Consider the following 144179-nt stretch of genomic DNA (forward strand, 5'->3'; position numbering starts at 1 on the left):
ATGACCTGAGCCGAAGTCAGACGCTTAACCGATTGAGCCACCCAGGCGCCCCAGGAATGGCTTTATTCTTAAGTGATGTGTGTTCAACTGTTTAAGTAAGAAGTGTCATGATATCTGTAATTTACTTTAAAATAGTTCAACCAAAAAATACATCTGAGCATATGTGCATGAGCATATATGTGCATGAGCAAGAGAAAGATAAATTAAAATGGTAAAATTTTAATTATTGGTAGGTCTAGGTCAATGGTTTTCAATGGGGGATGGATTTGCCTCCCAGGGGACATTTGGCAATATCTGGAGACATTTTTGGTTGTCAAAACTGGGGTGGGGGTGCTACTTGGAGCTAGTGGTTAGAGGCCAGAGATACTGTTGAACACCCTGCAATACACAGAACAGCCCCCACAACAAAGAATCATCTGGTCTGAGATGTCAGTGGTGCAGAGACTGGGAAACTTTGTTTTGGGGGAAGAGTGTTTTTGTTTCATTCTTGCAACTTTTCTGTAGGTTTGAAAAATTTCACAAATAAATAAATGAAACAAAATAGACTAATAAAGAATCAAGTCTCAGAGCGCCTCCTAGGTCGTGCATAGTAATTATTGTTGGGTAAAACTCGTTTTCAGTCATAGATGGGTCTGTTATGTGTTTTGGGTTACAATAAAAAGTATTTCTTACGGGGATTGTGTTCAAAAGTTTGGAAAACACCACTTAACCCTATCCTTCTGGCTGCACTTGCTGTTGGGGAGATAGAGAAGCTTATCAAACTACGCACTTCCAACTTGCCCACAACGATATTTTTCATCTTGTTATACGTCACTTTGTGTTTATAATGTGTCATGTGCATTTTATCTTGTTTAATTTTCACAAGACCCTTGGCGAAGTGGGTATTATTCCTGTCCTCATTTTACAGGCTAGCTGAGGCTCTGAGTTTAAACTGATGACCCACGGGCACACAGCTAGGCAGACCAGAGACGTAGGTCTCTCAGATTCCAAATCCAAACTCTTCACCATGATTCCATTCTGTCTCCAACCCTCTCGAACCTTCCAAACTCACTGGCGTTGGGTTTGGAAGTAAGGGGAGCCCTGTTCTCCTGGAGGATGGACCCTGTGTGTCAGCAAGCTGCTGTGTCCTTTCCTGTCTTCTAGCCCAGCTGCCCAGTCAGAGCACAGGAGTCTGAGCATTCTTCTCTGCCCTGGAGAAAGATGGTGCTCATCTTGAAGTGACGCATTATACAGATTCTGACAAGCAGGTGAAGGTGAGACAGGCAAATTGGCTGACTTCAATCGCACATCAACAAATAACAAGAAAAGTATAGCCAGATTAGCGGGTGACATGAGAAACGGATATTGTAAATGGTCTTCTAGTAACATGTGAAAATGTAAAAATCAATCTAAACATTTTATTGCCTCAAAAGAACTCAGGAGGACCTGAGGTTGGTCATCTGCTCTATTGATAGTAGTTTCTGGGGACAGGAAGTGAAATGAAAAGTGAAGTGAAGTGAAGTGAAGTGAAGTAAAAGAAAGTAAAAATCTTTCCCTGGTAAGATTTTCCTTGGAGAAGTACTGGCAGGTGAGCCCGAGGCTGATGACTGGGATGCTGACTGTTCACAGCTTAGGGGCCAAGGCTAACTGCTGCTTGTGGACCTGGTCACACACTGGGGCCTAACAATACACCTTCCTATCATTTCTTACGTTTTGAAAACCAAGCTCAATAAAGTCCCTAGAGAAGAGTTATGACCCATAGATCACTTTGAACAGAGAGCTCTGACCTTTGTTAGCTTATTTATTTAAAAAGGTTTTATCTTCAGTGTTTAGGGCACTGAGAAATTTGGTCTCCATGGTGAGTGTTGTGCCTTCTCACTGTAGCTCTTGCTTGATTTGGTAGGGAGCTCACGGCAGGTGGATGTGCAGGCTGGATGGAGAAACTCTGCTGTTGTAATACTGGGAATGAGATACCATGTTTGCACTTGACTATAAGGATGGTCCAGAGATGGGCTGTGTGGACCAGCAGAGGAAGGAAAAATGGGGAGTTAGTCCTCTGCTTATGGAAGGAAGACCTGAGACCGGTCCTTCGCAAGCCGGTCTTTGTCACTGTCACACTTGCTGCTCTGATCTTTGAGGCTTTTAGGCTCCGGCGTGCAGCCCCTGCTGCGGTCATTTGAGAGGACGTAAAAGGGGTCTACTGTGGGCCAGATGCTCTGCCCTTGGCACCTGCTGGGGATACTCTAGCAGGTGATTCTATTGGTCCATGCAACTGTGGTCAACCCAGAATTTTAGGATTTAGCCCCAACAGATAGCTGGCATCCACTTCTACCTCTTTTGTGGCTATCTTGAGAAGTCAGTAATGATTAGCTTTATATTTTATTAATTTCACAATTTCCTATATTTGTTTCACTCTTAAGTCACCTGTAGCTGTAATACATATAAACCCTCACACATAGATGCCATTTGCACAGAACTCTTGAGATGAAGGTTGATCAGCACATAGTTTTGTGCATGGATGTGGGAGAGTTTCATAGTGGGATCTTTCCTCTCACATTTTTTATTGTGATAAAATAGATGTAGCATAAAATCTACCATTTTAACATTTATAAGTGCACAATTCACGGACATTAAGGACATTTATATTGTTGTGCACCCATCACTGCCATCCACCTCCAGAACATTTCTGATCTTCCCCAGTTGTTTTCCCCACTTAAAAAAAAAACAACACCGAGTCATAAGATTCATCCTTTTCCAAGCGTACAATTCAGGGGGTTTGAGTTTACTCACAGGGTTGTGCAACCATCACCACTATCTAATTGCATAACGTTTTTATCTTTCATCACTTTTTTAAAAATTAAGTTTTTAATCTCAGTTCCAATATAGTTAGCATGCAGCGTTACATTAGTCTCAGATGTACAATATAGTGATTCCGCACTTCCATTCACTTCTCCGTGCTCATCACGACCAGTGCCCTCTTATCTGTCGTCACTTTCTAATTCTGGTTTTCCACACAGCATCATCCTCTCTGCCGTCAGGTGCCTTGATGTTGTCACATTTCTTAAGAGTGCTCTACTATCCTCTGTGGGATTTTCTCCTAAGCTACAGACACCTCTTCTGCAGGTTTTGATGCAAACATTTTCCTGATTGTGCCTGATGGTGTCAGATAACAACAACTATGACATGGTTACCCACCTACCTGGCTGCCAGCGATGGTGCGATGCATGCCCTTACGGGGTGGAGAGGGGGCGTGTGTGGAATCATTTGTGCCATTCTGAACTCCATGCTTTGGACAAAACCACATTATTCTTCCTACAATATCCATGTTATCTATACCTGTTTACATATTGTCTCCCTCTCTGGACCAGGAACCCCCTACTTCTGAAATGAGTATTTTATTGGTATTTGGATCCGTTGTACGTAGGGTCACTTAAAGAATAAAATAAGTGCTCAATAAATATTTATTAACCAAACGGTGATAGTAAGAGCCCACAAATTACAGCTGAGAGGGGGATATGCTTACAGCAACCTTCCTGAATGTTAATCTCCTTCCAGTGCTTATTTTTGGTGAAATTAAAGAGCGCTTAATTAGGAGTCATCTAGCTCAAGATGTAACCAAAGAAAGACAATCGGGGAAGTTGGAAACACATGATATGCTGTGAAAACATGGGGGGAAATAAAAAAGAATTGGGTTGTTAACGGCAATGGAAACAGAGGGCTTGTGGTTGTGATGAGGGCTAGGAATGACAGGGAAGGTTAGAGTTTTCTAGGTGACCAACCAAGACCCTGAGGCTCATTCCTGGCTTAGGTGTGAGTTCTGGGGCTTGGCAGGTGTAGGGACAACCATGGCTAGGACAATGCAGATTCTTAGGACTTGGTCCATCCAACAACCTCTGCATCCTAGCTCAGCTTTCTCCACCAGGAAGAGGATGTGCTGAAGTCTTGCCTGTCACAATGGGCAATGACATTTCTCATGATAAACTGGCTTTCACATTTTATGCAGTAATCTGGAGATGGGGTAGCAGGATTCAACTCAGCACTACCTGATGGTTTCTGTATCAGTGCTCGGCAATCATAGCTCCACCAGCCATCAGTAGTCATTACCTATGGCAAGCTCCATCAAGGCCAGGCTGGAATCCAGGAGCCTCAGGGGTGGTGGCATGTTAGCTCCTTTCCCACTAATGTGTGCATCTGCAAATTGTCTTCTGGGTCTGTGCTGAGTGTCCCAGGGGCCGTGGGTGCTTATCCTTATCAGGGACAGCTTCCAATGTACAGCTAGTCTGCTGGCCAGCCCTATGCCTGAGTCTCTGCTTTTTGGATCACTTCTGGTTCTCTGGGACCTGCACCTAGAGTCTCTCTCAACAACTCTGGGGCCTCCCTGAGTTCTGAATTATGCATGCACCTGACCCAAAGAGCCTTGGTTTTCTAGACCAGGAGGCTTGTGTCCCTGTACTCCTACCAAATAGAACCCCGGGGTAGCAATGCTGGGCCTCATCTTCCAGAGTTTGCTCTGCCCCTTCAGATTTGGTCACTTGAAATGCTGGGCTCTCTTCTGAGTGAAAGAATAGGAAAGAATAGTCTTATGTGTCCTGGCTGATTTCCTCAGTTCTTGCCTCAGTTCAAGCCTCAGTGCTTGCCCCAATAGCCTACTTTTTCTTTCTCAGTAGAAGCCACTGGCATGTTTTCTGGTCAGGACAATCTAGTTATGCCAGAAAGATGGATAAAATTCAGTTTCTAGATCGGTAAAACTGAGGGCATAATCCTGGACCATGAAGGACTGTACAGGTGGAGTTCCTCGTGAGGCCCATCTTGACATAGGCTTCTTTTCTTACCTAGCATAACTAAGCTTCTCAAGGAACAGTGGCCACATAACCTAGGCTTTTGGGGAAGCATGTAGCTTCTCCAGTTCCTCAGTGCTCAGTCATTACCTCTGCCTTGAACCTCCTATAATCTTGCCATTTGGGCCAGTTGCATTGGCACCCCCTGAGAAGTTGTTAGAGATGCAGAGTCTCAGGCCTTACCCCAAAACCAGCGAATCAAAATCCGCATGTTAATGCAAAGCCCAAGTGATTCAAGTTCACAAAGGACTTTGAGGAACACTTGTCCAAAGCACCCGTGACTTTGGTACTAGTAGTTGCTGCTATAGAAATTGTTATGTACAAATGCTAAGGAGACTCATGTCTGTCGAGCACCTACTATGTGCTAGCACCTTTTTTCACTATCAGACCACAGTACCTGAGGTTGGATCTGTACTTTGCTTGTAGCTCACCCATTTATTCAACTCTAATCAGTGATCCATGTGTGCCGGGCACTGTGCCAAGTGCCGGATACAGAGGTGAACGAGACATGGCCCCTGATCACAAGCACAACAAGGCTGCATTAGCAGTGCAGTGCCCTATACCTAACATGTGATCAGTGAGTGGTACCAAGTGGTAGGTTGGTGTGGGGCCCTTCTCCAGGTGGCCTGGATGCGAGTAGTGGGTAGGGTGGCGCTTGAGATGTGGAACCCAGGTGAAAGGTGAATGACTCGGTGTTGCAGATATTAAAAAGGAAGCAGGACTATGTGGCAACCCAGAAGCACGGGCATTTGAACTGTAGCTGATGTTAACATGAAATAGGAACCAAATAAGTTGTATTCTTTGGCCAGTAAATTCAGTAAGTTGGCATTTTTGGTTTGTTTATTTGTTCACCTGAGTCCAAGAGCCCGAAACCCATGGCCCATAGGCCAAGCCTGCCCCACTGCCAGTTTTGGTAAGTAAAGTTTTATTGAAAATAACCAAGCTCGTTCATTTACCTATTATTCACGGCTGCTTTCGCACTACAATGGCAGAGTTGAGTAGTTGCAACAGACCATCCACAAAGCTGAAAATACTCACTATCCAAATCTTTACAGAAAAAGTTTGCTGAACCCTCCTCTTCTCCTTTAGCTAAAATAAAAATATTTTTAGTTACTTTTAAAAGTATACATATATTTAGACAAAAAAAATGTTTACAATAATATAACAAAGTTATTTGTGATTCCTTATGGGGGAATTTGATTTGGAGGAATTTGGGATGCGGAATACTTAATTTTTCCTTAATATGCTTTAATACTCTGCATTTTTAATGGTCAGATGTTATTACTTTTATACTTAAAAAGAGTATTTTGTTATATTAGATTATTTTTGTTATATTATTTTGTTACTTATTATATTTCATTGTTTTTAACTACAAAAGCTACACATATTTATTATAAGTATTTTAGAAAATACACAGAAGCAGCAAGTAAGTTAAAACCACCCATAGTTATACCAACCAGAAATTTGCTACTGTTTTCTATTTTGGTACATATTTCTATATTCTCATAGCATTTCATTTAAATGTGTTACTATTTGGGGGCATATTCTTCTAGTCTTTTGGCTAAGTATATATGAGTACATGCACACATATACACTTAGTGTACTCATTATTTTTGTGAACTATTTTTAAAACTTTAATAATACATTGTGAACATTTTTCTGGGTTGTTAAATAGTTAATTATCCAAAATTTTAAATGGTTGCATATTATTGTATCCTATAGTGATGTATGATGATATATTTAACTGATTCCCTATTGTTGGAAATTTATATTGTTTCCAGATTTTTACTCATATAAACAAAGCTGTGGTGAACTTTCTTGTTTTTTTCCTATCTTTTGAAAGTTTCTTCTTTATTTTTATTTTATTTTTTTTTTTATTTTTATTTTTATTTTTTATTATTTTATTTTATTTTTTAAATTTACATCCAACTTAGTTAGCATATAGTACAACAATAAGGGGGTAGATTCCTTAATGCCCTTTACCCATTTAGCCCCTCCCCCCTCCCACAACCCCTCCAGTAACCCTCTGTTTGTTCTCCATATTTAAGAGTCTCTTAATGTTTTGTCTCCCTCCCTGCTTTTATATTCTTTTTGCTTCCCTTCCCTTGTGTTCATCTGTTCTGTATCTTAAAGTCCTCATAGGAGTGAAGTCATATGATACTTGTCTTTGACTGACTAATTTCGCTCAGCATAATACCCTCTAGTTCCATCCACATAGTTGCAAATGGCAGGATTTCATTCTTTTTGATTGCCGAGTAATACTCCATTGTGTGTGTGTGTGTGTGTGTGTGTGTGTGTGTGTGTGTGTGTATATCACCTCTTCTTTATCCATTCATCTAGGACATTTGGGCTCTTTATATACTTTGGCTATTGTTGATAGTGATGCTATAAACATTAGGGTGCATGTGGCCCTTCGAAACAGCATCCCTGTATCCCTTGGATAAATACCTAGTAGTGCAATTGCTGGGTCGTAGGGTAGTTCTATTTTTAATTTTTTGAGGAACCACCATACTGTTTTTCCAGAGTAGCTGCACCAGCTTGCATTCCCACCACCAGGGCAAAAGAGATCCTCTTTCTCTGCATCCTTGCCAACATCTGTTGTTGCCTGAGTTGTTGATGTTAGCCATTCTGACAGGTGTGAGGTGGTATCTCAATGTGGTTTTGATTTGTATTTCCCTGATGATGAGTGATGTGGAGCATTTTTTTCATGTGTTGGTTGGCCATCTGGATGTCTTCTTTGGAGAAGTGTCTATTCATGTCTTTTGCCCATTTGTTCACTGGGTTATTTGTTTTTTGGGTATTGAGTTTGATAAGTTCTTTATAGATTTTGGGTACTAACCCTTTATCTGATGTGTCATTTGCAAATATCTTCTCCCATTGCGTTAGTTGCCTTTTAGATTGCTGGTTTTTTCCTTCGCTGTGCAGAAGCTTTTTGTTTTGATGAGGTCCCAATAGTTTATTTTTGCTTTTGTTTCTCTTGCCTCTGGAGACATGTTGAGTAAGAAGTTGCTGCAGTCGAGGTCAAAGAGGTTTTTGCCTGCTTTCTCCTCGAGGATTTTGATGGTTTCCTGTCTTACATTTAGGTCTTTCATCCATTTTAAGTTTATTTTTATGTATGGGGTAAGAAAGTGGTCCAGGTTCATTTTTCTGCATGTCGCTGTCCAGTTTTCCCAGCACCATTTGCTGAAGAGACTGTGTTTATTCCACTGAATATTCATTCCTGCTTTGTCAAAGATTAGTTGGCCATACGTTTTTGTGGGTCCATTTCTGAGTTCTCTATTCTGTTCCATTGATCTGAGTGTCTGTTTTTGTGCCAGAACCATACTGTCCTGATGGTTACAGCTTTGTAATACAGCTTAAAATCTGGGATTGTGATTCCTCCAGCTTTGGTTTTCTTTTTCAAGATTGCTTTGGCTATTCGGGGTCTTTTCTGGTTCCATACAAATTTTAGGATTGTTTATTCTAGCTCTGTAAAGAATGCTGGTGTTATTTTGATAGGGATTGCATTGAATATGTAGATTGCTTTGGGCAGTATTGACATTTTAACAATATTTTTCTTCCTATCCAGGAGCATAGAATCTTTTCTTTTTGTGTGTGTGTCTTCTTCAATTTCTTTCATAAGCTTTCTATAGTTTTCAGTGTATAGATTTTTCACCTTTTTGGTTAGATTTATTCCCAGGTATTTTATGGTTTTTGGTGCAATTGTAAATGGGATCGGTTGTTTGATTTCTCTTTCTGTTGCTTCATTTTGAGTATATAGGAATGCAACTGATTTCTGTGCATTGATATTATATCCCGCAACTTTGCTGAATTCATGAATCAGTCCTGGCAGTTTTTTGCTGGAGTTTTTTGGGTTTTCCATATAGAATATCATGTCATCTGCAAAGAGTGAAAGTTTACCTCCTCCTGGCCAATTTGGATGCCTTTTATTTCCTTGTGTTGTCTGATTGCTGAGGCTAAGATTTCCAATACTATGTTGAATAACAGTGGCGAGAGTGGACATCCCTGTCTTGTTCCTGACCTTAAGGGGAAAGCTCTCCGTTTTTCCCCATTGAGGATGATATTAGCATTGGGTCTTTTGTATATGGCTTTTATGATCTCAAGGTAGGATCCTTCTATGCCTACTTTCTTGAGGATTTTTATCAAGAAAGGATACTGTATTTTGTCAAATGCTTTCTCTGCATTGAGAGGATCATACAGTTCTTCTCCTTTTTTTTTTTTTTATTGATGTGATGAATCACATTGATTGTTTTGCAGATATTGAACCAGCCCTGCATCCCAGGTATAAATCCCACTTGGTCGTTGTGAATAATTTTTTTAATGTATTGTTGGATCCAGTTGGCTAATATCTTGTTGAGAATTTTTGCATCCGCGTTTATCAGGGAAATTGGTCTGTAGTTCTCCTTTTTAGTGGGGTCTTTGTCTGGTTTTGGAATCAAGGTAATGTTGGCTTCATAGAAAGAGTTTGGAAATTTTCCTTCCACTCCTATTTTTTTTGAACAGCTTCAAGAGAATAGGTGTTAACTCTTCCTTAAATGTTTAGTAGAATTCCCCTGGAAAGCCATCTGGCCCTAGACTCTTTTTTTTTTTTTTTTTTTTTTTTTGAGATTTTTGAAAAATAATTCGATTTCCTTACTGGTTATGGGTTTGTCCAAATTTTCTATTTCTTCCCGTTTCAGTTTTGGTAGTGTATATGTTTCTGGGAACTTGTCCATTTCTTCCAGGTTGTCCATTTTACTGGCGTATAGTTGCTCATAATATTCTCTTATTATTGTTTTTATTTCTGCTGTGTTGGTTGTGATCTCTCCTCTTTCATTCTTGATTTTATTTATTTGGGTCCTTTCCATTTTCTTTTTGATCAAACTGGCTAGTGGTTTATCAATTTTGTTAATTCTTTCAAAGAACCAGCTTCTAGTTTCATTGATATGTTCTACTGCTTTTTTTGGTTTTGATAACATTAATTTCTGCTCTAATCTTTATTATTTCCTGTCTTCTGCTGTTTTGGGGTTTTATTTGATGTTCTTTTTTCAGCTCTTTAAGGTGTAAGGTTAGGTTGTATACCTGAGACCTTTCTTCCTTCCTTAGGAAGGCCTAGATTGCTACATACTTTCCTCTTATGACCGCCTTTGTTGTGTCCCAGAGATTTTGGGTTGTCGTGTTATCATTTTCATTGGCTTCCATATACTTTTTAATTTCCTCTTTAATTTCTTGGTTAGCCCATTTACTCTTTAGTAGGGTGTTCTGTAGTCTCCAAGTATTTGTTACCTTTCCAAATTTTTTCTTGTGGTTGATTTCAAGTTTCATAGCATTGTGGTCTGAAAATATATACGGTACGATCTCGATCTTTTTGTTCTTGTTGAGGGCTGATTTGTGTCCCAGTATGTGGTCTATTCTGAATAACATTCCATGTGCACTGGAGAAGAATGTATATTCCACTGCTTTAGGATGAAAAGTTCTGAATATATCTGTTAGGTCCATCTGGTCCAGTGTGTCATTCAAAGCCATTATTTCCTTGTTGATTTTCTGTTTAGATGATCTGTCCATTGTAAATGGGGTGTTGAAGTCCCCTACTATTATGGTATTATTATCAATGAGTTTCTTTATGTTTGTGATGAATTGATTTACAGATTTGGGTGCTCCACATTTGGAGCATAAATGTTTACAATTGTGAGGTCTTCTTGGTTGATAGACCCCTTAATTATGATATAATTCCCTTCTTCATCTCTTGTTACAGTCTTTATTTTATAGTCTAGGTTGTCTGATATAAGTATGACTACTCTAGCTTTCTTTTGTTGACCATTAGCATAATAGATGGTTCTCCACCCCCTTACTTTCAATCTGAAGGTGTCTTTAGGTCTAAAGTGGGTCTCTTATAAACATCATTTAGATGGATCTTATTTTCTTATCCATTCTGTTATCCTATATCTTTTGATTGGAGCATTTAGTCTATTGATGTTTAGTGTGAGTACTGAAAGATATGAATTTATTGCCATTATGTTTCTTGTAGAGTTGGAGTTTCTGGTGATGTTCTCTGGTCCTTTCTAGTCTTTGTTGCTTTTGGTATGTATGTATGTATGTATGTATATGTATATGTATGTATGTATGTTTTCATTACTTATTTCATCTTTTCTCCCTTCAGAGTCCCCCTTAAAATTTCTCACAGGGCTGGTTTAGTGGTCATGAACTCCTTTAATTTTTGTTTGTCTGAGAAACTTTTAATCTCTCCTATTTTGAATGACAGCGTTGCTGGATAAAGAATTCTTGGCTGCATATTTTTCCAATTCAGCACATTGAATGTATCCTCCCACTCCTTTCTGGCCTACCACATTTCTGTGGATAGGTCTGTTGCAAACATGAACTGTCTTCCCTTGTAGGTTAAGGACTGTTTTATCCTTTCTGCTTTCATGATTCTTTCCTTGCCTGAGTATTTTGTAAATTTGACTATGATATGCCTTGTTGATGGATGGTTTTTGTTGAATCTTATGGGAGTCCTCTGTGCTTCCTGGATGTTGATGTCTGTGTCTTTCCCCAGGTTAGGAAAGTTTTCTGCTATGATTTGCTCACATAACCCTTCTACCCTTTTTTCTCTCTCTTCATCTTCTGGGACCCCTATGATTCTGATGTTGTTCCTTTTTAATGAGTCACTGATTTCTCTAATTCTTGAAATGTGCTCTTTTGCCTTAGTCTCACTCTTTTTTCCTGCTTCATTATTCTTCCTAATTTGTCCTGTATATTAGTGATTCTCTGCTCTGCCTCATCCATCCTTGCTGCTGTGGCATCCATTGGACAATGCAGCTCAGTTATAGCCTTTTTTAATTTCGTCCTGAGTAACTTTTACTTCTTTTATCTTCACAGAAAGGGATTCTAATCTATTTTCGACTCCAGCTAGTATTCTTATTATTGTGATTCTACGTTTTGGTTCAGACATCTTGCTTGTATCTGTGTTAGTTAACTCCCTGGCTGTCATTTCTTCCTGCTCTTTCTTTTGGGGTGAATTCCTTCGTTTTGTCATTTTGAGGGGAGAAAAGGAATTAGTGAGGTAAAAAATTTAAAAAAATTAAAATAAAAAAATATTAAAATTAAAAAATGAAAAACCACACACACACACACACACACACACACACACACACACACACAAATCAAATAAATGATGCTAGATCCTAGGTGTGTTTGGGTCTGGGTGTTGAAAGGGGCTTGATAGATTAAAGAAAAAAGGAGAAAGAAAAAAAAAGAAGGAAATCGTTTGAAAATTTGAAAAAAATGAATACACTGAAATAGAATAAAATGAAATAATGGAAGTAAAATAGAATTTGAAAAAATTTACACAAAAGTAAAAAAATATAGAGAAAAAATTAAGGAAAATATTTTTAATAAAAATTGAAAATGAAAATATGTTTTTTCTCTTTATTCAAGAAAAAAAAAAAGAAACGAAGAAGAGAAAACAAAAAAAGAGAAAAAAAGATAATTGAATAGATGGACCAGTGAACAGACAAATACAATTGAAATTACTTCGTTTTCCCATAGAAGTCAAACTATGAAGCGTTGTATAATCGGTAAAGTAAGCAGGTGGAGAGACTTGTGTTCCTGAAGCGCAATGTTGGCCCAGTTAGGTGGGGCTTAGTGTAATGGCTCCATTCTCCACTAGATGGCGTTGCTTAGCTTACTGGGATGGATTTTTGTGGTGCTTGTAGGTGTGTATGCACATGGGTGGGAGCCTTGAAAATGGCGTTACCCAGCTGCCCAGTCTCTAATATCAGAACTCTGTTCCCTGCCCCCCGCCCCGAACAGCAATTGCACACCCATCCTTTGTCTTCTGTTTCCATCGACTCCCCACTTTTACACTGTCCGTGACCAAGCTCCAGGCAGCACCTCCCTCCTAAGTTTTATCTCAGATGCAGCTGTGTTTCCTGACCGCTTACTTCGGAGGAACTGCGGCTTTGACTCGTTCTGCCCCTCTGTGGGAGGGTCTTAGCGAGCAATGGCTGGGTGCTGGCCGCACCCAGGAACGTTCGCGGGACCATGCTGCTGCTGACCCAGATATTGCGGCTGGGTGCCAGCCCGCCCCAGAAAAAGTTCACGCGATTGTGTAGCAGCAGCATTTCAGGGATTATGGAAAATCACAACACACATCTGGCACTAGGCTTCACCCCCAACAACCTTGTTCCAGCACCAGAGAATGTGGTTGTTCTCCTGGGTCCACTGGGGCTTTTGCCTTTTGGGGGGGGGGGCTGCATAACCTCTACAGATGTCCTCCCAGCAGGGGAACCGCCTCTACCTGTGTGGCCCAAAGACCCCTGGACTTTACTCTTCCCCTGGGGATTCATCCTTCTCACCAGAGCACCACCAGGTATTGAGCTGCAGAGTTTCAGACTCTGCGCTCCCCCTGTTTATAGCATATTAATGGAATTTAAACCCTCTCCTTTCTCCTTTCTCCCTTTTTAGTTCAGTCCCTGCGGCTATTTCCACTTTTCCACTTTCTCTCCAGCTGCTTTTGGGGGGGGTGCTTTTCCTGTAATCTCTCCCTTCTCCATCCTCTTTCTGGAAGCAAAAACAGCTCCCTGCCCTCTGAAGCTTCTCTTTCCTCCACTTCACTTCTCCATGCTGTGTACCTGCTGAGTTCTGTGGTTCAAGTTGTGCAGATTGTTGTGTTAATCCTCAAATCAGTTTTCTAGGTGTGCAGGATGGTTTAGTGTTGATCTGGCTGTATTTCATGGACCCCAGACACAAAAGTAACTTCTATGCTGTTCTGCCATCTTGGCTCCTCCCCCCTATGGTGAACTTTCTTGTAGATAAATCTTCGCAGATATCCATTATGACTTAAAATTTTTTTTTTAATCTTTATTTTTGAGTGCAAGAGAGAGAGAGGGAGGAGGGGAGAGACAGAGAGAGAGGGAGACACAGAATCCGAAGCAGGCTCCGGGCTCTGTGCTATCAGCACAGAGCCCAATGCAGGGCTCGAACTCACAAACTGCGAGATCATGACCCGAGCTGAAGTTGGACGCCCAACCAACAGAGCTACCCAGGCGCCCCTATCCATTATGATTTTTAAAGGGTGAGTTTGCAAAAGTTGAACCACTGGACTAAAGTATAGGCAGTCACCATGATTCTGATTCCAATTCCTCTTTCGATGTGTGGGATTTTCCCCCCACCACCAAGCAATTTTCTGACACCAGCTGTGTATCCTACCATTCATCTCAATTCTGACACTGTCTACCTAGAGATAGCATCATCAGATCTTAACTGAGTTAAGACCTCTGTCCTATAACTGCCCTGCCCCCACCTCAGATGCCTGTGGCAAGTCCAGATTTTCGCCTGAGCTTCTGACCAACCAGCTATAAATCAGAGGTTCCCATGACCCCCTCCTTGGGCTTGAATAATTTGCTAGAGGGGTTCACAGAACCCAGAGAAACATTTTACTTTTGATATTGCCAGTTGATCATAAAAGGATATAAGTCAGGAACAGCCAGATGGAAACGATGCATGGGCATGATGAAGGAACTTCCATGTTTTCCTAGCACCCCCACTAACCTGGAAACTCTCTGAACCCTTCCTTTCGGGTGTTTATGAGGGCTTCATTACATCTCCATGATTAATGAAATCATTGGCCATTAGTGACTGAACTCAATCTCCAGTCCCTCTCCTCCAACCATCTAATCCATGGGTCTTTCTCCCTGGCAACCAGCCCGTATCCTTAGGTGACCTAGGGGCTTTCTAAAAGTCACATCGTGAACATAACCAGCGATACCTTTACTCATCAGTTAGGAAATTCCAAGGGCTTTCAACAGCTCCCTGTAAGGAAAGGACAAAGACCAAATATATGTTTCTTTCTGTTGTATCTTTTAAGTTTTGTTTGTTTGGTTACTTGTTGATACGGTGCCAATTTAAAAACTCACCAGTGGTGTCTGAGAATGCCCGTTTCCCAGATACGTCATCTAGGTATTCTCAAAACCAACCACAGTACCTTTGCCACTTTCACTCTTGGTTTTGTGTTTTCTTAGCGGATGCCCCTCCTCCTCCTATTGACCACTGAAACCTCAACTCCTCACTCCAGTTTTGAGCAGTCATTTTCACCCCACATTTCAGGGCCATGTAAATCCTTAACTGGTAATATTTGGCACTCCTAGCACTCAGTATCAACATCAGCCACTCTGGACATCAGCCTCAGCATGTACTTACCCTGTTCTGTGGCTTCACCCAAACATGAGTGGTGAGTGGTAAGTCTGGTGGGGTCGTGTGGCCTGGCCTGTACTAAACCAGTCACTACAGGAAAGCACAAGCTTTACTGGAAGGGTGGGGGGCGTCTCTCCTTCCCTCCATGGCCAACATTCTCTAAAGAGTAGTATCCATGTTCTGCCTCCACCCCCGATCCTAGGAGATTCTGCTAAATTGAAAAGTCAGACAGGAATATCTAACTGCCTGACCTAAGGACTTCCTTTCAGGTCTTATTCTCCCCCTTGCTGCAGCTTTTAATATTTGCTCCTTTTAAGAAGATGTCTTGTCCACACCCTGTGTTCAGTTCATCATCCTCAGTTTCCTTTGCTAGCTCTTCTTTATTTGAACTCCCTTTAAAGGTTAATGCTCCCAAGGTCTCTGTGTTTTTTGTTCATTCTTTATGCTTCCAACCCTCTGACACTATCATCTGCAGACGATTTGCCTGCTGTCCTTTGGCTACCTCAAAACCAGCCTGTCTAAAACCCAATTCATTATCTCTGTCTCCTTATCCTTGAACCAGTTCTTCTTTGTGTTTCCTTCCTCTCTGGAAAGAGTCTTCATCCACCAACTGCTCTGAGTTAGAAACCTCAGAGGCATTTCATTTTTTTCTTTCTGCCTTGCCTGTCAACATCCAACATGTCATCAGACCCTGCTGGTTTTCTGTATGAATGTTTATCTGTGAGGACCTTCTAGAACTGAAATGCTACCTTCCTCCTTGTCGACTGAAATTTTTTGTCCTATTTCCTGCTTCCTGCTTCCCCCAAGTGGAGTCCTGTTGCTGCCACAGCCGTCTTCCTACAAAGCAAATGTGATTGAATCCTTTCTCCATGAAAAGAATTTCTAAGTGCCTTCTCACAGATGACAAAGACCTTCATAATCTGGCCACCACCTTCCTTTTCTGCCTCATATCCTGTATGTCTTCCTGCCCAGCAGTCAGCCTTAACTCCCATCATGTCACTCGGTGGGTCTCAGCGCACCCCGTGCCCTTTGCCCACAAGGCCCTGACCCGGCCCCTTCTGAACCCCTTGAGACCTTGCCTCTCCTTTCCCCAGAATTACTCACTTCCTGCTTTCTGTCCCTTGATACCTTGGTCATATCACTGGTAAAGCAGTTATCATATTGTTGTTCCAGTTAATCATATGCCTTCCCCTCCTCCCTGCCAGATGATGAGCTCATTATGGGTGGGGCTTGCCTTTTTCACCTCCCTCTCTTTGGGGCTTAGCACAGTGCCAGGCACAGAGGAGTCACTCTGTGAATGCTTGTTCCTCTATTGAGCTCGCTAAGCTTGTTCAGTAACTGATAGTTTAAAGCACAGATGCTAAACTGCTCGTTTTCTTAGTTTTATACGGCTATAGCCAGGATAGTATCATATCAGTGACCGGTTTCCATATTGATCTAAGTTGCTGTTGTTATTTACCAGACATACATCTTGTCTATATCAGGAGATAGAGGCTCGTTCCTTGAAGTTAGTGTTTTTGGGAGTTCTGTTACAGATTCAGAAGGACTGGGCCTCCAGGAACTTACAGCTTGTTTTCTACTCCAAACAGGAAGTCAAAGGCAAATGAACACAAAGACCATCCCAGTTAGCAAACAAAGTGAATCCACATTTGTAATGACTCTCTTACCAAGTGCTTGGGGATTTTAGCATGGTCCTGCTAGTTTAGAGAAAGGCAGTGGTTCCGGCTAGCTGTGCCTGGAGCAACCGATGGGCCTCAGGGGCTTTACCAGTCATACCTGGCAACCGATCCCCCCTGCTAGGAAGGGTGCTGCACCTCTCCAAGCCTGCTGGGGGCCTGGCATAGAGCAGCTGTCCACATGCAGCTGCCTAGAGGTGTTACCCTTTTAGGCATCTAGAATGCAGCCTTAACATTTGGCCAGTCTAGATAGTATTGCTGCTTTACCCCAATGCAAGACATGGCTTAATTTAATTACCCGGAGTAGGACAGGTGCGAGGTGGTTAGTGGGGATCAGGGAATGGTCTTGCACTTCAATAACCAGGGAAGTGGGTTTTTGTGGTTCAGGGACGATTTTCAGAGGTTCTCAGAAGCCCCTGAAACTGTATAGACAATTTTGTGAGGAAGTGCACTTTTCTGAGGAAAGAAGCATTGGCTTTTATCAGCTTCTCAGAACAGCTCGTGACCTTGACCATGTTAAGAACCCTGGGCCTAGAGTCCTACAAACTGGAGACCTCAATGTATCTTGCTAGGGTATATCCTAAGGTATGATGGAGTCTGCCCTCACCTCAGTCCCCTGTCAGCCCTGTGCAGTGTTGGACATGTAGGTGGGGAAATGAGCGAGCCTTACGTAAGAGTGACAGGTGCAGTGATTGGCTTTGTGCCCCTGTTACAGGCTCTGTTCTACCAGACACTGTCAGTCCTCACCCTCGGATGGGAGCTGCATTGCCTCGATGAGGCTATGCCAGGCTCTGGAATGAGGCTTCTCGTGTGTGTGTGTGTGTGTGTGTGTGTGTGTGTGTGTGGTCTGCCTGGATTCTGGGTGGCAGATGTTTGCACCAGCTGCTGGGGGTGGGAGGTTCTGTCTGTAATCCAGGAAATTTATGAAAGAGAAATACCCAGTGATCCTTATGTAAATGGAAGACAAGCCTTGGTTTTATTGAGCCAGGGCTCTACCCAACTCCCAGCAAAGCTAGCAGGTAGCTATAGGAGGTGTGCTGGCTCTCACAGCAGAGGCAGAGAGAACAAAGACAACCCATCTTAGAGGAACATCCTCCAGGCATGATGTCAGGCTTGTAGATGGCAGTGCTACAGAAGACAGCTTTTCCTCCCCTCATGTGCTGGGAGAAGGTTCTGTAGAGGGTGTCCCCTGTGGGCCTCACAGGGGCTTTCAGAATGCAGAAACATCCTAGCCCTGAGGTCTCCTCGCAGACTAAAGGAGAATATGGACTGGAAATCCAATGTGTTCAGGTGGCCAGACTCCCTATTTCATTTTATTTTATTCTGTATTTTAAAATATTTTTTAATGTTTATTCTTGAGAGAGAGAGTGCACGTGCACGATTGAGGGAGGGGCATAGAGAGAGGGAGACACAGAATCTGAAGCAGGCTGCAGGCTCTGAGCTGTCAGCATGGTGCTCGAATTCACAAACTGTGAGATCATGACCTGAGCTGAATTCGGATACTGAACTGACTGAGCCACCCAGGTGCCCCTCCCTGTTTATTTTAATATACTGGATTTAGTGGGGTGGGACATTGTCTGAGGGTATTCCTTGGCTGAACAAGGTTCCTGATGGAAATATGCTTATTGAGAAGTAGATAGATGCTTTTTTTGACAGGGTCTGACTGCTCCTTATACTCAGAGACAGTTCTACTCTAAATTACCCAGCTTTCCTTGCAAGCAAATGGAAGTCCTTTGTGTTCCTTGCTGAAGGAGGAAAAGATTATGCTGTGAGATTCCAGCTCGAGCTGGTCTTCATGCATATTACATTCAAGTTTTTACAATGAGTGTTTGATTTGCTGTGGAGGAATATTTATTTCCAAATCCACCAAATGCTTCTCAAGGCAGCCTCCACACGGATTTTAATTGCTAAACCCACTTATTCTGACTCAGTGTCTGTTTGGTAAAATGTCTAGATACAAAAAGATACAAAAAGTGGGGAGACAAGTGAACTGGGCCCAGATGCTTCTCTATGACTAACAGAATGTCCATCCAAAGTTGGGAGACGAGCAGCCCACTGGCGTGTCATAGGTGGGAGGGTTTCTCATAATCTTATTTAAAGCTGGGCCCTATTGTACTAAAATTATAATTTGTGAATAAGCATTAAATTAGAGCACTGGGCTGAGCTGACTCACTGCAGATAACTGGGACAGGGTCTGAGGGATGTCTTTGTGTCACATTCATCTCAGGCAATCAGAGAACAGCAGAGGACATCTGATGGGGAGACCGTGCATGGCTTTCCTGAGTGTGGTTTCTGTAGCTAACCACGGTTACTGGGCCATAGGGTTTTCTCTCTACTCATTCTCTCTATACCTTTGGAAGAAGAATAGGGTTATGCTACAGTGATTCTCACTGGGTCATCCCGTGGATCTCAATGGAAGATGTTTGAAAATTAGAGTTTGGGGCTTTGGGTAATATACCCAAATCTCTAGGATCCTTAGGATGGCCCTTGCAGCAGAAGGTGGGGGGGGGGGGGCGAGGAGGAGAGACATACAGAAACTTGGAAGGTGGCTTCAGGGCTAGATTTGGATGTATCCTAAAATCCTCAGCACTTTAAGTCCTGGCTTTAGGGCCTTGGAAGAAGTAGATGATCTTCCCACGGTGGCCGAGCTCCGTATCTGGGGAGTGGGATGACTTATAGGCTATAACCAGTGATTCCCAATGGGGGTGACATTGCCCTTGGGAACATTTCACAATGGCTAGAGAAAATTTCAATTATCATAGCTGATATTATGATACCATATCACTACTGGCATCTAGTGTGTAGAGGCCACGGATGCTGCTGAAGATCGTATGATATGCAGGACAGCCACAATAAGGAATTATCTGACCCAAAAGGTCAGTAGTGTCACTCTTGAGAAACCCTGATGTAAATAGACCCCAAAGTACAGCAATTGCCATGTGGATGCTCTCTTTCTCCTATGACTGCCTCTTGCATTTTATGAGCAATAATCAGCAAATATTTTGGGAATATCATCTGTGTGCCAGACTAAGTGGGAGGCTAAAAGATGACTAAGGCCAGTTAGGGAGAGACAAGAGGGACACTGGGGCTCTCTTCCTCTCCTAGATTGAAAGCTCCTGGGGAGAGTGTTGCATTTCTTAGACTCTCACAGCATCAACTGTAGTGCCTAATGGTAGCTTTTGTTCTTAACAAAAGGCCTGTATGCATTGGGAGTGGGGGTGGGTGAGCCCACCTCCCGTGTGGGCCTATGCTGATTCCATCCTGGTGAGTTCAGCTGGCCTGCTGTGCTGTTCCCAAGGCCTCTTGGTTTCTCACCGTGTGGCCTCCCACTCTAGCGGGCAGAATTGTGTTAGTAACTGAGATGGACTCAGATGTGACCGAGAGTCCAGAGCTCATTCTCTTACTCAACAGTGATTATTCACAGCTGACTGCAGATTTCTTCAGAAAAGCCTCCACATCTGGCCTGAGGAAGCCCTGCTCAGTGAGGATGTCCTGGCAAGGGAGCTTTGGAGAAGGAGGAGAATCATCTGGGTGGCTCATAATTCTGTCATTCTAAGCTCCCTTGATTTCACGTTGAGCCACAGAGCTCAGTGGACTGTGAAGCTGTGTTTCACAAGGAGGAATTCAGGCTTGAGGAAGATGGAAAAGCCGAGGGTGGAAAAACCAAAGCTTAGGATTCGAAGGCTGCCTGGACCTGGCCCAGCCCTAACCCCAGCCCATCTAGGGAGGGATCTCCTTTCCTACTCCAAGGGAACAGGAGTGCGAGGACAATTCTTCTGCTCATGGACTGAGAACATGACATGTCTCTTTTACTGCCACACTTTATATTCTTCATATTCTGTGCCAAGGAGTCCAGGGTGGGGTGGGGTGGGGTGGAACCAGGTCTTGGAAATTGCTCCTTCATAAATTTCATGTTTGTGTCCTTTCTTCCCCACCTCTGTCGCCCAGGTGTGGCCCTTATCATCCTAGCACTCCCACATGACCAGAGCTGCCCACCTGGTCTGCCTTGGAGGCCCATTCCAGACCATTCACTACACTGTCACTAAGTAACTCCTTCTACTGGTCCATATAACTCCTTGGTTTAAAAATAGTTTGAACTTACAGTCTCCTTAACCTGGGATTCAAAATGCTTCACGGACTAGCATTAAGAAACATCTCATTACCATTCCCTCAAACAAAGTAATTTGATTACCCACCCCCAAAAAAGACATCTTTTGAATGCAAAATGAGAGTCACCTTATCATTTACATGCTCTAATATTTTTTAAATAACTTAAAAATTAAGGTTTAGGTATCCATTAAGATACCCATCAATTTATAATTACTGCATAGAATTATTTATTATTTTATCATATACTTCAGAATAAAAGTGTTCAAGAAACATATATACGTGCAATGGTATTATGCACTGCAATGAATAGAGAGCTTTTTTTTTTTTTCATTTTCCCCAGATCTCACTGTTTTAAAGAAAAGGAGTTCATTTCTTACTCCCTTTAAATAAGTTGCCCCCAAAGCCTAGTGTTCTACAGAGCGCTATGCACCACAAAGTTTGGAAGCTGTCACTTTGGTTTACGGGCACTAGATGTGTAACATTTCATCATTTCACATTCAGCCCGCTCGGATGTGGGGAAGTGCGGAGCAGAGAACAGCAAGTCCAAACAGGACCTGCTGGCTCCCTCTTGTGGAGAGCAGGGAGAAAATATACAGGAAGAAAAGTTGTGATATATATTGATTGGCAAATACTATTTCATTGAAACAGCCCAAGAAATGTGATCTGCAAAATGTTGTATGAGACAGAGTTGCATTTTTGCTGAGTACTGCAAAAGAGTATTTGAAACCTTTGGGAGTTAGAGAATAAATCACATAAAGAAAAATGTGCAGATAAGTAAAATACCAGATTTTAGCCGATGGTTTCATCGTTTGCTCACTGCAAAACTTCCCACCAGGGCAGTTTACAAGGAACAAACTGGTTTGGGGATCTCTTTTCCTCTACTTTGATCTTGATCCAGCAGTGTGTGTGTGTCGGGGGGGGGGGGGGGGTGGTGGGGAAGAGTGAAGGTCTCTTCTCCTGACAGAGGGTCATATCCAGGCTCTCAGGCTCACCAGCTGCAGTCCTGCCAGGCCTCAAGAGGTTCTGAGTCTGCCTGGGGGTCAGCAACGGGCATTGCGTCTCTGGTTCAATTTCTGTCACCAGTTTCTCCAGACTGCTGTCAACCAGCCCTCAGGACTCCTAGCCTTGGCTCCGGTCCCTCATCAGTCAGCACATGGGCCTTTCACCCCTTCCTCTTCTTCCAACTAGAAACAGAGATGCAGGGGACAGGGGCCATGGTTAAGGTTTACTCTCTCAGAAAGGGGTGGGGACATTGTGGGCAATGATTAGCATCTAGTACAACCTGTCATACGTGAAATAAATGCATTAAGTGTTGGGCGTTTCAGCTTCTATGATTGTACCATGTGCTCCTTCAATGGTGATGGCAGAGGGACAGCAGCATTTGAACATATCTTCTAGCCTGCTTTCCTGGTCTTCTCTTACAGGTCACTTATGCTAGGAGGCCCTCCTTGAAGTCCCCCAATGCTAGATGAGGTGATTATCCCATGCCCCCAGCACCCTGGTCATACCCCAATCATTGTGCTCATCACGCTGTGTTTTACCAGTTTACTTGGCTGTCACCACCTATCAGGCTCCCTGCCTCGTGGGCCAACTGTATCTTACTCCCCTGTGCAACCCCAGGGCCCAGTGCCTTGCCTGGCATCCTGTGAGGGGTGTCAGGGAAGTCTTGCTTCCCATATGATATAACTGTGTCTTAAGAATGAGTAAGGATTGGGTTGGTGCCTGAGTGGCTCAGTCGGTTAAGCGTCTGATTTCGGCTCAGGTCATGATTTCACGGTTCATGCCCTGCATTGGGGTCTGTGCCGACAGCTCAGAGCCTGGAGCCCATTTCAGATTCTGTGTCTCCTTCTGTCTGCCCCTCTGCCGCTTGCACTCTGTCTCTAGCATTGTCTCAAAAATAAATAAACATTAAAATTTTTTTTAAAAACATTAAAAAAAAGAATGAGTAAAGATCTTCCAGGGAGGATTCTAGAAAGAAATGACAACATGAGAATGGGGAGTGCCATCATTAGATGTGGGCAGGAAGGGGCCCTCGAACTGGGCACTGCATGTCTGGCCCTCTTTCAGCCCCTTTCCTCCCACAAGGTGTGGGAAGACTGTGGGACGCAGGGATATGCTCATGCAAAGCCCACATCTCCCAGAATGCTCTGGGTTCTGCTAGCCCAGAATTCCCTGCTCAAGAGCCTGCTTCCAGAGCCTGTGTGGATCTCCTCCATGGGCCTCCTTCCAGGGTCAGGCTCTGCTATTGATGCCCAGCGTCTAGATCCAAGAGGTGGCTGTTGGAGGGTGTATGGGTGGAGCTTGGATACTGGCACTGGAGTCCACACACATGGCTGAGAAGCTCTGTGGTGCAGGCAAATCCATCAGTGGGTGGTGAGGGGCAAACTGGGGGCTGGGGGCCAAGGCTGTCTTTTCCTAAACCCTAAGAAGTCCAGTGATTCCAAATATAAACCCAGTCTTCCATGTCATTATGAAAGTATTTGTAAAGGCAGGGGGAAAAGTATTTTAACCCACTAGAACAGCTGAAATAAAAAAGATGGACCATAACAAGCGCTGGTGAGAATGTAAAGAAGTTGGAGCCCTCGTGCACTGTTTGTTGGCTGTAAAAGGGTGCACACAGCTGCCATAGAAAGTTAAACACAGAGCTACACCATGCAACTTAGCAATTCCTCTCTGAGGAATATACCCAAGAATTGAAAATGTATGTCCACACAGAAACTTGTATATGGACATGCACAGCGCATTCTTTATAGTAACCAAAAGGTAGAAAACAACAGAAAAGTCTCTCAAATGACAAATGGATAAATAAAAGGTGCTATATCCATACCACGGGATATTATGCAGCTGTATAAGGAATAAAGTGCTACACACGTTACCACACGATGAACCTTGAAAACCTTATGCTAAGTATAATGAGCTCGTCACAAAAGGTCACATATCACATGGTTCCTTTTGTATGACATGTAAAGAATGGGAAAATCCATAAAGGCAGGAAGGTTAGCAGTTGCATGGGACTGCGGGAGGAGGGAATGGGCAGTGACTATCAACAGATATGTTTCTTTCTTCTTAAAAAACTTTTTATTTATTGTTAGAGTGTGAGCAGGGGAGGGGCAGAGAGAAGGGGACAGAGGATCCAAAGTAGGCTCTGCGCTGACAGTGGTGAGCCCAATGTGGGGTTTGAACTCGTGAACCTATGAACCCGTGAGATCATGACCTGAGCTGAAGTCGGACACTCAACCAACTGAGCCACCCAGGTGCCCCAACAGATATGTTTCTTTTTGGAGTGATGAAAATGTGCCAGAAGTAGACAGTGGTGATGGTTGCACGATTCTGAGAACATACTAAAAACCACTGACTTGTACGCTTTAAAATGGTGGACTTGTGTATGTGAATTATATCTCAATTTAAAAAAGAGAAAATATGCATGGGACAGTGTGTTAGCTTGATTAGAAATGCTAATATTTAGACACATGGTGTCTAAATTGGTCTCCATTGGTACTCTTAGGCCAGGGCCCTGCAAATGTTACCAGAAGACCTAAACATGGAGGTGTGATGCACAGCTGCAGATGCTTTGTCAATGTCAAGTTTTTCCATGAACCTGGAGCATAGACAGGGCCAGGAGCCCTGGAGCATAGACAGGGCCAGGTTGTGGAAACTTAAAAACCATGAGAGGAGCTCAGACTTTATCAGGGAGGTCTTGGTGTAGATAGGCACTGAGAATCTTAAACCAGAATCTGCATTCCCTGATAAATCTCTCTTGCAGCTGCTGTGGAGGACAGATTTGAGGGTGACAGGACTGTAGTCAGAGAGGCATCAGCTATTGTACTAGTCCAGGACAGAGGTGGTATAGGCACGACCTAAGGCAGTGAGAGTAGAAATGTGGCAGAGGGAGAGGGCAGGTAAGAGAAATATTTAACTGATAAACTCAATGGGATTTGGATATGAATTGGGTGTGGGAATAAGAAGGTGGAGGAAGAGTCAAGGGTGACTTGGTATGGGGTATTGTGGTGCCACCAACAGGGCAGAGAAAGATGACCTACTGAGTTTGAGGTGTGACTGAGGAAATGACAAGCAGGCAGGTAGATAAGGAAAGGTCAAGGCTGGAGGCCAACATGTGAGGGTCCTCAGCATATTATAGCTCAAGACACGTAGGTAGATGAAACTTTGTGGTATTTGAGAGGAAGGATGAGTGTTGGTGCCCTGGGAGCTACCAACCTCATCTAGACTGAGAACAAGCATGCCACAGAAACCACAGAGGGAGAATGATCCAAGTAGGGTGATCAAAGAGGACCAGGATAGAAGGCCCTGGATTTAGCTGCAATGGCGATGAGTAACCTTTGCCAGCAATTTCAGTGGGTTGGTGGGGGAGGTACCAGCTGAGGAGTGAGTGTGAGGCCAGGAAGTAGAGGCAGAGAGCAAAGGCAACTGAAGGAGGTTGACTCTGAAGACAGACAGATGGGGTCAATGAGGGCTTTTTCTAAAGGAGAGAGGTAATGGTTAAATCTATATCTATTTATTTGCTATTTTAAATTATTATGTATAAGTGGTAAAAAATCAAATGCAACAGCAAATGTATAAAATAAAAAGTAAAATTCCATGCCTTTCATCTCAGACCCCTAGGCCCTCTCTCTAAAACTAATAATTATGCTCAATTTTTTAAATATCTTCTAGGAAAAAATTTTGCACATATGGAATTCTCTCTCTTCAAAAATGAGAGAGGATTGGCAGAGTTTAAGTACTGTGGGAAAGGACCATATAGAGAAAAAGGTGAAGACAGACGGAGTACAGATGATGGAAAGCTAGTAGCTGGCAATCACTCCCAGGGGTAGGGGAATGGAATCCAGAGGCAGGGGAAAGAAAAGTCTTGCTAGTCAGGCAAAAATGCACACCTCTGCTGAGAATAGAGGGAGGGGTAGAGAACAGGGTTAGTGGAAGGGAGGAAGCCAGAGCGGTGAAGAGTAAGAGGCCATGGTTTTCAATGTCAGAAGTGGGTGAGGCTGGGGCATGGGGGGATAGAGTGGAGGTAAAAGTCCTGTGGGATTGAGGAACTTTGACCTTGGGGTATTGGATGGAATGAGGTGATTACGGTAGATGTTGAAATCTCTTAAGATGGTGTCAGGTGCCAAAGTTCTCAGTGGAGGTGGGCATGGCCTAGAAGGAGGAATGCTGACTGTGGTAGATGCTGGGAAGTGTCTGAGGAGGAGAAGTTTGGCCAAGAGTGGAAAACTGATGTCTTGGAAGCAGGAAATGTGAACAGGATGCCTATCTGCTGTGTCCTCTTGCCTTGGGTCAGGGGGTATGGGGAAGCAGAAGGTGAACAACACATTCAGCAGAAAGACTAAGAAGCAGAGGAGGTTGTTTACATGGGAAGAAGGGTTCCAGAGTGTTCTGGATTGAGGAAGAGGCTGGGAGAAATGGGGTGGTTGTCAGTGGCCCAAGGAACCAACTGAAGGGGAACATGTGAGTTGGGGTGGATAAGATGAGTGGAGGGGCAAGGAATATGGATGAAACAACAGGCCCCAGTGTTCCCATCTTTGATGGCTTTAGTTTTGCTGCCAGAACTGGCTGCAAGTTCCAGCCAGGTCTTGGCAGGGTCTAAATGGAGCAGCTTCTCCATCTTCTTGGCCGGGTGGCAGGCATGTTTATTGGCCATAGGACCCTTTGGTGGTCAGTTATATCTGGTTAAATTCCAATTGGGTGTTGTATTAGTTTTCCAACATTGCCAGTTCCATAGACTGAGTGGTTTAAATGACAAAAATATATTGTCTTATGGTTCTGGGGGCTAGAATTATGAAATCCAGGTGTTGGTAGGGTTGGTCCCTTTGGGGGACCATGAGGGAAGGATGTACTCCAGGCCTCTCCTTGGCTTATCGATGGCCATCTTCTCCCTATGTCTTTTCACATTGCCTCTATAAGCGTCTGTCTCCAAATTTCCCATTTTTATAAGGACTCCCTAATGACTTCATTTTAACTTGATTACCTCTTTAAAGCTCCCATCTCCAAGTAGCACATTCTGAGCTACTGGAGATTAGGACTTCCACATATGAATTTGGAGGGAGACAATTCAACCCCTAACAAGTATCCTTGGGCAACCATTCGTAGCTTCAGTTGCTCTCTTAAGTGATAACCATAATAGTACCAACCAACTTCACTGAATTGACTGGATGAATATAAACAGTGTCTGGCACATTTTAAATGTATGCTACAAATTCTCATCAGCACCATCATCGTCATCATCATCATCATCATCACTTGGACCTCTTCACTTGGTGTGTGGACAGTAAAACCAGTGAGTTCTTTCCATTGATCATCCTCTTGAACTTACCTTCTCAGGTAGGGAGCTTACAGAGAACCCAGGCCTGAGTTCAAAGCATAGCTGTGGACAAACCTCATGTCCTCCATGATTTGCATACAGATGGAATCAGCTTTTAAAAGCTTCAGCTCTGGAATCACAACAGGACAACAGACTGAGGCTGGGTAGGAAAAGGGAGAGAGAAATCCTAACACTTTAATTTTGGGGGGAAAAGAGGAACGAGGGAGCGTTAGATTTATGATCTGTATGTACGTCACGGAGCTTTAGTTTCTCCTGGGGGTGGAAGGATTTTTCTTCTCTGTCTTGTCACTCTGAACCACTGCCCTACCTCCTGGGCCTCAAGGAGGTATTATGCCACTCACCCCCAAACTAGAGGTTGGGAGTAACAATCAGAATTTGTGAGAAAGGCAGATTCTGTTGGGGGCAACCAGGGCTGACTTCCATCATGCTGTGAGCTCATCTGGAACAGGGCTTTCTTAGGAACCCAGAAATGCTCCTAGAGGTGGATATGAATCTTTTTTACCCACAGTTCTCAAAATGTGGTCCCCGAATCCACACCATGGAGTTGCCAAACTTTTCTCTAAGGTGTCAGGGAGGGGGTGCCTGGGTGGCTCAGTTGCTTAAGTGTCCGACTTCAGCTCACGTCATGATCTCGCGGTTCACAAGTTCCAGCCCCGTGTTGGGCTCTGTGCTGACAGTTCAGAGCCTGGAGTCTGCTTCAGATTCTGTCTCCTTCACTCTCTGCCCCTCCCCCACTCTCTCTCTCTCTCTCAAAAAAAAAAAAAAAAAAAAAAAAGAATAAACATTGAAAAAAAAAGTGTCAGAGAGTAAACATTTTTGGCTTTGAGGGCCAAGAGGCCACAAGCAGTCTCTCACAGCTACGCAGCTGATGCATTGTGAAAGCAGCCAGAGACACTAGGTGGGGTGTGTTCACAGGTGCACGAAACAGGTGGTGGTACATTTGGCCACAGACTGTAGTTTGTTGACCCCTATCTTTATTTATTTATTTATTTATTTATTTATTTATTTATTTATTTTTTTAACATTTATTTATTTTTGAGACAGAGAGAGACAGAGCATGAATGGGGGAGGGTCAGAGAGAGAGGGAGACACAGAATCCGAAACAGGCTCCAGGCTCTGAGCTGTCAGCACAGAGCCCGACACGGGGCTCGAACTCACGGACTGCGAGATCGTGACCTGAGCTGAAGTCGCACGCTTAACAGACTGAGCCACCCAGGCGCCCCTGTTGACCCCTATCTTAGTGTAATTATTAAGAGTGCTCTCTTTCACTCTTAAAAGTGTCCTGGTTAGGACAATAAATTTTATGGTTTCCCCACCTAGGGGTCTAGCTGGGCAGGGGTAGAGTGGCAGCTGGGTACATTGTATCTGCCACACTCAGCCGAGAAGCAAACTGGTACGTTTGTAGGGCTTTGGAAGTGGGGAAGTGGAATGAAAGGCACTGAGGAAGATCCTCTTCCTCAATTACTCTCCTTTCTAGTGTTCTCTCCTCCCTCCCTTCTCCCCATTGTGGATTTGGGACTTTGAAGACCATCTTCAAACAGACCACAGCTTTGAGGCAGCTGCTGCCTTAGATTCTCCCGCTCAACATTTCCCTTCTCAGGGGCAGGATCTTGAGGTTCCAGCAGCGCCTGAGCTGAGCCACAACCAGCTCGGCCAGGGTGAAAATACACCTCTTCTAGGACAAACAACCCTGAACGATTTAAGAGAAGGTGGTTATCTTTTCCCCCAAGTAATGAACACTTTTGAAATTAGAGGAAAACATGCAGGAAATCTCTGGTCTCTGTACATTAATCCCAAGAAATTGAGAACAAGATACCTTATCTTGAAATGACAGTTTCCTCTGAAAGGCTCAAAGACCATTGAAAGCATCATCAACAAGCATTCCCTGAATACTCTAGGATCCTCAAACTCCTTGCTAATTGGCTTTTATCCAAGTTAGCTAAGAAAATTTGAAGCACACCCTTCACCCCAGAATGCCCACCACCTGTTTCTGGCCTAGAGCCCGTTTTATATTTTCACAGCATGAAAATAAAAGGGGCTACCTGAGTTACCTTGGTGACTGAGGTCCCTACTCTTTTCCCACTTCATAATTGGGCCAAGGTGGCCGCCAATGCCTCTGAGAAGTGGGGACAAGAGGCCAGATTGGGCTACTCCTCAGGGCCCCTGGGCATTTATCTGGTGGCTGTAACTTTTACTCAGAGTCTGTTATAGACTGTTTGTGTCTCCCTAAAATTCATATGTTGCGATCTTAATCTCCAGTGTGATAGTATTTGGAGGTGAGGCCTTTGGGAGGTAATTAGGTCACAAGGGTGAAGTGCTCATAAGTGGGATTGGTGCCTGTACTGGTCAAGGTTCTGCAGAGAAGCAAAACCAATAGGATAGACAGATAGATAGAAATAGACATATAGATATAGATATAGATATAGATATAGATATAGATATAGATATAGATATAGATATAGATAAAGGATTTATTATAGGAGTTTGCTCAAGGAGTTATTGAGGCTGAAAAGTCCAAGATCAGGATGCCAGCATAACTGGGTTCTGGCGAGAGCCCTTTCCCAGCTTGGAGGAGGCTGCCTTCTCACTGTGTCTTCATGTAACAAAGAGAGACTGTTTAGATCAGGAACGCTGATGATATAATTCAGTCTGAGTCCAAAGGCCTGAGGACCAGGGGGGCGCTGGTATAAGTCCTGGAGTCTGAAGGTCCAGCAGCTGGGAGCCCTGATGTCCAAGGGCAGAAGATGGACATACCAGCTCAAGAAGAGAGAGAGGGAATCCACTCTTCCTTCACCTTTTTGTTTCATATGGGGCTCCCCAGGAATTAGATGATCTACCTACACTGGTAAGGGTGGATCTCTTTATTCACTCTACTGAGGCAAATGGTATTTTCTTCCAGAAACACCCTTGCAGGCATCCCCTGAGCCTGGTCAAGTTGACGCATGAAACTAACCATCACTGTATCCTTACAAGAGGAGACACAAGAGGATGCTGTCTCTCTTTTACATGAAGACACGGCGAAAAGGCAGCCTTCTCCAAGCTGGGAAAGGGCTCTCGCCAGAACCCAGTTATGCTGGCACACTGATATTGGGCTTTGAGTCTCCAGAACTATAAGAGGAAAATGTGTGTTTTTTGAGCCTCCAGTCTATGGTATTTGTTATATAAGCCCGAGCAGACTAAGACCAAGCCTTTGTGAAGGAGCAGGTGGGAGTGAAAATGAATCTCTTCTCTGACATCCGTCCCTGGGAGCTGCCTTGCTCACACTGAAGCAGTGATAACATGCATAACATGATCACCCTTTGCAGAAAAAGTAACTGCATGGGAACAGGTAGTTCAAATTGGACACCTAAGGTAATTTTATAGCTGGGCCATTTTCAAAAAGTCACTGGGAAAGATGTTCTGTAACGATTGTATTTTCTCATAGATTTCCGTTATAAAAAGAGGTAGCAGGCTTACAAATGACATATTATGGTTGTAGTAAGCCAAATGCATACCATCTTATATAATGATTTTACCCCCTCTCCATCATCAGTGGGGCCTCAGGAATTCGTGAGGTCATCCAGGGCTTTGCCGTGACTGGTCTTGTCTGGTCCCTGGAGGGTCTGTGCTGAGGGCTGGGTGTTGTCTGTCTAGCTCTGGCATCAGGCCATATTTGCAGCAGCTGGCATGATCTTTTCTTGTTTCCACTGTGAGTTTCTCAGATTCTGTGTCTACTGATGATCTCAGCATTTCCGAGTCCTTTCTATGACACTCAGGAACCACTGGCTCTCCTGCTCTCCAGCATAGACTAGACAAATCCCTGTACCATAGCCTTCCTTCTGCTCCTCTGCCAAAGTGCCGGTCTCTTCTACACCTGGGACACCAGCCTGGGACACCTTGGGCTCACCCTCAAATTACCCAGAGTGGCTTTCAAGTCCAGGAAGGTGAGAGTTGCTTTTCTCCTGTTTGGAGACCAAGACCTTCATCTTCTACTCATTATTTCCTGCCTTCTACTTACACCTTTATGTTTTCTGCACAAAAAATCTATACCCTGATATCAGATCTTGTGTTCTCTTTATACATGGCTTATAGTAAAATTCTGGGCTAAGATCTTAAGGTGTGCTCTTGATGTCAAAAAGGAAGCTTTGCAACGTGGAAAACCTGTTTCTTTTTGAGCCAAACCTGGCTTTCGAGACTACTGTCTTTTGGGGCACCCGGGTGGCTCAGTGGGTTGAGCGTCTGACTTCGGCTCAGGTCAAGATCTTGCAGTTTGTGGGTTCAGGTCCTACATCAGGCTCTGTGCTGACAGCTTAGAGCCTGGAGTCTGCTTTGGATTCTGTCTCCCTCTCTCTCTCCATCCCTCCCCTGCTCTCGCTCTGTCTCTCTCTCAAAACTGAACATTAAAAAAAAAAAAATTAAAAAAAGACTACTGTCTCTTTATTCATCTTAAAAACTCTAAGTTGAAGCTGCAACAATGACTTCTCTGACCTGGGTGGTGATGGCCTCCCCTTCCCAGGGTGCACAGTGTATGACATTAATTCAGTAGGGCTAGGCTGTGGCTTGGCTAGGAAGGACTCCCAGGACTTAAAATGATGTTTTAATATCTCAAAGATATTTCCCGACACATTCTTTCTTGGATTTGTTTTGCATTTAAGATACTAAAATCATAATTATGAATGTAACAACCTCCAATAATTGTACATGTAAATCGACAGATTAGTGTAAGCCTACAAATTAGCAAGGAGTATATAGATCTTGTGTCTGCCCTGACCTCATCTTTAAGTCAGGTTGTAGCATCCTGTACTACTTAGCCATTGACCAACATGGGTGAGCCACAAACACTTCCAAGGGATTCAGAGCAATGTTTATTATATTATAAGATTGTATGTATTATAGTTGGGCAGCCAGTGCACTGCACAATTCCAGGGGGTTCTAGTCCTTAGACTATAACGTGAATGGTGCCCCCTTAGAGTCCTGCCTCTCCCTACTCCATTTGATCTCATTTCAACCTTACCTTTAATCCTAGGCTCCCATCCTTTCCCTCATTCTGTCTATATATCCCTGGAATTAGGTTGACTCCCTGGTAACACTCTAGGCTCTCTCTCAAGAACTTGGCGTTGACTTTCCCATTGGCATTGGGGCTCCAGATTTCCCCTGGAAGGATACTCTGCCCCATTTGTCTACTTGGCCCCTCACTTGTCCATGGCCGGGCACTTAATGTTTCCAGTAAGCATATGTGGGGTGCTTTGAACAGCTCCAGTTTCAGAAAAAAAATTGCTGCTCTTGAAAGAAATCTGGGCTCAATCAAGTAGGAATATAAAATGTCCTCCAACATTTCTCCATCTCCTCTCCAGGTGATGGGCGCAGTGCGGGGTAGTGGGAATGGCTCAGTCAGAAGTTGCCTCCTGGGTTCTGCTTCTGGTTCTGCCAGTAACTAGCTCTGACCACCAGGTGTTTCTTTTCCTCTTCGGCTTCAGTTCTCTCCTTGATGGAAGAGGCGGGCGCCACATGGCTGCTGAAGGCATCCTGCTCTAAGGCTCGGCATCTCCGAGGCACGCTTCCTCTGAGACATGAACTGTGTTGCTGAACTCACAAGGGCCACATGCCGCTGGCTTGTGCTGAAACTCAGAAGAAACTTTTCCCAGCACGTATTGCATTTGCTGTGAAAACACTCAGTTGAGTGTCTGCATGTGCATGTGAGAAGCTGCTAGGGGGAGGTGTTTGGTTTGTTTTAGCTTTTGTGAAAGGTACTTGGTTTCTCCAAGTGCCTCGTATAGCATGCAGCAGCTTGAAGTTCAGGAGAGCTTGCTGTGTTGTTGGTGCTTCTGAACCAGCATGGGGATGGCTGTCACGAGATTTTTTGGGGGGTAGTAATTTAGACACATTCCTGCCAGGAAATCTTGGGAAAATCTCTTTTGCTCCATATTCTGAAGCTATTTTCATTTGTTTTTGGTGTGTGACATCCTCTTTTCTGAGTAAATCCCTCACACAAGGGCTCAGTGTGACTTTCTTGATAAAGCTGGGATTGCTCCTGGTCCTCCTTTGCAGAGGGATTTTGGCACCTGTGGAAGACTTTCTTCCATTCCATCAGTAGGTAGGCATGTTCAGTTCTGGTCTGGGCATGTGACTCCAGCTAGGGTTTGGGGCTGAGAGGAAGAGGGTCATGGGGTCTTGGTTCAGGTTCTTTAAAGCTGTGTGAGGGCAGGATATGGAGGAGGAGTTGGGTTGGGATTTGTAGCTGGGGGCTCCTACTAGCAGGAGGTCCCTTCTTGCTAGTCTGGCTTGGTTATGCACACACCATTCTGATGCAGTCCTAAATGGTTCCTCTTCCACGAAAATGCAAATTGAGATGTGGCAGATTGGTTTTAAAGAGAGTCCTGGGGACTGAGTTGGCAGTAGGCATTGCGATAAGATCCATGGCTTCCCCAGCATCTTTCCAGCCACATCCCTGGACAGCTGAGGTCCATGCTCTGTGCATGGGATCAGTTGTTCCTTAGTAATAGCAAGGGCATACAGAAAGGGGGTGCCAGCCTCCATGGTTCTGCTAAATTTTTTAACTATAAACAGCCGTATACTTTTAGTGGCTATTTTATTGGAGGGCACCGTTCTAGAACCTTCTCTTGCATCGTGTTCAATGGACAGGAATGATTTCACCAGAGGAAAAGTGTGTGGGAGTGTGTTAACTGTCATGAGAATCATACCTCTGAGGCAGCCATCATAACAACCTTAAAGAGAAAGAGTATCCAGAAGGCTCCAAAGGAGTGACTTTGGTGGTGGGATTCAGACACCCTGACAGGCAGCTGTAGGCATTCTTTTTCTTCTTTGTTTTACTTTCTGTGGTAGATGAGGACTTTGGCAACCCTAAATCACAATTCTTCAGCATACAGCTCTAACACAGTGGCATCTTTATAGGACATGGAGTTTAAACTGCATGGAGTTCCACGACAGTCCTAATTTAATGTTTTATCTTAGAATGAAGAGTTTGCGGGGGGTGGTGAGGATGGAGCTGGAGGGGAGAAAGGGAGTTTTTCTTTTTGTTTATACCTTCCACCATTGTTTGCAATTTAAATTATGTACTTGTATAACTTTTATCTAAATAAATACATAAACACATAAAATTATTATGGATCCCCTTCTCTCAAGTCTTCTCTGCATTAATACTGGCATGGAAAAGTGCTGAGGGTAGTTTGTTATGTCAAGAAAAGCAGGTCCCAAGAACATATGTATCCCTTTCTGAGGGCACACACACATATATACAGTGAGGAAAGATCTTGATGAACATATTCTCAGTGTTACTTTGGTAGTGGAGTTTTGGATGACTTAACATTTTTTGTATTGTATTTTCTAATTTTTCTCCAATGCATATGCCTCTCTTGTATTGTAAAAATAATATTGAGAACATAGTTTACTACTACAACAATCAATGTATACAATATATAACTCTGTTCCCTTTCTCTCAGACTGTTGCTTTTTTTTTTAATCTTTCCAGATTTTTTCTTGTGGTTCATTTCGAGTTTCACAGCATTTTGGTCTGAAAATATGCACGGTATGATCTCGATCTTTTTGTACTTGTTGAGGGCTGATTTGTGTCCCAGTATGTGATCTATTCTGGAGAACGTTCCATGTGCACTAGAGAATATATATTCTGCTGTTTTAGGATGAAATGTTCTGAATATATCTGTTAAGTCCATCTGGTCCAGTGTGTCATTCAAAGCCATTGTTTCCTTGTTGATTTTCTGTTTAGATGATCTGTCCATTGTTGTAAGTTGGGTATTGAAGTCCCTACTATTATGGTTTTATTATCAATGAGCTTCTTTATGTTTGTGATTAATTGATTTATGTATTTGGGTGCTCCACATTTGGACCATAAGTATTTACAATTGTTAGGTCTTTTTTGTGGATAGACCCCTTAATAATGATATAATTCCCTTCATCTCTTGTTACAGTCTTTATTTCAAAGTCTAGATTGATAGAAGTATGGCTGCTCCAACTTTCTTTTGTTGACCATTAGCATGATAGATGGTTCTCCATCCCCTTACTTTCAATGTGAAGGTGTCTTTAGGTCTAAAGTGGGTCTCTTGTAAACAGCATAGAGATGGATCTTGTTTTCTTATCCATTCTGTTACCCTATGTCTTTTGATTGGAGCATTTATTCCATTGATGTTTAGAGTGACTACTGAAAGATATGACTTTATTGCCATATTTCTTGTAGAGTTGGAGTGTCTGGTGGTGTTCTCTGGTGGTCCTTTCTAGTCTTTGTTGCTTTTGGTCTTTGTTTATCTATTTATTTTTTCCCTCATTTTTTCTCCCCTCAGAGAGTCCCCCTTAAAATTTCTTGCAGGGCTGATTTCGTGGTCATGGATTCCTTTAATTTTTGTTTGTCTGGGAAACTTTTAATCTCTCCTATTTTGAATGACAGCGTTGCTGGATAAAGAATTCTTGGCTGCATATTTTTCCAATTCAGCATATTGAATATATCCTGCCACTCCTTTCTGCCTGCCAAGTTTCTGTGGATAGGTCTGTTGCAAACCTGATGTGTCTAACCTTGTAGGTTAAGGACTGTTTTTCTCTTGCTGCTTTCATGATTCTTTCCTTGCCTGAGTATTTTGTGAATGTGACTATGATATGCCTTGTTGATGGTTGGTTTTTGTTGAATCTAATGGGAGTCCTCTGTGCTTCCTGGATGTTGATGTCTGTGTCTTTCCCCAGGTTAGGAAAGTTTTCTGCTATGATTTGCTCACATAACCCTTCTACCCTTTTTTCTCTCTCTTCATCTTCTGGGACCTCTTTGATTCTGATGTTGTTCCTTTTTAATGAGTCACTGATTACTTCTTAAATCGTACTCTTTTGCCTTAGTCTCCCTCTTTTTTTCTGCCTCATTATTCTCCCTAAGTGTGTCCTCTATATCAGTGATTCCCTGCTCTGCCTCATCCATCCTTGCCACCATGTCATCCTTGGAGATTGCAGCTCAGTTATAGCATTTTTTATTTCATCCTGATTAGATTTTACTTCTTTTATCTTCACAGAATGGGATTATAATCTCTTTTTGACTCCAGCTAGTATTCTTATTATTGTGATTCTAAATTTTGGTTCAGACATCTTGCTTGTATCTGTGTTGATCAAGTCCCTGGCTGTCATTTCTTCCTGCTCTTTATTTTGAGGTGAATTCCTTCATTTCATCATTTTGAAGGGAGAAAAGGAATTAATGAGGTAAAAAAGAATTAAAATTAAAAAGCTAAAACAACACACACCCACAAAAATATCAAATAAATGATGCTAAATCCTAGGTGTTTTTTGGTCTGGTTGTTGAAAGGAGCTTGATAGATTAGAGAAAAAAAGAGGAGGTGGGGGAGAAAAAAGAAAAAAAAGAGAAGAAAAGAAAAAAGGAAAACGTTTGAAAATTTGAAAAAATGAATACAATGAAATAGAATAAAATGAAAGGATGGAAGTAAAATAGAATTTGAAAAATTTACAAAAAAATAAAGAATATAGTAGAAAAATTAAAAGATAATATTTTTAATAAAAACAAAATAAAAATAAATTTTTTCTCTTTCTGTATTCAAGAAAAAGAAAAGAAACAAAAAAGAGAAACAAAAGAGAAAATTAAATAGATGGACCAGTGAACGGACTGAAATACGATTGAAATTACATCATTTTCCTCTAGAAGTCAAACTATGGAGCAATTTATAGTCCATAAACTAAGCAGGCAGAGAGACTTGTGTTCCTGAAGAGGGAGGTTGGCCCAGTTGGGCGGGGCTTAGTGCAAAGGCTCCATTCTCCACTAGATGGCGCTGCTTATCTTACTGGCGTGGATCATTGTGGTGCTTGTAGGTGTGTATCCGCATGTGCAGGAGGGGTGAAAATGGCTTCACCCAGCTACCCAGTCTCTAGTATCTGAACTCTGTTCTCCCAGATCAGCAATCACACACTGTTCTCTGTCTCCGGCTTCCGTCCAATTCCCGCTTTTAACACTGTCCGTGACCAAGCCGTCAGGTTGCCAGGCGGCACTTCCCTCCTGAGTTTTATCTCAGACGTGGCTGTGTTTCTCGACCCCTCACTTCTGAGGGACTGTGGCTTTGACCCGCTCAGACCTTCTGGTGGAGGGTCTCATCGAGCAATGGCCAGGTGCTGGACACACCCAGGAATGTCTGTGGGACCGTCCTGCTGCTGATGCCTAGAGACTGTGGCTGGGTGCCAGCCCGCCCCAGAAAAAGTTCACGGGATCGTGTAGCAGCCGCATTTCAGGGATTACGGAAAATCACAACACACATCTGGCACCAGGCTTCACCCTTAATGACTTTGTTCCAGCACCAGCAAATGTGGCTGTTCTCCAGGGTCCACTGGGGCCTTTGCCTGGCAGGGGGGCCCCGCACAGCCTCTACCAGATGTCCTCCCAGCAGGGGAACCGCCTGTCCCTGTGTGGCCCGAGGACCCCCAGACCTCACTCTACTCCTGAGGATTTGCCCTTCCCACCAGAGCACCACCAGGTTTGGAGCTGTGGAGTTTCAGACTCTGTGCTCCCCTTGTTTATAGAGTCTTAATGGAATTTAAACCCTCTCCTTTCTCCTCTCTCCCTTTTTAGTTCAGTCCCTGTGGCTGTTTCCACTTTTCCAGTTTCTCTCCATCTGCTTTTGGGGGGGTTGTGCTTTTCCTGTGTTCTCCCCCCCCCCCCCCCGTCTCTGTCCTCTCTCCACAAGCAAAAACAGCTCCCTGCCTTCCGTGGTTTCTCTCTCCCCCAGTTCACATCTCAGTGCTGCGCACCTGCTGAGTTCTGTGGTTTAGGATGTGCAGGTTGTTGTGTTAATCCTGAAATCAGTTTTCTGGGTGTGCAGGATGGTTTAGTGTTGATCTGGCTGTATTTCATGGACGCGAGAGGCAAAAAAAAACTTTCCATGCTGTTCCACCATCTTGGCTCCTTCCAGCTTTTTTTTTTTCTTTTTTTTCTTTTTTTAAGCTTAAGTGCCTTCGTTCAGGAAATAGGGTTAAATAACCTAATGAATAAATTTAAATGTGTGGGGAGTATTTAGAAAACTTTGGATTAAAACTAAGTAACAGGTGTGGAAAGGAGACTTTAAAAAGAAAAAAGTCAACTATCTCTCCATGGTCGTCATGTGAGAGATCTGTAGAGCTCTTGATGGTTAGGAAACTGGTCTTCTTTGGCAGTTAATCAACTGGATTGGTTTTGGTTTTGATTTCTTGGTGTAATTGGTGGAATTGTATTCCTTCAAAATTCATATGCTGAAGCCTGATACCTCAGAATATGACGTATCTGGAGATACATCCTTTAAAGAGGTGATTAAATTAAAACACGGTCTTTAGGGTGGGCTCTCATCCAATATGACTGGTATCCTTATAAAAAGAGATTAAGACACAAACACAGAGGGATGACCATGGGAGGACACAGGGAGAAGGTGGCTATATCCCAGACAAGGAGAGAGACCTTAAAAGAAACCAGCCCTGCTGATGACTTGATCTTGGACTTCCAGCTTTCAGAACTGTGAGAAAATAAGTTTCTGTTGTTCCAGCTACTGTCTGTGGTATTTTGTTATGGCAGCTGTACAAGACTAATACACTTGGATTTTGTGTGACTTGCTTCATTTCAAAGAGAAACTGAAGAATATTTATTGTTGAAATTTTCCTGGTGTCCAATTTCTGGCAAAAGAAAACGTATCTATGTAGGAATTTAGTCATTGATTACAGTCCTTGAGGCCTGTTCCTCTTCAAAACTTTGGAGACAGCGACATCTAGTGGCCATTTCTTTAAATACCTTTTTCAGTGGTTCTCAGTCTGGCTTCGCATTAGAATCACATGAAGAGATTTTTTTTTTTTTTTTTTTTTTTTTTAATCCTGTATTCAGGCAATACCCTAGACAAATTATTTTGGAATCTCTGGGCGTGAGCCCAGGCATCAGTGTTTTGAGACTTCCCATAGTGGTCCAGAGTGCATCAAATGTTGAAAACCACAGCTTTCAACTGGTTCCCCTGCTAAATGGTAAAAACATAGTTCAGTGAAAACTCGGTCACAAAAATACAATGCAGTTTCTCACAATGTGAAAAAATACATTAATTTCTGCACTTACTTATTGTCACTTTGCTTCCAAAGAAGGTAAAATAAATATGGGAGTGACCACGGTCTGTTTCACCATCCAGGCCCATGAGCCTGGAACAGTGCTGGGCAAAATCTGGGCTCCTAATAGCTTTTGTGAAATGAATGAGCAAAGATATAGCCTGTTCTCTGGCTGTGTTAATTATAAATATGATTTTCATATGGTTTTCAATTTCTGCAGAGCTTAAATTATGCTCTTCTGTTCAAGGTGACTCATGGAATATTACAGGAAGCCATTTCTTGGTCTGTCATATAACACATAGATTGTTTTCTTCTGATCCTAGGAGAGGATTTTCAATTTAGCAGCCAGTCCTCAATGTCTATTAAGTGTTTTAGTTAAAAAGAACTGTTAAGCTAATGACCTTCTGCTCTGTACTTCCCCCCACTCCACTGCCTTTAATTTGAGATGTTTCTCTATTATTCAATATTAGTTAAATATCCACTTGCAAGTTCTCCAGTTTTTTATTTTTTTTACTGGCTTAATATATCTGGAAATGTTTCCCCCATATGATGCACACTGAGTGTCTAATTTAAGATTTTCTCAAATCCAAAGACCAGTCTTATTCATATGATTTGTGAATACACCATCACTTTTTCTGATTTGGGGTGCTTTCTTTATCCTGAATTAAGTACTCTTACATACCAATATGAAAGATGTTAGATCAGGACTATTCCTGGCAAAGCGAGTGGGAGACAGTTCTGCATTGTCTTCAAAGGAAATCTCTGGGAACATTCTTCTTGACCTTTCAATGTCCTTAAAAAGTAATGAGTGAGGAGAGAAAGAAAAGAACAAGGCTTGCTGAAGGGATTTCTTTGGAGAGAGCTGTTGCTGTGTCAAGGTCCCCAAATTCCTTTTTTTGAGGAGAAGTTGAGGGTGCTTTCCTCAAACCCCAGGTTGGAGACCACTAGAACTTTGAAAGGTGATTTCCATGGGGCGACACAGAGGATTGGTGCCCCCTGGAAACCAAGAGGCCAGACAATGCTGTCTGACTGCTTTTGGCAGAGTCAGGAGAGCACTGTTGTGTGGGAATTGGTCCCCAGACCCCAAGATTGTAGGTCACAAGATGTGTGAGTGTGTTGCAAGGACCAGATGGGAGGCTGTCTGGAAAAGAAAGAAGATGTGGGATTGTTGTGGCTTAGCATGTTCACAAGTTCTTATAATACTTCTCCTTTTAAGATATGATGCTTATTTAGCTTCTGCTTGGGTGTGGGCTGGGCATTGAGATATGTTTTTAATGAATGTAGAATTTGGTGGAAGTAAAAGGGTGAAATCTCCAAGACTAGGTCATAAAAGGTGTTGTGACTTCCTCCTTGTTCTTTCTCTTGGATGGCTTGCTCTGGGGAAGCCAGCTGCCATGTTGTAAGGATACTTAAGCAACTCTGTGGTTGGGCTGTCAGACGAAAGACAAGATTCCCAGTTAAGTTTGAATTTTGGAGAAACAATGAATACTTTTTTTTTAGTATAAGTATATTCTAAATATTACTTCGTATAACTATATCCCAAATGCTTACTGGGCATCCTTCCTTTCAAGTTGAGACTTCCTTTCAATTTGGGATTTATGGTGACTTAGGATTGTCTCTGATTTACGAGTGGGGAAAAATAGTGGTGGCATTTTTATCTGAGGAAGGGGGTGGTATTTTTCTTTCTCTTTTTAAACTTTTTTCTTTCTTCTTCTTTTTGTTTTTAAGTAGGTAGGCTCCACGCCCAATGTGGGGCTTGAACTCATGACCTTGAGATCAAGAGTTGCATGGTCTACCAACTGAGCCAGCCAGGTGTCCCTGGGAGGTGATACTTTTCTAAATAAAATTTAAAGGGATTGTGGGAGAAAACAAATGATACTGCTTTTATCACTATAATCCAGGCACCTTGCTTATTCAGTGTACTGGTTGCATTAGGACTGATTTGAGGGTTATTCTGATTGTCAGCCCCCTTTCTTAAAATGCTCCATATGTGGTCTGTATCTTCTTTAATGCCTTTTTGTTGGTTGCAAATAACAGAACGCTCCTCAAACCAGCTTAAATAGAAGAGAGAATTTACTGTAAGGATTCATAGGTGGCTATAATAGTAGGCATTCAATATTTTTAAAATAAATGAATGAATTGATTGAAGGATAGACATAAAATATTAATTCAAGCAGTCAGTACAGAGCTTCCTCTGACCACAGTGATTGGGACAGGAAAGGAGATTGGGATAGGAAAGGATTTAAGTTAACTTAATAAGAGCAAAATCAGTCTTTTGTTCAGTGATTGGGGGGAAGAAACAATTTTTCTGGTCAACATATGTAGTTGTGAGGTTCAGAGCTGCTATAGCCACTTTGATACCTTGAAGAAAGCCAGATATCAGATGATGCTGACAGAAGAGAGAGGGCAATTCATGAAAGAAACTCAGAGAAACAAAGCCAGAGCCCTGATTAAACCACTCCTGAGGTCTTCACTATTTCTACATGTTTCAGGTACACTAGTCCTTCTTAACTGGGAGCAGTTTTGCTCCTGAAAGGGCATTTGGCAATATGTGGAGACATTTTTTGGGGGAGTTTCCTTCCTTTTGGGCTCCCCTCCACACCCAGTACTCCTCTCACTGTGGCATTGGGCTGGGGCATTTGGGGGCTCATTGGTCTGTGTTTGCCCCCACACTGGGCTGGAATCTTCGTGAAGGTGGAGACTCAGTCTGTTTTCTCTCACACATCAAGGACCTGAGGAAGTGGTAGTTCTCGATACATACTTGATACATGAATATATCCACGAACAAATAGATGAGTCAAATATCTGAGCTAGCCAAAGGCACTGTCTCTTTCTCCCTCCAGCGGCTGGATCAGCACAGGGGGATTTTCGCAAGTCCGTTCCTTCTCACCATTCACCAGGAAAGTGGTGCAGCAAAATCACTCGTTATACGTACAGTGGAATATTATTCAGACTCAAAAAGAAGGAAATCCTGTCCTCTGCTACAGCATAAATGGACCTTGAAGACCTTATGTTAAGAGGAATAAGGAAGTCACAAGAAGGCGAATACTGTATGATTTCCACTTATATGAGATCTCTAGAATAATCAAACCGTTAGAAACAGAAAGTAGAATGTTGGCTCCCAGGGGCTGGGAGAGGGGGGAAAAGGGAGATGTCATTCAAAGGGTGTGGAGTTTTAGGTTTGCAAGATGAAAAGTTTCCAGAGAGATCTGTTGTGCAAAGATGTGCATCCGGTTAACACACATGTGCTGTATAATTAAAATGGTTAAGATGGAAGATTTTATATCATGCATTTTTTTAACACAATAAAAAAGGTAATTGGTGGGAATTAAAAAAGAATACCCATGTTGGTTATACTTTGAGAGACTTAGCTGGATTTAGGAGGTGGGGCTCTGGGGGCTTCTCTTATCATTTTGTGCTGCTCTATGAGGATTTTACCTGCTTGCTTCAGAAACTAACCTTGTTATCAAATCCTGGGGCACCCCGTTGAGTCCCCCCCCCTCACCTGCCGCTCTCTGAACCGCCAGCCCAGCAAGCTGCCTGGTCAGCCCTGGGTACTGGGGCGTGCTTCTCTCCACCATCCAGCCAGGCCAACATGGGAGGAAGGGGAGGTGCCCTGAACCTGGGTCACATCCTGGGATCCAGTGATTTCGTCCTCAGGTGGCAGGCAGACACTGAAACAGCAGGGGCCGGCACTCTACTTAGTGATGTGGACAGCGAAGGTGGGCCTTTCTGCATTCTTCCCCAGGGCCTCCTGCTTTTACGAGCCACCAGAGCCGCGTTCCTGCTCCTTAACACAGACCTGTGTCGCTCAGTGCTTTTTTCCAATTGCCCATCCAGCCACAGGCAAATGGCTCTCTCCAGCTCTGTGAGGGGCCTTCACACCTCGTTTGTCACCTTTCCCCGTCTGCCTCTGCTCCCCTCGGAGTCTGTCTTTTTACCTGGGCCTGCCAGCCAGTTAGCACCTCCGATGAACAGAAGGCCTGAAACAGAAGGGGGCCCTGCTCCTCAGTCCCACCTCAGGGAGCCAGGCTGCAGAACAAAGGAAGGCAGATACCCTCTCTCCATCCTTGTTTCCAGGCTCCCTTCTTCTCTCTCCACAGGACTCTCCCCCTTTCTAAGAAAGTGTCTCAGAGCTGGCTGTAGAGCATGGAGGAAGAATAACTACTGTCCCTCTCTCCTGCCTTATGTGCCCTACTTCCTAGGATGCCTCTGTGTTTGGTATATTTTTTGCTAGCAATGTTTAATGTCGTGTTTCCAAACCTTCCCTTAACTAATTTCATATGGCTTTCATAACAAAGGAAACTTAGCCTTGAAGATGTGACCATAAGCTTGGGAGAAAAAAGGACTTAAAGAATTGTGAGAGTAGGCGGTGTCTGGGTGGCTCAGTCGGTTAAGTGTCTGACTTTGGCTCAGGTCATGATCTCATGGTTGGTGGGTTTGAGCCCTTCATCGGGCTCTGTGCTGACAGCTCAGAGCCTGGAGCCTGCTTCTGATTCTGTCTCTCTGCCCCTCCCTTACTCACAGTTTGCCTTTCTCTCTCTTTCAAAAATAAATAAACATTAAATTTTTTTTTAAATCGTGAGAGTAGGAAGTGTTCCTTGCAAGAACAATTAGGAAATAGAGAAAAGGAGAAGGGAGGAGAAGAAACACTGAGCATAGAAATGTGTCACTTAGAGACATCCTGAGGTCAACGTGGGTTTGCCAAAAAGATGAGCTTGAGGGGAAGCAGGAATGAGGCACCCAGGCACTGAGGGCCGAAGCAGGGAAGGGAGAGCAAGAGTCCATCTGACCACTGCTATGTGCCTCCGGCTGCCTGATCCCCTCTGACTGCCTGAGAACCCCTGCCATGTGAAATATGCATCCAGACATTTGTCTGGGAGGAGGAAAGGGGAAGCATCTACCCACTGGCTCTCATCCCCTACCATTGAACATTTGCTGTCTGGGGGATTGCCTCACCTGTATTTCTCGGCCATGCATCCCTGAACACTGAGTGGGCACATCACTGAGAAAATAGAAGAAAGACCAGTGTGGGCCTGAGTTTGGTGCTGTAGGAACTGGTCTGAGTGGACTAGGAGACAGGTGAGGCCGGGAGAATATGAAGTGGTGTACAAGAGGTGTCGGGGACATCTACTGTTCCGTTTGGGTGTACAAAGGTTAACAGTGTATCCAGCAGTTATTATGGGCCAGACACAGTGCCTTACACAGATTATCTCACTGCATCCTCTGGTAACCCTAGGAGGAAGTACTATTATTATCCAAATTTTAGAGATTCTAAAACTGAGGTTCAGAAAGGCTGTTTATCAGATGAACCAGTGACGAAGTGGCAAATCCAAAACCCAAGTCCAGTCTGTCCGAATCTAGTTCCACTCTTTGTTCTTTATAATTGGGACACGTTGATCATTTGGGCTTGCCTAGCATCCATCTGGCTTCAGGTTGGTTTGGCTGAGTGACTCTCTGTTGGTCCCTCTGTTTAGGCTTCTGTGGTGTCAGTTGCAATTTAAGACAGCCAACAGCCTCTGGGGCCATATGCTTCCTGGTCCATATCAGGAGAGCAAACACAGAGAGAGGTTCCTTGCAGCACTCCAAGTCTTTACCTGGCTGGCCCAGCTCAAGTGGCCTGCTTACTCATGGACTGTGATCAGGGAAATGGGGTGGGTCAATGGGGGTGGGGGTTGGGATCCATTTCTTTAAATACTGAGCAGAGGGGAGCAATGGATCCTTGGGCTCAGTTAGGAAGGGGAAAGCGGGGAATGGACACTGGGTAGGCATCCTTTGACTATTCTTTTCTCAAACTTTCAGCTTTGAGCACAGTGTGCAAGAATGGAAGGGACAGCGGGAGGAGCGCTGAAGAGGTGTTATGCTGGCCCGAACTCTCCCCAGGCCTCCCTTGTCTAATGTCCTACTTTCTGAACTCCCTAAGACTGGTTCTTCAGTCTTCTGTCTAATACAGAAACAATCCTCTCATTCCTGCTACCTATTCTCTTAATAAATGCCTCTTTGCTTCAGTTCGCCAGATAAAGGTTTACTTTACATGCAGAGTTCTGATTGATACATGCTGGAATCTCTGGGGAGATCCAGTAAGTACCACCTTGCTTCCCCATCTGGGTTGAGAGCAATCAGAAATATGGTCAAGGGTACAAACGAAGGCCAGAACATCTTATTTATTGCTAATAAAGGAAAGCTTAATTGAGAGCCACACGGTGCTGCAAACTAAACCTGAGGATTGAACAGATGTAGCCGAGCAGGCACAGGTGGACTGGCTAGGTAAGACTCCTGGCCTGGCGGGCATGGAGACTGGGTGCTCACTGCAGCCAGATCACTTCCAGGGGTAAGAGGAGAGGAACAAGCCAAGCAGACCTTGCTCATTCTTTGTAGACTTACCAACCAGATAAGCCACACCTCATCCTCTGAGATGGAATGAGTTAAAGGGGATGGAGAAAGACTGGGATAGCATATTGGTAATCCTTCCTCAAGGAAACCTGCATGGAGAAGAGGCATTTCCTCCCAGCAGAAAGGTGGCATCTCCCACTATTTCCTATTTTTACATCCATCCACCCATCCATCCATCCACTCATCCATCCATCCACTCATCAACCCATCCATGCATCCATCTGTCTCTATCTATCTATCATCATCATTTTTCTCACTAAAATGGACTCTTACTGTATATCCTGTTTGTACCTCCTTTTTTCATCTAACAACATGTCATGACTATTATTCTATATCAATAAATATAGCATTACCACATTTCTCTAAGTAGCTCCATGGTATTTTATTATTTATCATAATTTATGAAATATTCCCTATTTTTTAATATTTAGGTACTTACTAATTTTTCACTATTACAGATGCTGTCTATATCTTTGCCCACATCCCTGATGATTTCCTTAGAATATATTCATGGAAGTGAGATTATTAGTGTTAGAAGTGATTATTGAGTCAAAAGGAATGCATGTTTTGAGGTTTTTAAACATATTCCCAGAATTTCTTTGCAGAAACATCATGTCAAATTTATATTTTTACCAGTTTTATGTGAGAAAGCCTCTGCCCATTTAAAAAATCTTATCTGATGGGAAAAACGTATCATTTTAATTTGCCCTTCCTGATTAATAAAGTTGAATGTTACTTATATATTCATGTATTTACCATTCATTTTTCTGGTTTTGTTTCTTTTGCTTACTCTTCTGGTGGTATGTCTTTTAATTCAGTGAAGAGGTGATTGTATGTTAAGGATATCAACCTATTGCCTGTCAAGTATATTTTAAGTATTTCTCCCACTTGTGGTACGTATTTAAATTTTATTTAATATCTTTGACCTACAAAATTTAGAACTCTTGTATATGGTCAGGCCTAGCAATTTTATCCTTCATGGTTCTGATCTTTGATATTGTGTCTGCAAGGTCCAGAGTTTTTTTTGTTTTTTTTTTTTTAAGAGGGTGTCAGATCTCCACGAAGCTCTAAGTATGGGGCAATGTACTTTTTCTAGATACTTGGTATATTTGCTCAACAAATCATTTCTCTTCCAGGGCTTTCACAAAAATTTTTATTTTCCTTTGGCTGTGTGAAAGAATCCTTAAAATCCATTGGTTAGCACGGTTTGCACAACCCTGCTTGCACAATTCTCTCTCAATTTTCTATATCCCTAATTTAAAGTTGATTATCACCTAAGGATGTAATAGGGAGTTCAGATGTTAATTTTCCAACAAGGCACTAATTCAAGCATCCTGCCCTTGGGCAGTTTATAAATTCATTTGTTCAACTACATAAAGCATTTGATTCCATGACCCCTGCTCAGGGGAGAATTATGTGGTCAGATCCCAAGCGCTAGAAACTACCAGAGCTATCATGAAGTTATTTTCTCCTTTTCCTAACACTTATCAGCACAAACCACATGGAGATCAATGGGAACCAGGCAGTGGAAAGAGGGCAGTGGACATTTTGCTGAGGCTAATGGTTTCGCAGAACTATGGCTATTAACTCCAGTGATCCTGTAAATTAGTTACTACATTGTCACTGAGGCCGTCAAACTGAGCCCAGTGAAATATCCTTGGGATTCTGTCAGCTGTCTTTTAGCGTCTATTATGTCTACAGGTTTCAGAGGTAGTTACTGCATTCAGAATATCCTGAATGGATGTCTCTGCCATCCTCATTTAGTCCAGAGATGCCACCAGACATAAGTCCTCGTGTACTTGAGGTCCTGAAATTTCCCAAAGGCAGGGAGTGTGGTTCGAAAAGAGGCCAGGAATGCTTTTTTCTCTTTGGGGGAAGGGTGGTCTCCAAATAGCCAGCTCAGAAGACTACTGTGGGTGGTCTACTTTTATATAAACCTTGCTTGCAAGCTTCCTTGGAGGAAGTTCACATTATTTGTATATTTGTTCTTAAGGGGGTTGTGCTATTTTCAAGTCTTGATATAATGTACTTATATCTTGCATAAGAGACCCCTCTGTGGAACTCTCAGGCTTGGCTCAGGAAAATCGGGCTCTTTCTCTTAATTGCTTAATAAAAAGCACAGCTTTTTTGATGAGGGACTCAGAGCCACAGGCCTGAGAACCAGAAAGGGATCTTTGGGGGCTATCTTGGGCAGCCGTTGGGGAAAGGTTGGTGTGGATACCTGCAAGAACCATGAGGCTCCAAATCTAGGTAGAGGCTAGAGTAACACCTGGGGCTTGGGGAGGTGATGATGTGTATAATCTACAATGGTGCGAACGCGTGTGCCTGTGTGCCCGTGTGTGTGTGTGTGTGTGTGTGTGTGTGTGTGTGTGTGTGTGTGTGTTGGGTGAATGTTAGAGTGTCAGGTGTCTAGATCCTTCTGTATACTAGGTTCCTATTGTTGCTGTGACAAATGGCCACGAACTTAGTGGTTGAAACAACACAAATCTAAATCTAGTCTTTTACAGTTCTGGAGGTCAGAAGTCCTAAAATCAAGGTGTCAGCAGTGCTGTGTTCCTTTTGGAGGCTCTTGGGGGGAGGATCTGTTTCCTAGCCTTTTCAAGCTTTTAGAGGCCACCTGTACTCATTGGCTTGTAGCCCTCTTCGATGTCCAAAGCTGGCAGAGTAGCATCGTAAAATCTCCTGACTCTCTGACTCTCCTCTGTCATCACATCTTCTCTGATTCTGATCCTCCTACTTCTCTCCCATTAAGATCCTTGTGACTGCATTAGACCTACCAGGATAGTCCAGATCCTTAATTTAATCACACCTGCAAGGTCCCTTTTGCCTTGTAAGGTTACATAATCACAGGTTTTGGGATTGATACATAGGCATCTTTGGGCACCATTATTCTGTCTTCCACATTCAGTGTGACAGATCTGCTCCACCTTTTGCTTTATTGCAAAGATCCTCAGGGAGAAATGTGACAACGATAACATGGTTTATAACACCTTGCATTAGATGCTGATATACCATTTACACCATGATTTCTTTCAATTTTGCTAACATTTAGTTGGAAGAGCACTGGGACTTTGAGTCAGAGCTCTGATTTCATCACATAATAGCTCTATGGCCTTTAGACAATCTACTTAACCCTTTGAGGCTCAGTATTCCCATCTATAAATTGAAGGACTCATATGATCACTGGAAAGAATTAGCTAGATTCTGAGAAAATTGAGAATCTTGGAATGTTTGTGTGAGAATTTCGTTTGGAGAGATGTTTTCCAACTCTTCATAGGCTAGGATAGATTTACAAATTTGTTTAGAAAGTTTTTGTTTTGGGGCACCTGGGTGGCTCAGTTGGTTAAGACTCCAACCTTTGCTTGGGTCACCGTCTCATGGTTTGTGAGTTTGAGTCCCACATTGGGCTCTGTGCATTGGGCTCTGTGCTGACAGTATGGAGCTCACTTTGGATCCTCTGTCTCCCTCTCTCTCTGCCCCTCCCCCACTCATGCTCACTCTTTTTCTCTCTCTCAAAATAAATAAACATTTTTTTTTAAAAAAGTAAAGTTTTTATGTTTTTCACTATTTGCATTACTTTAGATTATCTGAGAAGCAGACACCAAGATGGAATTAGACACTCATGAAATTTATTGGGGAAAATGCTTTTAGGGGAAATGGGGAAGGGGTGAAGGGGGCTGGGAAAACCATAGGGTTGCAGTGCAGATCTGGATGCTGTGGAGGAGGGCATCAGGATGGTTATAGCTGGGTCTTGCTGGGCGAGGCAAGTAGTGTGGGGTGGGGTAGATTGGAGTCATATTGTTGACTACCTTGAATAGAGAGCATCAGGCGGTTATTGGCAGAGGAATAACTCAATGCCACCTGTACTTTTGGAGGGTTGTACTAGGATAGGGGAGGATGGGTTTGAATGGGAGAGAATATGACCAAGGCACCAACTAGGGTCTGCTGCAATATTCCTCAGGTGGATAGTGTTACGGGTTTGGACCAAGCTAGTGGCAAGGAGAATGGAAAGTAAAGAATAGGCCTGTGTAATTATTCATCCCAAAGAAATAAATTTCTTTCATTCCTGTCTGCCAGATAGAACCACTAGACTGTGTTAAATCAGTTTTGATTGTTGAGAGACCAGGAGATGTTTGGCATGGTGTTAATTGACTGTTGTGAAAAATGGTGTTCATTTTGTAAATATTGACCCCATCCCAGTGTAGACTGATCTGCTAGCTCCATTCTGCACCCCATTCCTCTTCTCTTTCTTTCCTCTCAGACCTAAGAACTCATCATAATTTATGGTAGGAACAGGAGTAGTCAGGGCATGTTTTTCCCCATTCTTTGATAACAGCTCATCAAAGATAAGTTTTGTCAACTTGCATATTTTTGAATTTATCATAACATCTGAATTTCCTGATGATTTATTCAAACAAAAATCTGGGAGGGGTGAAGGAAAGGTAGGTTTAAAAGATGATAACTCTTGCCACCAATTTGACCTGAGGATGTTTGACCTTGAACATACTTGTTTGTGAGAAGTGTTGTTACACTGCTATATATTCCAAAGTGGGTTAGAATGGAAACAAAGAAGATGCTCTGAGTGATCTCATTATTTGAAGAAAATTCATTTAGCATGCAGAACAGGCTTCAAAACTTATGGCAACAACAGTCGATGGCATGGGAGTCATGCTGGGTGGATAAAGGTAGCCACAGAGCATACCTGAAGTCCAGGCAGATCGTCTGCTCCAGAACCTCTAGTTGCTGGGCTGGGTTAACAATAGCATCCCAGTCCTTGGGCTGGAAAAAGCAAGGCCAGGCCCTTATTCTAGAGAGAATTCACATTACCGAGAGAGTTCAGGAGGAGTGAACAAGATATGGACCAGGAGCTGAGGTTCGAGGTTAGAGCTACAGTAGGAGTGCTGGTGAATGTCCACCACATTGGACTCTGAGTTTCTTGCATCTGAGATGAGGCTGCGACTGGGGCACTGAGGCAGAGCTGGCTCTGCAGGTGGAGGATCAAGGGCTTTGATAGGGAGGAAGAGGCTGAGAGCCAAGCAGGGCTAGGGTCACACAGGTGGACATTCTCATAACATTGTAGGAAATGTAAATATTGACCTCAGATGGAAGCAAGAATCAGAACCACCTGGAAGACTTGCTAAGGGCTGGGAATTTGCATTTCTAACATATTTCCAGGTGATGTGCTGCTGCTGCTGGTACTGGGCCCACACTCTGAGTACAGTGTTTCTCCCTATTTGCCATATATTTGAATCACCTGGGAAGTTGATTTATGTTATGTTACTTTATTTTATTTATGTTTTAAATTTACATCCAAGTTAGCATATAGTGCAGCACTGATTTCAGGGGTACATTCCTTAATGCCCCTTACCCATTTAGCCCATCCCCCCTTCCATACCCCCTCCAGTAACCTTCTGTTTGTTCTCCGTATTTAAGAGTCTCTTATGTTTTGTCCCCTTCCCTGTTTTTATATTATTTTTGCTTCCCTTTCCTTGTGTTCAGCTGTTTTGTATCTTAAAGTCCTCATAGGAGTGAAGTCATATGATACTTGTCTTTCTCTGACTGACTAATTTCGCTTAGCCTAATACCCTCTAGTTCCATCCACATAGTTGCAAATGGCAAGATTTCGTTCTTTTTGATTGATTGTAATACTCCATGTAAATATGTACTACTTCTTCCTTATCCATTCGTCAGTTGATGGACATTTGGGCTCTTTCCATACTTTGGCTATTGTTGATAGTGCTGCTATAAACATTAGGGTGCAAGTGCCCCTTCGAAACAGCATCCCTATATCCCTTGGATAAATACCTAGTAGTGCAATTGCTGGGTTGTAGGGTAGTTCTATTTTTAATTTTTGAGGGACCTCCATACTGTTTTTCCAGAGTGGCTGCACCAGTTAGTATTCCCACCAGCAGGGCAAAAGAGGTTCACTTTCTCTGCATCCTTGCCAACATCTGTTGTTGCCTGAGTTGTTGATATAGTCATTCTGACAGGTGTGAGGTGGTATCTTATTGTGGTTTTGATTTGTATTTCCCTGATGATGAGTGATGTTGAGCAGTTTTTCATGTGTCAGTTGGCCATCTGGAGGTCTTCTTTGGAGAAGTGTCTATTCATGTCTTTTGCCCATTTGTTCACTGGGTTATTTGTTTTTTGGGTATTGAGTTTGATAAGTTCTTTATAGATTTTGGATCTTAACCCTCTTCCGATGTGTTGTTTGCAAGTATCTTCTTCCATTGTGTTGGTTGCCTTTTAGTTTTGCTGATTCCTTCGCTGTGCAGAAGCTTTTTGTTTTGATGAGGTCCCAATAGTTCATTTTTGCTTTTATTTCCCTTGCCTCTGGAGGCGTGTTGAGTAAGAAGTTGCTGCAGCCGAGGTCAAAGAGGTTTTTGCCTGATTTATCCTTGAGGATTTTGATGACTTCCTGTCATACATTTAGGTCTTTCATCCATTTTGAGTTTGTTTTTATGTATGGGGTAAGAAAGTGGTCTAGGTTCATTTTTCTGCATGTTGCTGTCCAGTTTTCCCAGCACCGTTTGCTGAAGAGACTGTCTTTATTCCATTTGATATTCTTTCCTGCTTTGTCAAAGATTAGTTGGCCATTCGTTCTTGTGGGTCCATTTCTGGGTTCTCTATTCTGTTCCATTGATCTGAGTGTCTGTTTTTGTTTCAGAACCATACTGTCTTGATGATTACAGCTTTGTAATACAGCTTGGAATCTGGGATTGTGATGCCTCCAGCTTTGGTTTTCTTTTTCAAGATTGCTTTGGCTATTCGGGGTCTTTTCTGGTTCCATACAAATTTTAGGATTGTTTGTTCTAGCTCTGTGAAGAATGCTGGTGTTATTTTGATAGGGATTGCATTGAATATGTAGATTGCTTTGGGCAGTATTGACATTTTAACAGTATTTTTCTTCCTATCCAGGAGAATGGAATATTTTTCCATTTTTTGGTGTCTTCAATTTCTTTCATAAGCTTTCTATAGTTTTCAGTGTATAGATTTTTCACCTTTTTGGTTAGATTTATTCCCAGGTATTTTATGGTTTTTGGTGCAATTGTAAATGGGATCAATTCCTTGATTTCTTTCTGTTGCTTCATTGTTGGTGTATAGGAATACAAATGGTTTCTGTACATTGATTTTATATCCCGCAACTTTGCTGAATTTGTGAATCAGTCCTAGCAGTTTTTTGCTGGAATATTTTGGGTTTTCCATGTAGAGTATCATGTCATCTGTGAAGAGTGAAAGTTTGACCTCCTCCTGGCCGATTTGGATGCCTTTTATTTCTTTGTGTTGTCTGACTGCTGAGGCTAAGATTTCCAATACTATGTTGAATAACAGTGGCGAGAGTGGGTATCTCTGTCTTGTTCTGGGCCTTAGGGGAAAGCTCCCAGTTTTTCCCCATTGAGGGTATTAGCATTGGGTCTTTTGTATATGGCTTTTATGATCTCAAGGTAGGATCCTTCTGTCCCTACTTTCTTAAGGGTTTTTATCAAGAAAGGATGCTGTATTTTGTCAAATGCTTTCTCTGCTTCTATTGAGAGGATTCATGTGGTTCTTGTCCTTTCTTTTATTGATGTGATGAATCACATTGATTGTTCTGCAGATATTGAACCAGCCCTGTATCCCAGGTATATATCCCTTTTGGTTGTGGTGAATAATTTTTTTAATGTATTGTTGGATCCAAGTGGCTAATATCTTGTTGAGGATTTTTGCATCCATGTTCATCAGGGAAATTGGTCTATAGTTCTCCTTTTTAGTGGGGTCTTTGTCTGGTTTTGGAATCAAGGTAATGTTGGCTTCATAGAAAGAGTTTGGAAATTTTCCTTCCATTTCTATTTTTTGGAACAACTTCAAGAGAATAGGTGTTAACTCTTCCTTAAATGTTTGGTAGAATTCTCCTGGAAAGCCATCTGGCCCTGGACTCTTGTTTTTGGGGAGGTTTTTGATTACTAATTTGATTTCCTTACTGGTTATGGGTCTGTCCAAATTTTCCATTTCTTCCTGTTTCAGTTTTGGTAGTGTATATGTTTCTGGGAATTCATCCATTTCTTCCAGATTGCCCATTTTATCGGCGTATAGTTGCTCATAATATTCTCTTTTTATTGTTTTAATTTCTGCTGTGTTGGTTGTGATCTCTCCTCTGTCATTCTTGATTTTATTTATTTGGGTCCTTTCCATTTTCTTTTTGATCAAACTGGCTAGTGGTTTATCAATTTTGTTAATTCTTTCAAAGAACCAGCTTCTAGTTTCATTGATCTGTTCTGTTTGTTTTGTTGTTGTTGTTGCTGTTGTTTCAATGGCATTGATTTCTGCTCTAATCTTTTTTATTTCCTGTCTTCTTCTGGTTTTGGGTTTTATTTGCTGGTTCTTTTCCAGCTCTTTAAAGTGTAAGGTTAGGTTGTGTATCTGAGACCTTTCTTCCTTCATTAGGAAGGCCTGGATTGCTATATACTTCCCTCTTATGACCACCTTTGCTGCGTCCCAGAGATTTTGGGTTGTGGTGTTATCATTTTCATTGGCTTCCGGGTACTTTTTAATTTCCTCTTTAACTTCTTGGTTAGCCCATTCATTCTTTAGTAGGATGTTCTTTCATCTCCAAGTATTTGTTATCTTTCCAATTTTTTTCTTGTGGTTGATTTCGAGTTTCATAGCATTGTGGTCTGAAAATATGCACGGTATGATCTCGGTCTTTTTGTACTTGTTGAGGGATGATTTGTGTCCCAGTATGTGATCTCTTCTCAAGAACATTCCATGTGCACTGGAAAAGAATGTATATTCCACTGCTTTAGGATGAAATGTTCTGAATATATCCGTAAGTCCATCTGGTCCAGTGTGTCATTCAAAGCCTTTGTTTCCTTGATTTTCTGTTTAGATGATCTGGCCATTGCTGTAAGTGGGGTGTTAAAGTCCCCTACTATTATGGTATTATTATCAATGTGTTTCTTTATGTTTGTGTTGAATTGGTTTACATATTTGGGTGCTCCACATTTGGAGCATAAATGTTTACAATTATTAGGTCTTCTTGGTGGATAGACCCCTTAATTATGATATAATGCCCTTCTTCATCTCTTGTTACAGTCCTTATTTTAAAGTCTAGATTGTCTGATAGAAGTATGGCTACTCTACCTTTCTTTTGTTGACCATTAGCATGATAGATGGTTCTCCATCCCCTTACTTTCAGTGAAGGTGTCTTTAGGTCTAAAGTGGGTCTCTTATAAACAGCATATAGATGGATCTTATTTTCTTATCCATTCTGTTACCCTGTGTCTTTTGATTGGAGCATTTAGTCCATTGATGTTTCGAGTGAGTACTGAAAGATACGAATGTTTCTTGTAGAGTTGGAGTTTCTGGTGGTGTTCTCTGTCCTTTCTGGTCTTTGTTACTTTTTTTTCCCCTCATCTTTTCACCCTTTGGAGAGTCCCCCTTAAAATTTCTTGCAGGGCTGGGTTAGTGGTCACAAACTCCTTTAATTTTTGTTTGTCTGGGAAACTTTTTATCTCTCCTTCTATTTTGAATGACAGCCTTGATGAGTAAAGAATTCTTGGCTGTATATTTTTCTGATTCAGCACATTGACTATATCCTGCCACTCCTTTCTGTCCTGCCAAGTTTCTGTGGATGGTACGTTAAGGACTGTTTTTCCCTTGCTGCTTTCATGATTCTTTCCTTGCCTGAGTATTCTGTGAATTTGACTATGATATGCCTGTTGATGGTCGGTTTTTGTTGAATCTAGTGGGAGTCCTCTGTGCTTTCTGGATGTTGATGTCTGCGTCTTTCCGCAGGTTAGGAAAGTTTTCTGCTATGATTTGCTGACATAACCCTTCTACCACTTTTTCTCTCTCTTCATCTTCTGGGACCTCTATGACTCTGATGTTGTTCCTTTTTAATGAGTCACTGATTTCTCTAATTCTTGTATCGTGCTCTTTTGCCTTAGTCCTCACCTTTTTTTCTGCTTCATTATTCTCCTTAAGTTTGTCCTCTACATTGCTGATTCACTGCTCTGCCTCATCCATCCTTGCTGCTGTGTCATCCATTGGAGATTGCAGCTCAGTTATATCCTTTTTTATTTCATCTTGACTAGCTTTTACTTCTTTTATGTCCACAGAAAGGGATTCTAATCTATTTTTGACCCCAGGTAGTATTCTTATTATCGTGATTCTAAATTCTGTTTCAGACATCTTGCTTGTATCTGTATTGATCAAGTCCATGGCTGTCGTTTTTTCCTGCTCTTTCTTTTGAGGTGAATTCCTTCGTTTTGTCATTTTGAAGGAAGAAAAGGAATTAATAAGGTAAAAAAATTAAAATTAAAAAATTAAACCCCCCCCCCCCACACACACACTCACACACACACACACAAATCAAATAAATGATGCTAGATCCTAGGTGTGTTTTGGTCCGCTTGTTGAAAGGAGCTTGATAGAGTAGAGAGAAAGGGGGAAAAAAGAAGACAAAGAAAACAAAAGGAAAACGTTTGAAAATTTGAAAAAAGGAATACGCTGAAATAGCATAAAATGAAATGATGGAAGTAAAACAGAATTTGAAAAATTTACATTAAGGTAAAGAATATAGTAGAAAAAAATAACATTATTTTTAACAAAAATTGAAAATAAAAATAAATTTTTTCTCTTCTGTATTCAAGAAAAAGAAACTAAAAAGAGAAAAAAGAAAAGAAAATTTAATAGATGGACCAGCGAGCAGACTGAAATATGATTGATATTATATCATTTTCCCCTATGAAGCACTTTATAGTCCGTAAACTAAGCAGGCAGAGAGAGTTGTGGTGTTCCTCAAGAGCGAGGTTGGCCCAGTTGGGCTGGGCTTACTGTAACGGCTCTGTTCTCCACTAGATGGTGCTGCTTAGCTTACTGGGGTGGATTGTTGTGGCGCTTGTAGGTGTGTATGTGCATGTGTGGAGGGGCGAAAATGGCATTACCCAGCTACCCCGTCTCTAGTATTGGAACTTTCTTCTCCCCCATCTGCAATTGCGCACCTGTCCTTTGTCTCCAGGTTCCATCCACTCCTTGCTTTTACAGTCCGTGAGCAAGCCATCAGGTTGCCAGGCAGCACCTCCCTCCTGACTTTTATCTCAGATGTGGCTGTGTTTCCTGACCCCTCACTTCTGAGGGACTGTGGCTTTGACCTGTTTTGCTCCTCTGTGGGAGGGTCTCACTGAGCAATGGGTGGGTGTCAGCCGCACCCAGGAATGTTTGCAGGACTGTGCTGCTGCCGATGCCCAGAGACTGTGGCTGGGTGCCAGCCTGCCCCAGAAAAAGTTCATGGAATTGAGTAGCAGCAGCATTTCAGGGATTATGGAAAAATTACAACACACATCTGGTGCCAGGCTTTACCCTTAAAGACCTTGTTCCAGCACCAGCAAATGTGGTTGTTCTCCCGGGTCTGCTGGGATCTTGGCCTGTGTGGTGGCCGCACAGCCTCTACCAACATCCCCCCAGCAGCGGAACTGCCTCTCCATGTGGCCCAAGGACTGCCTTCCCCCCCAGACCTCACTTTCTGTTCCTGGGGATTCGCCCTTTCCATCAGATCACTGCCAGGCATTGAGCTGCAGAGTTTCAGACTCTGTGCTCCCCCTGTCCATAGAGTCTTAATGGAATTTAAACCCTCTCCTTTCTCCTTTCTCCCTTTTTAGTTCTATCCCTGTGCCTGTTTTCACTTTTCCACTTTCTCTTCAGTTGCTGTAGAGGGGGGTGCTTTTCCCATACTCTTCCCCATCTCTGGCCTCTCTCTGCAAGCAAAAACAGCTTCCTGACCTCTGTGGCTTCTCTCTCCCCCAGTTCACCTCTCTGCGATGCATACCTGGTGAGTTCTATGGTTCAGGTTATGCAGAATGTTGTGTTAATCCTCAAATCAGTTTTCTAGGTATGCAGGATGGTTTAATGTTGGTCTGGCTGTATTTCATGGATGTGAGACACAAAAATAACTTCCATACTGTTCTGCCTTCTTGGCTCCTCCTCACCTGGGAAGTTTTTAAAACTATGGGTGCATATAGCCTACCTTCAGAGATTCTGATTTAATTGGTCTGTGGTCTCTGGGTGATTCCAGACTTAAGACCACTGCTTTAGACTCAGATCACAATGTTTGTTTAAAACAGGATGTGTCCTAAAAGTTACATATAGTAAAATGCATTCTTTTTGGTATTCAGGTCATGTAGACCTGTAGAGTCACTATCACAATCAACATATGATCTCATCACTGTGAAACTCCCTCATGCTGTCCTTTTAAAGTCAACTCCTCTCCCACCCTTAACCCCTGGCAACCACTGATCTGGTTTTGCCTTTTCCAGGATTTATAAAGCCAAATGGAATCATATGGTATGTTGCCTTTTAAGTCTGGCTTCTTTTACTTAGTGTGATGCATTTGAGACTCATCAGTAGTTTATTTCTTTTTATTGTTGAGTAGTAGTCTACCGCACAGAAGTACCAGCTTATTTGATTATACCTGAAGGATATCTGGGTTGTTTATAGTTCTTGGCGATTATGAATAAAGTTTACATAAACATTCACGTACTGAGTTTTGTGTGGCCATAAGTGTTCATTTCTCTAGGACAGATACCTAGGAATGGGATTGCTGAGTCATATAGTAAGTTTCGTTTAATTTTATAAGCAACTTCCAACTGTTTTCCCAAGTGGCTGTGCCAGTTTTGAATTTCTTCCAGAAAGGTACGAAAGTTGAAGTGGCTCTGTAGCCTTGCTAGTACTTGGTATTGCCAGATTATGCAGGAGGGAAGCATTCTCATAGGTGTGGAGTATCTCATTGCAGCTTTAACTTCATGTCTCTAATGAATGATGATGTTGAGGACAGTTTCATGTGTTTATTTGCTATTCAAGGATCTTCATTAATCTATTTCTCCTTTTAATTAAAAAAATTTATTTTGTTTTTAAAATGTTACTTTAGAGAGAGCATGCAAGTAGGGGAGAGGGGCAGAGGGAGAGAGAGAGAGAATCTCAAGAAGGCTCCATGCTCAGCACTGAGCCTGATGCAGGACTTGATCCCATGACCCTGGGATCATGACCTGAGCTGAAATCAAGAGTTGGATGCTCTACTGACCAGCCACCCAGGCACCCCTATTTCTCCTTTTAATTCTATCAGTTTTTGCCTTATATATTTTACTTTGATGTTAGGTACATATACATTTAGGATCAGTGTCTTCTTAGAGAATTGACCCTCTTACTGTCTGTCTTTTCATCTCTTTCTTTAACCTTGGTAAAGACCCTTGTTCTAAAGCCTACCTTTTCTGATATTAATATAGCTTTTAAAAAATTAACATTTGCTTGGTATATATTTCCTACCATTTTAACTTTAATCCATCTCTATAATTACATTTAAATAAGTTTTTGATATGTAGCATATGGTTGGCTGTTGAAAAAATCCAGTCTGACAATCTTTATTTTTTAATTGCATGTTTAAACCATTTACATTTTATATAGTTGGTTTAATGTTCAACATTTTCTTATTTGTTTTCTGTTTGTCTCCTTTGTTTTTCTTTTGCCTTCCCACCTCAACGTTATAGCTGCCATATGTATTGTATCTAGTTGCATTGAAAACTACCAGATAATGTTATAATTTTCATAGTGAATAGTCATCAATATTTTAATGCATTTACGAGGAAAAACTGGCCTATTATATTTACGCAGATATTTATCATTTCTCTTGCTTTTATTTGTGTAATTCCAAGATTCCTCTGAAAACACTTCTCTCCAGCCTTCCCTGCTTCTGATGACAGTTCTTTTCTTTCAACACTTAAAGATATTGTCTACTGTTTTCTGACCTCCACTGTTTCTGGGGAGAGATCTGCAGTCATTTGTTCCCTAAATGTAATCTATTGATTTTCTTCTTGCTGTTTCTTTTTAAGACATTTTCTTTGCCTTGTTTTATTTTTCAGCATTTTGATTATGTTGAGTTTTTTTTTTCTTCGAGTTTATCAAGTTTGGGGTTTGTCTGAGCTGCTTGAATTTATAAATTTGTGTGTTTCACTAAATTTGGAAAAAATTCAGCCATTATGTATTCAATGTACATTTTCTTTCTGCATCAATCTTTTTCTCCTTTTCTTCTGTAGTGACTGTTAGACTTTTTGATATTGTCCTGAAGTTTCCTGAGGGTTTGTTCATTCTTTTTTCAATGTTGTTTTCTCTCCATTCTCAGACTGAATCATTTATATGGAGCTATCCAAAAGTTCCTAACCCTTTCCTATGTCATTCTCATTCTGCTATTAAGCCCACCCAATGAATCTGTCACTTCATGTATTATATTTTTCAGATCTAAAATTTCCACTTGGTTCTTTTTTTTTTTTTTTTTTTAATGTTTATTTTTGAGACAGAGCGAGACAGAGCATGAACAGGGGAGGGGCAGAGAGAGAGGGAGACACAGAATCTGAAGCAGGCTCCAGGCTCTGAGCCGTCAGCACAGAGCCTGATGCGGGGCTCGAACTCACAGACCATGAGATCATGACCTGAGCCAAAGTCGGACGCTTAACTGACAGAGCCACTCAGGCACCCCTCCACTTGGTTCTTTTTAATAAAAATGTCTATTTCTCTGCTGAGAACTTCTAATCTTTTATTCATTTTAATAGTATTTACCTTTACCTTTATAGTATGGTTATGGAGCATGGTTATAGTAGATGTTTTAAAGTCATTATCTGATAATGCCAACACCCGAATCATCTTGTGGGGCTGGGGGGGGGGGCGGGGAGGTGGAGTGGGGTGGGGTGGCAGCTATTGATTACCTTTTCCCTTGAGATTTCATCAATATACTTTTTTTCCAGTTGTTATCATGCTGAGAAATTTGGGGATGTATCCTGGATATTTTGAATATCATGTTGCATGAATCTGAATCCTGTTGAAAATCTCTGGGGAATGTTAATTACTTTTGTTTGTATAGCAGGCAATCAACCCCATTAGGTTCAGAGTGGGCAGTTAGGCTTACATTCTGCAGGCTGCAAATCCAATGTCAGTTCAGTTTTCAACACTTTTGCTATGCTATTTGGGTCTTTCCTACATATGTGCCACTTAGGGATTTGTGTGGGGCTTGGCCAGGCCTCAAAGCCTTTGATACACTTTGGGCCTGTTCCACACACATGCAGTTCAGACTTGAATTGTTTTAGACATAGAATTAGGGAATCAATTTCTTCAACTCTGTTCTCTGGGATCACCCCCATTGAGATCATATGATTTTTATCTTTCATGCTATTAACGTAGCAAGCATATCACATTTATTGATTTATGTATGTTGAACCATCTTTGCATCCCAGGGATAAATCCCACTTGGTCATAGTGTATGATCCAGTTAATGTGCTGTCGAATTCAGTTTGCTAATGTTTTGTTGAGAGCTTTTGCATCTATATCCATTAGGGATATTGGTTTGTAGTTTTCTTTTCTTGTAGTGTTCTTATCTGGCTTTGGTATCAGGCTAGCCTTATAAAATGAGTTTGGGAGTGTTCTCTCCTCTTCAATTGTTTTGGAAGAGTTAAAGGGGGCTTGGCATTAATTATTCTTTAAAAATTTGCTAGATTTCACCAGGGAACGCCTCTGGTCCTGGGCTTTTATTTGTTGGAAGGTTTTTTATTCTGACTCAGTCTCCTTACTTGTTATTGGTCTATTCAGATTTTCTATTTCTTCATGATTCAGTCTCAGTAGGTTGTATGTTTTTAGAACTTTTTTCATTTTTTCTAGGTTATACAATTTGTTGGTATATAATCATTCTTAGCAGTCCCTTATGATCTTTTCTGTTTCTGTGATATTAGTTGTAATGCCTCCTCTTTCAGTTCTGATTATGTTTATTTTAATCTTGCCTCTTTTTCCCTTAATATAGCTTGTTTTGTCAGTTTTGTTCATCTTTTCAAAAACCAGCTCATAGTTTTGTTGATTTTTTTTTCTATTGCTTTTCTGTTTTCTATTTCACATATTTCTGCTCTGATCTTTGTTATTTCCTTCCTTCTGCTAGCTTTGGGGTTAGTTTTTCCCTGTTTTTTAGTTCTTTATAGTTAGCTTCTTTTTAAAAATTTTTTTAGTATTTATTTATTCTTGGTAGAGACAGAGCATGAACGAGGGAGGGGCAGAGAGAGAGGGAGATGCAGAATCTGAAGCAGGCTCCAGGACCTGAGCTGTCAGCACAGAACCTGATGCAGGACTGGAACTCACAAACCGCAAAATCATGACCTGAGCCGAAGTCAGACACCTAATTGACTGAGCCACCCAGGTGCCCAGAGTTAGCTTCTTTATTTGAGATCTTTCCTTTTCTTATTTTTAAATGTTTATTTATTTATTTTGAGAGACAGAGAAAGAGAGAATCCCAAGCAGTCTCTGCGCTGTCAGCACAGAGCCCAACATAGGGCTTGATCCCACGAACCAAGATTATGACCTCAGCAGAAATCGAGTTGGATGCTCAACCGACTCAGCCACCCAGGTGCCCTGAGATCTTTTCTTTTTTTAGTGTAGGCTTTTATCACTGTAAACTTCTCTCTTGGAACTGCTTTTGCTGCATGGCATAAGTTTTAGGATGTTGTGTTTCCATTTTAATTTGCTTCAATGTATTTTTTAAATTTCCCTTTGATTTCTTTTTTGATCCACTGTTTGCTCAGGAGTGTGTTATTTAATTTTCACATATCTGTGAATTTTCCAGTTTTCCTTCTGTTAGTGATTTCTAGTTTCATACCATTGTGGCTAGAAAAGATACTTAGTATGATTTTAATCTTCTTAATATTTCATTTCATTTCATTTCATTTTAATTACAGTCTTACTGAGGCTTATTTTGTGACCTATAATATGATCTGCCCTGGGGAATGTTCTGTATATGCTTGAGAAGAATGTATATTCTACTGCTTTGGATGGAATGTTCTATATATATCTGTTAGGTCCATTTGGTCCAAAATACAGTTCAAGTCCAATGTCTCTCTATTGATTATCTGTCTAGATGATCTACCCATTGTTGAAATTTGGGTGGTAAAGTCCCCTACTATTATTGTATTATTGTCTATTTCTTCCTTCAGATCTGTTAGTATTTGCTTAATATATTTAGGTGCTCTGATGTTGGATACACATATATATTTATGCTTGTTATATATTCTTGGTACATCGACCCCTTTATCATTATATAATGACATTTTTTGTCTCTTGTTACACTTTTTGGCTTAGGACCTATTTTGTCTGATGTAAGTACAGCCATCCCTGCTGTCTCTTGGTTTCTATCTGCAGGCAATATCTTTTTCCATCCCTTCACTTTGAGTCTATGTGTGTTCTTAAAGCTGAAGTGAGTCTCTTATAGGCAGTGTATAGTTGGATCTTGTTTTTTGTAGTTTAAAAAATTTTTTTTAATGTTTATTTTTCACAGCGAGAGAGTGCATGAGCGGGGTAGGGGCAGAGAGAGAGAGACAGAGAGACAGAGAGACACAGAGACAGAGAGAGACAGAGAGAGACAGAATCCAAAGGAGGCTCCAGGCTCCAGGCTGCAGACTCTGAGCTGTCAGCACAGAGCCCAATGTGGGGCTCGAACTCACGGAGTGCGAGATAATGACCTGAGCCAAAGTCGGACGCTTAACTGACTGATCCACCCAGGTGCTCGAGTCTTGTGTTTTGAATCCAAGGATGGCTATTTTAATTCACTCTAGATGGTCTGGCTCTTCCAGTGTTGCTACCTCTCTTCTCCCACAGCTTCCTTTATTGAGAAAGCTTTGAGTTCTCTTGGGGCTGGGCAGTAAATTTTGTGCCACACTCAATTCTCTGCTGCATTTCTTCCACAGAATCTGTGATTCAAAACTGGACATGGACCCTAGATCTTCTTCCCCGTGGGGTAAATCCAGGACTTTCTAAGGCAGCCTTTGTCAGCATGTGTATATGTGTATGTGTGTGTGTGCACACGAGTGTGTGTAGTGTTTTCAACATCTAGTTTCCTAATAATAAACCTTCCAATCATCTAGGTTGAAGGAGACCCAGAGGTCTTCATATAAACAGCTTGCCCCCCCAGTTCCTGGGGTGGGCATGCAGGAGTGGCCTGAATATGATCTTCTGACACAGTCATATAGATTGTATCATGTAGAGTTTAATCTTCCATTTTCCCAACCCTCATTGCTTATAAATGGTCCTTTTTGGCCTGGTTTGCTTACCTGTATTTGTATAGATTCTAATATTCCCAGAAATGTGGAATTTTTATGACCCTAGTGTTTTAGGATCCATGGGCCAGGGTGCTCTGAGTATATACCCCATCATGGAAGTGACTGAGTTAGGGAGTGAGTAGTTCTCTGTTAGCATTCTCCTGTAACCCAGGAGCTCCCATGAACTGTGATGGAAAGAGAAGTGTGAGGGGAAGGCCACTCTCGACTCCTTTTGTGAGTAGCCTTTGCTGGCACCTGTGCTGTTGGCTAGTCCTTAAGAAGGGGAGGTTTCTGTTCAGGAAGGAGGGAACAGGTATGGAAGAGTTTCCCTTTCCATTGTTCCTGAGCTGTTAGTTCCAAGAGGGGAGCATTTGTATGCTGGTCACAGGCCCAGGCAGATGGAAACTTTCTGAGGCACCTGTTTTCCAGCTGTTTGCACCCCCTATGGAGGCCAGAATGGATGTGAGTGGATATAAAAAATTCCACAGACTCTGTTTAGGATGTTAGTAAGTAGCCAAGTAGAATACTTGTTTAAACAAAACCAGTGCCCAGGGAAATTTATATATATGTCACATTTTGCCCAGCGTGCATGTATTAATCTTGTAGTTGAAGGAGTGAATTGGTATTAACCTAATATGATGCCATATTCGGAGTTCCCTAGGCCTATTTTCCATTTGGAGTGAAATCAAGAAGATTAGGACGTGAACCTTGATCCTTTTTTTGTTCTGTATCTTATAAAAGACAAACCCTTTGTGTTTGGGGATGATATCACTTTCTTTTTGGGAGAAGAGTATGAGATTAGTGTTCATCTCTCACCTTTAAGTCCGGCTTTTGATTTAATTATCCCATAGAAGTAATCTTTTAGTAGGATGTTCTATCACAGCATTAATGCCATTTCTGATTTTGTATATGTGGACAGGGCCTGTGTCTCCTCCAAGTGTTCAATTAGGATGACTTACGAGAACAAAGTGGGGGAAGTGGCATTGGATATCATACCAAAGCCATTTGTGCTATCAAATAATGACGGCTCTTTTCTAGAAACACATAATTATGTTTGGAATTCACGATAACATTCTCCTGTATTTCAAAACCCAGACCACAAACAGATAAAATATCAGAGGAAAGAAAATGCTTTTGATGTGTCAGAATTCATTTATTTTCCAACTTGTAATGCTTTGTGTTACGTATGTGAATGAGCACTTATCAAAACATAAGAAGGTTATTATTCAAATATTCCATTCTGAACATTTGTCCAAATTCAGTTTAATATGGCCTATTAACATGAAGAATGTTGAGAAAGGATCCCAAGTAGATTTTAGGAGGTGATTAGAAAACTAAATTAGGCTTTGTTCTTAAATATTTAAAAAATATTTACTTAAGTTATAAAAGTAATACATAAACAGATACATCATGTAAAAAAAGCAAACAGCACATTCTTAAATACTTAATAGCATTGAGTTGAAAATCCCTCTTTTGTAGGAAATTTGGGAATCTGTCTTTTCCTGGCTAATACCCTTAACTTAGCATTTTTTACAATAAAATAATTTTGCAGCTGCCCATTGAAATATATAATTTACTATTCAGGATTTTCTTTAAAATATTTTGCATTTGGCTTGCTCTCTTCAGTGAGAGGGAGATTTATAATGCAGTTTTCTAAAGTGTACCACTTATTTTCTGCCCATTAACTTGTCTGTTTTTATGCTTTGTCTTGTTGAATCAATCATTGTGGTGCTTTATTGTTATTTCCACATGTGTCTTATATTCCAGCTAAAGTTTGAGCTCTTGAATGGTCTAAATCTGTATCCTGTATTGTTTGTGTTTGATATCCCTCAAAGGGTATTATACACAGTAGGTGCTCAGTAAATACTTTTCCTTATTGAAGTGCAGGTTAGCATTAGATTAGTTCACATCTGCCACACAGGACATGGCCCCAAATGTTGCTCTTGGGGTGGGATGGTGGTGGTATAAATCGTCATTATCTCCTGGTTTGCTTGTGGTTTGACGATCTCTTAGGAAAGAATAAAGAAATTCTGGTTAATTGAAAGTGCTAATTTGCACTTTCAATTCAAGGTTTAATTTTGCGGATATTTTATTTGGAGTGTTTATCTATTTTGATTTGAATGAGGGAGTTAAAGACAAAGCCACTATTTCTTTTATGCTTCTCTCACCTCTCCCATTCTGCTTTATACATATATGGCCATTTATGCAGGATAGTTTCATCCCTTTTCCCTCTTCTGATGATAGGCACCAATTACTAGGGTAGAATGGATTGCAGATTGGCTGAATGTAGCAACAGTTTAGTTTATCCATAGCCTGGACACTTCCCAGGTATTCCCAGGCATTCACTTATTCATTCTTCCAACAAGCGTGTATTGATCACCCATTAAGTGGCAGGAGTTGTGCAGCTCTAGAACTAGAGTGGGGACAACACAAAAATACCTTGGCCCTCAGGGACTTGTATCGTTGGACTGTCAAGATCCTAAATGCACTCCTTTGTAGGGAGGATGTGAATTGCTTAAAGTCTGGTGGTATCAGAGGGAAAATTGGACCTCTTGAGACCGATCCACAGAGTAACGGTTTTATTTTCACTTGACTTAGACAGACGTATTTTGAATTACATAAATAAATATAAAATCAAGTTGACTTTTCCATCCTAGGGAGAAAAATGCCTTAATGTTATTTAAAAAATAGAAGACTACGTAGGGGTGCCTCGGTGGCTTAGTCCGTTGAGTGTTCAACTCTTGATTTCAGCTCAGGTCATGATCCTGGGGTTGTGGGATGGAGCCCTGCATCTGGCTCCCTGCGGAGTGTGGAGCCTGCTGAAGATTCTCTCTTTCTTCCTCTGCACCTCCTCCCCCCCAATAAAAACAAAAAGAAAATTACATATAAATTATACACCCCACATGGGAGTTTCTTGTGTGAGAGCTTCTTGGGAAGAATTATAGTCCCCTACCACTCTAAGTAACCTACAAAAAAGCTATTGAAGTTTTTTCCCTTTTTCCATGGAAGTTGACACTGTGTTGAGGGTGTCTTGTTTGACTTGTTTGAAACAGGGATGTTTGACTTGTTAGAAACAGAAGAAAATGTGACTAGTTTCAAGGACGATTCAGTGTAGCTTGGCAGCAGTCTTTGATGGCTCTCCTGCTGTGTTTTTTGGGTAACATGGATGGAGAAAACAATGAAGATGAAATTTCTAGGAAATAACCCAATCAGGTGTTGCTTAATGGAATCTACTGTCATTAAAATCCAATTCGATTCATTTGGAGAGTGAAATATCACAATTGCAACTACACCATAATGGCTTTTGGAAGGGGGAATTTGTATAAACTGGGTTAATCCCTTGATCACCAATTCAAATAAAAATAGATAAAACATGAGGAGGTTGGCAGGAATGAAGGACTGGGAATAGCAATGGTAATGCCAGAAGGTGTCTTTCCTGCCAAAGGGAATTGGCATCGGGAAGAGTCTCTGAGCCCAAATCCTGGAAACCACAAGCTGGTGGAGATGGAAGACAGATTGTCCATGTCCAGCCAGGGAGCTGGAGCCCTGCCCGCCCAGCCGGGTCGGAAGTGAACTGCCATCCTGACCTGCATATGTGGCCTTGTGTGTAGAAATTTGCATTTCTTTCCATTTAGGGTCTTGCTTTCTGTTAGCCTGCAAGAAGTTTAATGGAAAATACAACAGAGACAGTGTCTCTTTGAGGGGGAGTGATTCCCTGTTTGTAGAAGAGCCTATTTCAATGTATAATTAGAAAACTGTTCAGTGAATTCCACTTTTATGCCTGGAAATGGCACCCTGGATATCTAAAGGGGATAGGAGCTACCAAAAGTCCTACTACACTTTCAGGGCACAATTTTGACACATAGACTAGGTTAGTGATACTGGCTGGATTGCCCTTAATTATGAGACTGTTACCTTGGACTTGAAATAGTTTGACAATCCACAATAATTTGAAGGAATTGGGATGAAATCTGTTTCAGCTTGGCAAATTCTTCTAAGAGATTACAAGTGAAATGGGATTTCAAAAGCATGTTTATATCGTCCTTGATGACTAACTTTCAGTTACCTCATATACAAAAAAGTGGCACAGTACTTACAATTTTTAAAGGTATTCATTAGAAAAGATCCTATAAAAATTTCTACCAGGCTGTACTTGATTGCCTGTACATTAGGTAGGATGCTTTTGAATGAAAATTCTAGAATGGTTTAAACAATATGGATAATTTGTCATCTTACATAACAAGAAGACCTGACATAAGGTAACTTTAGGATTGGTTCCAAAATCAGCACCTCAAAAACATACCCTTGGTCTCCCATTCTGTCCATTTTGCCCTTCTCAATGAGCTTGGTACCTTCTCCTCGTACCAAGATAGCCGCCAGAGTTCTGATATCAAAATGGACATAAGAAATTCTCCCTTTGTGTTGCTTTTTATAATTGAGGAAACACTTCTTGAGACCTCTTAGCAGACTTCTTGTCACATCTCATTGGCCAAGAGTGGATCACAGTCCCTTCATAAATCAGTTGGTAGTGAGGTGGATGGGATCACACTGGCTGCATAGAGCTATAGACCATTCAGGAGTTACTCCTGGGTCAAGTTGGGAAGAGGTGGATCTCTGAACAAAGTCTTACACACACATACATATATGCATGGCTCTCCAAAAACAGTCAACTGCAGAAGCTCTCCAGGAGCAGACACTGAGACAAAGTTTGGAGCGCAAGATGTTTTTAGGGTTCAATTCCTGTGAAGGGAAGGGAAAAGAAGCAGGACTGGGTAGAGGAAAAGAAGCTGAACTGTGACGCAGGCTTGAGAAAGCCTGGGCCAAACCAGGAGAGTTCTGGGGCAGTGATTTCCCAGGAATATCCTGCATTGGGTTGAGATGGCCAGGCTTTTATACCTATCACATGACTCACCAAATGTGGGCTGCCAGGTGAGGCAGCTGTGCCGATGAGGCAGGCCCGGAAGGGTGCGCTCCCCACAGCTGGGCAATCTGGGTGGTGGACCCCCATGTGTACCACACCCACCAGTGTCTTTTACACAAATGTGAAAAAGATAAAACTCTATGCATTTAAAACCATATTTTACAAAAGGATTCTATAGTCTCTTCTGGCCACTAATCCACACTGTTCCTCTTTCTCTGTTCCCAGCCTCAGTTGTTCAGAAGCTGCAGGGGTTTTACTATATATGGTCATCACGTGTGGATCACGGATGTTTAGAGCTCAAGCAGCTCTTGGAGTTCACCTGTTCAAATAGAGGACTCAGTAAATTGTATTAAATAAGCTAAAGCCCAGATGAGTTCTGGGACTAAACCTTGCTTGTAGTAGGTATTCAATGAACTGAATTTGTTGAATTATTTCAGAATATGGACTGGGGATTAGAACCTTGTTCTTCTGACTTCTAGTCCACTGTTTTTTGTCTGTGACCCATGCTGCTGCTGCTGCTGCTGTGTGTGTATGTGTGTGTTTGTGTGTGTGTGTGTGTGTTCACACTCATGCCGCATGTGTGGAAGAGAGAGTGACAGAGACAGAAAAAGAGAGTGTGTTCAGCGAGAGACAGAGACTGGAATTCAAATAGTTTCAGTCAGGCAGTCTTGGATTTTATGTTATAATATATACTTATAAGAGAAGTTAGGCAAATCATAATTATTTTATTTGAAAAACTGGAGGCAGCTTTATCTGGTATTCAAATAGGTTTTGTTTTATGGGCTATATTAAGGTCATAAATTCAAATTTAGGTGGGTCAGTAGCTACTAAACCCAGAAGACTATTTCCATGGGGTAATGCAGACCAAGTTGGCTTGATCCTCTGCTTTCTCAAGAAAAGCTGAAGCTGTTTTTTTTAAGGTGGTATCTCCAAAATTTTTAATGCTGATTCAAAAATTTTCGATTATTATGTTGGCCAACTTTAAACATGCTGTTTGCAAAGTGCAATTCAGTGGTTCCCAACCAGGGGCAATTTTGCCCCACCAGGAGACATTTGACAGTGCCTGGATTCATTTTTGGCTGTCACGGTGGCATCGGGAGTGCTACTGACATCTAAAGGCCGGGGGTGCTGTTAAACATCCTACAATGCACAGGACGTTCCCCAAGGCAAGGAATTATCTGCTCTAAAATGTCAATAGTGCTGAGGTGAGAAACTCTGCTTTAGTCATATGTTCAAGTGAAACAACAGAAACTGACTCTTTTTGTTAAATTTAAATTCAAGTTAGTTATCGTATATTGTAGTATTGGTTTCAGGAATAGAATTCAGTGGGTCATCACTTACATGTAACCTCTAGTGCTCAGCCCAACAAGTGCCCTCCTTAATGCCCATCACCCATTTAGCCCTCCCCCTACCCAATACCCCTCCAGCAACCCCCAGTTTCTTCTCTGTATTTCAGAGTCTCTTATGGTTTGTCCTCCTCTCTGGTTTTATCTTATTTTTCCTTCCCTTCTCCTAAGCTCATCTGTTTTGTTTCTTAAATTCCTCATATGAGTGAAATCATTGTGGAGAAAGGGGAACACTTTTGCACTGTTTTTGGGAATGCAAACTGGTGCAGCCACTCTGGAAAACAGTATGGAGGTTCCCCCCCGAAATTAAAAATAGAACTACCCTATGACCCAGCTATTGCACTACTAGGTATTTATTCAAAGGATACAAAATGCTGATTTGAAGGGGTACGTGCACCCCAAAGTTTATATAGTATGGAAATAGCCAAGATATGGAAAGAGCCCAAATGTCCATCAACTGATAAATGGATTAAGAAGAGGTGTGTATATATACACAATGGAATATTACTCGTTGGTCAAAAAGAATGAAATCTTGCCATTTGCAACAACATGGATGGAACTAGAAGGCATTATGCTAAGTGAAATAAGTCAGTCAGAGAAATACAGAAATGGACTTCTTTTTACTGAGATATCCTATTTGAAAGTTAGCAGCTGGGACCTGCCCAAGGACAGGGAGACAAAATTTCAGGGCTTCAAAAATCAATGCTTTTTAAAATGATTACTGAGGTGCAAATGGCCAAATAAGCATATGAAAATATGGTCAGCATCACTAATTATCAGATAAGTATGAATCAAAACTATAATAGATATCTCCTCACAATCGTTAGGATGGCTACTATTAAGAGAAAAGAAAATAACAAGTGTTGGCAGTGATGTGGAGAGTTGGAACCCTTGTGCACTGTAGGTGGGACTAAAACAGGGTGGCTCCTGTGGCAAACAGTCTGATGGTTCCTCAAAAAATTAAAACTAGAGCTACCTGGGGCACCTGGGTGGCTCGGTCGGTTAAGCGTCCGACTTCGGCTCAGGTCCTGATCTCGCGGTCCGTGAGTTCAAGCCCCGCATCGGGCTCTGTGCTGACAGCTCACAGCCTGGAGCCTGTTTCAGATTCTGTGTCTCCCTCTCTCTCTGCTCCTCCCCTGTTCATGCTCTGTCTCTCTCTGTCTCAAAAATAAATAAACGTTAAAAAAATTAAAAAAAACAAAAAAAACCCTAGAGCTACCATATGATCCATCAGTTTTACTCCTGGGTATACATCTCAAAGTATTGAAAGTAGGGTCTTCAAGAGATATTTGCACACCCATATTCATAGCAGGATTATTCACAATACCCAAGAGGTAGAAGAAACCTAAGTATCCATTTATGCATGAATGGTTAAAGGAAATGTGGTCTATACCTACAATGAATACTGCACAGCCTTAATGAGGAAGGACTCTATGCTGAGTGAAAGAAACCACTGACAGAAGGACAAAAACAGTATGATCCCACTTACATGAAGGCACCTCATGCAGCCAAATTCAGGGGCACCTGGGTGTCTCAGTCAGTTAAATGTCCAACTCTTGATTTGGGCTTAGGTCATGATTCTAGGGCTCTGGGATCTGCTCCGTATGAAGCCCGCTTGGGATTCTCTCTCTCTCCCTCTGCTCCTCCCCCTCTAGTGTGCTCACGTACACACACACTCTCTCTCTCTCTCTACACAAAAAAGAAAGAAAGAAATAAGAAAAAAAAAGTAGCCAAATTCATAAATATAGAAAGTAGAAGGTAGAAGGATGGTTTCCAGGGACTGGGGGCGGGGAGGAGGAAAAGGAACTTATTGTTTAATGGGTATAGGGTTTCGGTTGCAAGATGAAAAGATTATGGAGATCTGTTTTTCAACAGTGTAAATATACCTGAGACTACTGAACCATACACCTGAAAAATGGTTAAGGTGGTAAATTTATAATATGTGTTTTTTAGCCACAATAAAAAAAGATGAATGAGCTGAAAAAATAATCCACCAGTAAATTTTAATCTCATTATATGTGAAATTGGTTATGCCAAGGTATTTTGAAAAAAAAATTTTTTTAACGTTTATTCATCTTTGAGACAGAGACAGAGCATGAATGGGGGAAGGTCAGAGAGAGAGAGGGAGACACAGAATCTGAAACAGGCTCCAGGCTCTGAGCGGTCAGCACAGAGCCTGACGCGGGGCTCGAACTCACGGACCGTGAGATCATGACCTGAGCCGAAGTCGGATGCCCAACCGACTGAGCCACCCAGGCGCCCCAATGCCGAGGTATTTTGAAAAACAAACACAAAAATGCATCATCTGTAGAGATTCAAATCACATTTTTTCTCTGCATTTCAGGAGAGAAACATGTAAAGCATTGGTCCTGTGGTTGAATGACAGTGGTCAAAATTATAAGGGTTGTTAGGGCTTCTAGCCTTCCAGACCCCTCAGGGCCCAGTTCTGAGGAACTCATGGGATCAGATCCCCAGAGAGTCTCCTGCTCTGAACAGCTGGCAGGATGAGTCCCCCTTTCTGGAGGAAAGAAACTATACTGTTGTGCCTTCCTCCCTACTCTATGGCCAGTGACACTAACTCTATGCTCTGAGACCTCCAGAAGTTCACTTTTGATATGAAAACCAAGATTTTAGACTTCTGAAGTCTCTTTCTCTCTGAAAAAAAAAATCTCTGCTTTGTGTCTATAATAACTGTTCTGAAATCAATGACATTTTTTGTTCTTGGCTGTAGACGGTGAATTTAGGAGGCCATACCTGTTGTCTGAGTGAGGGGAGAGGAAGGCAGGGTGGAGGGGACTATTTCCAGCACCATACTCATACTCATGTTGTCTCCTTTGCCCTATGTCAAGCTCCTTGAGGCAGGGCCTATGTCTACATCTTGTGTCACCAGGCTTGGCTGGCACAATAGGAGCCCTAAGAAAGTGTTGGAATCAAGGAATAAATGAATGAGGGGTGACTTGACCTCTTTGTTTCTTCTCACCTATAAAATGGGGTCAACAATCCTTAGCAGTGACCACAGACAAAATTGTGACCTTGAACTAAGTTTTCCTCCATTCCCTTTGGGTGACCCATTCCTTTCCCCCACTAAAAATTGCTCTCAGGAGACGCTCACCTGTGGTTTCGCCGTGCATTACACCCTGGTCAGCGGGTTATCTTTCCAAGGGCTGTTTGCTTCTTAAGCCTTATCTGCATTGTGGAACGGAAGGGCTGTCTTTGTGAGAGGGATTTTCAGGTGCAGTTTGTCAGGAGGGAGGGATTCTCTGAGGCTGGCGGTCCCATCCTGGGCCCCCCAGATGCACTGAGTACATAATCTGCTTTGCTTACACGGAAGGCTGGTCCTGATAATCCCGGCTCCACCTGCATCACCAGGCAGTCAGAAGGATAAAGTGGGATGATAGATGGAGGAGTACTTTGAAAAGTTAAAAGCTTTTCACAAACGCAAATTGTTATTGTAATTAATCCACAGTGTCAGAGAGACACTCTTCTTGAAGAGTCCCATCCCCCTGGAGATAGGGTACTGGAGGGTGTTGGAAGGAGGTACCATTTATTGGTTTCTTGTTCTCAGAGCAACAAAATTCCCCCTCCCTTACCAGAGTGCACTGAGTGAATAGGATGAAAAGTTGTTTTTAAAATCAGCATGGATTAGAGGTGTCCTCCTCCCCCTCCAAAGCCTCTAAAAACTGTAAACTTTGTTTTGTCATGTTCATTGCCAAATGACAGGCAGCCAATAGCCTTAATTTTGCTCTCTGTTCCCACATCTCTTTCTCTAGCCTCTCGGGCCCCCCCTCCCCCGTTAATTATTTTAGAACAAGTCTCAGCTTGGAGTTGATCTTCAACTTCTGGAAAGCTGAATTGGTTCCTATGTATTTGGCTTGGCTGAGTGAGAGGAGGGCTTGTTTCTGCAGGAAGAGGAGAGGGGTGCAATCTGGGGGGAGTCTGGGGAACTAGGGGGAGACAGAAGCCTTAGTCCAAGTTGGAGCACTCGCTCCCTTGGCCTGCACTTCTGTCTTCCATTTGCAGGTCATCAGCCCTGCCGGGTTAGGGGCGAGTCTGGAGGGAGGGTTTGAGGCAGTCGGTCCTGGATCTGATTAGAATTCTGACTGCTGGTCAGATTTCATTAAACACGGGGCCAGTTGATGGACAATAAATCATGAAGCAGGCGAGAGGTGGCTGGCGGTGATTTGTTGTCTTATAGGAAGGTAGCTGTTGCCACTATTTTCAGGTGGGAAGGGGGAAGGCCCTGCTGCCTTTCCCTCATCACTGGCTATTTTCATCCTTTTCTTGGGGGAGGCTTGTACAAGCTGGAGTATTAGCTAGAGGCCACATATTGGCTGGAATTCCCGGGGCCAGGTTGGGCAGCACAGGAAAACCCCTGGGTGGGGGTTGTTGAGATCCCATCTTCTGGCACGGTGAGCATCACTGTTCTTTGAGAGCAGCCCCAACTGTGAAGGGCCTCTCCTGGCAGCTGCCTGAGGATGTAGGCAGGTGGGGAAACACGTCTTTGTTTCTGTGTGGGGCATAGGAGAAACTATCTTCTGTACTCTAGAACCTTCAAGGGTTTCGCTGAACATTCCCAGAATGTGACTTGTTTTCTCTTGTTTTTCCCATTTGAGTGAAAAGCCCTTCCTCTCTTGTTCTTCCCATCCAAATCCAACTCACCCTCCAGGGCTTTGTTAAATTCCTACTTTCTCCTATACTCCTAGAACAGTCTTGTCTTTGCTTCATGAACACCCAGAAGCCTGTTTATACTCACCACATGAGTAGGCTCTTGATTATCTGAAATACCATATAGGTTGGCACTTGTGAATTTATTTTTCTCTTACCAATTTATTATGTATGTCTTAAGCATTGCTCTCTGACTGTATGCCTTATAGTCTTCTTGAAACGGTTCATTCCTTTAGGACAAACGATATGCCCCATTCCTTTTATACACTCTTTAATTCCAGACTGCACACTGAACATTATAAGCATTCTAAAACCCATTTAGTTTTTCTTTTGTGATTACAATTGATGTGAAATGAACAGTGCAGTTATTGGGAAGGAAGATGTACTCTCAAGAGTAGATGAGGTCCTGGGGCGCCTAAGTGGCTCAGTTGGTTAAGCGTCCTACTTCGGCTCAGAGCATGATCTTGTGGTTTGTGAGTTCGAGACTCACGTCGGGCTCTGTGCTAACAGCTAAGAGCCTGGAGCTGGCTTTAGATTCTGTGTCTCCCTCTCCCTCTGCCCCTCTCCTGCTTGTGCTCTGTCTCTCAAAAATAAATAGATGTTAAAAAAAAAAAAGTTTGGTGCTCCTGGGTGGCTCAATTGGTTAAGCATCAGACTTCAGCTCAGGTCATGATCTCACAATTTGTGAGTTAAAGCCCCATGTCGGGCTCTGTGCTGACAGCTCGGAGCCTGGAGCCTGCTTCGGATTCTGTGTCTCCCTCTCTCTGTCCCTCCCCCACTCATGCTGTGTCTCTCAAAAATAAATAAATATATAAAAAAAAGAGTAGATGAGGTCCTAAGACAGTGTCTCCTATATGGATGCACCTTTACTTCCTCATCCTGCACCAATAATAGATCACCACACTTTTCTCATTCTGACAAATATTTTCAAGCACTATAAATCAATAAGAGCTGGCTCAATGCTCTGAAGCATATGCGGGGAGCATGTGGGCTTCTTTGCAATTCTTACCCTCCATTTATCTGTCTTCCCTGAAATGGTAGAAATAGGTAAGATTCGTGATGCAGTGGGGTAGTCAAAGGGCAGGAGGATGTCTTGGGGACAAGAGATAGCCCTTTAAAATTTTGTCATACCAGGGGAATAGGATATTCATGCTCAGATGGTTGTCATACAGGAAGGTGAATAAAATGGCACCTTGTCCCCAAAGCATTCTAATACACAAGGTGTCCAGGTCTCACGTTTTGAGTTCCTTGTCCAGGTGTTACATCATGCAAGTAGATTTTACATTTTGGTGTTTTCCTGTAGGTATAATCAATGATGTGATTCTTTTTCTCCATCCCAATTCCTATCTGGCTCTCTAAGATTTCCATATGAAGAATTATTTTAAGAAATCAATGTTAAAATACTACCAGTGTTCACTTCCCTGGGGTGTAATAGATATTGCTGGTGCCCCCTGAGATCCTTCTCATTGCCCATGGCCCAGCCTTACTTCAGTTGCTTCCAGGCTGACACCAATGGTCTTTTCAAGATGCCTTCAGGCCACTGGAGTTGCCTAGACCCCAGCACAGAGAGCCAGAAATGCCTGGGGGTTTATATCCACTCTGAGGTGGCTGGCAGCAAGTGACTGACTGTGTGGGAATAAGAAGGCCCAGTGCCCTTGCCTCAGTGTGAGACAATCTGTGCTCCAGGATGCCTGGTGGATCTGGCCGAGGCTGAGACTTGGGATCACACCTGTGCTCAGGTCTTTCCCTGTTCTTGTCCTGCTTACTCCATTCCTTCTCAGCTTCTCCTGGGAACACTTCATGGATATAGTACTGACAAGTGAGTCATGGTCTTGAGGTCTGATTGTGGGGAACCTGACTTAAGATGAAGGCAGCAGAAGTGGTTGGTGGTGGCAGTGAGAAGAGTATAGATGAGGGATAATCCCAATCGTGGTTAAACTAAAGCTTCCCTAAGTCTCGATCTAGGGGCACCCCATCTATGCGTATAGCATAGCAGCATATGGAGCATCTTTTTACCCAGCAAGCCAGCAAGGCTTGGTAGTAATGTCAGGCTGGGGCTGCCAGTGGTCTAGAGAGGAAGATTCCAGATTAGGGCTGAGAATCTGGGTGGGCTACAGTTAGGTAGCACAGGTAAAACCACTTCTGGAAGACAGAGGGTTGGTTGTAGTTGAGTTTCTGTTTCTGGGATTGGAAGTTGGTATCAGCCGTGGAACAGTCATGTTGGCCTTCATGAGCAGAGGAGAGATTTTGCTTGTTCCCTGATCTATTGCTCTTTCTGGACACCAAGGTGAAAGGACTCAGCCTTTGAGAGTAAATATTTTCTTCCTTTAAGGAAAATTCAAATTCACTGCTTTTCACGGCGGTCGCAGCATGGACATATTTCTGTGTGAATTAAAGGAAGACAAAGACAGGGTGCCTGGCTGGCTCAGTTGGTAGAGCATGTGACTCTTGATCTTGGGGTCATGAGTTCAAGCCCCACATTGGGAATGGAGCCTACTAAGAAGACAAAGATGTATATTAATTTCCCAGAAATTCTGAGTTGAGATGAAAAAACTTATCTGTCTTGGCTAAGCAGTTTTTTTCTGTCTCTTCCTTCTACTACCCTTCTTAAAATTTTTTTTAACACTATTATATGAGTCAGAATGGGTGTATCACTTTTAATTATTGTTGATTACCATTCATGTTGGAACAGCTACCTTGTAACGCCATCTTCTATCAGGAAATAAATGCCGACTTAGTGACCTGCGTGAGATAGCTGGTGACCCATCCCACTGGGGAGATGGCAGGCAGCCGTCTGGCGCTTGTTGAATTAAGAAGTGTGACTACAGTAATTAGCAGTGAGTTTCCAGCCCAGGATAGAGTAGATTCGGGGCAGAGCACAGTTGTCTTACAGGTTGACCTCTGTGCGGGAGAAATGAGGGATTTGGGATTGGGGCCTGGAGGGGTGGGGAAGGGGTCATGGGAAAGAAGGTCAATAGCAAAAACCAATTTGACATCTCTGAGCTTGTAATAGGATTTACCCTAGGCTTGCAGACCTTGGAGGTGTCGCCTGTGCAAAGGCTTGTTGGTAATTCCGCAGCTCTGGAGTGTGTACTTGGGACCAGAGGAGTTAAGTCTAAACTGCTCAGCCTCTAGTATGTGCTTAATGGAACACAAGCAAAAAGGAAGAGACACAGTGTTAAAATAGAACTAGGGCACAGATTGAAATGATACGTGATTACTAGCAGTTGTACACTTTATGGGAAAAATGTGCACACAGGTCTTTTAGGAAGTGTAAATAAAACGGATGGATTTATGGAGGGGGAAGTATGCTTTACACACCCAGCTCCTATATCAACAAATGTTGCCCTCAAGGTAAAAATTTTTAAAAAGTTCTAAGCTTGTATTAGTCACACCCATTTATTTTTGGCATAATTTGTGCACTATTTGGAAGTTGGCAAGAACGGGAATGTTAGGGCCAACATTTGGTCTTGCTTCAGGAGTTTCTATGAATATGAATGCCTGAAGTTTACATAGGCTTATGCCATTTCCATAGCAACACGTGTTTGTTGTGAAAATCTAGCCTTTTAAAGTCAAGAATCTGTATGTTAACCTCAAATTCAACACGCTATCTAATTCTGGTGTTTTAAAAGACTTTTAGGACTGTTGCATGTTCAGTATTAGATTGGATTGGATTGGAGTGGAGTGGTTTGGAGGGTGAGTTAATGGGTGTCCTTGGAAACACACGCACACACACTCACATACACTTATACTCACTGTGAGGGGAAGCCCCTGCTTATGGCAGTTACCCTTAACATGCCCCCAAATAGAGGCAGATGAGAAAAACTTCAGATCATAGAGCCACCCCCGGGGATCTGAGAGTCCAGTTTGAAGCACCAAAAGAGAAATGGCTGTTGGATTGTGGTTTTCCCCAGGGTGTTTAGAACCTGGAGGAGACCTTGGGAATACCCATCAGGCTGGCTCTGGTCCTTCGGAGCCTGGAAAGGAGAACTGGAGCTGCATGGGCATTGGCACAAAGAGGGAGAACAGCCCAAGCCTTTTTGTCAGCCCGAGGCACAGAGACTCATCACTGTAGCCCTGTCTCTGTCAGGTCTTCGTGTGTGAGGACTGCTGTTCTTTCCCTTAATGGGATTCTAGTCAGATAATAGTTGTTGTTGGGAACTTGAGTGTATCTACTGGTTCCCTCAGTGTACAGAAATGGCTTTGGGCAAAGCTATGGTGTCCCTTATGTTCATAGACTCTGGGTTCTGATATTCTGCCTCTTTTTGGTCATGCCCTTTCCTATTATCAATCCTTTCCAGGGTCCTCAAATTCTCCCCACCCCAAACTGGCTTCAGAACTGGAGGTCAGTTCTTTTATTCTGCTGTGTAAGGGGGGAGTGCTTTGGGAAAGAGCAGTGGGCTTGGAATGAGGGTTGGTTTCCACATTATAACCCGGGACCCGCTTCTTAATAGTGGTATGTCCATGAGCTGCTCGTGGCAACTCTTAAGTCATTCGTTTTGGTGTAAAGGAAAATAATACCTGCTCTAATGCAATAATGGATGTGACAGAGCTTTGAAAAATTCTCAACGCTTACTCAACTGCAGGTCTGTTACTACCAATTTAATAAGGGCTGGCAAATCGTTTTCCACTTGCATCCCAATTTTGCCCAGTCGTAGTAGCTGCTTGGAGTATGGTGCTAAGGATTCTGAGATACTCTCATGGGGAGAAGTGCTGAGATTGTTTAGTGATGTCTGTCACTGGCACAGGGAGACGGGAAGGGTGCCCTCCAGTGTGAAGTGTTAGCCTTCCTCGGTCCATTCCTTTTCAAGAGGGATAGAGAATATGAAATAAGGGGATAAACCTTAATGATAAAATTTCAGATATTGGTGCACAGAGAATGTGTTATTTTGAGGTAGTAGACTTCCTGGTGCCCAGAATCAAGCATGTGTATAGTTCTGACTCGGTCTATGGAAGAGAATTCTCATGTTCTTTCTCAAGGCCATTCCCCTAGTTGCCTAGGTAGGGGGATGCTAATCATGGAGGCTAGCATTGCATCTTCCTTCTCTGTTGCTCCATTGCTCCTATTGTCTCTTCTATACATTTTGATATTTGAGGAAATTCAGTTTAGTACCTGGCTTTTTGTCACCCTATCTTGACCTCTAATGGTTTATATTATTTTATTTTATTTTTGAGGTATAATTGACTTATATATTAGTCATTAGTTTCAGGTGTATAAGATAATGATTCAATATTCACATGTATTGCAAAATGATCACCCCAGTAGTCTAATTAATATCTGTCACCATACACAGTTACAAATTTTTTTTCTTATAAGAACTTTTAAAATCTACTCTTTTAACAATTTTCAAGTATGCAATACAGTATTATTAACTATAGTTACTATTCTGTATGTTTCTTGTGATTACATGGTTGTAAAGTAATGTAAACTAATGGTTTTTAACTATGTGTATAGATTCATCTGTGAAACTGTGAATTATTTTAGGGGAGGGTTTGTGTCCCATATTTTCTCTCCTCTTGATTTCTGGTCTAGTATAGGATACAAAATAATTTTCTTGGCAAATTCTGAACTGATCATTACATTTTTTTCTGATTATGCCTATAATATTAATTTTGGAAAATTTGAAAAATAAGAAGTACAAAGAATCAAGTAAAAATAGGTCATAGCATTATAACTGGAGGTTAACTACTACTACTATTTCATGTGTTTCCTGATGGCCCTTTTGTCTATGTGCATATTTAGATATAAATTTTAAATTAGTGGAGAGTATACTCTCTATATAATTATATAGTCTGGGTTTTCCTTTTATGCTACAATTGCTTCCCTGAATCCTTAAGTGAGTCTTGATAAATACTAAAATGCTGACATTTTAAGTGTTAAAACTTCAGCTGTTTATTAGTTTGTGACTTAATTAGTATTACTTGTTCATTGTCAAAAAACCCTTGAAAGGTGTAGAAGGATGTGACTGGAAAGTAAACTCCCTTTTGCCCTGTGCCTGCCTTGTCCCCTCACTTCCTGTAATCCCTTTCAAACAACTTCTTAAGTTTCCTTGCAGACATTAGTCTTATATTCATAGATGTATAAAGTGTTTCATAATACTCATACAGTTTTTCAACATGATTTTTGGATTTAACATATCTGGGATATCATTTATGCTACTGAATTCAAATCAATCTAATTCTTTTAAACTGCCACAAGGCATTCCATCCCTTGGAAATCCCATCTTTAGCCAAACCCTTCTGATAGCTATTTAAGTGGTTTCCTTTTTTTTTTTTTTTTTTTGCTATTATAAACAATGCTGTATTGAACATCTGTGCACATATATTTTTATGCACAAGTGTGAGTGTTTATGTAGGATTAATTCCTGGAAGTGGAAATTCTGGGCTAAGGGGAGCGTTCACATTTAAAATATTGAAGGATAGAGGAAAATTGCCCTCCAAAAATGGTTGGTTATCCACTTATATCTCACGAGCCATGCATAAGCCTTAAGGTTTCTTACTCCCTTATCAATAATGAGGTCTAAAGCAAACAACCAAACAAACAAAAAGCAGGAAGCTCATTATCAAGGCTGTACATTTATCCACACATTTATTGGCCACTTGTATTTTTATTCTCACAAAATTCTGTTTGTCAACTTTGCACATTTTCTAGCATATTGTTTGTAAGTTCCTGATTGATATGTTCTATTCCTTCAGATAATAAGGAAATTAGCTGTTTGCCATATGTAGTAGAAGTTCCATAAACTTTTATCTTTCACCTTGATTATGGTGTTTTTACTTACAGTCATTTAAAACATTTATGGAATCAAATTTATTAATCTTTTCTTCAATTGTTTCACTTCATGTTAAGAGTCTAAATTATTCCGAGATAATATAGAAAACTTACCTATCTTCCCTATCAACAATTTTTAAAAAGTGTTTTTATTTTCATGTTAAAATCATGTTATTGTTATGTTAAAATAAAAAGATATAATATATGGCTCTAGTTTGAAATTTTTTTCCAGACACCTAGGTAGTTGCCTTATATCATAGGTTTAATGATCTATCTTTTCCCTTCTGATTTGGAATGTCTCCTTTATCTTGTACTAAATTCTTATGTACACTTTGGCCTCCTCTGAATTTTCTAGTCTGTTCTATCAGTCTGTCTTGTCCCACTTTTGAGCCACCTTGTTTTAATTACTGTAGCTTTATAATGTATTTTCATAATGGAGAAGTCTAAAGTACCCATACTACTCTTCCTTTGAAAAAAACCTCTTGGCTATTTTCACATAGACTATTTTTCCAGATGACTATGAATGAAGTCATTTTGTCCAATCCCTCCCAACAAAAAGGAGAAACAAAATTATTTTTCCAATTTTGAATGGGATGACACTGAGTTTATAGAATAAGATGGAGAAAATTAACATCTTTATACGACTAACACATCCTATCCAAGAGCACAATTTTTGTTTCCTTTCATTCAAATCTTATCGTGTGTTTTTCAGGAGAAGTAAACATCGTTTTTAAAGGCAGTATAATATTTTGCCTATAGATTTACCAGAGTTTATGTGATTATTCTCCTACTGCTGAACTATTGGATCATTTCACATCTCTTTCTAGATTCAGAAACACTGCAGTGGGATCAGTGTGCTTTGCTCTTGGACCACATTTTGCTGATGTCTTTCGAATACATTTCCAGAAGCAGATCACAGGATCTAGGCATTTGAAAGGCTCTTGGAAGATTGCTTTTCAGGGAGACTCAAACAATCTACTCTCCTACTAGAGGTGTGAGAGTACCTGTCTGGCTGAACCCTCACCAGCATTTCAAATGTTAACATTAATAGAAATATTGCCATGTTGACGGGATAAGGTATGTGGTGGAACACAGTGCTGTGTGGCCCCTCTGCCAACTGATTTTTTTTTTCTCCTTTGCTGCATGCTTTTCCCCCAGTATACGCAGTGTTAGCCCTTCACTAAGATCTGCATTGAGCTGAATTTGGAGCTACTTAACTTTAGTATATTCTTAGGTCTTTTGGAAATTTCAATGTTTATTTATTCTTGAGACAGAGAGAGACAGAGCCTGAATGAGGGAGGGTCAGAGAGAGGGAGACACAGAATCTGAAACAGGCTCCAGGCTCTGAGCTATCAGCACAGAGCCCGACACGGGGCTCGAACTCACGGACCGCGAGATCATGACCTGAGCTGAAGTCGGCCGCTTAACCGACTGAGCCACCCGGGCGCCCCGGTCTTTTGGAAATTTCAATTGTCCACTGACATCTAGGAGAAGAGGGTGAATTTTGAGAAGTGTCTTTTCATTTTGATATTATAAAATTGACTAGTAGCAGATAAAACAGATGATCTCCCTACCCTAGGCAACACACACACACGGCTGGGACACTGCAAATTGTACTGAGTCACTTGAGGCTGAGGTGGGCCAAAGGTGAGAGGTTTCCAAACACTATGCCCCAATAGGTCTCCGGAACAGAAAGAAGTGTTCCTCCTGTTTTCCACTAGAAAATGTCATTTGGAATCCCCAAGCTTTAGAACCCAGACGTGTTCATTTTAACAAACAAGTGCCAAATCTACTAGGAAAGGCTGAGATGGACACCCAGACAGCCCTCCTCATTAATGCCTCTTTGCTTTGGGATTATTATTCACTCCTGTGTACTTTGGCAGGCATTGAGCGTGGGAATTAGATACTTAAAATGCTCTCCTTCCATCTGAAAACCCCTTTTGCTGCCATCACCTTGCTGTAGAACCCCCTCCATCAGGATTTTTTGGTGGGGTGGGTCATGCTTTTATAGGGCGGTTTCTTTCAGGGCGAGTCTATTAGGCTTGCAGGATGTTATAATTGGGGCAGTGTAATTGTAGGGTGCTACAAGGGCCCTGGCAAGGGATACTTTATAAATCAGATTATTATGCTTAGTCGTGTTAATGGGCATTTATATGCCCTAAATCCTTCGTACGGCAATGGGATAATAGCCCTTAAGGCCATAGTTACTATTTTGGGTTGGGCCCACTTGTAAAACTGGGTCTTTTTATTGTGAAGCTGTTTTTAGTTAGAGGAGTATATAAAACCCTTTGAACGACAGAATTTCAATTTTGTGGTTGCCATCTTATATAGTTTAAATGGTAAAACAACTATATATATATATATACATATATATATGTATATATATATATATATATATATAAAATAGTAGTGGAATTTATACTATAAAATAGTGTGGAATTTGGCCAAATATACATCCTTTCCCCTGATCAATAATAATTTTTAACTTTTGGGGGGCAGGTTCTCTTTGTAATAGTTGTTTCTCAGTGGTTGCATTTCCCTGAGGAAGATTCTGATTCTGTCTAGTGATGGCAATGGTATGGAGGACACAGGCTGTGCGTGCTGTGTTGGCAACGTGAACACACTGGTGTGCGTTGACAAGATTTTGCAAGCACATTTCCACCTCTAGGTTTGAGGGAGACAGAGTGCCTGCCTGGCCCAACGAGAAGTCCCCTGGCTTCCCTGTTTGGTGGCTCCCTGTAAGCAAATTGAATGGGTTTGAGGCAGCTGGCTATGCTAGTTGTGATGTGTAGATGTGGCTGGAAAGGGAGAACACCAAAAACTTCATGGCATGGGGGATGGGTCATTTCCCCAACAGAGAGGATCTAGCACCATGGTGAGAGCCCCAACTGATGGCAAACACCTGTGTCTGTCACTACCACCAATTCATTTTTCCTGATCCGTTTGTCCTTTATTTATAGTGAGAGAGCTGTTCCGACCTGAGTCCTGCACACCGACTCAGCTCTGAGGGAGATGACTGGGAATATTTAAAAATAGTTTTTTAATTTTAATGTTTATTCACTTCTTGAGAGACAGAGACAGAGTGTGAGCAGGGCAGAGGCACAGAGAGAGGGAGACACAGAATCCGAAGCAGGCTCCAGGCTCTGAGCTGTCCTCACAGATTCCGATGCGGGGCTCGAACTCATGAACCGTGAGCTGAAGTCGGACGCTTAACTGACTGAGCCACGCAGGTGCCCTTGACTGGGAATATTTAGAGGAAACTAAATGTTTAGAGGATGGAGACTTTGTTCCATATACTTGAGGATGAAATAATCAGATGATGGGACAAATTTCTCATAGTCTTTCTATGTACTTATACAAGTACCTCTGATGACTGTGGTATCTTTTCTTCTTTTCTCTGTTTTCCTTTTCTACCTGTCCTTCATGTGGCACTAAGTTTGTTAGTCTGAAGGACTAGCCATCGACGATAGTGATTTCTATGGTCCCAGTCACACTGCCTCAATCTCCCGCTTCACTTTTTAAACCCTGTGAGGCCTGTTCCTACATCTGCTCCCAATACTTCTTCTTTATGTGATCTAGGCTCTTCATCTGTCCTTTACCTTCTTATAGGCCAGCATCAGGCTCTCTTTTCTTTGAAGCTTTCTCTCACCACTGTAGGTGATGGTGGACATTAATTGTACTGTAGGTGATGGTTGTTTAGGGTTGCTGTCTCCCCTCAGGTGTTGCTAAAGCAAAGGCATGTTATATATAGTGGTTAATTTGGCCCCAGGAGTCAGGCAGACCTGGTCTGTGTCCTGGTTCTGTCCCCTGTTGAATGTGTAACCCTGGATATGGTAATTTACCCCTCTAAGCCTCAGTTTCTCATGGAAGACTAGAACCCACTAGTCTTCATTAGGTAGTCATGAAAATTAAACAAGATTCAAAGCCATAAAAAACTCATCATGATGTCCGTGAATAGCAAGCAGTCAAGAAGTGTGAGCTATTATCTCATTGCTGTTACTATGATTTTGTTAGATGCATCATGTCCCTGACATCATCATAGGGCCCTTGAGAGCTTTCTTGATTCCACCAGAGCACCTAGACCTGCACCTACAGGTGATGGTCTTCAGGGGAGTTTGGGGATGGCCCCAGCCTCATCTCTTCCCAGATTGACTCCTAGCTTCCTAGAACAAGATGTTTGATGGCACAGAGGCCCTGCTGAGGTTCTTGGCAAGTAAGAGATAGCATGTTCTTTAGGAAGCAAATAAGGTGATTCTCCAGTGACTTGCAGTTTCCTGTGTGTGTGTGTGTGTGTGTGTGTGTGTGTGTGTGTGTGTGGTGGCGGGGGGGGGGAGGAGTTGGGAGGAGATGAGTGTGGCAGGAGAGATGAGGGCTTGCAGAGGTGGAAGAACATCTGGAAGTCAGTTTTCCCTTTGTCTATCCTAGAATTTGCTGTTTTCAGAAGCCACGTGGTTTAGGGGACAGAGAGTGACAGAGAGTGACATTGCCAGAGTTTGGGGTCCTAGTTCTGTCATGTGCCAGTCACACAAGACTAGGAAATTCATAGTCTTTGGGGGCCTCAGTCTCCACATCTGTAAATCTGGGCTGTAGGGTATTCAGCTAGTCCCTGTGTAAGTGCTCTGTTAAAAAGGACACAAATATTAGCTGTCATCATTAGACACGTCCTGTATTAATAGCTTAGACTTCACTAGTGTAGTGTGAATTGTTTTTCTTTGCCCTTTGTCCTGTTCTTCCCATCTCTTTGCTTACCCTCTCTTCTCCCTCTTCTGTTGCTGGGGCAGATCTTTAGTCTGCAAGGAAACAAAGAGGGAAGTACAGCTTCAGATTTCTGGCCAGGACCTCTGCACTGCTCTCACCTGAAATCATTTCCCTCACACCTTCAGATTGGCTCAGTGCTGAAGCCGGGGTGTTCCAAATACTTGCTCAGAGTTCCTTCTCCTTTCACATACATTCCTGTCCACCCCTCTGGACCATATATTTGTTTGGGGCAAAGATTATGGTCTATATCGTTTTGTACAAAACAGGCATGCAGTAGGAATTCAGTAATTGTTTACTTAGTGGCACTGCTTGCTAGGGGATGGATAAGAATGGCCCTGTAGCCACAGAGCAGTAGTCCCTGGAGGGCAAGCTCTAGTGGTGACCCAAAGGGATACAGGCTGAGGCTCCTGACTTCTCTTTTGCATCAGAGTGTAGGTCTGAGAGGTAGTGTCCAGGATGGGGAGGTGGGCAAAGTCTGGAGAAGACTTGACAGCCAAAATCTTGTTTTTATATTTGGAAATATCAATAGTAGAAACTGTCCTCTTACTATCTAATAATCAGTGAATACATAAGTTAATAAAGACCAGAAAAAAAAGATTTAATTAAAAAATACAGATTTTTTTCCCAACAGAAGCAGCTATAGATACAGAGATATGAAAAATAAGAGAAGTACGTGGAGCTAGATATTATGCTAAGCGAAATAAGTCAATCAGAGAAAGACAAATATCATATGATTTCACTCATATATGGAATTTAAGAAACAAAACAGATGAGCATATGGGAACGGGAGGGGAAGAGAGAGGGAAACAAACCACAAGAGACTTTTAACGATAGAGAACAAACTGAAGGTTGATGGAGGGAGGTGGGTGGGAGATGGGTTAGATGGGTGATAGGTGTTAAAGGGGGCACTTGTGATGAGCACTGGGTGTTATATGTAAGTGATGAATCACTGAATTCTACTCCTGAAACCAATATTGCACTGTATGTCAACTAACTAGAATTTAAGTTAGAAAAGAAGAGAAATAAATTATGAGTAACTTTAACCTAGTAAATTTGGGAACCCTATATGAAACAAGGATATTTAGAGAACACTATTAAATGCCTATATTGCTAAAAGAAGACTTAGAAAACTCTAATAAACAAATAAGCACCAAAAAATTGAAATAATAATCAAAGATCTCCTCTCTAAAGAGGGACCTGGCTTAGATAATTTTACAGTTCAGTTCTAGCAACCTCAAAAGAGAAAAGAGAAAAACAGGATAAGCTGTTCCCTCATTTTTGAGCTGAACATAATCTTTATCCCCAAATTGGATAAAGACATAGAAGAAAAGAAAATTCCTGGCCTCTTTTGCTTATGATCACGGATATAAAAATCCTAAATAAAATAAAATGATATGGTAGCTTACCAAATGTTTGTAGTTAAAAAATATTAATATGTCGTCATTTGAGGAGTTTACTCAGAAATAGAAGGAATATAATTTATAGACTAAAGGAGGAAAAAAATCACATAATCTCAGTAGATTCAGAAAAGCTTTTAATAAAGCTCAATACCTATTTGAAATGAAAACTTAAAGCACAAATTATACTTAGTGGGCCAAGATGCAGTCCATTTAAGATCAGGAATGAGACAAGAAATCTCCATTATCACTCAGTAGCATTAACACACAACTGTGCTTGGTAGCCAAGACTACAGATAAAGAGAAAGAAACAAAAGGTGTGAATTAGAGGGGAAGAAATAAAACTGCAATTATTTGCAGAAAATGTGATTGTCTAGAAAGCAAAAACAATGGATTTAACTATGAGAATTAAGCAAGGTTGCCAGATTTAAGATCAGCTTATAAATATCAATAGAATTTCTCAACACCAGCAAAAACAGATTGGAAAACGTAATTAAAAAAAATACTATTCATGGCAGCATCCAAAACTATGAAACATTTGGAGATTTACAAAAAAATAGGCAATGCTTTATAGAAGAAATATTAAAAAATTTTAAAAGCTATAAAAGGAAGCCTGAGTAAATGGTCACACTACTTTCTATGAATTTAAGTGGGATGACAATATAAAATTATGTTTATTATTCCAAGATTAATTTATAAAGTCAAAGCACTCCCAAAAATATTCTAGTAAGATTATTTTTAGGAGTTTGATAGATGTATTTAAAAGTTGTATGGAGGGCATGTAGGTAGCTCATTTGGTTAAACATCCCACTCTTTATTTGGCTTGGGTCATGATCTCGTGATTGTGAGATTGAGCCCTGCATCTGGCTTCATTCTGATTTTATTTTTTAAAATTTACATTCAAATTAGTTAGCATATAGTGCAACAGTGATTTCAGGAGTAGATTCCTTAATACTCTTACCCATTTAGCCCATCCCCCCTCCCACAGCCCCTCCAGTAACCCTCTGTTTGTTCTCCATATTTAAGAGTCTCTTATGTTTTGTCCCCCTCCCTGTTTTTATATTATTTTTGTTTCCCTTCCCTTATTTCATCTGTTTTGTCTCTTACAAGCCTCGTATGAGTGAAGTCATATGATATTTGTCTTTCTCTGACTAATTTCACTTAGCATAATACCGGTTCCAGCCACATAGTTGCAAATGGCAAGATTTCCTTCTTTTTGATTGCTGAGTAATACTCCATTATATATATATATATATATATATATATATATATATATATATATATATATACCACATTTTCTTTATCTATTCATCCATCGATGGACATTTGGGCTCTTTCCATACTTTGGCTATTGTTGATAGTGCTGCTGTAAACATGGGGGTGCATGTGTCCCTTTGAAACAGCACACCTGTATCCCGTGGATAAATGCAATTTAGTAGTAGTGCAATTGCTGGGTCGTAGGGTTGTTCTAGTTTTAGTTTTTTGAGGAACCTCCATACTGTTTTCCAGAGTGTTTGCACCAGCTTGCATTCCCACCAGCAATGCAAAAGAGATCCTCTTCCTCATCGGGCTTCATTCTAACAGCATATAGCCTGTTTAAGAAATGATAAAAATGACCTTCTAGGGGCACTCGGGTGGCTTGGTTGGTTGAGTGTCCAACTCTTGATTTCGGCCCAGGTCATGATCCCAGGGTTGTGGGATCAAGCCCGGCATCAGACTCTAAGCTGAGCACGGAGCCTGCTTAAGATTCTCATTCTCTCTGTCTCTCTCTGTCTCCGTCTCTCTCCTTTTCCCTCTGCCCCCTCCCCTGCTCACACACACACACTCTCTGTCTCAAATTAAAAAAAAAAAATACCTTCTCATAAAATTGGATCCTATGGAAGATTTTATTCCCCAAGATGTTTGCCACATTTGCTGCCCTCCCAATGAGATTTTTGCAATGTGACTTTGACACTTTTCCCATTGAGAGGTGGGGTGTAGGTTCCTTCCGCTTGATTCTAGGCAGGTTTTGACTGCCATGGAAGTAATGCTAAGTGATTTCTGAAGCTAGGCTATATATAAAGTCATTGCCTTTATTTATTTATTTTTTTCTTGGAACTCAGCCACCAGAATTGAGGAAGCCCTAACAACCTGTGACAAGCAAGGTGCAAGTGGAAAGGAGATGGGCTCCCAGCCCTCAGCCTTAGCCGAGCTGCCAGCTGACAGCAGGGACTTGCCAGCTATAAGGGAGCCACACTGAATATACTCTCTGCAGCTGCGGGCAGGCCATCCCAGCTGACACACCATGGCACAAAGATAAACCACCCTTGCTGATCCCTACCTACAGTGCAGGTATGTGAGTAAAATAGAGGTTTGTTTGCGTTTAAAGCCACTACATTCTGGAGTGTCTTGTTATTTAGTGTTTTTTGAAACAGCCCTCTGGCTCATACCATATACTGATCCTGAGTCTACATGTTAAAGTGCAGTTTTAAGTGACACAGTGCAGTTTGTAGAGCATCACGGAGGAGAATATCTTTGTAACATAGGAGTAGGGAAGGATTTATTAAGTGAAACCTCAATTACACAAATCATAATAGAAAAACTGATGAATTTGATTAAATAGAAATTAAGTAATTCTGCCCTGTTAGGAATTAATTAGCAGTTATCCAGTGAGGATAAAGTTAACCGACAGAGGACAGTTGGAGAGATGTTTGTAAAGTATCAAACTCTAAGGGACTGATATTTGGAATTTACAAAGAGCTGTTATAAATCAACGAGAAAAAGATAGGAATCTGTATGAAAAAGTAGGCAAAAGGATAGACATGGGCAGTTTACAAGGAAACTGTATGACTAAGAAACATGAAGAAAATGTTCAAAGTCCCTAGTGATTAGAGAAAGAAAAATAAGAATGACATGGTATTATGTTATACCCACCAGACTAGCAGAACTTGAAAAGCTGAGTGTATTAATACCCCAGGGCTGCTGGAACAAAGTGCCAAAAACCAGGTAGCTTAAATGACAGGAGTATATTGTCTTGTATTCTTGGAAGCTACAAGTTCAAAATCAGGGTGTTGGTAGAATTGGCTCCTTTTGAGAGTACAAGGAAGAATCTGTTCCATCTCTTTCTCCTAGCTCCTGGGGGGTTTGCTGGCAATCTTTGGCATTCCTTGGTTTATGGGTACATTGTTCTGATCTCTGCCTTCCTCTTCACACGATGTTCTCCCCTTTGTCTTCACACTGTCTTCCCTCTGTGTGTGTCTGCCTCTGTGTCCAAATTTTCCCTTTTTGTAAGGACACCAGTCATACTGGATTAAGGCTCATCCTAATGATCATATCTTAATTGCATCTACAAAGATCCTATTTCCAAATATGGCCACATTCTGAGCTACAAGAGGTTAGGACTTCAGTGTATCATTTTGGGGGAGGGTACATTTCAATCCATAATGCTGAATATGGCTCAGAAGTTAGGACTTAAAAATATCATTTTGGGGGGACACATTTCCATCCATGATACTATTTGTCAGTGTCGGTAGGGACGTGAGCCTCAGAAACTACCAGGCCTGGCTGGTACAAGAGGAGACTGGTGTAGCTTCTTTAGAGCGGCCCCTGGCAGTACTTACACTCACATCATGCGACTCACTTGCCTGCTCCTGGGCATACATGCCTGAGAGTTTCCCACACAGATTTGTAAGGAGTGTGTGTGAGGATGTTCATCACAGCACTGTTCGTGGGCAAGGTCAGATAGGAAGCATTCTAGTTGTCCATTGGGGGGCTGGATATGTAAAATATAGTGGGTACAGATTATGCACCAGTATGCAGCATTTAGGAGAAATGGACAGATATGTACTTGACAATATGGATAGATCTTAAAAACATAATGCTGTGTGAAAAGGGAAGAGATGGGATGATCTTTAAACCAGGAGAACATACCATTTCTCTATATTAAAATACATGCATACAAGGGGCATGTGGGTGACTCAGTTGGTTCTGTGTCTGCCTTCAGCTCAGGAGATCATCTCATGGTTTGTGAGTTTGAGCCACGTGTCGGGCTCTGTGCTGCCAGTGAGAAGCCTGCTTAGGATTCTCTCTCCCTCTCTCTATGTCCCTCCTCTACTTCTATGCTCTCTCTCAAAATAAATGAATAAACACACACACACACACACACACACACACACACACACACACACACAAGACAACAAAGAATACCTGCATATAAACCCAATAAAAAGGTTATCTATTGCAGGGAGGGAAATTGGTCTGGGAAATGGAGATGAAAGGGAATTACAAAAAAATGAGGGGGAGGGGTTGTGTAAGGACCCAAAGCAATACAGTTTTGGGAACTGAGGAATCTGATCAACCCAACCTTCAGTCCCGAGACACACAAACACCTCCCTACTAAGTACTCCACCTGCACTAACTCAATGCCTGCCTTGGGAGATGTTTCCTCATGTCACTGCTCTTACTCTCTTTGAAAATACTGTCCTCCTGTAGGGAGTCTTAAAATCTTAGGGTGGGAAGAGATCTTCCCTTCAATAGCGCCTCGTTGCCCCATGTGGCTTGCTGAAGGGGGTAAAGAGAAGCAAGTTGCACTGCCTGCCATTGGGCCAGTTCATCTAGATGCTCAAAACGCAATTAGATAACCACACAAGATGCCGTGTAATGAAGTGTTAAACTGCATGGGGCAAGCCTGTGACCAGCAAAGGCAGAGGTGCTGGGGAAGAACAGGATGTCTGTTCAAGATAAAAATAGATACATGGAATTTTATTGACTTGAGAAGAATTTGCATGGAGTCGCTACAGCAGGACTTCCCTGGCTTCTGAGCCTGCTGCCTGCGGCCAGGAGCTGTGGATTTCCAAGTGTGCTGCCAGGAGGGTCCCAGGTCGCTCTGAGCCACCTGTGGTGAAGGAGGCCAGTGGGAGGGAGGTGCTCTGGATTTAGCTCCCCGATTCAACCAAATTAGTTTCACACACAATGCTCTAGAGTAGATTGTGCCTTGCAGACAAACTTCTGTGTTAGAGAGTTTGAAAACCAGAGGCCTACAAGATGAAATCCCAGTGCCTTCGTGGGTAGGTTAGGCCCTCCCTTCCTGATCGGGATCTCCTTGACCTCATGGGCTTTCTCTGATCCCAGAAACTGCAATTTTCTGAATACCTCCTTGCTCTCTTATGCTTCTGTCTGCCAAGTGAATTCCTTGCGTCTTTCAAGGTATAGCTCAAGCATTCCTTTCTCTTGGGACCCTCTCCTCATCTATCACCTTGCCCTAACTGGATCAGATCCCTTCCTCCTTTATTAAGGCATTTGGTACATGCTATGCTGGGATTGCCTTGCCATTGGGTTATGAGCCTCCCAAAGGTCAAGGGGTGCTTCTCCATCTTTGTGGCTTCAGCATCCGGAATGGCCCCTTGCACATAATAAGTGATCAGTGAACATTTGCTGAGGGAATGTGTGATTGTTATATGTGTGTCTCTTTTAGCATTCATGTATTTGCTCCCGTAAAAAAATATGGTATTGAAAACAAGGCTGTCTCTCTCTTGCTCTAGCCTGGGGATCAGCAAACTATGTACATAGACCAACATCCAGCCTGTGGTCTGTTTTAGCCCATAAACTACAAATGGGTTTTACATTTTGAAAGACTTAAAAATCCTAAGAAGTTTATGTAATAGAGACTGTATGTGGCCTGCAAAGTGTAAACTATTTACTCTCTGACCCTTTACAGAGAAAAATTGCTCTAGCAAAAGACACTATGAAAAAGTCATGGGATTCTCATGGCTGTGAGGAGCCTATTAACTGGTTAACAGTTACTAGTTGACAGTTAACACAATAGCCCTTTTTAGGTGCCAGGTACATATGTTAACTCCTATAATTCTCCTCCAAATCCTGTGAGGTAGGTACTATTATTAGCCCCATTTTACAGATGAGGAAACTGAGGCACAGAAAGTGCCTTACTTGGCCACAATCCCACAGTGGCTTTTCTTCAGATGGATCCGAGAACTGGTAGAGTATGGTGGTTAAGAACAACAGGTCCTTGGGCCATCTTGCCTGGTTTGACTCCTGGCTCCATGACTTAAATGAGTGTCTATGTGTAAGGTGCTCAGCTAACTGCCTGGGATAGCATGGGAACTACATAGATGTTCTGTATTATTATCATTGCGATGCCACAAAAGTCACATTGACAAATACCTTCATGTTAATGTAATGAAATAGAGAATACTATCCACTAGAATTGGAGAAAAGCAGTCTGACCCAGAGAAGAACTGTGCTTTCCAGGGTGCTGTGCCTGTTGGGGCAGTCATAGGTAGTAAGTATGATGCACATATAAAGGTGGTGTGGCAATGGAGTACTACGTGGCAATGAGAAAGAATGAAATATGGCCTTTTGTAGCAATGTGGATGGAACTGGAGAGTGTTATGCTAAGTGAAATAAGCCATACAGAGAAAAACAGATACCATATGTTTTCACTCTTATGTGGATCCTGAGAAACTTAACAGAAACCCATGGGGGAGGGGAAGAAAAAAAAAAAAAAGAGGTTAGAGTGGGAGAGAGCCAAAGCATAAGAGACTGTTAAAAACTGAGAACAAACTGAGGGTTGATGGGGGGTGGGAGGGAGGGCAGGGTGGGTGATGGGTATTGAGGAGGGCACCTTTTGGGATGAGCACTGGGTGTTGTATGGAAACCAATTTGACAGTAAATTTCATATATTGAAAAAAAAATAAACATTGGGGTGCATGTGCCCCTTTGAAACAAACAAAAAATAAATAAATAAATAAAACCCCCCAAAACAAAAAAAAATAAAGGTGGTGTGATTGAATGGGGGGTTCAATATGGTAAGTAGCATCTGTGCGTGTACATATGTATGAGGGGGAGAGAGGAGTGTGTATGTGTTTTCAGTCTTTGACATAACTAAGACTTTGGAGACAGAAGGAGATATCTAAGGAGGGTTGATTGGGAAGATTTCTGGGTGAAACACCTGCACCAAAGATGATATTGTTTTTCAAAGCTTTTGGAATCATCTTTGAATGTATCTTTATGTTGAGATCTTTATGGCTGCTTCACTCATGATCCTGTTGGGTATAAAGTGCCCTTTAGCCCAGGGCGCTGGCAGTGATGTCTGAAAACCATTCTAGATACAGACTGCTTGAGAGCAAACAATAAGAGTTACCTCTGGAAATGCTGCTAGACGTCAAAGGTGCTGGGAATAGTTTTAAACCTCCAAGAGGAGTCATCAGCATGAAATGGTAGAACCAGCTCGCACCATCTTGCAAGAGTCGATTGTGCAGATACTCCCTGCTCTGCCCATTAGCAACATCACACTGGTAGCTAGAAACTGGCCACCATGGAGGCATTCATATCACAGAAATTAAATGCTACAAGTCAGAGATTTTCTTTCTTCACTTCAAGCTGGTTGTTAAATATCTACCAGCATACCACAGTAGGCATCAGGTTTAACTCTCTTCTCAGTTCCAAAATTTATTTCATTACCTAAGAACATAAGGACCATGGGTAACAAGGGCAGAAACCTGAGGGAGAGGAGGCATTTCATTGGTGACATTTTATTTTTAATAGATAGGCTGAAAAGTGGTTCTTGATTTTGAGTAGCTTTTTAAAAATTTATTTTGACACACAAAGAGAAAGAGAGAGAGAGAGAGAGAGAGAGAGAGAGAGAGAGAGAGAGCAAGCAGAGGAGGGGAAGAGAGAGAGAGGGAGAGAGAGTTCCAAGCAGTCTCTGCACTGTTAGCACAGAGCCCAACATGGGGCTCACTCCCACGAACTGTGAGATCAAGATCTGAGCTGAAATCAAGAGTTGGATGCTTAACCAATTGAGCCACCCAGTCACCACTTTAGTGGCTTTTTGAAAGTTTCAATGCAAATTTATCTAATATTGACATCAAACGTTCTAGAACAATACAGTGGATATAAAATGAGTGGGTTTTATGTCTAAATGGGGTGTCTATGGGCATGGAGAGAGAATGGCATGAAAGACTTTTGGGCAAGAGGGAGCTGGTGTGTGGTGGGATAGTTATATAAAAATGGAATATATTTTGGCCGATTATTTTTCTGTTTCATTCAGGTTTGTTTATTCTTTTTAGCAGGGCGGGGGGATCTTTTTTGTTGTGCATTGACTGATTGTCTTTCCACTAGGATATTACAGGGAGAGAAATGAATTTTTAAAATACATTTAATGCAAGTCACACACTGGGAGTATGAAAGATTACGGAGTTGTTGTCCATGCAAGATTGAGTATTATGTCAAGACTTTGGTTTTTCAACAATAGCTAATTTTCAATAACGAGATTATCCTACAAAATTGAAATAACTTTGGAAAGGAGTCTGAGTTTCACAGTTATGTTGTAGAAGTTTACTATTATCAGTGGTTAGCTCTGATTAACACAAGAATGTGATTCAGATGACCTTGAAGGGGTATGTAAGTGCCTTTGTTGTGTGACTTACTGTTTGTGGAAGAACCAACTCTTGTGGAAACCCTAGACTTTGCAGCCATTGGAATATAATTATGTGTGTTTTGTTTGTTTTTACAGAACAGATGCAAGACAAAGAACATGGTATGAGATATTGGAATGTAATTTCAAAACATATGTTTCCAAAATTATGGAAACGTTCTGGATGATAAATAAATCCTTTCAGCCTCAGAGGGTACAGGCTTGTAAGGCTGCGGGTGAGCTGGGTGTTGGATGGGGAAGAACGTGGTTTAAGTAACAGGCTGAATAGTAAGCACATCAAAGCCATTAAAGCATAAACCCCCAGATTTAAAAATGTGAGAGGCAAAAGATTATGTACTGTGGTCTGGCGGCTTTATAGAGCCCGTTTCAAATGAGGGATAGAACAAAAGAATGTGTGATTGAAGCTCTTGAAGAGATTTATTTCAGGAGAGAGGCAAACATTTTGCTCTGATACCAATTAACCAGGAAGAAGCACCACGTCATAAATGCCAATATTAAAAATGTAAATCCCGCACCCGAGGGTGTATTGAAGACAGGTCACAATGCTTTGAAGATGGAATGCATAAAGAGATAACAGAAAGCTTTCCAAATGCCTAGCCTACCTGCTTAGTTCCGTGTCCTGCTTGCTGGTGAGATTTTCAATGGGAAGTAGGCTCTTTGGGGTAGTTTGGCCACTTAACCTGTTATAATGTGAGATTTTGATCCCACCCAAAAGAATTTATTATGAGAACTCCAGAAGACCCCCCCCCCCTTTTTAAATCACATTGTTGCATCTGTAATAGCCTGGGGGTGCTCTAGAGTTTTTCTATATCATTTGGATAGCATAGTTCACATAATGAACATGTAAAGGTATTCCCAAAATGCAGAGTGAAAACTGTCGGGTACGGTGTATGGCACTCTTATACCTTCTAAAGTATATCCACATCTAGTAACTTGGTTGCTTCTCACCATCATTCTGTACAAGAGGAGAGGCATATGCAATCTTAGTCTTTAGAGTTTGGGTTGAATATAGGATGATTCGGCCCAGCTCTTTCATACTGGAAAAGAGGGCCAGGGTGGTTGAGAGAGATTTATATCCATTGGCCTACTAGGGAAACTGAGCTAGGAGAGATCTGAGCTTCTCAGCCACCAATAGCATTGTGTGTTGAATCTTTGGTTTCTCTCATTGATAATAAAGCACCCCAGTCTTCTGAGAAAGGAAATACACTAAAAAGTCAAATAAAAAGTGTTGTCTGGCATAGAGATGTCTGTTGCTACAAAAATATTCAACTCATCGTTGCTGAACTAAGATAATAAATCTCTTTACCTTTTGTATTTTGGTGCATTGAAACATTATCTTTTATGATCATAGGTGTTGCTTCATTATTTAAAGCATACTTGTTATTGCAGGAAAGACAAGCTGGCATTTGATTTATAATGGAACGATTGTGCTTTGAGTTAAATGAAAGTTCAAAGGAAAATGAATTCTAAATAAGAATAATTGAAGAGATTCAAGGTTCATTTGAGTTTATATTCATCAAGGCAATTGTCTCCAGAAATCCTCTTATTTAAAGCAACAGGACAGATCGTAACTTACAAACTTCGCCTTTATGACATCACTTTATTCTATATATCATAATCAGAAATGTTAAGCCTCAGCAGTAATTTATACAAAACGTATTGTTACAGAGTTATAAATGTCATTAAGTGGTAGACTTATGCCTCAGTGTCATGCAAGTTGAACCCTGGATTTAAAAAAATTACCCATAATGCAAGTGTTCTATAAAAATATTCCTAGTCCTTTCTCCTCCAGAGCGGTTTCATATTAAAAGTTCAGTTTCATTTTACACCTGTACTCTGCTCTGGGAAGTGCAACCTTTATTTCTCCTTCATGTTTTTAAAGTCACCTTCTTAATTCTGGTAGAACATAACTCAAACAACTGAAAATGTTAGGAATGGATTTACAGTCCCTCTGGCTACTCTCTATCTGGGATGGAAAGGAAAGTGAAGCTGGAGATAACTTTTCCTGCCATCAAGGGACACCTAGAGAGAAGAGGCGATGAATTGTAATGTGCCAACTAGTTTTGATTATTCAGGGACTTGTGATAGAATTTGTGGATTATTCAGGTCTCTGGTTTCCTATTTGGGCTCATTTCACTGCACAGTGGCACCTCTGGTGGTCAGGGAAAACCGTCCACTTATGGTGGGTACCCAAAGAAATAGTGGCAGAGGAATAGCCCCTTTATGAGCCCCTATTCTGTGTCAGACAGAATTTTCACAAAAATATTGTTTCATTAAATCTTCACAATAGCCCTATAAGGAAGTACTACTATCCCATTTTATAGATGATAAAGGCTGAGTGTGATTCATTCATTTCTCAAATCTTTATTGAGTGTTTTCTATACTCTAGTCCCTGGAAAAGATGGTGAATGAAGGTGATGTGGTCACTGTCTTCTCTGGATTTAGAATGCAGTAGGGAAAAGAGAAATTAGACAAATCATCCTACATATAAGTGATAAAATTACAGACAGTGATATGTGTTATGAATAAAAATTATAAGGGATTCTGAGACTCATAAATAGGGATCTGATCTAACTCGTGGTCAGAGAGGGTGTCCCTGAGGATGTAACCTTTGAGCTGACAGCTAAAGGATGGAGTGGAAGTTGTCAAAGGTTGCACAGCTAGCCAGCTGCAGAGCTGGGATTCAAACTCAGGTTTGCGTGACGCCAGATCCTATTCAGGTCCCACTACTACATGCAGTTGGAACTATGCACTGAAATCTTCTCCTTGACTCCAGCCGCCAGCCCCACTCCCCCAGCTTCTGCCTCCATGGACCCCATGTCTGTGGGAGTTGGAGATGGTGGATTGGAGGCTTCAGGGGCCCCTATGGCTTCTTAGCAAGTGATGCTAGCAACATGAAGCAGCCCTCTCCTCTGTCTGCATTCTTTCTATTTCCTTGAAGGTTCTGTCTAGATTGGATGTGGGCACTGACTGTAGGGACCACCCTCTGCCATTACTCCTGATGGGGAAGAGGCCAATTTTGAACATCTGGGAAGGGCTTGATTAATGACCAGCCTAAACCAGAGTTCAGAAACACTGCCTGGGGCCTCCCAAACTTCTCAGAGCCTGCCTCTTAGTCTGACTCCCTTTTCTCAGCCCTGCCTCCCCTGATCTAAAGCCATCTTGGGGATTGGCTACCTGCCTGAAAAACTCCCTGACCTGCTTAGGAGCTGCAGCAGGGAGTCCTGTTAGCAGCTGTGGGAGGGTGGTTGGAGCCTGACCAGAACATTCCTCAATCATGTTTCCACCCACTTCATGTCTGCAGAGTGAGCTACCCTGTTGGACACGGTGGCTGCCCCAGAGCCACACCTTCCAGCCGGGCATAGGGGTGGGAGCAGCTGAGGATGAAGGCAAGAAGTCTGGGAAATGGAGCATTTTCCTGGGTCCTCCACTGATTCCCCCCCACCCCCACCAGATTATAGCAGGGGCAATGATTTGTCAAAGAAATTGAGGCATTGAATGACTCTTCAAAGGCATGCCTCCAATAAACAAACAAACAAACCACAAAATCCTATGACAAAACTCTTTTTCCTTAAGCCTAAATTTCCACGGAGGGTGGTTTTTTTCTTTTGGGTTAAGCAGCATTGCCTTCTCGCTTCAGTGCTTTTGTGAAAATGCACAGTCTGGGCAGAGGGAGAGATTTTAGTCCTGGCTGCCTTAATGTGAATGAGCTTATCATTTCCCTTTTCCATACCTGGTGAAAGGGCAGCTAGGGGGCAGTGGGTATCTTGGGGAACAGGTTGCTAAAGTAAGGGGACGTAAGGGACAGCCACTTTCACTGGTCCCAGCTCTCCAGTCTCCCTTTTGCAAAAAGCAACAATATATTATGATCACTAGGGGGCAGAAGTAGGCCAGCAATTGGTCTCTGTACTTGTTACCAATTCTGAAAACCAAAGTTGGCAAATATGCATTATTACTGCCCTCTTTTTCTTAGGAATCTGAGTCTCTCTGAGATGATATGAATGTGTGGGTTTGGCCACTGTAGTGCAATGGAACAACTGAAGAAAAAAAGCCCTGTATAGGTAAGGCAGATAACCGAACAGATTCTATCAATGAGCCTTGATACTGTTTTCCTATTGTTTTTATTATGAAAATATACTGAAAGTTTCTCAGAGCTAAAATTCAAATGAGAACATTTGAAGCTAAGCTGGTTTTTCAAATGCATATTGGTGCCTTCAATTTCACAAAAGGATGAAAACTTACATACAGATACATTTTTCTGATTATAGAGAACAAAGTCTCTTGAGAATCGGTGAAAAAAAATCCCCCTCGCAGTCAAACATATATCGTACTGTTACGGATGGCTCTGTTCTTACCGAATAAATCTTGCTTAGCAACTTACCTCCAGAGTAAATAATAAATCACCACCGAAAGCTCCAGGCATTTAGCTCTGTCTGGGCAGTAAAACTTTGCGATAGTCTTGACAGCATTTTGTAAAATCATAATTGCTTAGGGAAAGTGATTCTGGATGTCTTAAAATGTTCGGAATTAAAGAGTAGCTGTTCCTTTGAGGAAAATTATCCTAATGCTGTGTGTGTGTTATCCTTTATACGAATCCTAGGTTATAATCTATAGACCCTCTTCATTTCTATTAAGAATATGCAAAAATTTGACCAGGAACATGCCCACATGCATCATTCTCTGGTTTTATAGGAAACTCTGTGACAATTAGGGCAAAGATGCTTAGTTATCTGGGCACAGTACATTAAGTGCAGGTCCATCTAATATATATATATATATATTATATATATATACATATATATATATTATATATATATACATATATATATATTATATATATATACATATATATATATTATATATATATGTATATATATAATATACATATATAAATATTATATATATATATGTATATATATAATATACATATATAATATATATATAATGTGGGTATATATATAATATGTGGGTAATATAAAAACTATAAAATTAAAAAAAATTTTTTTAAACGTTTATTTATTTTTGAGACAGAGACAGACAGAGCATGAACAGGGGCGGGGCAGAGAGAGAGGGAGACACAGAATGGAAAGCAGGCTCCAGGCTCTGAGCCATCAGCCCAGAGCCTGATGTGGGGCTCGAACTCACGGACCGCGAATCGTGACCTGAGCTGAAGTCAGACGCTCAACTGACTGAGCCACCCAGGCGCCCCCAAAATTATAAAATTTTATAAAAATTTATAAAAATATACAATATGCAGGTAATAAATAAATTAACATAACATGTATTTTATGTATATACATTGCTGACATATATATCCTGAATTGTGTCCCTCTAAAATATATATATTGAGATCCTAATCCTAGTACTTCAGAATGTGACTGTATGTGGAGTTAGGGTCTTTGAAGACATAAATGAGATCATATGGGTAGGCCCTAATCAGTTAAGACTGGTGCCCTTATAAGAAGAAGAAATGTGCACACAGATACACACAGAGGCAAGGTCATATAAAGACACAGGGAGGATATGGCCATCTATGAGCCAAGGAGAGAGTTCTTGGAAGAAACCAATCCTGTTGGCACCTTGCCTTAGACTTCCAGCCTCCAGAACTGTGAGCAAATAAATCTCTGTTTTTTAAGCCACCCAGTCTTTGGCAGTTTGTTATGGCGGTCCTAACAAACTAATATTTTATACATGCAGGCATACCTCATTTTATTGTACTTTGCTTTATTGCACTTTGCAGATACTCTATTTTTTGGTTTTACCAATTGAAGGTTTGTGGCAACCCTGTGTTGAGCAAGTCTATTGGTGCCATTTTCCCAACAGTGTATATCTGTGTCACATTTTGGAAATGCTCACAATATTTCAAATTTCTTCATTATTGTTATATTTGATATGGTGATCTGTGATGTGAAGTATTGTAATTATTTTGGGGTGTCGTAGGCTGCACCCATATAAGATAGCAATCTTAATCAACAAGTGTGTGTGTTCTGATTGCTTCACCAACCATCCATTCCCCCCCTCCCCCACCATCTCCTGTTCTCTCAGACATGACAGTATTCAAATTAGGACAGTTAATAACTCTACAGTGGCCTCTAAGTGTTCAACCAAAAGGAGGAGTCACATGTCTCTCACTTTACATCAAAAACTAGAAATGATTAAGCTTAGAGGGAAAAGCATGTCAAAAGCAGAAATAGGCCAGAAGCTAGGCCTCTTATGCCAGTTAGCCAAGTTGTGAATACAAAAGAAAAGTTCTTGAAGGAAATTAAAAGTGCTATTCCAGTGAACACATGAGTGATGAGAAATTGAAACAGCCTTATTGCTGATATAGAAGAAGTTTTAGTGGTCTGGATAGAAGATCAAAACAGCCATAGCAGTTCCTTAAGCCAAAGCCTAATCCAGAGCAAGACCCTAACTCTTCAATTCTATGAAGGCTCAGAGAGGTGCAGAAGCTGCAGAAGAAAAGTTTGAAGCTAGAAGGGTTGGTTCATGAGGTTTAAGGAAAGATGCCATCTCCATAACATAAAAGTTCAAGGTCAAACAGCAGGTGCTGATGTAGAAGCTAGCAGCAAGTTATCCAGAAGAACTAGCTAAGATCATTAATAAAGGTGACTGTACTAAACAACAGACTTTCGATGTAGATGAAACAGCCTTTTATCAGAAGAAGATGCCATCTAGAACTTTCGTAGCTAGAGAGGAGAAGTCAATGCCTGACTTCAAAGCTTCAAAGAACAGGCTGACTATATTGTTAAGGGTTAATGCAGCTCGTGACTTTAAGTTGAAGCCAATGCTCATTTATCATTCTGAAAATCCTAGAGACCTTAAGAACGATGCTAAGTTTACTCTGCCTGTTCTTTACAAGTAGAACAACACAGCCTGGATGAAAGCACATCTCTTTACAATGTGTTTTAGTAAATATCTTAAGCCTACAGTTGAGATCTACTGCCTAGAAAAAAAGATCCCTTTCAAAATGTTACTGCTCAGTAGCAATGCACCTGCTCACTTGAGAGCTCTGATGGAGATGTCCAATAAGATTAGTGTTGTTTTCATACCTGCTAACACAACATCCATTCTGCAGCCCATGGAGCACGGAATAATTTTGACTTCCAAGTCTTATTATTGAAGAAATACATTTCATAAGGCCATAGCTGCCATAGATAGTGATTCCTCTGATGGACCTGGGCCAAGTAAATTGAAAACTTTCTGGGAAGGATTTACCATTCTAGATGCCATAAGAACATTCATGATTCATGGGGAGAGGTCAAAATATCAACATGAATAAGAGTTGGGAAGAAGTAGATGCCAACACTTGTGGATGACTTCAAGACATCAGTGGAAGCAGTTCTGCAGATGTGGTGTGGACAGCAAGAGAATTCGACTCAGAGGTGCAGCCTGAAGATGAGACTGCATTGCTGCGATATCATGACCCAACTGTAATGGATGAAGAATTGCTTTTTATGAGTGAGCAAAAAAAGTGGTGAAGATGCTGTGAAGACGGTGGAAATGCTAATGAAGGACTTAGAACACTACATAACTTACATCGATAAAGCAGCAGCAGGGTTTGAGAGGATGGACTCCAGTTTTGAAAGAAGTTCTATTGCAGATAAAATGCTATCAAAGGGCATCCCATGCTATAGAGAAATTGTGGAAGAAGAGTCCACAGATGTAGCAAACTTCATTGTTGTCTTATTTTAAGAAATTGCCACAGCCACCTGAACCTTCAGCAACCACCGCCCTGATCAGTGAGCAGCCATCAACACTGAGGCAAGACCCTCCACCAGCAAAAAGATTATGAGTTGTTGAAAGTTCAGATGATGGTTAGCATTTTTACTAATACAGTATTTTTAAATTAAGGTTACATACATTGATTTTCAGATATATTGTTATTACACACTTAATAGATTTTAGTGTAGTGTAAACATAACTTTTATATGCACTGGGAAACCAAAAAACTCATTTGGCTTGCTTTCTTGTGATATTCACCTTAATGGGGTGGTCTGGAACCAAACCCGAAATATCTCCAAGGTATGCCTGTATATTATTTATAGATATATGTTATGTATTATATACATGATTGTTTTCAAACGTCAGTGTATTAAAATTATATCTCTACATATTTAAAAGAGAGCCCATGATTTGGATTTAACAATTTTAATATCAGTAACTTTGAAGTGGAATTGTTTAAGATGAAATAACATCTTTACAGAAACTCATGCGATTGAGCTGTTGACCGCTCTGTAAGTTGCAGATGAATGCTGCCAACCGTATTTGTGCCTGGATTCAATATAACTACTTGGCAGTTTCAATTTCTCATTCTTGGTAAGTAGGAAAGTACATTTTGATATTGTTCTTTCCAGCTTTCCCCCGAGATGTCATAGGACATCTCAAGTCTTGCAGAGTAAGTGAAGTCTCTTTCTTTGTCTGATTTTATCCAGCAAAGCAATAATGCATTGCTCCCAGGTTCACCTCTGGAATGGATTATGGACAAGAGTCATCACTACTGCCTCCTCACCTCTGGCAATACTCTGAGAAGTGCCAAGAATGTTACATCAAAAACCCAGAGGGGGAAAAATAAAGAGGATCAAAAAAGCAAAAACAAAACCAAAAAGAAACCCAGAGGGAAGAATTGGAGCTAAGTGCTTCAAAACATTTGGAATGTAGAATTGAGCTAGTTTTTCAAAATGGAGAACATGGTTGAGAATTTTTTTTTTAACTTAGATCATTTTTTAAAGTTCATTTATTCATTTTGAGAGAGAGAGAGAGAGAGAGAGAGAGAGAGAGAATATGAATGAATAAGCAGGGAAGAGAGGGGGACAGAGGATCTGAAGCAGGCTCTGGGCTGACAGCAGAGAGCTCAATGTGGGGCTCGAACTCACGAACCATGAGATCACGACCTGAGCCGAACTCAGATGCTTAACTGACTGAGCCACCCAGGAGCCCCATGGTTGAGAATTTTTAATCTCAATTTGTTTATTCATCTCTGTCACAGGTTTCCTGAAAGCTCATTGGAGGAGAATTTGGATCAATGATAAGGAAGCTTCGATCTAGCCTATCCCAGGCACCTGTCTCTGCTTCCTTTTGGCACTAACATTCTCCACAGTAACTAAGGTTTTGAGGCCAGTGGGCAAGTGCTGGACCTAAATTAGCTCTTGGAAAAACTGGCATGTTCAACCCTCCTGTCCTGGCATAGTGGCCTGGTGTCTTCATTCCAAGTCTGTGTTTGCATCCATAAGATCCTCTCACTTCATCTGTAGGTACCATAGGCTGGTTCTCTGGTGTTATTTTCTTCTCCATCTCTCCCTCCAGCAAAAATGCTTCTCTAGAGAGCATTGGATACAAGCCATTTACAACTTAGTGCAAACGTAATAGTTTACATTACTCAATGGCAAGGGCATTTAAAATCCTATTCCTTATCTCAACTGTAGGACCTTCTTCTTCTGAGAGTAGTTTCAAACATCTAGGAGCAAGAGGGAGGCATTTTTGAGGGGCAAGAGCTTCTTCTTATGCATCTATCAGGAAGGTACTTCCCTGCCTGGTGGAGAAGGCCAGGTGTGAATAAAAGAGCCATGTTAAATAGGTGCTATATGCTCATAATGAACAAAAACATTTGTGATTAGGATTAGGAGTCTGGGTCTGGTTTTTTTTTTTAAATTTTTTTTTTTCAACGTTTTTTATTTATTTTTGGGACAGAGAGAGACAGAGCATGAACGGGGGAGGGGCAGAGAGAGAGGGAGACACAGACTCGGAAACAGGCTCCAGGCTCCGAGCCATCAGCCCAGAGCCTGACGCGGGGCTCGAACTCACGGACCGCGAGATCGTGACCTGGCTGAAGCCGGATGCTTAACCGACTGCGCCACCCAGGCGCCCCTGGGTCTGGTTTTGACTTCTTTCATCTTCATCCTCTTACAAGGGGGGTGAGTACAAATCTGGATGTGTATTTGCTCACTCTGGGCAACTCAGTGTTATACACCAGTTATTTGAGCCATGAAGCAGCCCGTCCCATGGGCAGCAGGACAGGACAGGGCATGACCTGCTTTGTTGCCTCTGTCTGATGCAATTTAGGCAACAGAGCATGGTACACATGAGATCAATAAAATATGTTTTGGGATGGATAAATGAATGAATGAATGAATGAGTCCTAGAATCTTATGGGGAAACTTCAGTTTGGGTCTTTCACTTTCTTTTCCTGCTGTCTATTCTAGTTAGGAGTGAGTATAGTGCCTTAGCACCATGTGCTAATGTGCTGCTATGCTACCTGCTATACTATGTAGTATGTTATGCTATGTAGTGCATGCTACATATACACATACATGCTACACGTTATATCTATTATAAGATATATACCCAAAGTTCAAACATTTAAAAGGTTGAGACAAGCCTAAGTACAAATAGAAATTCTAATATATCTTCCTATACCCCAGTGGATGTAAATGCATACCTTGTGGGGGAGGGGATTGAGCCCTACTTTGGAGACCATTTGCTTTATGTCTGACATTGATTAGAATCTATGCTACATCCACTAGATGAAGTAAAAACAGAATTCAATTAAATAAATATTCACTGAGGGTCTGTCTTGTTAGTGGATGGATAGTCTGCTGAATGCTAAAGGGTTGATGACTCTATGCTTTGGATTATTCCAGGCAGGACTCTTGGCTCTGTGCAAAAAATGGGGAGGCCACTCTAGCCCCAGAAGTGATTTTTTTCTTTTATCTGGGAGAGAGAGAGATGGGTGACCCTCATGCCAGAACTTTAATGGTGAGAGACCTTCCGTTCAATGTTGGATTCCAAGGGACACGTTTAGATCTGCTTCAGTTCTTTCATGGCCCAATTATAAGAGCCTAGAGCATCATGCCAGAGGGTGGGGGTATTTGAAGGTCAAAGCTTAGCCTTGGAAGGCTTCCTTACTTTTTGCTACCAAACAAGTTTTTTTTAATTCCTCTCCTTCTACCCTGACCCCCTGAATTTTCCCTTCTAGCATATTTGGACTCAGGAAAGTATCTTCTATTTGTGATGAAAGTAATGCCTTGTATTTGCAGAGTGCTTAACTCTTCAATGCAATTTCCAATCTTTGATCCCACTTGGTCCTCATGGGAGGGCAGCAGAACAGTTTCACCAACTGGGATTCAGGTGCAGAGAGGGGAAAAGACTAACCCAGGGTCATGCAGACAGCTGGGGCAGAGCTGAGGTTGGGATTTAGAACTTCTGAATTTCAGCGTAGAGAGCTTTTTTCAGCCTGCTTCCTGATTTTGTAAGATGGATTCTTGCATCTGAATACCGTGTGCCAGGATTTAAGTACATAGTCCCTCTTAATTCTCACTCCTCTGAGAGACAGGCACTCCATCTTCCTCACTTGACAGACTAGGGAGTCAAGGTAGACATACCCTTCCCAGTCAGGCAAACTTCTGCAAAACCCAGCTCCAATGTGATGCCTCGGATTCCTTTCCCTGGTTTTCCCAGTGGCCCTGGGCTCCTTCTTCATCCTTCTCTTGAACTTGTTTGTCTCTCCTCCATAGCAACCATCCTATGGGATGGTAATCATTTGGCCTATGAGTAGTTTGAAGGTATCATTTTTTTTTTGACAGGATTCAACACTGGATAATAATATTTTTTCTCTTCCCTTTGCAATTTCATCTAAAGTTTTGTTTCTTTGGGATCCTCTGGAATAAGAGAAAGCATATTATACATCAGGGCACATTTGACAGATGTAAGTGATTATACTAATAATGGGATTATTTCTTTACATGTCTAATGTATTCAGGCTTCTTTCAAATGAAATGGGTTTAAAACTCATCCCTAAAAATGAAATGAAGTCTTTAAGTTTCCCTCGCTTACCTCCTTCTTCAATTTAGACGTTAAAGCCTCTTTTTAAATATGAGAGTGATGTTGTGTTGCCTATAATTTACTTTAAAATACCTTGACACAGATAGCCTGACTTTATATATCTGTACCTATACCTACATACTGATCTATCTTCTACGTGCATGTGCACACACAAACACATCCTTATGTTGGTATGTGTGGTATGTGTGTGTTTGTAAGTAAATTTAATTTTGACCTATATCTAGGAATGGTCTGTTACCCTAGGAGGGAGCATACACTTCAGGGGAAGGTAGTTAGTGTTTTGAAAGCCTCTAACTGGAAGCCCACACAACAGAGGTAGACTTCACCTATCTTTGTATCTAATCAACACCGGACGCTTCGTTACTTTTCACAGGTGAAAAGTGGTATTCAAGATCGGTGGATTGGCTGGAAATATTGCAGAGGCCCTCTACCCTTGTATTATGGGGCATAGGAATTTAGTTTATAGTCTATACCTTTCAAAATGGTGCCAGAGATTTCATTCTGAAATGGTGTTATCCCTAGTCACTGATCAGAGAATTCTCATGAATTATAGGGTCTCATGAATCTAATTAGAAAGTCAGCTAAAATCTGACACTAGATTATTGTCATGTTTGCCTTTGGTGAACCTAAAAGTTTCAGTGAAGACAGAAAGCTGGAACTTCTTAAAGCTTATAGACTAAGTTGTGTGAGTGTTTGGGGGCCTGCTTGCTAAATAAGTGAATGTATATATGGCAGACTTTGGTCTGAACAAATGGCAAGGGGAGAGATCTATAGACTCCACCCACCTCTAACTATTAGATGTTATCCATGGTTACTAGGAAGAACCTAATACTTGTGAACAACATTAGCTCACAACAGAAGATAATGGAGTAGCTGAGTACATCTCTTAGAGTAGTCTTTGCCCCATTAGATTACTTTATTTCCATTTTTATGATAGTCAATTATCAGCCCTCTCAGTTTTGCAAGGGAAGCTAATAAAGTATCCTCCAAGAAAATAATAAGAACACATACCTTTAACGATGTCTTAGCTTCATCTTGTCATATCCAAGAAATTTAGTTTTAACCGTACAGTGGCGCCATGGATGAAATGGATGCCTGTGTGGCAGGTATCATCTTATCCAGAGAGACAGGATTGCCTGACAGCATGTATGAGAGAACAACAATGGCAGTGCTGCTATCAATCCAGGGCCTCTGGGGAGAGTATCTTTAGTTTCTTTAGTGCATTTGCCACTTGGGACCGTTAGTGTCAGGGGGAGAAGGTTGCCGCAGATTTTGTAGGAATCCATAGAAGCTCAACATGGTACAGCCGGTTGGACAAATCCTTTCTTGCCAGGATGGAGTTGTCTCTTGTTTCTAGAGTTGGAGGTTATAGCTTTTTTTTTTTTTTTTTTAAACAGTACAATAATATCTTGGCAAAAAGAGTCTGCACATGAAATACACCGATTGTTAATTATGATTGTCTTTGTGTGGTGGAAATACTGATAGGAGTTTTTGTTTAATTTTTGTTGTTGATTTCCAGATAATTTTGGTACCTGATGATATTGCTTTGAGGCATTCAGTATGGAGTTCTCTAGCTCTGAGTGAGTTGAATGGGGTGCCTAAGTTCTGATCTGGCCACAGGGTGAGAGTAACCCAAGCTGACCCCTTGGGCATTGCTGGACTTATAATAGGAGGAACAAGCCCAGAGAGGGAAGAAGGAGATTCAGAGGAGAGATAGAGGCTTAGATCATCTTAATTTCATTATTAAAAAAGTTGTGACCTTATTTTATATCCCAAGTTTCTGAAACAGGTCATGCTGGTTATGGAGGCATTTTTCCATGTTATTGCATACTTTATATATATATATATATTTATATAAATTATATATATAAGTTATATATATAAATTATATATATAAGTTATATATATAAATTATATATATAAATTATATATATAAGTTATATATATAACTTATATATATATAAATTATATATATAAATTATATATATAAATTATATATATAAATTATATATATATAAATTATATAAATATATATAAATATATAATAAATATAAAATATATATATATATAAATATATATATATAAAGTCCCACAATCCAAACACAATCACTAAATTAAAGGTTTCATACTGTGTCCTTGAATGGCAATGTTATTATTCAATTAACCATATCCCCACAGTTGGAAATTCAGATTCTTTCCTTTTTCATCACGTGTTATGAATATGTTTGGGCATAAAGCTTTTTGGTTTGTTTCTGACAATAATAATGATACTGGTTAGTATTTATGGAGCTCTTTCTATGTGCTTGACTTTGCTAAGCATTTCACATTCTTTCAGTCAATTCCTACAGCCACTCTATGATTAGACACTACCATTATATCCATTTACAGAAGAGAAAATTAAGTCCCACAGAGGCTAGCATATTGCCCAGTCACCTACCTAAGAAATGGTAGATCCAGGATTTGAATCCAGGTACTTCTGACTTATAAGTCTATATTCCTGGGGCGCTGGGGTGGCTCAGTGGGTTAAGTGTCCAACTCTTGATTTCTACTTGGGTTGTGATCTCATAGTTCATGAGATCCATCCCCCACATTGGGCTTTGCACTGACAGCACACGGAACCTGCTTGGAATTTTCTCTCTCCTCTCCCTCTGCCCTTCTCACTACTCATGCTCACTCATGCACTTTCTCTCCCAAAATAAATAAACAAACTTAAAAAAATTAAAAAATATATACAAAGTCTATATTCCTGGCCACTAGTTATACTATCTCCTGGTTACTAGCTACTACTCTCTCCTCTGTATTTGGGAGTCTTTGTTATTTTTTTTTCATGTTTATTTATTTTTGAGAGAGAGAGAGAGAGAGAGCAAGTGAGGGGCAGAGAGAGAGGGAGACAGAGAATCCCAAGTAGGCTTCAGCTGTCAGCGCGGAGCCTGATGCTGGGCCCGATCTCACGACTTTGAGATCATGACCTGAGCTGAAATCAAGAGTCCGTCACTCAACTAACTGAGCCACCCAGGCACCCATGGGATTATTTCTTTAGCATAGGTTTATAGGGGCAGAATTACTAAGCCAAAGCTTGTATGTTAATTCATAAGGCTCTTAACTTCTATTGCTAGCAGCATATTTTATCTTATCTTTATGAACATTGGGTATTATTATTAAATAATAATTAAAATTTGGTAAATTATACATGCAAAATAGCATCTTATAGCTTTTATTTGCATTTATTTGATTACTGGAAGGGGTATACAATTCCACAAATCTGCAAATTAGTTTTAATCCCTCTATTCTGAATTTTCTGCTATGTCCTTTGGTTTATTTATCTATTGGGAACTTAGCATTTTTCTTAATACTTTGTATGAGTTATTTATGTAATAAGGATTTTAACCCATTGTTACATTGCAGCAATTTTTTATTTGCTGTTAGTCTTCCAATTTCTCTACAATCTTTAGATTTAAAATGTTTCCCCCATCTTATTATTGCCCAAGGATAAATTTACTTATTCAGTGCTGCATAGGTCTTGGTCTGATCCTTAAGCACATCACAGCAATCATTATTAGAATTTATTTATTCCATAAGTACCTATTTAGTGCCTACTTTGTATAAAGCATTATATTAGGACCTGGGGTAACTGTGTGTGTGTGTGTGTCTGAGGGATGGGAAAGGGGCAGGAAAGGCTACTTACCTTTCAAGAACTTTAAATTCAGTTGGGGAGTAGGGTCAGGGACACATGTAAAATAATAAAATGACACAGGAAAACACCCTATAATAATGAGTGACAAATGAGTTGTACAGCTAGCGCCATAAATTTAGATAAAGTAGGAACCCAAATATTACTCAAAAGAGTCTTCTAAACTCACCTGATCTTTGGGTTCAGATAGAGCTGAGTTCAAATACAAGTACTGACATTGGCTATGTGTTGTTTGGATAAGTTCCTTAACTTCCTAACTCTCTTTTCTGAAAGGTAATTCTGGTGGGGGGGCAAAGAGATGCCTCATCTTATGTTTAAATCCAATAAATGCATGACAGGATAGGAGACACTTTTAGATAGCTGTGAATTTGGGGGAAAGATAAAATTTTATTGTGCCATTTTGCGGTCTCTAAATCATACCAAGTATAAGTTTACGCCCTCCCCTGAATTCTGTAGAAGTCAGGTTAAATGTGGCACAGACTGCCGTAGTTATTTCATCCCAGTCATTCATGTAACTAATGTTTACGGGCACTTAACCATGTGTCAGGCACCAGTGGCTCTAGGGACTTTTTTTTTTTTTTTAACTCTTTTTAAGTGTTCAAAAATTGCCCAAAATCCAGGGTAGAAAGATTTTCTCTCCAAATAATTGAGGATCTATATACCAAAACAGTTTTTTTTTTTTAAGATTAGTTGAGATACACAGTCTGATTGTTCATAAACTCCCAATAGAAATGTCAATGAATAGCAAAATGGGAGGCTACAAATAACGCTTCAGTGACCTTGTATTTAGGGGATTTTGCCTGGCGATTGCTCCCGGAGTGAGGCTCTAAAAGCTGTTGGTGACATCTGCATCTGAGGCAAGTGTGCAGCCCAATGAGTACAACTGCTCCAGAAGTTGATGATTATACTGAGCCACAGTTCTCCACTTCCAATTTTTAGGCAGGCCAACTCAGCCTCAAGATGGGGGTCCAGCAGGGGCGCCTGGGTGGCTCAGTCGGTTAAGCGTCCGACTTCGGCTCAGGTCATGATCTCACGGTTTGTGAGTTCGAGTCCCATGTCGGGCTCTGGGTTGACAGCTCAGAGCCTGGGGCCTGCTTCAGATTCTGTGTCTCCCTCTGTCTGCCCCTTCACTGCTTGCACTCTGTCTCGCATTGTCTCAAAAATAAATAAACATTAAAAAACAAAAAAATTAAAAGAAAAAAGATGGGGGTCCAGCAACAGTGTGGCCCCAGGGGTGTGGCCAGCTTTCTTACATTGTTGCTGGCACATGGCCACTTGCCCAGTCTCCTACTAACACTGAATGTTATTAATGTTTTTATTTTTGCCTTGTGTCAAATATTTTTCCATCTCAACAAATAGCTTCTATAAAATCAGTCTTAATTGGAAACATAGTATTTTATTACCCAGAATTGCTATAATTTGGTCAACCAATCTCTTATTGGACATTTAGATCATTTAAATAGTTTGTCATTTGGGGTTCCTGGGTGGCTCAGTGGGCTAAGTGCATGACTCTTGATCTCAGCGCAGGTCTTGATCTCATGGTTTGTGGGTTCGAGCCCTGCATTGGGCTCTGCACTGACAGTGTGGAGCCTGTTTGTGATTCTGTCTCTCCCTCTCTCTGCCCCTTCCCCGCTTGCTTGCTCTCTCTCTCTCAATAAATAAATAAACTTTAAAAATAGTTTGTCATTTAATTTTTCACAAAACTTTTTTTCTCAGTTGCTTTCAAGTGAAGCAGTGCCAATATAGACTCCCACTGTAGTGTAGAAGATTGCAGTTTCTCTGCACATCAACAAGGTATACAATAACAATTTTAAAAATTGCTTGTCTGTATGATAGACAGAAAATGGGATTTCATTATTTAATTTGCATTTCGTTGATCATTGGGAAAGTAGCACATTTTTACATTTATTAGCCGCTTGCACTTCCTCTTTGTGAATTGTTTCTTCGTCCTTTTTGCTATTGGTGTGATCATTTTTTCTTATTGATACAGAAGAGCATTTTACATATGAAGAACACACATTTAATTTTAAATGTTAAAAGGAAAAGTGATCAACATGCAAGGAAAGTAGAAGCCTAACTGTCTTGGCTGGTTCCCATTCTTGTTCTTCTCTAATTCATTGTCTATATGGAGGTTAGAGTGAGGGCTCTAAATCGCAAGTCTGATCATGTCTTTCTCCCTTTAATAGTTCCCACTTGCATTAGGATACAGTCCAGTTCCCAAACACAGGGTAGGAGTCCTTTTATGATGATCCTGCTTGCCTCTCCAGACTCACCTTTCCTAATCCCCTATATCCAATTTTATGAGCTATTCATATGAAATTGCTTTCAGCTCCCAGGAGTGCCAACCACTCTCTTCTGGGCCTTTGTGCTATATCCTCTGCCTGGACCTTTCTTTCAATTCTTTTTTCTTTCTGGTAACTACCACTCATCATTCAAGTCGGCCTTGGACACTAGTTCCTTTAGGTCAATGATTCCCAGCCAGGGATGGTTTTATTCTCAGGAGGTATATGGCAATGTCTGGAGACATTTTTGGTAACCACGCTGGGGGAGGGGTAGGCTAATGAAATCTAGTGGGTGGAGGTCAGGAATGCCGCTAAATATTCTACAACGTGCAGAAGAGCCCTCCACAACAAACAAATTGTCTGGCCTGAAATGTCAATTATGCTAAGGTCTGTCAATCTGTGTCTTTACCTATCTTCCCACCCACTCCCTGCTCACTCTCAGACTGGCTGGACTTCCCTCCCTTGACCTCTCAGGACACCCGTCTTGTGCTTATCAGTTTCACAGACCTACTATTGTAATTGACATCTAGGCTAGAAGCTTCTTGAAGGCAAGGTACATGTTTTGTTACTCTAGGTCCCAGTGTTGGGAATATGGTGGGCAGAAGTGGTTTAGCACAGTGTAGGCCGGGGAGACAGTGTGTGGATTGGAGTCCCAAACACTGCTCCTTACTAGCCATGTGCTCTTGGGCAAATCACTAACCTCTAGGTGCCTCAGTTTCCTTGTCCCTAAAATGAGGATTTTAATAGTACCTACCCCATAGGGTTATTAGGAGGAATATGTGGGTTAAAACTTGTAGATTGCTTAGAGAAGTCAGCTCTGTATAGAAAGGAACAGGAACAAAATAAGCCCTCAATAAATACTTGGTGCCTGAATACAGGCCTCACCATGGATTTGGCCATTTCTCCCTTTCTTGTCTTTCTCCTGTTTTATTCAACACAGAGTGATTTCCCCCAACTATTGAAAAAATTTCCTTTCTTTGTAGTTCCTCGTTTTGTAGGCTCCTGTTCTATCTCTCAGTCTCTCTGTAGTCATCCCAAGCATGGGATCACAAACACACACACTCCATGTTGGAAACAGTTTGCTTTTAAGTAAAATGCATATGTGGTTCCTGTTTGGTACATGGGGTATACTAGGGAGAGACTTTTATAAATGAATCTACTGAAAAAAGAGGTTCCCACAAGGTTCATGGAGCACAGTATGCAGCAGCATTGTGTACGTCGTGTTCTGTCTCCAATCAGCATCGGCTGTTACATATTTGAAGTTATTTTGACGTTGCAGTAAACAAATCAAAGTGTGTTTATGAAATAATTAGGCCCTATTCTCAACGCTGTGGCTAAGAAGTTTTGTCACAATTACTGATCAGTGGTTTTCTTTGTTTTGTTTTTGAAATTCCATAGCAACACACAAAAATAAAGCTGTTGTTATTACTCTAGTCCTTACGTCATGCCAGTGTCTTGCAGGCAGAGTATCCAAGGGTGAGGTCAGTACATTTTTACCCGAATCTCCTCAGCATGGTTCTTAGAGTAGAACCCGGTTGGATCTTTGGAAGGTGATAGGAAAAGGGAGAATCTTTTATAAGTGTTTTAAAATGGCTTTAAAATGCATGCTCTGGGGGCGCCTGGGTGGCTCCATTGGTTGGTTGAGTGTCCGACTTCGGCTCAGGTCATGATCATAAGGTTCGTAAGTTTGAGCTGTGCATCGGGCTCACTGCTGTCAGCACAGAGCCTGCTTCGGATTCTCTCTCCCTGTCTTTCTCTGCCCCTCCCCAGCTCACACTCTCACTCTCTTTCACTCTCTCTCTCTCAAAAATAAACAAAAATAAAATAAAATGCACACTCCTTCTCATTCCTTGCTTGTGCGTGCAACTGTCTTGTGGCTTTGTCCCCTTGCTACTGGGGAGAAATGACTCAAGATCTCATGAAACGAGTGCTTCCATCCAGATCAGCAACAGGAAACTTGACATGAGAATGCAGACTGAGGGGCATCATACTTATGTCACTTTACTTAAGGATTTTTTTTCCCCCTGGAGAAGCGTATTAAGCTCTGTAAAGGAATATATGCAACCACACATACCATAGAAGGTACCAGTTGACTGCCTGGAAGGTATGTCTAGGAGAAGGGATCTGCAGTGGGCTGAAGACATGCTAAAAGGGTGGAGGTCAAAACCCCCACGCAGCAAATCTCCCTGAAGTTGTTCTAGCTCACTAGTGAGGTCTTAAGACTGATACAGCTCTTGTTAGACATCATCTCCCCAGTTACTTTCTTCTGCAAAGAAGGGTCCTTCTGCAAAGACCCTGCTTCCCCCGGGTCTTCTTTAAAGGGAGGTATGGATTCATCTCCAGTGTTTGGCATTGATGTCAGTTCTGTCTCCCCTCCTCCCCAGATTCCTCATCCTTTGCACACAGCACACTGTTTCTCACCAGCATCCCGTCTGTGGAACCTCTCACTGCTCATTTGAGGGCCTTGGTGGTAGTAGGCGCTGTGCAGCTGTCAAACTCTGGGGTCTGCTGCTAAGTGTTATTTTAATTTCTCTTCATCTAAATTCCTCATAGAGCAGCTTTTGAAACATGAGATTGTCTTATTAAGAGGTACTTATTGTAAAGTAGAGTGAGCTCCACCTTTGATGAAGACAGAAGAGGCCAAGTTTGATGGGTTGGATAGCATGAGACAAAGAGAGTAATTAATGACTTAATTGCCTCTTCACCCTTCCCTTTTTAAGAAAAGAAAAGTTTTTCTCCTTTTCTTTCAGAACTTACCAGGCTGAAAATTGGAATTCCCAATGCGATTTTACAGTTTAGCAAAGAAGGAAAAAAAGAAAAATAAATCGGAACCCAATTTTTCTATTACATTTTCCTGTAACATCTTCCCCACTTTCTAGAATCATCATCTATTGATTTTACCTTTAGTGGCCTTGGAGGCTGCAGTGATCTGTTTGTGGAGAGTTCAGTACCTTGTATGGATTTCCTTGTGTTGGTTTAAACGCTGATAAGATACGTGGCAAATTAATGAAATAAAAATAGCTTTGTCAATAAACAGAAGAGAAGCCACTTTCAACATTTGTTCGGTACCCATTGCTTTTCAGGGCCTAGACAAAATTAGTGGGTAGGATTAAAGAATATACTTGTCTTTTATCCCATGTTTGAGTACTTGATCACAGAGGCATGGTTTAATCCAAACATCAATAGCACCTCGTCAATTCCATCAGAGACAGCTGTCAAAGTGGACTTTGGGTTTGTTAGAGCTTTGTGTTTTATCCTTTTTTAAGGTCATGGAGTATTTTCTTTGATTTTTGATGCTGAAATCTTTCTTAATCTTCTAAACTTGAGAAACATCTGTTAAGATTTAATGGGATGGCTTTTGTCTTAAAATTAGAGCCCATCTTGCAAAACTTTCCACCTCCTTTCTTTTCCCGCCCCCCAATTTGGAAAGTGGGGAGCCGGGACAGAGGAAGTATAGCACATGTGCCTTATGAGACAGAAGCTCATCAGGCCAGTGTGTGAGAGAGCATGCTAGAATGACAGCACTCTGAATGCTGAATTCCGTGAAGCCAGTGTTCAATTTTATTTTGTTTCCTAGTGACATTAGCAATTTCCTTGTAGCACATCACTTAGCCTGGGATCTGAGTGGCAGATTTATGGATCCTCGTGAATAATGAGACAAAAATGATGTAAGGAAGAGAAACAGCTGGAAATAGGAATTTTAACCTTTTCCCGTAAGCCTCCTTGTGACTGGATTGCATGGTGTCAACAAAATTTAGTAGTTAAAATAGCTGGAGGTACAGTAACCGCATCTAAAAATATATGCCTCAAAATATGTACAGACAGCTGTCATGTCTGTTGACAGAATATATTAGTCATTATCCTCATCAGTAGACACAAAATCATCGCAGTTTTCATAATGGAGGCGTTTCATACCGGATAATTGCTAGTGATTTGGGAGGTCCTCTGAAAGAGTTACCACCATTGTGATCACAGTATTTTCATTTGCTCGTTTTTGAATATTCTTAATCTGGATGCTAACACCTCAGCCAAAGCTCTTTGCAGGGAAGCATTAAAAGGCCTGTATTTATTGTTTCAGTCACATTCCCACCTACCTTTGACAAAGAAATATGAACTGGAAACTTCTGTTCGGAACAAAGAAGGTGGTCCAAGACCACCACCCAAAGATACCTTGCTCCTCCTCAAAGGCAGGAATGTACCTCCAGTAAGAGTGTGTGGCAGGAGTGGGGCTTTGGAGAATCCAAAAGAACTCTCAATGCCTCATTTAGGAGCCATGTGATTTGGGGAGCTTTTTTTTTTTTAATGTGTATTTATTATTTTTGAAAGAGAGAGAGATAGTGTGTGAGCAGGGAAGGGGTAGAGAGCGGGGGACAGCAGGCTTTGTGCTGACACTAGACAACCAGATGTAGGGCTCGAACTCATGAACTGCAAGATCATGACCCGAACTGAAGTCAGGTGCTTAACCAACTGAGCCACCCAGGTGCCCCTGGGGAGCTTATTTAACTGTTTTGAGCCTCAGATTCTTAGTGGAAAATGGGGATGATCATAACTGTCTTAGAGCTTTGTCTAAACATCCATGAAAACACCTGGAACATACTTGCTATATAATAGATGATTGGTGGATAATAATAGCTTTGTCTTCCTTCCCCATTACCGTCGCATTCTCCCTCCACCGAAATCGTACCACCTTCCCCTCCCCACCTCAACTCATGCACACATTCTCATTCCGTTTCCCATTTGAAGGCTTCCATAGAACTGGTACCAGATTTACTTATGAAATGGGGCTAGAATAGCAGTCTCTCCCCCCTATTTCTGGTCATTCTCCAATCTGGCAAGGGGAGAATTCTCATTGTTATAAACAAGATCAAAATATTAAACAGTTAATCACTTACTGCATTCGGCATCGTGTGAAATGCTTACGTGTTATTATCACTTTTAATCCTCACAATGACTTTATGAAGTAGGTGCGATTCTTACTCCCATCTTACGGGGCAGGAAACTAAGGCCCAGAGAGGGCGAGCTGTTGCCTTGGATCACACAGCTGAGAGTGGAAGGGCTAGGCCTTCACTCGGGCAGTCTGTCTCTAGGGCCGTAGGCACCCCTTGCTCTTGGAGCAAGTGAGCCCCAGAGTTGGGCAGGGGTCTGGAGGCTCACTGGCCGCATCCTTGCAGCCCTTTCTGATTTGTCAGGCACTGTCTCCCAGAGCCTCTGTCCTCAAATCCGGTAGCTGGGAGAAAAGACTCCTATGTGGCTGAGATGGAACAAGCCCTGCCCTTCTAGAAGGGCGCGTTGCTGTTCACAATGTGAGGGGTTCTGTCAAGGGTTGTTGTTTTTCCCCCCTCTGCCTCTTCCTCCCACTTCTGACATGGTTTTCAATTAGCAGCTTGTAGAGGCCGGGCCTGTGGTCCTCATTTCATGCAATATGCATAACTGAATTCCCCCCGGAGGGGATTAAGGGGAGGGGAGTGGTGAAATAAAGGCCCCTTGAATAAAGGGCAGAAATGTGCTGTGGGTACAGGCTGAAAGCAACACCTCACCTCTTTTAAACTTATGTGGGGCCAGGGGTCATTTGGGAAGTGACTGTCACAGAGATGAAAAGGGGCCATTGCTGCTGAGGGACGTGGGGCTGTTGGGCTGGCTGTTGGGCCTTTCCACCTCCCTCTGGTTTCTGGTGGAACATACACAGAGGCGGGAGCAGGTCCCTGCTCAGGCATGTTAGTGCTTAAGAAGTAATTTCCTTTCTTTCCTGGGTGATGAATGAATTTCCCAGATCCCTAGTGGTTTCTCCCAGTTCATCTTGAGGCCCAGACTGTTTCTTTAATGCTTGGGCTGAACTGAACTAGAGCCTTCCCCTCTTCTAGGGAGGGAAGGATACTGCTGTTTCTGTGGAGATTCTGCTGGCTGCTTTCTCTTTATCAGCAGGCTATGTCTACACCTCACACGGAAGTCACATTACCCTTCTGTTTTATCTGTTGAAAGCAGGATAGTTGTTTAAATGAAGAAAAAAAATCAAGATGCGTGTGATTCCAAACACTGATGGCTACACATTGGCCACTTCCCTCCAACACAAAGTTCATGATCCACCTGAAAAAAAGGGCCCCTCAAACTGTGTGATGGGAATGTACTGTGGTGAGTGCTAAAAGTTATGTCTTGTTTGAATTTATGTAGGCCTGCAGATCATCTGAAAAAGATGACAAATCAAGCCTAAATTTTGGTTTCTTTTTTTTTTAATGTTCATTTATTAATTTTTGAAAGAGAGAGGGAGAGTGTGTGAATGGGGGAGGGGCAGAGAGGGGAAGACAGAGAATCTCAAGCAGGCTCTGCACCATCAGCGCGGAGCCCGATGTGGGGGATCGAACTCATGAGTTGTGAGATCATGACCTGAGCCTAAACCGAGTCAGACACATAACCAAATGAGCCACCCAGGCACCCCTTAATTTTGGTTTCTAATTAGAGGTAAAGGGGATATGTTAAAGAGGTTGTGAACAACCTTTAAATCTCCAGCATGGGGTTTATGCTGTTTTCTTAGAGTCCACAGATACAGTTTGTTCTTAAAGAGGATCACAGGCCTGGATACATTATTCATGGTCCTCAGAGAGCCTGATGTTGGGAGGACCAGAGAGAAGAGGTTCTGGAATTCTGGAGGCAGAGACACAAATCCCTTCCTCAGGGTCTGAGAGGCTTCTGGGTAGCAGCCATAGGCATATAATAAGGAGTCAGGCGCCTGGCCTGTTTTGTGAGAGAAAAAGGTAAGGAAAGTAAAGGGTTCCAGATGAATCATGGTGATTTTCAAATTTGAAGTCATCCCAAAAGTTTATGTTCTCATCAGAACATATAGTCATAGCTTCTGTACAATTTGTATTGCCCCTCCCCCACTTCATTTCCCTCCCTTCCCCCACCCCACCAGCAAACACATCCTCTTTCCCAGCCAACTACTTGTTGAGGACTGTTGGGAGTAACTAATTCCCCACAAGATAGATCTGAATCATTCCATTCGGGGTGTAGAGTCACGTAACAAGAACATGTGAAAACAGGCCCTTGAAGAAACCGGACTCAGGGCCGCCCACTGCCAGCATTTTCTAGGTGAGCACGATTGAATTACAAGCACAGGCTGGACCTCAGTGCATGGTGCGACCAGAAGAGAATGCCATGTGTTGAGGACAGTGAGGGTGTGAGTGAAAACCCGCTTTCCAGTGAAGAGCGACTCCAAATCTTGATGATGTTTTCCTAGACACAATTTCAGCTTTTAAAATCTCCTGCAAATGAGGCCTTTGCCGTTCTGGGTGAGCGGGTTCTCCCCTCCTCTCCCATCTGACATCCCTGCCACGGCCCGCTGATTAGGCAGGAGTCAGGAAACGTACTGTTGCCTGGGGCAGGCTGATTCGATGGGGCGTTTATCAGGAGCTTTGGGTGTCCCTGACTAGTAAATACACTTGCTGTTGTGAACCTCATGCAGAAAAGGCAAAGTATCACATTTTCCTCTGAATTCTTGAGGAAATTGCTCTCATATACAACACCAACCTTTGGCTGCGTGACAGAGACAGAGTGTCGTTTGCATGCCATTACCAGGCTGTAAAGTCTGGTCAGGGCTGTCTTTTCTGAGTTTCCAATCTTTTGGGATCCTTGGAGGGTCACCCTGTGGGTCAGGTTTGTTTAGTCTGGTCCGTAATGGTGTAAAGTGGCCTTGACTGTCGAGTCTACCTAAATAATGCCCTATCTGTTTGATACTTCAGCAGTCCCTCTAACTTGTATATATGTTTCACTTTCTAATATTCGAAGCCGAATTGGATTTCATTGTTAATAGAAGGCAAATTGTTTCTAAAAACAACCTCATCTCACTTTGAAAATTAGCCAGAGTTCAGAAGGCCCCTGCATTTTAAGGGGTGATCTACATTTTCCCAGGGAAAATGGCACTACACCTCTGTGTTTTTGTCACACATTGCCCATTTCTGTGCATCTTTTCTAAGAGACTCATTTGAACCTGCTTTTCGAAAATGTTTTCTTAAAGTGTAATATGCATGCAGAAAACAGCACACATCCTAAGAGCACAGTGAATTTTCATAAGTGGAACTACCCCAGCGACTGGCCCCCAGATCAAGAAACAGGGCATCATCAGCGCTCAGAGAGCCCTCCTCATGGCCTCCGCTTGAGCGCATACAATTTTAGGTTTCTCTTGCTTATAATTTACCCAAGATTTTCTTTAAAAAGATTTTTTTTTTAAAAACATTTATTCATGTTTTAAGAGACAGTACAAGCGGGGGAAGGACACAAAGAGAGACACAGAATCCAAAGCAGGCTCCAGGCTCTGAGCTCTCAGCACAAGAGCCCAATGCAGGTCTCAAACGCACGAACAGTGAGATCATGACCTGAGCTGAGTCAGACGCTTAACTGACTGAGCCACCCAGGCGCCCAATGCCCAAGATTTTCTATCGTTGCAACTTACTTTGCTTTCCCCGCTGAGTTGTCACATACAAATCAGGAGAGGAAAAGAGCTTGTGTGATCCTCTGGGTAATAATAGGCAGTGCCATTCTGGAATTCTTGAATCTGGAATTGTAGTGTCCTATGGAACCCTGTAAATTCATCACTACTTTGTTAAAATGGGGTTCATTTTTATATGGATCCCTCTAGAAGCTGAAATCATGCTGCTTTACGTATTTCACACAATAAAAACCCGGTTTCACAAAATTTATCTAAATGGCATGGGTTTGGGGCACCTGGGTGGCTCAGTTGGTTAAGCGTCAGACTTTGTTTGGCTCAAGTCATGATCTTGCGGTTCATGCGTTGGAGCCCTGCATGGGGCTCTCTGCTGTCAGCGTGGAGCCCACTTAGAATCCTCTGTCCCCCCTGCCCCGCTCATGCATTTTTGCTCTGTCTCTGAAAAATAAACATTTAAAATAAATAAATAAATAAGTAAGTAAGTAAATAAGTTTATCTAAATTCGTACCCTAGTTTGTGAAACACTTTGGAACCCACTTTATAAATGGTAAGCAATTGTGGCCTTGGGTACGGTACAGAGGAGAGCAGTGGAAGAATGATGCTCGCGTAAACATTTTTGCTTGGAGGCTTCTAGGAGTAAATAGTCTCTCCTCCCTAACCTCCCTGTATTTCCAAATGAATCTTGTTTGAAGGCCTATAGCTGGCCTTCCCCTCCCCCCCTTCAAAAATTTCAATTCCTTTCTTCCTAAGCTTCGCGGCAACCAGTACAGCTTTCATTACAGCAACATAAATAAAAAGTGACATAAAATTATACAACCCTGTGTAAAGTAGTTTAAGGAAAATGTCTTTTATGGCAGCTTTTATGGTTTCACCAATTAGTTATTAGACTTTCTCCATTTTTAATTTGATGTCCTGTGTGTACATTCTGAAAGGTTTCTCCCCCTCTTTCCTCTCCTGGCAGTAACAGGCCTGGGGGGCGTTGAGCCCTGTGTAGCTGACTTTCTCATTTTCTGAAGGCATTCCACTACAGCCTATTGCTAGATTTGGGCAAAGCAAGTTCCTCGGGAGAGAAGCCAGAGTTGAGCCGTTTTCAAGTGAGCAGAATTTCACCCTCTTATTAACACTCAGTGTCCCCTGCAGCCGGTGGGCCTGTCTCCTGCCGAGGGTAGCAGCAGACACGCCTCCGGATGGTACATACCACAGCGGTTGGACCTTAAGCTGATAAATCCTGAGTTTTTAGTAACTTTCCAAACATTCCCGGGGAGTGAGAATAACAGAGATTTACTCCTGCCAAAATTTAATCATGCAGAAAAAAGCGAAATTTAGATCAGCGTATAGATTATTTTTTAATGGGCTCGCTCGACAGCAGAGGGCAAGGAAGCCAGAAGTTGAACACTTAGTGCAGCCGAGTCTAGACCATTGCAATTTGATTCATTTGGGGGAATTGTATTAGGTTTTAGGCTTTGGCTTGGGCTGGGAGTGTTCTGTTTGGGAGTGTATGATGTCATTGTGTCAAGCGTGTCAGGCATTCTGGTATTTATGTTGGCTTCAGATCTAGCCCAGAGTACATGGCAGGCTCAATTTATTGCTACTTTAACTTTGTTTAGTCATGGAGAGGCTTTATTTATGTTGGTAAATTTCAAACAGTGGCCAACAGTGACCGCACAATGAAAAGGCCTGCAAGATTCATCATCGATAAATCACCTTGTTGCTGAGTTTCTTTAATTAAGGAAAAACTCCGTCTGTTGATCCCTGTGGTTGCTGGAAGGAAAGCAGGGTGGGGAGGGCTTTGATGAATCCATCTATCAGACCGGCTTTGGAGAGCAAGTCTCCAGTTTCTGATTGTAGCTGGGCAAAGACCTAAATAAAAATTTATCTTGTCAAAACCTATGGGCTAACTGAAAGCAAATAAAGAAGTTTTATGGCATCCACATAAAGTTAAATAAATAGGGAGAAAGCGCAGTGCGTCCTATGAACATTTTTCAGTACAGTACGTGGCCGTCTTTGGAGAGAGCTCATTAACTTAAAAAAAATTACCTTTAATGGGCCACTCATTATTGTCATCATCAACTGCTTCACTTGTCTGGCACTCCAGTGTTTAATACCTGATTAAAACCAAACACCGTAGGGCTTGTGGCTTGGTGCTGTTGGAACTCCCCAGGATGGTGGGCACAGTGAGTACGTTGAAAGGGCAAAATATGGACACTAAGCAACATTGCCAGCATCAGGGACACTTTATTGATCCCTCTGGAAGGTGGTCAACCTTCCTGGTGATGACATACTATGGGAGAGATGGGGTAAGGCTTTTCACGTCTGACTGAACAAAGGACCTCGTCTTTGGTTGAACCTTTCATGTAGGGGATTCCCTCTGCTGGGAAAAGTCTAGAAAAATATGTTGGGATTGGAAAGCTCTTTTCACCAAATGCAGTTTAAGCAGACTTCTCTCTGAGCTTGGGCTCATGGTAGAGTACATTTTATTTCTAGTTAAAAAATGTCTTTGAATCGGACAAAAGACAGCAGCTGGTGATGGAGAAGGCCAATTTTGATACTAGAATGCACTTACAATCATTTGCTTTCCTTTTTTAGGTTATAGAAAGGGTGTTCTTTTGATATCAGGCTTCAGGATCCATTCACGGGGAAGTGTGATTTCTCAAGTGTCAAATATGGAGGCATGATGCATCTGGCAATCAGCCCCTGCCTGTGTGATGGAGTTGTACAATAAATGTGGGCTTGAGGGTATAAGGAACATTTTGAGAACCGTTCCTGTGGGATCCTGGTGCTGTAGGCTACTTTGGGACATGACATCTTTGTGTTGACAGACTAAAGCTGCTCTTGGATTTAGCTGAGAGTTTTGCAAGTTCTTGGCTCTCTTCCTGACTCTTGTCAGTATGCTCTGTCTTTATTAATGGGTCAGGGCTCCCCATGGTGAGGGTGGTGGTCATGGTGATGGTGTGTGAGAAGCAAGGCTGCTCTGCCAGGGTCTAGTTAGGAGAAGTGGGAAAGCGAGAACTTTCCTTGCATTAGTAAGACAGAAACTTATTCAATGTGGGACAATTTTAGTATAGGTCTCAATCTGAACCATAGAAATGGGTCATACGTTGATAAAAATATTCAGCCACTTCATAATGACTCTATCTCATGCACGTTCTATCTTCTTCATTGACTCCCAAGAGATATTTCAAGGCAATCTCGGAGTCACCTTAGTTTGCCCTGTACATAACTGACAATTCACTTTTTTCCAATGTGGAGGTCTGAGGTTAACCACAGGGCAACAAATATATGTTAAGCTATCTCTAATGAGTTTAGTGAATGCAGGGCAGTGTGGAGGCCCCAAAGAATCCTGTCATGGCTCTTGTCCTGAAGGAACTTCCAGTCTCTTTGAAAGAGATAGGATTTATGTAAGGGTCAGATTGAAAGCGAGGACTCCTATAGGGTGCAGTCATAAAATGTCATCATTTATTCATTCCATGCCTGGGCTCTGGAGCTAGTTCTCTCTTCCCAGGGTGAGGTCTAGGGGAAATTCTCTCACTTTTCTGGTCACTCTACAATCTTTTGTTTGCCAAACGTTCTTAATTTAGTATCACCACTGTGGTTTTCAACCTGGGTTGCCCATCAGAATCTCCTGGGCAGCTTTTAAAAAATACCAGTGTCCAGGCTGCTCCCCTGACCAATGAAATCAGCATCTCTGGGATGGGACCCAGACATCAGGAATTTAGAAAGCTCTCCAGGTGATCCCAATGGGCAGCCGAGATTGAGAACCACTGAAATGAAGTGTGCAGTTCCAGAGAAATAATGAAAACTTCAAATTTTATTTAAAATGAAAGCTTCTCCTCTTCTGCTCCCAGGCCTGCAGTTCTGAGCTGGGGAGGAAGGTGTGGGAAGCTTCTGCTTCTCATCTTACAAATCTTTTCCTCCCTGCCAACTCTCCCCAAAGTTGCTGACTGCTCTGTGGTTGAAGTGGTTGGGGGAGGGAGGAGAAGAGGGGAGGAATGGGCGGGGGTCTGACGTCACTGGCACTGATGCTATTTGACACGGCTTTCTCTGGCTGTGGCAGAAGTTTAAAGCTGATTCATTTTGGGGGTGGGCACGAGCATTTGTGTATTTTTCGGAGACTGCCTTCCAAGTCTGGGAATCTCTCCTCTGCAGTTCCCTTAGTGTTCCAGCAGTCTGGTTCACACAGAGACACTGCTGATGTCCCAGTGCCTCCTGAGGAGACCATCTTAGGCAAAGTCCCTTCAGGATGGCACCATGCTGGGTCTCTCTTGGTCATGTGAGTCATCCCCTCCTCTCTCTGCTTCCAGACCCGTTAGCCACCATTTCCCCTTCGGCCTGTCCATGCGGGGTTCTGGTGCCAGCCTCTGGTGCCCCACAGACCTTACCAGACATCGGGCAAGCTCTGTCTGGTCTCCTTAGTGCTCTTCCACTAGGCTGGAGGTGAAGGGAAGCACCACTTTAGCAGAGAACATTAGTTGTCCCCCAATATTTGTTCCATTCCTGTCGCTAGTGCAAACATAAACATTTTGCTTCCCAAAAGAAAGACTATGTTTCTCAGTTTCCCTTGCAGCTGGACATGGCCACGTGCCTATATTCTGATCAGTGGTGCATTGACTAGAAGTGGTGTGGGCAGTTTCCAGGAAATGCCTTATAGGGAGAGGACATGCCCTTCTCTTTACCTCCCTTCCCTGCTGGATGGGGTACAGCTGGCTGGGCTGGAAGAGCCATCTTGGTTCAAGGGCAGGAAGCAGCATGTTGAGGAGGCAGAGCAGGTCAAAGGAGCCTGGGCCCCGATGAGTGTGGAGCTAGCGTATGTAGACGGCCTACTGAAACCTTCACATGAGACAGAAATAATCTTCCACCTTTTAAATTATGTGTTTTCTGACACAGCTGAACCTAATCCTAAGTAGTTCACAATTCTGTCCTCAAATGAAGGGCTGAACTTGGGCTCAGGCAGACAGTAGGTCACAAGGACACAGATATTTCAGGCCAGGAAGATGGTGCCCCACTTCAGACATCGTCAAGAGGATGATGAATAAGGAAGAACTTTCCAGAGGACAGAGCCAAGGCTAATGGACAAGGGAATTTGCAGAAAGTTGTAGGAGAGGCTGCCAGATGGTCTAACAAAGGAGCTGACTTCGGATTAAGGAAGGGACTCATTACTATCCCTGCCCAGTGGCCTATGACAATAGTTATGGATCAGTAATTTCTGCATATTTCCCATTCTCCCCGTTTCCAAATGGGAGTTTTTATTGCTGTTATCTTCTTTTCTTCCATTTTTATTTGGGTATGTGATGGGAAAATAACTTACTATTAGACTATAGATCCCCTGACCATTAAAAGCTACATCTGGGCCTGATGGAGAAGACTGAACATTATTCATACATTCTGGATTTAAGATGAATGCAGTTACTGCTTTGGTTGTTGGCTTCTCTTATGGACGATATGGACATGTTCTAGTATATTCTGAGACGCACATGGTTGCTACAGAAACTTGCTATGTAGTACAGTTCTATCTAGCGAGTTTCAGGGAGAAATATGCTAGGGGATGGGGGCCCTTCTGGTAAAGTTTTCTTTGCTATTAAAAAGGGATACAGGGGTGCCTGGGTGGCTCAGTCGGTTAAGCATCTGACTTTGGCTCAGGTCATGATCTCATGATTCATGAGTTTGAGCCCACGTTGAGCTCAGTGTTGACAGCTTGGAGCCTGGAGCCTGCTTCGGATTCTGTGTCTCCTTCTCTCTCTACCCCTTCCCAACTCATGCTCTATCTCTCTCTCTCAACAATAAATAAACATTAAAAACAAAATTAAAAAGAAAAAGAATACAATGGGGCACCTGGGTGGCTCAATTGGTTAAGCGTCTGACCTCAGCTCGGGTCATGATCTCATGGTTTGTGAGTTCGAGCCCTGCATTGGGCTCTGTGCTGACAGCTTAGAGCCTGGAGCCTCCTTCAGATTCTGTGTGTGTCTCTCTCTCTGCCCCTCCCCCCCTGAATTTTGTCTTTCTCTCTCAAGAGTAAATAAACAATAAAACAAATTTTTTAAAAAAGGGATACAAGACAAGGACATTCTCTCTTACATGTTGTGTGAGTTTGTGACACTTAAAATGTCCAGTCATCTGCCACCGTGAAGGGACAGGTCTGAGGACAAAGCCAATATACCTGGGAGAGCAGAGTAGAAAGATGGAAAGAACCTGGGTCCTTGATGGTTCATTGCATTGGAAATCAACCAACCCTGAAGTTGTTTTGACTTCCAGACTTGTTATATGGTAAAATAAACTCCTTTACCATTTCAGCTATTTTAATTTGGATCTTTGGTTGTTTGGCTGATACACCAGAACACTGCTCCCTGTGCAGAAAACAGGGCTACAATTTTTCTTCTCCTATCCCTTACTGTCTCAGTCATTTCCACTCTTCACTGGATCACCTGGACAGGGCTTCTTCCTGCTGATGGGCCCTCTGCTGCCACCATAGTGACTCAGGGGACACAGAGCCTGCTTTTGACTACTTCATCTCAAGAATGGAATCGATGCATGTAGGACTTACCCCCATAGTTCCCATAATTCAGCAGAGACCAAAATGTAACTTTTCATGAGATTTCATGGAAAGGTTTGCAAACTATGGAAGGGAAGGGCATGTGGACGGTAGTTTACGATTGTGGCATTGGCTCAGATCCATCTTCAGGGTGTCTCTGCAGACCAGCTCCAGTCTCATTGCTGTTTTGCCACCATGCTGCTGGACTCACAGAAAGTAGAAAGAATCCCCCCATTCTGGTTCCTGTGCTATGCAAAGTGTGGTCCTCGGACCACAGTGGCAGCACCCAGCAAATGATCAGAAACGCAGAAATCTCAGGCCCTGCCCTTGACCCACTGAATCATAATTTTGTTTTAACCAAAGTCCTAGGTAATATGTATGCAGCTAAAGTTTACGAAGCTACTCTAGTCAAGGCTTATTTCTTGAATCCTCATTTCTTATTCCAAGTTTGAACTTTACCCAGGATGGCTCACACTGGGGACTTCAAATTTTTTTTCCTCAGGGAAGTCTCCACCCTCACAGTGTTGTGGCCCTTTGGGCTCAATACGACAGTCACAGAACCCCAACACCAGGACATATCCCCAAATCCAGGTTGTTCAACTTTAAAAATGTCAGCCATGGGGCATCAACAGCCCAATCCAGGTAAGGTCCAGGCCAGTTCCTTTCATTTTTCAATATTCTTTTATTATGAAAATAATATTAAAATATTAACACTTAAGATCAGAAATGAATTTTATGTTAAGTTGACATTACCTTCTCATCCTTGTCTACATACATATTCAGTTTTTACATATTTGATTCAATATTTTATGATTCAATTTTGTATTCTGCATTTCCATTCAGTTTCACACAGGTATGCTTCCATTCTGCTACAATCTTTTTATTCTTTCCCATAACCTGTATTCCCTAATCCTTAACCCTCTGAGGTAACTAACGATAAACACCTGATTTTATCTTTGCACACTTAATCTTCATCCTTATCCAAATATATACAAACATGTATATGTCACATTCCCCCTCCCTCCATAAAAACAGGATTGTATCAAGCATTCATAACAGCTTAATTATTTTTTTAACTATACATCATGGCAATCTCTTCAGGTCAGTAGGCACAGAGATAACTCATTTAAAAAAAAACACATACACACAATATTCCTTTGTATGGATGCATTATAATTTCCCTTATTGATGGATATTCAGGTTGTTTCTTGTTTTTCCAGGTGTATGTTTCCTTATATAGAGAGCGTTATGTACTGTTGTTACTTATACCTCTAAAGACAGATGCTTGGAAGTGACATTGGTAGGTCGCAGGATTGTATAGGTTAGATACACTAACTGCTGTAACAAATAGATCTTTGAATATATGACGTTTCAGATAGAGTGAATGTTCAAGTTAGTTCCAGGTGCTCAGGAGTCTTTGCTCTGCATAGTCAATCAGGGACCCAGGCTATGGGAGCTCTGTTATCTTCAACAAGGGACTCCAGTATCCTACCTGACCTGGCACTAAGTCACCTGTTGCGAAGAAGTCTGACAAATGTAGTTTAGGTGTGCCAAGGAGGAAACAGAGACAGGTTTTGTGACCAGCTAACCAGTTTCTGCCACAAAGGTTAAATGTATAACCAGGTTTTACAAATGATGGTAAAAAATTCACATCCTCACTAATAATATCTGAGAGGCCCCACAACCCTGAATCTTTGCCAGTACTAGATGGTATCATTCTTTAAATTTGTCCAAATCTGATGAATCAGTAGGGATATTGCCTTCATTTGCATTTCCCTGAATAGTAATGGTTAAGTATCTTTTTGTAAGTTTCATAGTCATCTGGCCAATTTGTTTCAGTCTTTAAAACTTTTACTATTTTCTGTTTATTCTACCTTTTCTATGTTCCTTTTTTGTGCCTTTTCTTGTCTTATTTTAGATTTGTTAATTTTTATCATCCCATTTTTCCGCCTATTTTTAAAAAATTTTTTTAAATGTTTATTCATTTTTGAGGGAGAGAGAGGAAGAGAGAGAGAAGGAGCATGCACACACAGGAGTGAAGGAGAGGCAGAGAGAGGGAGACAGAGGATCCAAAGCAGGCTCCACACTGACAGCAGACAGCCCAATATGGGGCTTGAACCCACAGAACCATGAGATCATGAGCTGAGCTGAAGTCAGATGCCTAGCTGACTGAGCCACCCAGGCGTCCCTCCCCTCTGTTGTTTTTTAATGTTAAATTTTGTTTTACTACTTTTTTAGAGGCTGCCCTAGAATTTAAACATACCTTTTTGGCTAATGAAAATCTCCTATAATGTTTCAGGTGGGGTTCTGAGGCTATGAGGTGGAGACTGGTGTTCAGGAGGTCTATTGGGGAGATGCACTTGGGCTTATCACCAGTGGAAGGGAAGGAAAAGAGACAAGTTTGGCAGAGGGAGAAGTCAGTTGCAACAGTGATGCAGTTGCAACAAAGGCCAAAAGCCATCCCCAGGGGAACTCTGAAGTTGGATGGGCCTTCAGAGTCTTGAGTTTGGGTGAGATGACCAGACTTTTATATCCATAGGTTGGCTAGTCAGTCATTGGATGCAGGCTGCCCTGGAAAGGGGTTGTATATCCTTGGGTACAGTGACCCTCTGAAGCTTATGGCAATTCCCAAAGAGCGGTAACAACTGAAGGAATAGATCCTGAAGTCTTGAAGGGGGTGGGGGGAGTTTAGGGTGGTACAGATTTGATTATACCACATACAAATTAGTACTTTGATCCCTTCCTAGGCAACCGAAAGACCTTAGAACATTTGAACTTCACTTGACTCATTTGATTTTATGTATTACTGTCATTTATGTTTATTCTATGTATTTTTAAAATCCCATATTATTATTATTGTTCCTATGTCGTATATTCATTTATGTTTACCCACCCATCCTTATCCTTTCTGTGGATCTTCATTCCTTTCTACATCTCTGAGAATCCATTTGGGATCCTTTGCCTCTGTTTGAAGACTTTTCTTCAGAATTTCCTTTAGCACAGGTCTGCTGGTAACAAATTATCTTAAGTTTTCTTTGTTTTTAAAAGTCTTTATTTCATGCTCATTTTGAGGAATATTTCACTGGTATAGACTTCTAAGTTGGCAATTATTATTAAGGCAAAATAATGTTTTAATTCTTAAAGTATGTTTTCACTGGATATAGAATTCTTGGTTGACGATATTTTGTTTCAGCATTTTAAATGTTTTACCATTTTCTCTTGCTTTTGATGGGAAGTCAGGGTATTTCTAATTATTGTTCTGCTATACATTATATGACTTTTCCCTGATTACTTTAAAGGTTTTCTCTTTATCTCTGGTGTTCAGTACTTTCAGTCTGATGTAATTGGTATTTTTTTTTAATATGTTCTGCTCATGCATCACTGAGTTTCCTGAGTCTGTAAATATAGGTAGGTCTTCCACAAAATTTAGGGAGATTTCAGCAATTTTTTCTTTAACTATTATTTATACCTCAATATCTATCTCTCTGGAATTCCAGTTACATATATGTTAGGCCTTATGATATTTGAGGCTCATGTTCTTAGCTGGAGTCTGTCTTGTACATATGGTTCAGGGGTCAGTCAAGGATTTGGGCAGAGGTTTTTTTTTAATGTTTTTTTATTTATTTTGAAAGACAGAAAGAAAGAGAGAGCACAAGTGGGGGAGGAGCAGAGAGAGAGGGAGAGAGAGAGAATTCCAAGCAGGCTCTGCACTGCCAGTGTGTAGCCCAATGTGTGGCTCGAACTCACCAACTGTGAGATTGTGGCCTGAGCTGAAATCAAGAGTCAGACGCTTAACTAACTGAGCCACTCAGGTGCCCCAGATGCAGGCAGAGTTTAAACACAAAGTTATGGTTGCCCTTTCTGGTTCTCTACTTTATGGAATTGTCTGTCACTTCCAGTGACTATGGTTACCCCAAGCTATGAATCCTGGTTTCTCTTCAAGACAATAATGTGAGTTTTCCGTTGGAGTTCTAGTGGGTCCACCCTGTGTGGCACTGACTTTGGCCTATACAGGCCAAATGGTATAAAAATGGGTAACTTAACCTAGGCTGTTCCTTCTTCCCAAGTGTCCACTCTTCTCTACAGTCTACTTGCTTGTGTTCACTCTGAGTTGTTTATTTTTTTGAATTTTGTCCAGAGTTTATGGTTGTGATCTGAGGGAGATTTAACTATGTAGAAGTTACTTCACAACATCAGAAGTGGAAGCCCCATTGCTTTCTCATGGCACTTAGAAAATATCACTCCATTCTCTCCTAGCTTCTATTACTTCTGTTGGGAGTTCAGCTGTCAGTCTTATTCTTCTACTGAAGAGAATGAGTCTTCTGCTCACTGCCACCCCTACCCCCTGCAAACATTTAGGATTTTCTCTTTATCTTTGATTTTAAAGTTTTACTATGTTTGTTAAGATGTGGGATTCCTTCCCACACCTTTGGGTAGTAATTCTGTTTGGGATTTATAGTACTTCTTGAATTTGTGATTTATTTTCTTTTATCAATTTTGGAAACTTCTTAGCTATTAGCTCTTCTAATAATACTGGGCCCATCTAGTCTCGCAGATGGTCGCCCTCTGAAACACACAAACAGATTAAAACAGATTTTTATCTAGGTATTCCAGTTGTTCTCAGTGGTAAGTTAGTCTTCCATAGACTCTGCCACCATTGCCAGAAGTGGAAATCCTTAGTTTTTTTTCTCACCAAGAGCTCAGAATGCCTCAGGATTTAGTATGAACTTGTAGCATCTTTTTACATGAGAAAAAAATCATTAAATTTCAAGGCTGGTTGTGTTAGTCCAAGAGAACCAAAAGAAAACACAACATATCTTAAATATCCACAAATAAGGTCAGATTTTATTTTATCAGGATATTCAGCTGCTTTATGTTAATCCTGTGTCAATAAGCAATTATTATTTTCATGTGATCCTTTATAATATGGGGACTACTCTAGAAGCTTACCGTTGTACTTAAAAGGGGACAAGTTGTCACTGCAGGGTTTTTTGTATGTGGGAACAAAGTAGCTATCAGGTTAGCACTTTGCCTGGTGCTGATCGCCATAAATCCATAGCCATACTGAGCTGTCATGATGACTCAGGTTGGAATGAATCTTGTATAACTGTAGAATTGTTTATACATTATTGGTTTGGGGGAGCAGAGGTTGTGTTAAGGGCAGCCTAAGTCACCTCATCCCACACAGGGGACATGAAACTCAATGATCATGGCACAGGCCACAGCCTTTTCTCTCCATCTATTATCTGCTGGCTGCCCAAACTATGTACCCATAATCCCCAATTCACCTGCTTTTGGTTGCCTCTAACTGATCTTTCCATACACTTTCATTCTCCCATCTTTGCTTTTCTTTTACCTCTAAACCCACATCTTCATCCCTGAGTTTTGTTGCACAGATCCATGCTTGTTAGGGCAGACAGAAGGGACCAGTTTTCAGCAAACACTTTGTGAGTGATAATGAGATATGCAGAAGAATGGTGCCTGCAAACAGGGGAGGACTTGGGAGTGCAACAGTCTTGGGCTCCCTCACTCCAGCCTGCAAGTGACATGCAGCGATTTTCTGGATTGTTTCAGCAACATTTATGAAAAATATAATAATGTTCTTACCAGCAGATCAAGACTTTCTTTAGCTTTTCTGCCCCGTTCTCACTTAGAGAGTACTACTTTAATAATAAATAGCACTATTTAATTTAATTTAAATGTACTATTGCAAGCTTTTTTGCAAAATCCAGACCTTGGGAAGCTTACAAAACAAATAATTTGGGTCTTGTAACAAATAAATTTCAAAGGAAAAGATTGAGAGAGAACCTATGGGCTGAGAAAAGAGTTAAGCAACAAATCAATCAATTGAAATGAACAGACATTATTTGGATCTTTATTAAAACAAATATACGGTTAAAGATGTATGGCATTTATGAGACAATTAGAAATTTGAACACTGGTTGGATATTCGATATTAAAATATTATTGTTAAGATTCTAGATGTGATAAGGGTGCCTGGCTGGCTCAGTCGGTAAAGCATGTGACTCTTGATCTCAGGGTTGTGAATTCAAAGCCCCATGTTGGGCATAGAGAGTACTCAAAAAAAAAAAAAAAGAAAGAAAGAAAGAAAGATTTTAGTTGTGATAGTGGTATCGTGGCTGTGCTGTGCTTAAAAAGAGTCCTTTTAGAGACACATACTGAAATATTTGTGGATGAGATGAAACAATGTTTGGGATGAGCTTTGAAATAATATGATGAGGGAAGCAGGTAGAAGTCTAGATCATATAATGTTGATAGTTATTAAAACTAAGTGAAGAGAACATAGGAGTTTGTTACACCTTTTTGTCTACTTTCGCACAGGTTTGAAATTTTCCATAACAAAAAGAAAAAAAGATCTCTGTATCTTTGGGCAACTTTGTAGAAAGAGTTTCAAACAGCTCACAATTAATAACAACTCACCTTGTCCATCCCATTTTGCATAATATCTCCAAACTGAAGCTTCTGGGTCTGAAAAACATAGCACATATTGTGGGGTGGATTTTCAATTTCACATAAAATGCATATTGGCCTGAGGCCTGTTCTCTTTTACGCTGAATGCTTTGCAAGGGATCATCCAGGTTATTATTCTATTTTGTCTACGTGTCTGGCTAATACTCACATTAGTGCCTTTGAAATGTCTATCAGATATTGTAAGGCTGCCCCAACTTTTTTGAGACCACACTTGGTCCTGAATATTCCAGACAAAGAGTGAATGGATAAAATGAAGTTTGGTAGAATTTCTTTCCACATGGCTAAATATTAGTTGAATCTGTACTGGGTGTCAGGTGCTAAGTATTTTACATACAGTTTTCCTGAAATCCTCATAATTATTCTGTGGAAACATACAATCATGATACATTTTTTTTTAAGACAAGAAAATGGAAGCGTGGAGAATGTACCTAACTTCTCCAAGGTCACAAAAGTGGTAATTAAGGTATGAAACCAGCTGGTGTTTGAAACTTAGGCTGTTTGACCCAAAGTCTGCACTCTGCCATGAACTCTAAGTTCTAGGGTAATTCAATTTATTGCAGATTAAATTAAATTTAGGCTCCTTGAAATATGTATATTTTGGCAAAGGTAAAAAAATAAGATTAAAACAAAATAAAAGAAAAATCAAATGTCAAAGCTCCAAAGACATGTTAGGTTTGCTAGAATTTAAAGTCTTATGGGGCCGGGCAGGGTGAAGTGGTTGGCATCATGGGAGTGACCTTCCATGAAGCCTTCTGGAGTCTTCCTCAGAGTACTTTACAACTGCACATGGTATATCTTCTTCTCTTTTTTGGCCACTGAAGGCAAGGATGAAATAGACTTTCTTGATCCGCAAGATTTGGCAATCCTGGTAATGACCCGAGATTTTGTTTTCCATGGATCCTGTTACACTGTCATTGGCAGTATACCCAGGTGTTTCTTGGTCTCTTAGCAGATTGTCAGTGTAAGGCTCTCTCCCTGGGCATGAGATAGTGGCCAGACTGAGTTCAGGAGAGAAATAGATCAGCCCTCCATGAAGGCTTCTGGCATCTCCTAGTTTGGTTTTGTTTTTCAGTTGGTTTGGGTAACTTAAGGCCAGTAAAAGATAAACTGCACACAGTGGTGAGAGTAGGGGGAATCTTGTAAGGAAGATAAAGATCTAAGATGGAGAATAATTTAAATCTGTGCCATACTGGAATATTCTTTATGGCTTGTTTTATAGTGCTCTGAAGTATGCTCATTTGAAATATCCCCAATGGACGTGGTAGCCAAGAGAAGCCTGTGGCTACGTGGCTATTGCTAGAGGATGTGGCTTTCAGTCTATGTACTTGTAGCCCTTGACAATGATAATATTGGGAGGAAGTCTGAAATTGGGAGTGGCCAAGCTTGAAATCCCTTGGGAAGATGAACCATGCTAGAATAGGCTTTCGAAGGAGGCATCCATTAAAAAGACTCAGTGTGTGAAATCCTTGCCATAAAACATACCAGTTCTTTCTGACTGTGTGGAGATTACTGGGCTGAAGTCAAGCACCACGGGTAAAAGAGAAGTGTGAAAGAGCTGGATCAGTTACTTTTGAGTGGGAGCAGCAGGTAGCATGCCTATGAGGCCAAAGTTCTAAGAAATTTAAGACCTATATCAGGAATAGCCCTCTCATCAGCTGATAGAATTCTGTTGCCCCACAGACTATCTATAGAAGGTTCCATGTTTTGTTTTTTTTTTTTTTTTTTTTTTTTTTTGGTTGTACAGTTATCTTGCTGACTAGAGGGTCAGAGCTGATGTTCACTCTCTTCCAGCTCTTGCTATGCAGTTGTTTAGCTAGGCATCTGCCCATAGAGACTTGGGCCATTTCTTTAGAGAGCCAAGATTAGGGGAGATATGGGATTTGCTCGTCTTTTTTCCACCTGAGAGGGAGAATGTTTCCTGGGGATTCTTTAAAGTAAAAGTTCAAAGCACTGTCTTTATAAGATAGGACTCTCTACAAAATACTTCTCTTTGCAGTAGCATTGAATGTAGATGCTTCTTGATTTTCCAGCTCCCTCATTAATATGGCTACTCAGAAAAGAATTCAGAGAGCAAATTTCTTCCTTCTCTCTACCTTTTAGTTTTAGTTCAATTGCTTCTTTGGCCCAATAACTGGTACCACAGAAAAAGCATCTTACTGAGTTTTAAAGAGAGCAGAGCTTTTTGTTTTTTTAATGTTTATTTATTTTTTCAGACAATGCAAGAGACAAGAGTGCAAGCAGTGGAGGGGCAGACAGAGGTAGACACAGAATCTGAAGTGGGCTCCAGGCTCTGAGCTTTCTGCCCAGAGCCTGCTGTAGAGCTCGAACTCACGAACCATGAGATCATGACCTGATCTAAAGTCGGATGTTCAACCGACTGAGCCACTCAGGCGCCCCAAGAGAGCAGAGCTTTTAACAGAAGTTGTACATTTCACCTTTGGTGTGGATTACCCATAATTCCACCTTGGTCTCTTAGATTCATATGCAAACGATTTATTAAGGCGGTGCTCCTAGGAGAATAGGTAAGGAAGTGGAGGGACCAGAACAGGAGGCAGGAAGAAGTTATTTAAGTTATTATGCCTGCATAACAAATTGCCTCCAAATTTAGTAGTAAAACTATGGCACCATTTAGTTTGCTCACAGATCTACAATTTGGTCAGGGCTCAGCATGGACAGGTCATCCCTGCTCTACTGGCATTGGCTGGAGTGGCTGAGGTTTGTAACCCTAAGGAGGGCCCTGGTACACCCCATGCACAGAAAAGCCGAAAAACACCAGAATTTGCAGCAAAGAAAGAAATTTAATTTGCCAGGCAGACAAACTACTAGACCGGAAAAAGATCTCAAATCTCCCTCCCTGGGGCATGGAAGGGGAAGGGTGTGAGTTTTTATGGAATTTTAAGGAGAACGTGGAGAAATGTGATTGGAAACCTGAAAGGGTGAGGTAAAGGCAGGTAATTATGGGTTTACCCGCACTGTCCTCTGTGTTGCAGGCTCAAAGATGGCGGCGTGGCCATGCTGGGGTGGAGATTTCAGGCCCTTCGTGCCCATGTAGGGGGCACTGGCACAGGCCAAATGAGAATACCAGTGTCTCCACTGGTCTGAACCGGTATGAGGTGGGCCTCTTGGCTCCTGACAAACAGTCTAAGCAAGTATCTTGTGACTTGTTGGTCAGAGATTTCATCTATGGGAACCTTACGGCCTATTACTTGGGCTCCAAGCCCTTGGGAAGCAGTGTGCCTTAGGTTATAGTATACTTCCCTCTCGCTACCCTGAATGTAAGACAACAATAAATTTAGCTTATTTTAAGTAGATTAAATGTAAAAGTTTACTCGTAAAATGCTGGTTTCTGGCTCATGCCCTCCTATGTCTGGTAGTAGATTCTGGCTGTCAGCTGGAACACCTCCGCATGACCTCTCCATAGAACACAATATGTAGGGGGGGAATGTTGTAAAATGATGCCATTTTTAGTATGATACAGAATATATAAATTTAATAATTATAGTCCACGGTATATTACTTATAGGTACATAGAAGAGGTGTAAAAGTGTGGAAATATGGAGATAATCAGTTCAAAATAATGATTACATCTAAAGGTCTGTAGACATTTGAACTTCTTGTGTGATGTTTTATTTGTGGAAAAAAGAGCTGAAGCAAATATGATAAACCATTAACATTTGTTACATGTGGATTAAAAAAAATCATGGATATTATTTGTTATTTGTATCTTCCTACATACAAACATTTTTTTTATAAAGGAAACATTTTGGAAAATAAGAATATCTTTTAAGTTGAAAGTATTTATGTTCGTATTACCTAAAAAAGGCAATATGGTTGAGGTGAAAATATAGCAGCATATAATGAAAAATAATGAATAAAATGATGGATTATAAGAAAGATATGAATTGTAAGTTAAAACCTGTAATAGAGTATGGCAGTGTAGAACATGTATTGTGGAAAATGAAACTTTTCTCTGACTATAGAGAAAAAGGGAGGAAAATTAAAATGATGAGGGAAAGGATAGATATAGGGGCCAGAAAAAAGAGACCAGCAAAAATGATAATGTTCTTGAGCAGAGAACCCTTCAAACTGGACAAAATTGGTAATTAGGTGGTCTTCCTGGGGCAAAGGAAGACTTGAATAAAGATTGAAAGGATTCACAGTGATCTTAATAAGATTCACGAAAGAATCCTACTCTTAGACTCCTCCTGTGTCTTTTGAATTATAAGGCTAAAGAAAAGATTCTTAAGCATCCAGGCTCAACAACAATCTACCCAGAAATAGAAATCTGCCTGGTTTTAGGATTCTCCCTACAGAACTATCTGTCAGAAGACAATGGCAATCCACACTTTTGAAGGCTGGGAGGAGAGAATGCTGCAACCCAAGTATTGTCTCAGTTTGTGACAAGAAACAAACTTCTTTGTTTCCAAGAAGTACTTGGAAATGAGGAAGCCATGATATAAAAAGAGTTACAAGTACCTTCTTATTCTGTTTAGATTCCACAATCAGGAATCTAATTTTACTAGATATTTTAAAATAACTTTGTAAACCAGGGGAAGAAGCTAGGGTCTGCAAAATTTCCATTCGTTGTTATTGTTGGTTTTTGCTATTTTTCTTTCAATATCAGGAAATGTATTTTTTTGTGTAATATTTTTTACTTCATGGTTTAGGTGGAATTCTCCAGCTTAAAACACAACAAAACCACTTCTTTTCTACTCAGAAACAAGGACTGCAATATTTAAATGCCAGTGACATTATGTTTGCAGAATTACTAAGCCCAGAAAGTATTTTTTTCTCCCTCCACTGAAACTGATTCTTATTCAGCAATATAATAGCATTGCATTGAAAGGAACTTGAGTAACAATTTTCTGCTCTTAGAACTCATTTTGAATGACCTGAGTGTATAGGCTTTTTTTTTTTGTAATTATGAAAAATGAATAAACTACCAGTGGCAGATATAATCTGTGATTAAGACCCTCTTTGTAACATCTTCCAACTAGGACTTGTGAGTGACTCTTCTTGGGTTAATTGTACTTAAAATCAGAATATGTAATATAATCTTAACTGTGTTAAATTATGCATAGAAAAAGAACTTTAAAGAAATAAAATAGTAAATGAAGATATCTCTGGTTGGTGAAATTCTGGGTGATTTTCTTTATGTATTTTTATATTTAAACAATTTTCTATGATAATAAATTATATTTTTATAGTCAGAAAAATAGGTGATATTATGAAAATCAACAATAGATTTTTTATATATATCACATAATACAAATTAGGTAAATGTTATACATGAGTAAAAGATTGAGGGAAGTATACATACCACAGTGTTGAATGGACAGTCTGCTGTCTTTGGCTGTTAGAACTACAGATGATTTTTTTTTTCTTTCTTCTCTTTCTTTTCTTCCTTTATTTTTAAAAAAGTTTTTACATGTGAAATGGCTATGTGTATTTTTCTTGAAAAAAATACTTTATTTTATAAATATACAAAAATAAAAAATACCTTATTCAGCTTAAGAATGCTAAGCTGAGTGTATATAGAAAAGATATACTTGCCATTTTTAATTCTTTAGAAATCATGTTTATTTAAACTATAGTCCGTGTAGAGCTGCTTTTAGACAATAGGCTTGAGCAAGGAAGCTTTGAGCATGGCAAAAGGGACCACAGTGACTACTGAGTTAAATGCAAACAGGCTCATGAAGCGACCCCCCTCTAAATGGCCAGAGGCCCTAACTGACCAATAGGCTACTTATAACTAGGCATAATTCCTAAGATTACCAAAAAGGAAAAATTCCCTATGGCCCCATACTCCTTCACTCTGCCCTATAACTATAGCCCCTCACCACTGCCTCATGGCAGACAGTCTCTCTTTGCTGTCCTGCCCGCTGCTCCCTTGCAGTGTATCCAATAAACTTCTACCTCTTTTGCTCTGCCTTGGGTGAATTCCTTCACCTCCCATGTCGCTATCCCCACAGTCCTCTCCTCTTACAAATAGATGGCTTTAAAAAAATGAAGTATAGTATAACACACAAATAAATTGCTTTTAAAATTTATGGTGGTCCAAACACTGAAATTCACTGCAAGACCCATACTAAGGAAATACTGGTAATAAAAATGATTATTTTAAGTAAAATAGCTATGATGAAATTAACACTATTAAGTAAAATTATTACTATGAAACAGAAGACCCAGGTTTTGGGCTTGAAATTCCAAACCATAGTTTAGGAGCAAAAAGAGCTTTTGAGTTGACTTCAAGTCCAACTTCATTATTTGATGAATGAGGAAACTGAGTGGGAAGAAGTGAAATGAGTAGTTCTGAGTTTCACATTAATTTGCAGGAGAATTCAGGGTTCCTAACCATGCTCCTGGAGAGGACTGTCTTTGACAGGTGACACAGAAGAAAATGACATATGCAGACTATTCACTCACTTATCTTCATATACAAATAAAATATGGCCTATTTTTGCTTTTGCAATTATGTGAAGCACCTTTGATTCTTGAGTCATAGCCCCATGGCTAAAGCTGCTTGGTGACCATCTTGAAAGGAAGCACAAAATCCCCAAGGCTATACTTCTTGCTCAGAATTTTACTATATAGAATTCCACTGCAGGAAAATCTATGAAGAGTTCACTGAAAATCGAACAGCTTCTAAGATTAAACTAGCAAAATATATTTAGTTCCTCTTGTACTATTTTTTAGATTAAAATCAGTGAAACATACACTTCAAAAGGTATTTCAGGTTTTACCGAACCCACTGTGCTTCCAGAATAATGAAAAACATCTATCAAATAGTCTAACTTTAGATTCTAGAGTTTAGAAGATAAGAGAACAGTGATGAGGAAAATGATTGCATAGGCATGGCAGTGGTGTGGGGTGGTGCTAATAATTATTTCACTTGCAGTGGGCAGGCATCCAAGGATATTCCGGGCAAGTCTCATTTTCTGAGGCGCATTCTAGTCTTATGAAGGCACCGTAGCTAATTTTTTTGAGATATATTTGAGATTGGACTCTGGTGTTGAGTTGTTCTGAATATGTGGCAGCATAATGACATACTATCTGGGATTTTAGGCTCCCCTTTGATGTGCAAGTGATCAAATTTACCATTTCCACTAGATGGCATTAGAAACTTCTGAAGCCAAGAGCTAATTGACTAGTCACCTTTGTTATGCTGTAAATTACACCTGCACATTTTAAGAGGTAGTTGGCATTCGGCTTTCTGGTGTGTTTTAACTCTTATACCAGGTACATGGTTAAGGCATTGGTATCGGGTCTCTCCCTCAACATAAATAGTTGCTGGGATTATCAAAATGTCACTCCACATCTCATATTACAAGCAAGTGTTTTGGAAGCAACATATACCCTCACCCCACCGTAAATCAAAACCAAGTAATACTACCTCCTCCTGTCCTAGCTAGGTAATCAGTTTAGAGCAAACACATTAGGTGAAAAGGGTAAACCAAAACTTGTATTTTCCCAGCATTCAGGGGAATTTTTGTTTGTTTCTTTTGAACAGGATGCCACATTTCAAACAGGAGGGGGCCAAGAGAAAATCTGAAGATTTGTCAGCTGCTTCTAGCGGTTGTTATAGAGGAACTGTGTAGGTTTTTAAATTATAAATGAAAATTTATGGTGACTAGAATGGGTACACGTCCCGTGTTTCTGAAAAGTCTTCGCTTCTTTAGATGCTCTGTCTAGCTAAACCAAGAAATAGTAGGTTTGGGGTGTGTGTGTGTGTGTGTGTGTGTGTGTGTGTGTGTGTGTACGTATCTTTTTCTTTTCTCACGGTGGTGTGTCTGCGGCTGCCGCTCTAGTCACCACTACTGCCTGCTTCCTAGCCTGGCTTTCATCATTTCTTCCTGTTGATTGGTGTCACCTCGCAAGCTTAGAATGTCTGCCTGTCTGTTCAGAGTGTGAACACATTCCTCAGAATGCTGATCTGCTCGTTTCACACCAGTGTCAAAATGACTTATTAAATTCAGCACCTCCTGATACTCAGTGGCTGATGTGTTGCTGTCCAAACAGTAAATGACAATAAGCATATGCAGCTGGTGGGCCTAGCAAACTCATTTAATTTGATAAAAATGTCACTGCAACATGCTTTAAATCGCTGTCCTTTTCATCATTGCTAATTGCTAGCTATAGACCTTTTTCCTATGCTTAATACAAGTGTTAGAATACTGCTCCTTCCAGCCTGATTAAGAATTAAAAAAAAATGTAGAATTCCTTTTCAGTGGCAGCATTATTTCATCAAGAGATGGATTTTGCTCTTAATTAGCCAACATGCCACTAGGGAAGCTTCAGAGTCATGGGTGTGAAACAGCCTCAAGCAGGAGATCAATCTAAAGGAAAAAAATGGTGGCTGGGGAATAATTGGCAGCTCCGGTGAACGTGGGCTGGTTATAACAGTGACAATATGTTCCAGTGGAATATCACAAACCTCTCTCCCCTATTTCCAACTTGGCACATTTCAAGCTCAACAAAAGCCGAACAATATATCCCATGGTTATTTGTCTATTGTTTTGTTTTTTTTTCTTGCTGCTTCATTGAGGTTTTCTCGTATGTTGGGTTGACAATCTGGACATGTCCCCCAAATGGATTAGGGGATTAAGAAGAAATATGAATTCTAAAAATAATAATCCTTCAGTAGCTTGGTGCTTAAAAACAGATCTGGAACTGATCTATACAACGGAAGACAGGCAAACTTGCACTAATTTGCTAAACCCAAATGTTGATTTAACACACACGTACACACACGCACACATGCATGCACACACACAAACTGAACTCAGACTTTTTTTGAATGATGCCTACCATATTGAGTAGAAACTGACTCCATTTTTAAAAATTATATAGTCAAAAAAATGGCAACATAAAATTTTTTCTGAAGTGAGTTGATACTGAATTTTGTTCAAATTCCTACTTTGTTTTCCTTTTTTATTATTATTTTTTTAATGTTTATCTATTTTTTTTTGAGACAGAGAGA

Source organism: Panthera pardus, unplaced genomic scaffold (genome assembly GCF_024362965.1).
Source record: "Panthera pardus isolate Hobbes unplaced genomic scaffold, ASM2436296v1 HiC_scaffold_25, whole genome shotgun sequence".
NCBI classification, from domain to species: Eukaryota; Metazoa; Chordata; class Mammalia; order Carnivora; family Felidae; genus Panthera; species Panthera pardus.